The sequence below is a fragment of the Capsicum annuum genome, chromosome 2 (genome assembly GCF_002878395.1).
Source record: "Capsicum annuum cultivar UCD-10X-F1 chromosome 2, UCD10Xv1.1, whole genome shotgun sequence".
NCBI classification, from domain to species: domain Eukaryota; kingdom Viridiplantae; phylum Streptophyta; class Magnoliopsida; order Solanales; family Solanaceae; genus Capsicum; species Capsicum annuum.
This window is the reverse complement of record NC_061112.1, coordinates 151277281-151396208: the sequence shown is the minus strand read 5'-3', so window position 1 is coordinate 151396208 and position 118928 is coordinate 151277281. Positions and strand designations below refer to the sequence as shown.

Sequence of the window (118928 nt, the reverse complement as noted above, 5' to 3'; positions counted from 1 at the left end):
AGATTCATCATATATTGCTACCATATTCACTTCATGGAGCATATCAATGGGCTATTATGAATTTTCATCAAATATTATCTTAGCCATCATAATATAATCAATATGGTGTATTGAGACAATTCAACTCAATATCTTATCCATATAAAAACATCTTAGGCATAAATCGATGAGATTTGAATTCAATTGTTTTTTTACTCTATATACAAAGAGGATTATTTTGTTTCATTGTAGCCATTAGTAAAAATTTATCCGACACTCCATTAAGCAAAACATCACTGCTTTGCTAAGTAGGTTAACACTCGATCAATCCTGCCACTCAAAAACAACTCCTCAGAGAAGATAATTAGTAATCGAATTATGCATGAACTTATAAATTGAAAAGATACGCTACTAAAGGATATAGTGTTAGACAGTACATACACGTGTACTTGTAATGTTCGCAAGTAGTTATTATTTTTACATAGAACATCAAGACTTCAAAGACATAACTGTACTGTTATAAAATAATTTTATCTTTGGTAAACTCACCAACCGTAATAAAAAACTAAAGAATCATATCACCTTGAGAATTTGTTTTGTCGGGTAGTCCTTTCAGAATTTGTTTTGCCGAGTTGTTCTTTAATTAGTTGAGAGCACTCGTGCTGATAACATGTTATGGAATAATAAAGAAAAAAGAAGAAGAGTAGAGAATATAGAGTAATTTTTATTTCTCTTGAGAGATGAATTACAATGAAGCAAAATCCCTTTATTTATACGGAAAAACTAATCTTGGGGTTTCTAACTTTTCCATAAATAGACATACACAATATATGGTAAAGTAGGTATTCACTATAAATAAATATAATTTTATACAATTAGTTAAAAGATTTATCAATTAGTTAAAACAATGAAGGAATCTAAATAATTCAGTTAAGTGTTAGCCTGAACTCTCACATTATTGGTGAAGGTTTGAGTCTCCACTTTGTAATTTCCTCCCTATTTTCTATTTTTTTTAAATAATTAAACAGTTAAAATTCAAAAAGAAGTATGGATAAGCAAGTACGGGGTCGATATGTCTGCTTGTGTTGCCTGCTTCAGCTACTTCAATCGTGTTTTTATTATAGCATCCCTAATTAGTTATTATAAGTCATTTACGTATTAGAAAATTAATAATATTTAATTAAAAATTCAAATAAACATTTCTGACATATCTGCTTCAGTTGCTTAAATCCTAATTTTACTGTATCACCCTAATTAATTATCATAATCCATCCAAGTATTATATATATATATACTAGTTTAGGTGTACGCGCCTTGAGCATGTACATCACTTTAATGAATTCAAACATTACGCTAAATAGGATATTTGTTTAAATAATAAAAATGAATATAATAATTAAAGAGTAAATACATAATTACCCCACTGATGTTGACCGAGATTTTTAAAAAGACACCTAAACTTTGAATTCGACCCATTACCCCACGATTCTTACTTAATCCGTGGCAAACAAACCATTTTTCGTTGAATATCAGTCACAACAAGGAGAGTGAAATACACGCGTCAATCAGGTGATGCCACGTGTCAAATACTTTTAATTTATATATTTTTTATTTTTTTAATAAAATTTTACTTTTTATTTAATTTAACACCCCACCCCACCCCATCCAGCAACTCCCCCCAACAGCTCTCCTCCACTCCCTACCCCCATTCAGTACCCCCATCCCCGTCCAACACCCCCAACCCATCAGCATCTCCCCCAAACAACCCAACCCCCCTTCCGTCACCATTCTTTCTCCCCGTTCATTTTTTTAAAAATCAATTCAAAAAATAATGTTATGATTAAATTGAGAGTTTTATGATTGAATTGAGTTTTAAAGATAGTTAAATGATATGATTTATCTGAAAAATTGAGCTTTAATGATATGATTTAAGAAAAAAAATCAATGGAGGAGCTTTAATGGTGACATTGTGTTGAAGAGCTTTAATGGTGTTGAAGAAGATATTGTGTTGAAGAAGAAATGGTGGGTAGTTAAATGATATGATTTAGTTGTAAAATGGAGCTTTAATGAATGATTTTTTTTTAAAAAAAAAAACTTCAATGGAAGCTTTAATGGTGAATTGAGTTGAAGAAGAAAGATTGGGTGAGTTGGGGGGGGAGGGACGGAGAGGGAATAGGGATAATTTTTAAAAATAAATAAATATTTTTTTAAAAAAAAGAATATAAATTATATATTAAATTATTTTACACGTGGCAGCTTTTAATTTGTTAAAAAAGTCAAATCCAAACCCTTTCACGCGCCTATGGCGCGTGTATACACGCAAAGGGTCAAAATGGTGTGTTTGCAACGAAATAAAGAAGAATCGTGAGGTAATAGGTCGAAGTTAAAGTTTAGGTGTCCTTTTACAGATCTCGAACAAGATCAGGGGGTACTTATGTATTTACTCATAATTAAATTTAATATATTTTGAGTATGTAAAGATGGATAATTTATTTATTAAACCTAATTTTTACCAAAAATATTTTTAAAAGTCGATCGACATTCATCTACCATCTGTAAATTGTAACAAAATAATACAATGACAGAGAGATCAAAATAATACAATTAAATCTAATCTTTACACACAAAATTCTTTTCAAAGTCGTCCGACACTCATCTATCACCTGTAAACAATAACAAAATAATATTGTAATAGAGATATCAAAATAATATAACTAAACCTAGCCTTTACATAAAAATATTCCTCAGGTCGACCAACATTTATCTAACGCTTGCAAACTGCAACAAAATAATACGATAAAAGTGATATCAAAACAATACAATTAAACTTAAATTTTACACACAAAAAAATCTCAAAGTATGAACTGTAAACTACCACAAAATAATAAACTAATAGAGACAGTGGCGGAGCCAGGATTTCTAGCAAGGAGGTTCACAAGTGAACATATTATATAACCAAAGGAGGTTTGGCATCTACTATATATACATAAAAAAAATCAAGCATCCGCCAATCTAGACATGCAATCGAATCAAGTTAGATGAGCATCAATCATATTATCGCAATAGGCAAACCGATTTGTTTAGAGTAGAATATTTTTTTAATTGAATAATAGAAAGAAGAATATTAAATAATTCTTCTACCATATACTTTAGGTGTCTCATATATTTTAAGAAGTCTAGTTAATATAATAAAAAATAATTAAATAATAAATTTAAAAAATAGTGAAAAGACAAAGTGTCTTCTTATATCAAAGTATTTTACTCTAGAAGCGTCGTATTCGAAATTTATATAAGAGTATTTTATTGTAGAAGCATCGAATTCAAAATTTCAATAAATTAGGTGTATTAAGTTTGATTATATAAAATTTTAGACTAAGATAAATGAATATAATATAATCAATGGTATATATATTACTCACCAGTCATGATGTCGGAGATTTATCGCAACTTTAATAAATCATCAATTATTATCGAAAAAAAAAAGATCACCACAATCGATGAATTCTCTGCAATAAATAATTCTAGATAAATATAAACTACCACAATTTTGAGTAGACAAAAGCAAAATTTAACAGTTCTATTATGAAAAGAAAAAAAAAAGTTCATGCCAAATGCAATAAAGAAGTAGATTATAACCATAAGAGTTTCCATATGTGTATTTACTTTAAAGGAAACTTTTGATGTTTGTTTTTCACTTGGACTACACAAACCACGATGTGTTCATATAACTTAGAATCCAAGATGTAATACGATTTTGATTACATACACGTAACAATAAATTTTGGTAAATTATGGGCTTTCTATTTTTATAGTTTGTTAAAATAAGGAAAGATTTGACTAAAGTATTTAATTTATTTGAGTTCCATATATTTTAGGAAGTCTAGTAGAATGAAAAATATTAATTAATTTTCTTACCATATATTTTAGGTGTCCCATATATTTTAGGAAGTCTAGTTAATATAACAAAAATTAATTAAATAATAAATTAAAAAATAGTGAATAGACAATTTTGTCTAAAGAATAATCTTTTAACGAAGGGTAAAAAGTTTAAATTAATTTTCTAAGAATTTTCACACTTTTAATATATTATAGATTATAGATATACGCGTGTGCGTCGTGCGTGTGTGTGTTTGTTTGGATAAAGCTGCTGAAGCAGGCAACTCATGGATGACATGCCTGCTTCAACTATTTCAACCATGATTTTACTATATCATCCCTAATTAATTATTATAAGTCATTTATATAAATTAATAATATTTAATAAAAAATAAAATAGACATTTATGACAAGTCTGTTTCAGTTAATTTAACCTTAATTTTACTATATCACTCCTAATTAATCATTATAAGTCATTTACGTATTAAAAAATTAATAATATTTAATAATAAGTAAAATACTCATAAAATGATAAATTAACTCTTTATGTTTCAAATTAACTTGATGTCTTATATTGCGGCCACTTAAACTTTTTCCACTAGTATTTTTTTATAGTGATTTTGCTATATTACTTCTAATTAATTATTATAAGTCATTTAAGATATATTTGCTTTCAGGGCAGATTCACCTTTAGTTAAGGGGTGTCAACCGACACGCCTGACCCGAAAATTTTTACTATGTTGTATATATTAATACCATACATTAACGTTATATTTAAATAAATGACACAACTTGACAAAGTATCCGTTTTGTGCACTGGAAAGACTCTCAGTTTCCTCCCTCCAGGTTTTGGGGTTCGAATCCCATGCAATTCCTTTTCCACAATTTTTTTTCAAAGTGGCAAATTTTTCTTAAAATAGTGGTTTAAGTAGTGTTGAACATAAGATCTCGTCTAGTTTAAAACTAGACTTAACCAATTGCGCAATGGTATGTAATATGCATGACTATGGTAGAAAAATATTTGTCCTTTCTTATATAAAAATCGATACTGCTTAGTGAAAATTCTGCGTACGCCACTATCTGCTTTGTTGTTTCAATCATGATTTTACTATATCATTCCTAATTAATTATTATAGGTCATCTAAGCATTAAAAAATTAATAATATTTCATAAAAAATGTAAAATAAACACAAAAATAATAAGTTAACTCTTGATATTTTAAATTAACTTTACAATTTATATGGGGTTCACTTTAATTTTTTTCACACGTATCTTTTATAATAATTTTACTATATCACTTTTAATTGGTTATTATAAGTAATTTAAGTATTAGATAATAAATAATATTTAATAACAATGATAAAGTAGATACAAAATCATAAATTAAAAATGGTTGGATGAAGATTTTGTAATAGTAATATTTATGTTGAAAAGTGAGAGGAGTACACTTATTGAGATTTAAATGACTAGATTAACAAAAAAATTAAATACATAATTACAAGTTAAGATTTGAATGATCAAAATTTTAATTTTTATCAGGCAAAAATAAATTAAGAATAAAATACGTAAGCTAGAGAATTAAATTTTATTTTTTTTACTATTTGAGTAAAACATCTAGTACCCCTAAAGTATGATCAAATTCGCTACGACACATTCCAACTTCATTGGGGTCCTATTATCCTCCTGAACTCAGTTTTAGTGTATTTTTGTCATCCTTTTTAGTTGATGTGACACCTTTGACGTGAGTCTCATTTTTATGTAATAAATGTGTCATGTCAACACAAAAGGGTGATGAAAATACACTAAATTTGAGTTCAAGTGGGGTAATAGGACCCATGTGAAGTTGGAGTGTATCGTAACAACTTTGACCATAGTTCGAGTGTATCTCTTACTATTTTTTTGTTTTAATTTATGTGACACCATTTGATTTAGCATACAACAACAACAACATACCCAGTGTATTCCCACCTAGTGAGGTCTGGGGAGGGTAGAGTGTACGCAGACCATACCACTACCTCAAGAGAAGTAGAGAGGCTGTTTCTGATAGACCCCCGGCTTAGGACCAATAACAGTATAACAAATATAAAAGGTAAGCGCATATAAACTAGTATGGTAGACAAAACAAACTAACAGTATAACAAACACAAAAATAAGTGTATAATAAAATAGTATGGGAGCAGAAAAAAATAAAATGCTACTTTGAAATTCATGGTATAAATAAACCTTAGATTTTGTGTGATCATAAAACGTTTAATTAAAAAATAAAATGAATTTTGCAAAAACAAATTGTTTCTAAAAGTGTTAAAAATAGTTTGTCGTATAAATTAAAATAAAAACATATATAAATATTAGGCCTGTGCTGAGTACGGGCGATATGCCAGTAGTATTTATAGAACTATATATATCGATGTCGCTTTTAATTTTGTTTGTTAACGACAACTAATAGAAAGAATGATATGGATCAAGATTAAACACCATCCATTATTATCAAATGAACGGTTGGGTGAAGTCGTCTCCATTTTATTTCTTGACCACAATCAATGAAGAGAATGACAAGAATCGAGTTCGATTTGGAGTTCTTTTTTAACCAGAGTGAATGAAAAGAAACTCCAAGAAGAATATGGATGCAATTTTTGACTATTTTGGGTGTTATGCGTTTGTGACATGGCGGTTGAAGTTTTCATATTTGGGTGGAATGTAATTGGGTCAAACCTCTAGGCATCCTATACTTTTGTTTTACTATAGAAGGTCTAGCCATTAATATGTATCAGGTCCGTCGAGGCGATCTGATTCAGTTTGTAATTTGATAAATAAACTAAGATTTTTGCATAAGAATGGACTAAAAATTTGGTTCAGATAAGCTTGTTGGCCTGTGAGGCATGAATAATATGAATTGGTCCGGCTCGTCGGCCAAATAAAAAGTAATTATGTTAATTATGCTACTTCCTTCGTTTAAAAAAGAATGATCTTTTTGACTTGACATGAAGTTTAAGAAAATGAAGAAGAGTTTTGAATCTTGTAAATTGTAATCATAAATTAAAGTTGGGTCAAATATACCAAAATGTCCTTTAATCTTAAGGTCTCAAACATAATATGTGTAAAGTTAAAATTAAAGTGTTGCAAAAAAAAAAAAGAAAAATATTTATTCTTTTTTAAGCGGAAAAAGTAATATAATTTCAAAATCCTGTTTGCCATATAATCAACTTGGTGAGATGGGATTTTATTTCACTCAATTAAAAATAACATGTAATAAATAACTTTCTTTAGGAAATACACAATAAAGAGTAGTTAATTTTAAGGGCATAAGTGAGCGAATATGGATAGGGGAGTATTTTTAACAAAATAGATGGATGAAGGGTAGTTTTAAAGCTTTTTTGGCCTGGGTAAATTAGACATTTTTATAAATAAATAACAGTGAGCCAAGAATACATATGACAGACATAAATTAACTAAGTGAATGTTGTAGTTAATTGAGTGATGGGTTCTGTAGGGTTCTCTTACACAATCCAATGAATTAGATCGTGACAGTGCATTGTGATGTTTTTAATCTTGATTTTGTGAATATCTAACCCACCTTTACTCTTGTGACAGTGCATAAGAGTGAAGGTGGGTTAGATATTGACAGAGGATCAAAAAACTCACAATGCACACTTTAATAGTTCAAGAATGTTTTTTATTCTTTTCGTTTATTAATTAGTTCATCTCATTTAACCTAATTAATCTACCCATTTGACCCCCTTAATTTTCACAAAGGTAACGTTGTTTACATCAAATCTAATCTTTTAAAATGTTAAACATTTGGACAATAAGGAAAACACAAAGATAGGAGCAGCATGATAAAGAATATGAAAGAAATGTTTTTTCGTATTTCAAATAAAGACTAAAAATTAATTAATTCTCACTTTTTTTCTTTATTTTAGCATTATTTTTTCTCTTTTAGTTTTGTTATTGTTTAATAAATACAAAAAAAATATTTTATATATTATATAGTAAATAGTAACTTAATTGTAGAACCATTAATTACCATTAGTGAAGCTGTTTTCATTAACAAGGCTGTTACTATTCTTATTTCTTATTTATATACGTCTTAAAGTGCAAACTTCCAAGCAAATATAACTATTCTCCCCTTGTTAATTTTCCATTACTTTTTTTTTTTATAGCAAAAATGGTGCAAAAAATCTCCATTTCCCCTCTCATCTTCTTTATAATAACATGCAGAACTATTTTAGTACGATCGGAATTTATAAAAATTTCCGAAAGGCCTTATATTATAGGTAATTTTGGAATATTGCCACAAGAAATTCCGTTTCATAAAAGCCAAGAGTTTATCGAAAATCATTCGGTAAACAACTTTGGCTATGTAATTGGTGATGAGCCTCACTTTGAAAATTTGAGGAAACACGCGATCATGCTTCATGAGAGGCCTTATCTTAGAGGTCGTAATCCTGGACAATTACAAAGAAGTGTTACGTTTCATAAAGCTATTAGCCCACAACTTTCTGAGAGTCCTGCTATTAGTCCTGCCGTTAGCAAGAGGTCTAGTACTGATTCGAGAGATTTGAAGAAAAATTCTATAGTACTACCGAAAAGACCTTATCTTAGACGTAATCCTGGGATATTACCACGAGGAATTCCATTTCATAAAAGCAAAGGGTTTAAGGAAAAGCACTCTAAAGATGACGTTGACCATTTAATTGGCGATGTTACTTCTAAACCTTACTTTGAAATTTTGAAGAAACACGCGATCATGTTTCAAAGTCCTTATCTAATCAGAGATCGTAATAATCATGGACAATCACCACAGGGTGTTACATTTCATAAAGCTATTAGCCCAGCACCCTCTATAAGTCATGTTGTTAGTCTTGCCGTTAGCCCAATTTCTAGAAATACTAATTCGATAATACCGAAAAGACCTTATCTTAGAGGTAATCCGAGAATATTACCAGAAGGTGTTACAACATATCCTAAAGCTATTAGCCCAAGGGTTTCAAAGGCAAATGTTATTAATTCAATAAAGCATTCCACTTGGGTTTAATTAGCCCCTATTTTTTTTATCTTTTTTTTTTTTTCAGCATGAGTTCTTTACTAATATACTAGTGAATTTGATCGCGCTTTGCGCGGTAATAATTTATTTAAATAATTCTCTCATCATATCATATAAATAATATTGATGTAAAGTTCAGCAATGAATTTGATTTGTTCACGAAACGATTTCTTAATCGGCATGGATTTCACTTGCTTGGCACAACCAGCACATGGTTTCTTTTTGACATTACATACTACAACCAAAACTTGTTCTAAAAGGACATCTTCGGTGCCATTGGATGGATTCCTGCTGCCAAGACTATGAATGCAACAGAAGAGGTTTACAAAATTGCACGAGCATAAACTCTTATCATTCTCTGCAGTATCGTGCCTGACAGTTCTCTCCTGTAACAATAACATAATTGAAGAGCTTGCAAGCATTGTTTGTGTGAAATCATAGTTTAACAAAATCAACTTCAAATTATAAAATATGATTGGAAGCCTTGCTACTTATTTGTCACATTTCTAGATTGTAGGATAAGCTTAATCACTAAAGTGATACAATTTTTTGAAGAGTGACAACATAAAAAGAAGAAGCAAGTTTGTCCTTCCAAAAAGTAATGAGTGATGCAACAATTATTATTCCTCGTAATGAACTTGAAAAGATTTACTTACAAAACAACAACTTTAACAATTATCCCAAAAATAAAATGATCCAAAACAATCAGTTTACAAATCCTGCAACCTGCAAATCTGTAAATCAACAAACCTTAAAGAACTTGAAAAGATTTACTTACAAAACAACAACTTTAATAATTATTTCAAAAATAAAATGATCCAAACCAACCAGTTTACAGATCCTACAACCTGCAAATATGCAAATCAACGAAACTAAAATTAATAAAATCAGATATATTATGAGAAAAAAATTACAAAGAAAAAATATCAAAAACACAAATATTTACATAAAAGAAAGAAAATTAGAAAGAAGAATGGAAAAGGAAGAAAAGGAAAAATTGGATGAAAACTGAAGAATGAAAAAAGATTAAGCGTGTTTATAGTATGTGCAGTAATTAATATTAGAGTACCGGTTCACCTGTTTTCTGGCTTAAATGCTAGTTATTAAAATAATTGACTTCTGAACTTCTTAAAATAAATCAATTATTAAAATTAATAAAAGCAAAATAAGGATTAACACTCCAAAAAATTGAGAAAAAAGATAAATAAATTTCCTTGCTTCTAAAATGTGCCACATCAACATGTCTATTATCTTCTTTTATATATAGAGAGAGATTTACTATTCACCTCATCCTTTTTCATGATATACTATCATTTTAGGGGGATAAGAGATATAATTTTGAATTAAAATATAAGATTATATTATATTTTATTTGATTGAGTTTAATAAAGATATTATTAAGCAGTGATTTTTTATTCAAAATTAGTAATCTTAAAAGTTTGATTAAAATAATACAATCATAATATAAATAGTTATGAGATTGGTAATTTATAGTCTTCCTTTTAAATTGCTTTGTTAGATGTATGTGGAATTGATCCGACAAAATTCATGTTTTTTTCTGAAGAAAGAATTATATTCGTTAAGAACGAGAATATCAAGGTACATTAGAAAGTTTAGCAAATTGTGTGTGGGATTTGAGTAAAGTTTAGTTTAAAAGGGACACAGAGGTTTGGAAGAGAATAACTATTATGTGAACTCTTAAAATTTTTCCATTGTTGTAATAAAGGCTGAATAAAATTTATTAGAAGAAAAGAAAGAGAAAGAGAGTTAAAAAAATAATGAAGAGAATAGAATGAGTAATTTTAATAATAGTATTTTTTTGATTGTGTGTGTTTTTACACGTAAAGTGGGAGATATATATAGGCATTATATGCCTTGGAAATGTGGGTGAGCTACAGTGAATGATCTACATGGCAATCCACTAGTTATTTATTCACAATACTCCCCCTCCATGTATAAGAAAAATTAAAAGAATAAGATGTATATAGTTATTTGTAATACGTATTGTTTGTTGCCTCATTAAAAACCTTATCAGAAAAATCAGTGGGATAAAGCCTTGGTTAAGAAAAAAGGAGTGTAGAGCGTATTTACTCCCCATCATAAAAACATTACTTAATATCTAGGAGACGCATCCCAATCTTGTATCTCAACTTCTCAAACGTTGATGTTGGTAATGCTTTAGTGAACATATCTGCTAGATTATTACTTGAATAAAGTTGTTGAACATCTATTTCACCCGTCTTTTGAAGATCATAAGTAAAGAATGATTTTGGTGAAATATGTTTTGTTCTGTATCCTTTGATGTATCCTCTTCTTAATTGAGTTATTGTTACGGCTCAAATTCGGGACCGTGATGGCACCTATTCCATCCTCTGTGATAGGTAAGCGAAAAACTCAATTCCAAAAACAACGTCTCAACCTCATAGAAGCGTAAGAAAACAAGAATATAACCAATACTGAATAATCTCATAAATAGATAAATAAACTAGTAAAATCAATTCGTAGATGACCCCAGGTTTGAAGTCACTACTGCAAGCCACAAAACTAGAGAACCAAAAGAAAGTTTGAGTCTTTCAAAATGCGGAAAATGCATAAGATTAAGAACGAAGGAGATTCTAATAGTCTCTAAAGCCAGTAGTAACTACTTCGAATCTTCAATGATGTTAGCAAAGAAGGAACCACAGGGATCAATATCCAGAGGTCGTCGGATCTGTACCTACATGTAAGGTGCAGAAAAAGCAAGAGTGAGTACGAAACCATGTGTACTCAGCAAGCATCGTCGACCGACCCTAATTCAAAGTGGTGACGAGTGACACCACATAAATCATCTAAACACAAACACGCAACTTGCGCTCAGGAAGACCACCTTAGTTTAACTGAATAGTCAAGTTTAACAGTCATAAGGATATCATACCGCATTCAAAGAATTTCTCAATCCAGTGAAATAGATAATGCATACATAATAAGTACAAGGTCAACAAATCTAATTTAACCAAACCAAATGAATCCATGCAATGCGATGTAATGCAATGCATATACTGTGCAGACGTGCACTCCGATCTCAATAAATATACTGTGCAGGCGTGCAACTCCGATCCCAATAAATATACTGTGCAGGCGTGCAACTCCGATCCCAAATTAATAATAAAGTCAAACAAAGCACTTCGTGTCTCAAGTCAGATCAGACATCAAATTCAAAATCAACTCAACTTATCAAGTAAGAGTGTTTTCAAAACAGTTCAAACATACAATTAACTTATTTTTATTCCCTCAAACAACACTGGTACCCGCATAGATGCTCGTAACAATCATCTTTACGGGACTCCCAATTCTCATTACTCTCATTACACATAACTAACAAATATTCAAATAAACACTTTGAAAAAAAGTCTAAGGAAAATCTCAACTTGCCTCAAACCGAAGTCAAAACGTTAATTTACGAACTTCTTCTTTAATTCGTAAAACTTCCGAATGATAAGAATTTGTTCAAAACATTTAATCCCCATAAAAATATGCACTAATTTGTCAAATTTCAACTAAAATGAATCACTATTCAAACTCGAAATAAGAAATTCTCACTCTAAAAATTCTAGGTTAATTCTATAAATCTAGAAATCTATAATAATACACGCACAATAATGGACCGAGAAATCTTCAATAACGAAAAAAAACCACGAGCCATAAATCCATTTTTATATCTCATTCTCAATTACTGTCACTACCTTAGCAATTAACAGTAGCAGCGTCACTACTTCGGCCATAATTGGTCACTTTCAGTGGTACATTTCCACTAAACTCCAAACAAATAAACCCATAAGAATCTTATCATTATCATAATTACTCTTTTCTATTCACTTAATAACCATCCTTAACCCAATCAGAAAAAAAAAAAAAAAAAAACAAGAATTCCTATACTACTGCCATTGAAGTTATTTCCATCAGCCGCCTCTTTCCTAATTCACTCAATTTAACGCAATTATTTAATCTAATCACTAGTCATTCTTAAACTTCTTAAGATCACCATTAAATTATAAAGAATATATAATCTTGTTATCAAGTCATACATGTACTAGACAAATAGGACGACTCCACGGAAAGCAAACAGAATTAGTACACTAACCTGCTGAAGCCGTGAACGGTTTCACGGTGTAGAAACTGTTGTGCCTCTCTTTCTTAATCTATCAGGTTTTTATTATTGATTATTAATATATATAATAAATCCTTCCACTTGAATTTGTATTCTTATACATAACTCTCAAGAGCTAAGAAAAATATCAATTTAATCCATTACTATAAAATAAACACTAAAAATTATGAGATGGGTTAAAATAAGATAAATTTATAAAATAAATTTTGCAAGGTCATTACAGTTATGCATGCGACATTGTCTTCATATAATATTATTGGAATATTTTTTTTTAAAAGGAAGGTCACATGTTTCCTGGATGTGTTGAGTTATTGACCTCAACCAGACGCATTCTCAACTTGCTTCATGAATGACTATTATTTCTGTAGGATTTGAAGATGTTGCAATCGTGGTTTGTTTTATTGAACGCAATGACATAACTGTACCTCCACGTGTAAACAAATAACCTGTCTGAGATCGACCTTTATGTGGGTCAGACAAATATCCTGCATCTGCATAACCAATTAATTGTGAATCGGACTCATTTGAATAAAGTCGTCTCATATCAATAGTTCCTCGGAGGTATCTGAATATATGCTTAATACCATTCCAATGTCTTCGTGTTGGGAAGAACTAAATCTTGCTAATAAATTTACAGTAAAAAGATATATCTGGTCGTGATTACTAGAAGGATACATTAATGCCCCAATTGCACTAAGATATGGTATTTCAGCACCAACGAGTTCTTCATCATTTTCATGAGATCGAAATGGATCTTTATTAATATCAAGTGATCGCACAACTATCGGGGTACATAATGAATGTGCTTTATCCATATAAAATTTATTTAAAATATTTTCAGTATATGTGTACTGATGGACAAAAATTTTATTCGTAAAATATTCAATTTGTAGACCAAGACAAAATTTAGTCTTTCCAAGGTCTTTCATTTCAAATTTCCTTTTCAAACATTCTACTGTCTTTGTAAGCTCTTCAGGAGTTTCAATGATATTCAAGTCATCAACATATATAGCTATTATGACAAATTCAGATCCAGACCGTTTAATAAAGACACAAGAACAAATTGGGTCAATTTTATACCCTTCTTTCAATAGGTATTTGCTAAGGCAATTATACCACATGCATCCTGATTATTTTAATTCATATAAGGATTTCTGAAGTTTGATTGAACAATTTTCTCAAGAATATTTATACATTTCAGGCATTTTTAATCCTTCAGAAAATTTCATATAAATATCACTGTCTAATGAGTCATATAAATAGGTTATGACAACATCCATCAGATGCATATCAAGTCGTTCACAAACTGCCAGATTTATAAGATACCTGAAGGTGATTGCATCCACCATCAAAGAATATGTCTCCATATAATCAAGGCCAGGTCTTTCAGAAAATCCTTGTACCACAAGTCGTGCTTTACTTACGACTTTATTTTTTTCATTTCGTTTTCGCATAAAAATCCATTTGTACCCCACTTACTTTATACCTTTAGGTGTTTGGTCTATAGGTCCAAAAACTTTGTGTTTTTCAAGTGAAGTCAGTTCAATTTTGATTGCTTCTTTCCATTTTTGTCAATCATTTCTCTGTTTACCTTCTTCGATAGATTTTGGTTCAAGATCCTCATCTTGTTGTATTATTTCATTAGCAATATTATAAACAAATATTGTCCACAATTATATCATTTCGATTTCATATTTTTCTTGATGAGACATTACTGATTGAGATCTCTTTATTTTCATTATTTTCAGGTACTTGAACCTTGTCACACCCCTTTTACGTACTCCAAAAGATTTATATTTTAAGTTCGAAAGAATTTTATTATTTAAGTGACAAGAAATGAAAATTTGTTTCGGAAAAAGGATTATTAACATTTTTTATTCAGAGTTGCCACTTGGCATAATCTGGTGTGCCAAATCACCATTGGAAAATCCTTTTCGAAACCATTTGACTCTTTAAACTGGTTTGCGAACAGAGATTCCAGCTAAGGAATTCTGTTGACCGAGGGGAAGGTGTTAGGCACCCTTCGATCCTGTGGTTCAACCACGGTCGCTTGGTAGAGTATATCGACTATTTTTTGACACTAAGAAATGTATAAACCACACAAAAGCACGCAAAATAATCAAACAATAAACAAAACAAAACAATCCAAAATGTAAAGTTCAGTCCAATTATACAGTCCAAAAAATAGAAAAATACGAAAATATAAATCCTATTCTAAACTAAATCTAAACTAAGCTCCAATGCCTTACCCGATGCCGCGGGCCTTCATCACGATCATTTTCCGCCAACATGATACATCGAGGCATTTCTCGGTGAATAAATACAATGTGTCTCGGGGCATTCCCCGAACGAATGAATACATTTGAATTAAATAAGCTAACTAAAAAAACACATTCAAAAACACACATTCAAATATTCAAAGGATTCGATCAACATATCACACCTAAATTTTGCCTACTCGAACCTATATTGCCTATCCATTTCAACATATCACAAATCTATCACATTCATGCTTATTCTGAATTAAACAAAAGACAACAAAACAAAAATTAACCTACATTCACCTTTTATCAATTTCTTGACTCCACCCCCGCTAGCTTCGTTTTTACCAATTACACCAAGATTACTCCAATTCGTTTCATATATCATCGAAAACACACCGTGAGCACAAAAATCATGACATCATAACGTCAACAAACTCACCAACTACGATCACATCGCACATAATCACAACAATTAAACACATTTGAGACAATAACAAGAATATAGAGTTGAGGGATGGACCTAAACCGCTCTTTGACCAATATTATTCGACGAGATAAAGAAAACCCGCCTCCGACAACCTCGACTTAAGCTCCAACGACAAATCTTCAAAGGATCGAATTTGTTGATTATAAAACCCAAGATCGAAACTCTCAAACCAGAACCCCAACGACGAAATAAATCAAAATCGATGGCAAAAATTGAAACCCCCAAACTGCCTACGATGAATCAATCGAGACGAGTAGAATCTAAATCTCAAAATCGGCTGGAAGAACAATGAACGAGACCATAATCGTGATAGAACCCAAACTCGATATTCAAGAAATTGCTACCCAAAGTTGACTGCGACGAACCAACTGACCCGAATCCAAATGCAGTAACCACTGTTGATGGATTTTGGAACTGCTTTTGGATGAACAAAAGGGGATAACACTACTGTTGTTCACCTGGGCATCGTGAATCGATCCGAAAAAAAACTTTCAAAAAAAAAACCAACAAAACAAACACAATACTACCTCCTAAATCGAAAAATTCGAATAGAATTAGAACCCAAAACAAAACCCCTAAGACAAGATTCCCAAAATCCAAAACCGAATAAGAAGAAAAAAAATGGTATATGCCTAAACCCCTCTATCCGTGTTCTGTGTATGTTAGGTTTTGGGGTGTCTATGGCATGAGTTTTATGGAAGAAGGAAAAAAAATGGACCCCATTGTTGTTGTCAGAAAGAAACCAAAAAATTCGGTTCTTCGTATTCTTTTTTCTTTTATCTGTATCAATGGAATATGTATGTGAATATATCCTTTGTGTGTGTATATATGCTGTGAGGTGAGGGTGGGGTAGTGAGGTCAGGTAGGTGGGGTCACGTGGGGTAGGGGGTAGGGTGTGATGTGGTTTATTTTGATTGGATGGGTTGTTAGGATAAGATGTAGGGGTTAGGATAGGATAGGATTATTTAGGGAGTTTATTATTTTCTTGTATTTTGTGAGGGTATAATAACATGGGTGAGGGTACACAGTAGGATAAAATAAAAATGGGTAAAAGTGCATAAAAATTGAACTTTAAGAGGACGAAATCTCGTGTCTACAAACCTTTTCTAAGGTTTTATCGTTTGTTATGTCTTGTTGCTCTTCTTGAGTAGCTTCCTCCATATTAAGATTATTTTGATAATTTGCTCCTCTTCTTTTTCGAGGATTTTTATCTTTGGAATCGATTGGTCTTCCACGCTTTAAGTGTGGTTTAGACTCATTTGCATTAGGCAATTGTCCTACCGGGACATCAAATTGAATGGGAGCATTATCAGCTAGAATGTGAGATTTCGCAACTCTTGATAGGCCATTCAATGCATTTGGCAGTTGATTTGAAATGTTCTGCAATTAATTATCTTTTGAACTTTGAGTTGACATTTATTTGTACGAGGATCTAAGTGAGATAATGACAATGCATTCCAGTTATCTCCTTTTTCAGCTGTTTATTTTCCCCCCCTAATGTTGGATATATTGTTTCATCAAAATGATAATCAACAAATCTTGTCGTAAATAAATCTCCTGTCATAGGTTCCAAATATTTTATAATATAAGGAGATTCATATCCAACATATATCTCCAATCTTCTTTGGGGACCCATTTCTGTGCGTTGTGGAGGAACAATTGGAACATATACCACACACCCAAAAATTCTTAGATGAGAAATATTTGAATCTTGTCCAAAAATTAATTGTAATGGGGAGACTTTATGATAACTTGTGGGTATTATCCGCACAAGAGCTGTTACATGCAAAATAGCATAACCCCATCAGAAAATGGAAAGTTTTGTTCTTATAAGCATTGGTCTAGCGATTAATTGAGGGCATTTAGTCAATGATTCTGCTAGACCATTTTGAGTATGAATGTGGGCAACCGGATGTTCAATTATAATTTCAGTTGATATACAATAATCATTAAAAGCTGGGATCTAAATTCACCAGTATTATCAAGACGAATTAACTTTATTGTATAATCTGAAAATTGTGCTCTTAACTTTATTATTTGAGCAAGTAATCTCGCAAATGCCAAATTACAAGTTGATAATAAACATATATGTGACCATCTTATAGATGTATCTATTAAAACCATATAATAATTAATGTTCCACCCAGAGGGTGAATGGGCCCACATATATCAGCCTGTATACGTTCTAGAATGCAGGGGATTCATTTCCACTTTAATTATTGATAGTCTAGTAATCAATTTGCCTTGAGAATATGTAGCAAAGAGAATTCTCTAAATTGAAGAATTTTTGGTTCTTCAATGAGTGTCCATATGAATTTTCAATTATTTTGCGCATCATATTAGAATTGGGATGACCCAATCGGTCATGCCAAATAATAAAATATTTGAATTAGTAAACTTCTGTTTGACTATGATATGTATTTCAACAGTGATAATACTTGTGTAGTATAAGCCGGAAGAAAGAGCGGGTAATTTTTCAGGTATATATTTGTTACCCGACATTATTGTAGTAATATACAGATATTCAATCTTTTCATCATTTATAGTCTCAATATGATAGCCATTTTGGTGAATGTCTTTTAAACTTAATAAGTTTCTCTAAGACTTACTACAATATAATGCTTCATCAATTATCAAATTTATTTCTCCGATAAGTAATAAGTTATCTTTTTTGGGCCCTTCAATTAATCATGCACTGCCAGATATAGTATTAACATTCTCTTCATTCATCACCAAATAAGAGAAATATTTCTTATTTCTTAAAATAATATGTGTGGTAGCACTATCTATAAGACATATATCATCGTAATTAATTTTGGATCCAACTGATGATTGGGGGATTTCCATATTCTGAAGAAGAGTCTCGTGTTGATAATGTATTGTAATATAAAGACCGAATAAAATTTATGAGAAGGAAAGAAAGAGAAATAGAAAGAGAGTTAAATATATAATGAAGAGAATAAAATGAGTAATTTTAGTAGTAGTATTTCATTGATTGTGTGTACTTTTACACGTAAAGTGGGGAGATATATATAGGCATTATATGCCTTGGAGATGTGAGTGAGCTACAATGAATGGTCTACATGGCCATCCACTAGCCATTTATTCACAATACCAATCTCTATTATTCTTTTAATCTTTTACTAGTGAAGTTAGCTGCGCTTCGCACGGTCATGAAATTGTCCCGCCTCTTGCGGTCATAAAAGATTCGTTAAATTTATGAATTAATTTTTTTATTATCTAATTAAATTTAAAATTTAAACACATTTAAGGTATTTTTTTGACATGAAAATATTAATGTGTTTTCATGTAAAATATTTTAATCTCTTTTGGGTAGTTAAATACATACAATAATTGGTATGCCTTAACTTTCAACCGTTACAAGGTTAATTCAAGGAAGAAGTTACTATAGAGATGAAGGAGAAGAAAAGCCGCATACTCTTTAGAATTATCTTTTTGTGACATTCAAAATATTTTTAAATTTTCTTTCATAAGATTAAATGAATATATATTTTTAATAGTGAAAATAGATCTTGAATATTCAAATTTCTTTAGCAATCACAAAAACTCAATGAATACAGTTTTGTTGAATGTCATAATTGAGATTGAAATTTGATAGTAATCTCATTCAAAGTAGTGAACTAATAATCAAAAAGAAAATCAAAAGAATTGAGAACTATTAATTCAACCATTGCAATTTCAAAGGGGAGAAAGATGGATTATGAAGAAAAAAATAATTAGTATTAATGCTCATTATTTTAATTCAATATTTGCAACTTTAATGAACCATTGCTATTTTTTTTATATTCTAGAGTTGTAACTTATGTTTTTATTAGTTGAGTTATCACAACAGTTATTGTTGTAATCTAAATTTTCATTAGCTGAATTATCACAAGTCACAATGGTTACAATACTTTTTACTTAATTATATGTGTTAAGCTGGTGTATTTTTTAATTTATTTAGTTCGTAAAATATTATATTATTATTATTTAGTAAAATGAAAAGAGACATCCGAAAAGAAAAAAGGAAAAAAAGATTATAAGTTCCAAGAAATTCTATTGGAGTAATCTTCAAGTATTTTGGGAACTTTAAACTTATTAAGATTTAAGAATCCCACTTAATTACTGTAAGAAATAATATTATTGAAATTATTTTCATCACTGGCAAATGGTAATGTACATACTAAAAGATGTGTCGTAAATTAAATATATGATTATTTTAGGCATCACTTTATTTATAGATATTTATAAGTATTTAATTTTAATTTGTTAATGCTTTCATAACTTTTATTTTATTTAAAATCTAAATCTAAAAAATGTTTTAAAACGAAACAAAAAAAAAAAAAAAGAGTACAATATAGAACTTGTTTGCCACAAATTCATAAAATCCATTGGTAGGAATCTTTCTTCCTGCTATCTCTTTCTTTTACCTTAAATATATATGATAGAAAATTATTGTTAAGATTATTATTATGATCATAGAAAATTATTATTAAAAGGATTAATAAAGTGAAGAGGAAAAGATGAGGTGTAATTAAAAAATTTTAAATTTACAATGAAGGACAAATTAAATGGAATAAAATTTCTTAAGACAATTTTAAAAAAAAAAAGGAGGGAAAAAATAAAAAACAAAAGTAAATTTTTAATCAAAGACTATATACATCATCTTCTAATAGACCATAATTACACATAAATAGAAATTGTATATTTAAAGATAAATGCTTATATCATAATTAAGTTTTATGTTAGCAATAAAATAATAGCATACACAAAGTGTAAAACTCTGTAATCAAATTTTATTATCGGAGAGTGCATATCTTGTATTTGATGGCATAGTTAATTAAAATTACTAAAATAAGCAACAATAAGGACATTTATATTTATTAATAAATCACTCGGAAATTTTTACTTTTCTAAACTAATCTGACCAACTCTCTTGATGCATTATAGATTCATCTTCGTCTTGACGATAAACTCATACGAAATTAATTTGGCCATTTTCTCTTTGATGAATCTTATACCGCCATCAAGCTTCCTTCTTTATCTTGGTGAGCTTGTGTTTGGTTCTTATGACACAAGAAGAAATTTTAAATAATATTTCTATGCTCTTCATCATAAGAGCCATATTGCAAATTACATTTTCAATGTTCCTTCTTTTAGTTATTGAACACATAATTGATGAAAACAATGTGAAAAAATTGAAAAGTAGAAAAAGATATATACTAATAGAAAAAGAAGAAGGAGAAATAGAAATGAACATCCAGTAACTCTATAGATTATTGTTATTTATAGATTGATCAAGTCCCAAGAATAGGTAGTAAAAAATTGAAAAGACACATTATTAAGTGAGAATACAAATAGATACAGTTTTTTTTTAATAACTCATGAGCTATAATTAGGTGTAGTAAATATGATATAGTTTTTTAATTAATAAAAGAATGAAGAAAAAAATTTCAAAAAAAAAAAGAAAAAAGATAAATATTTTTCTTGGCCTGAGAAACATGCCACATAAGCATGCCTATAAGTCTCCTTTATATCTATACTAGAGGTGCATGGCCCGTGTCAGCATGGGCCCAACACTATCGACATTTTTTAGCACCAAAATTCGATGTTAATGAGATACAAACATAAATGTACATATTGAAATGTTTCATACAAAAACTTAAACAAAAAATACTTCAATTAATAACAAAGTCTTGGATCATCTTCTCAAAGGCAAAACACTTATAAATACAGATATTGAAATGTTTTGAACTACTACTAAGTCAAGAAATTCTTATAGATGGGTGCACAATATTATCAGATCTAGATATCCAAATATAACAACAGTTAGAATTGAAGTGGCAGCGCGAAAATATTTTCAAGATTAACTATTGTGATTTATAATACTTTTTATATAATTTTTAAATGATATATGTTATACCCTCTGTCTCAATTTATGTGGTATTGATACAATTTTTGAGAGTTAACTAAATTTTTTTCATATTTTTAAAATACTTTAAATTATTAATTGTTGTGATTTGTAGTACTTTTTCTTCTGTTCCAATTTACGTGACAGTAATAAAATTTAGAGAGTCAACCAAATTTTTTTATGTCTTTTTAATTACTTTAAATTGTTAATTATTATAATTTTTAATACTTTTACATAATTCTCAAATATATAATAGATTAAAATTGAAAGTAAAATAAACAAATATAAAAGGAAGTATCTAAGTAGGCAACACAAACAAACACGTCGATCTGCTACTTGTGTATCATTTTATGTCTATTTTATCTTTTTTATTAAATATCATTAATTTTTTAATACTTAAATGATTAATTAAGAGTGGTATTTAGTAAAATTACAATTGAAGTAGCTGAAATAGACATGTCATAAATGTCTATTTTTCTTTTTTAATTAAATATTATTATTTTTTAATACATAAATGACCTACAATAATAAATTAAGAGTGATACAATAAAATCAAGGTTGAAGGACACCAACTTAAGTTAAAACATCAAGAGTTAATTTATCATTTGTCGATTTTATCATTTTATTAAATATTATTAATTTTTTAATACTTAGATGACTCATCATAATTAATTAGGAGCGATATTTAGTAAAATTATGATTGAAGCAGTTGCAACAAACATGTCATAAACGCATATTTTTCTTATTTTAATTAAATACTATTACTATACTAATACATAAATGACTTCTAATAATTAATTAGGGGTGATATAGTAAAATCATGGCACAGCCTTGAAGTAGCCATGTCGAAACCAATGTTTTAATTAAATATTATGAATTTTCTAATACATAAATGACTTATAATAATTAATTAGGGGTGATACGGTAAAATCACAGTTGAAGGAGATCAACTTAATTTAATACATCAAAAGTTAATTTATCATTTTATGTTTATTTTATTTTTTTAAATATTGTTAAATTTTTAATACTTAGATGACTCATAATAATTAATTATGAGCGATATTTAGCAAAATTATGGTTGAAGAAGCTGCAACAGACAAGTCATCTATTTTTTTAATTAAACACTATTAATTTTTTAATACATAAATGACTTATAATAATTAATTAGGAATGATATAGTAAAATCACGGCTAAAGCAGTTGAAACAAACATCATAAATATCTATTTTTTTAATTAAATATTATTAATTCTAATATATAAATGATATAATAATTAATTAGAGGTTATATAGTAAAAAATATTATTAATTCTAATATATAAATGACTTATAATAATTAATTAGGGGTAATATGATAAATCACGAAGCAATTAGGGTTAATATAGTAAATAATAAAGCAGCTGGTCGAAACCAACGCTCTAATATATTGTAACACCCCGTATTCAAGTACATATATTGGCGTATTCAAGTACGTGTATTGGTCTTATTTATATGGAATTAATTTTATTTTATTTTATTTATACCGGAATTTGCCCGTCGATGGTTCCATACGAAGGTTATTGAATAAGCTTTCCAACGATATAAAGATTTCCAAAAACGGATAGGTTTCGGATATAATCGAGCACGTTCAAAACTATAAAACGGTGGCCGGGATATTGGGAATAGTAAATGTGCAGGAAAATTTCCTGCACACAAACTACTGAGGCCAGCCATTTTTTTGGGTCAACTTTGAACGATCATAACTCCCTTAATATAATGAACTGGGAGAGCTGCCACCTATGAAAAGAAAGATCTTTGAGTCTTCTTTCCAATTCCGACATCTGAGTAATGAGTTATACTCGTTTTACTTCAACCTCTCAAAATAGATTTTTAGGGTCAACTTCAAATGATCATAACTCCTTGTACAGGACGAACTGGGTGGCCTACTTTATATTAAATGAAAGCCCTTTGAATTATATTTCCAACGATACCAATTTCACCCAAATCCGATATCGGAGCAAAGAGTTATGGTCGATTTACTTTAGCCTATCAAAACAATCCACCATGGACAGATTCGGCTTTACTTAAATTTTAAGGGCAATATGGTCATTTTCCATCACCTCATGGACGAAAATTGGTCATTATATACATATACTTAGCCTCATATCCATCATTTATCATCCAAATTATTGAAGAATAAGAAACTCTAGCCTAAGTTCAACTCCAATTATCTTGTGATTCAACCGTAGAAAATCCAAATTGATTCCGTAGTTGTGTTCACCGTCTCGAGGGCTTCGAGAAGCACCCCTTATTTGTGCCAATAGGACTTCGAAATCAAAAGGGTCATTTTATGGTAAGGATGTAAATTATGTTGGTGTTATTTATATGGATATGTATATATATATGCATGTGAGCATAAGAAGTATGTTATTTGATTGTTGTTGAAAGATGATTGGAAATGATGTTGGATTATTCTTGTGCATAGTTGGATTATGTTGAATTGTGAAGGGATTTGGTGTAATGATGTGGTATTGAAATGATGATTATATATATATATATATACACATAAACCGATTGTTCAAGTTGGTTTTTGGAATGCTTTGCAAATATTGGTTGTATGGAATTATGGAAGAGAATTGTGGTGTTGGGTTGCTAATACTAGATGCCAAACATTTCATTGTAGATAAGTGATTTGTAAAGGCGGGAAGTTGTGTTGAATTGGTATCCGAATCTACAACGAGGTATGTAAAGCATACTCTAATGATGTTCTTTGGCATGAAAACACCAATGTTCCATCAAGTAAGATTCCGAGGTTGTCCAAAAACATGTATTGTTCTACATTACCAACGAAGTTGTTTCCATTCTATAAAGTGTCAAAATGTTTCATTGATATACCAAAAGGCTCCTATTTCATTGTTGTGATATTGATGATTCTGAAACACATTGTTGAAGTACCAATGAGTCTTTATTACATCGTTATTGTATAGAAAGTCAATTACTTGGTTCCTATTGATGTATCATTATTCCAACGGTACTATATTGGCATGAACACTAATGTAATAATCTCAAAAGCTTTTGAACTAAGCTATTGGAAAGATCTCTTATGTGTGTTATTTGATATACGTGTGGGTGGTAGCTCAGGGGCTTAAGCCTAGCATGGGCCGATCCCGATATTTGATATGATTACAGTTGATATGTACTGGGGGGGCAGCCTAATGGTCACAGTACGGTACAGTATTGATTATTGTTAGGTGGTTGGAGGTTCGGGAGGAGGAGGTAATGGCGAATGATAATTGTAAAGAATGAAATGAACGAATGTATATCGTTCCACAAATGTGTTTGAATTCAAGAACCCAATTCAGATTAATGATAAGATAATGTACATGATCATAAAAGTGTTTATGAAGTGTGGTTCACTTCTATTATGATTTATTCACTTGCGTCTGATTTTCTTGACCCCCCATACCACATATGATTATTTACATCTTTACATACTCAGTATATATTTCGTACTGACGTCCCTCACGGGGGACCTGCATTTCATGCTGCAGGCACAGGTACTTCAGCCCATTCACAACATAAATAGGAGTCAGGCCATACAGCTATTGTTGGTGAGCTCCAGTTTGCTTCGAAGCTTTCCGAGTCGGTCCCTTATGTTTTGTTATTGTACAGGAGTCATGTGTGGGCGGGGGTTTGTCCCGACCCTAGTTATGTCATGTATATCCTAGAGGCTTTGTAGACATAAGGAAGGGTAAAGTCATGGAAGTTTATATAGTGATGTTATATTTGTATATGTGGTGGCCCGACGGCCAAGTATTATATATATTTATATTTGTGCGTGTTGTGCTGATACAGGTAATTAGACCCTTCTATATGCAACGAAGTGTTGTCCAAATTTTTGGTGACATGTAAGTGAAAGTACAGGTATTTGAACGGGTTCTCCCAGGCCTTCTCGGCTTCAGGTGCCAGTCCGGCCCGATGGAATTTTGGGGCGTGACATATATAAATAACTTATAATAATTAATCAGGGGTAATATAGTAAAAAATATTATTAATTCTAATATATAAATGACTTATAATAATTAATTAGGAGTAATATGGTAAATCACAAAACAATTAAGGGTAATATAGTAAATAATGAAGCAGCTAGTCGAAACCAGCGCTTCTATTATATAGAAAAAAAATAATAATATTAAATAAAATAATATATATATTTTATAATAATTAATTATATGTGATGTAATAATTAATTAAGAATGATAATTATTAATTAGGAATGATATAGTATAAATACAGTTGAAGCAGATATGTCATAAATATTTATTTTATTTTAATTAAATATTATTAATTTTTTAATATATAAATAATTTATAATAATTAAATAGGAGTAGCATCAATGTCAAAGTGGTTATTTATTGGAATGGCATGAGTTGTAATTAATTCGAAATGAATTGACTTTTCTTATAGTTATTGATAAAGTCCAAACATTAAAACTCAAAATACAATTTTCCTAAGCAAACTAATCTTGCAAAATATTTTATAGACCTTAGTATCCTAAAACTTTGTTTTAATACCCATAAACTAACATGTCAAAACCATCATTTCTAATATATAGAAAAAAAATATAGAGATTCCTACTATTTCAAATCCTTGCGTTGTTCTAATTTTCTCTTTTGATTTATAATTTTTTTTGTTGAGTGTTGTTGATTTGGGTTTGTTCATTGACGCTTTCATTAATTTGTCTATCATGATGGATACTTTGCTCGCATGTCAAGGAACTCCTGCGCTCACGCTGCCAACAACTTGAATCTAATATTAGGGTCCATTCGACTCCTCAAACTAGGTCATTCTTTTTAAAATCGAGAGCGTACTTACCAAGAGTTTGATTCTTTATACAGCAGTAGTATTTATTTTATTTTTAAATTTTTAGATATAATAAAATTTTCATAAAAATGACGTATATCCCTGAAAAGTGAAACCTTGAGTACAGCTCTAGGTTACTTATGTTTTTCTCTTACTTTAACTAAACAACGCAGTTATATGGAATTATTTCTTTTCATATATATAATTACGCGTTGTATTAATTTTCTTAAAAAAAATCTTAATAGATCACTTAATTGACTATCTATGTTTATGTTATTGATAAAAAATAGATTGATACCTTATAATCCGCTATCAATTTTTTTTTCAAATGCTGCATTTAATCATATAAAATTAAATATCTCCAACCCAAAATCATAGTACCATTTTATGCAAATTCTATAATGAGAATATTAGTCTTAATATTCTAGTGCGAAAGCAAAAAAAAAAAAGAGAATTATCTATATCTATATCTATATCTTTTCGCTATTTTTTTTCTTTTATTATTTTTATGATATTAAATATTAACTATAATAAACATATTAAAAATTAAATAAAGAAGGTTTTCTCATTATGATTAAATTCCTAAGTTTATGGTGTCTTTGTTTTTGCTTTTTTTTTTTTTTTTTTTTTTTTTTTTTTTTGTACGTGCAGCACCAGGCAAAATCCTTTTCCACCTAAAATAGATTTGGTCCAAAAAAAAAAAAATAGAAATACCCCCAAAAATAGGTCAAAAGAATCATTTTCCAACTAAAATATGCTTGGTCCTAAAGGTTTTTTTATATGCCAATTTCATATTTTCCTTCTCACAGTTTTGGTCAGTTGTCTCTTTTTTAGATTTTTAAATTTAAATTCTCTTCATCAACTCACTTTTGCTTCCCTTTAGTTGATAATATTGATTCATGTAATTTTATTTTACCGCTTTTTAAAATTTATGCTACATATGAGACTTTAGTTTTGTTTTTATTTTCTTGATATCTTCCTAAAGTGTTTTATGAGTAATTTTTATTTTATCGTTTTTAAAAAATAATTTTATATGCTTCACTATTTATCTTCTTTATTTGTGATAGATATTCTGTCTAAGAAAGACATCAAACTTCTCAATTGGAGGAGATCTTGAATTAATTGTGGAAGATAAGGTTAGTGCTAAAATCCTTTAGATAAGGTAAGCGATTAGTTTGTATGTTCTAAATTGTAATTGCAAGAGTCATGTTTTATATTTTTCATATTGTTAAATAATCAGTTGGCGTGTTTTATATCGTAGAATTGCAACACTTAATTTTAAGCAAAAGTTTGCTGAACTTTTAAGTAATTTGGTAGTGTTTATGTATTCCTTCCATAAGAATTGTTTTATCATCAGTGCAATTACATACGTACATATAGATAAGAATGTGGTAGTCAAAATATTTTCATATTCGTGAAAATTTAAAATCACTTAATTTGTTAACGATTAGGAGGGTCTATCAAGCATTGCTGACTTAGCCGCATACTTAATGCCATATAAATTTATTCTGAGTGTCACCAATAGAAATAAGAAAGATAAAAATAGTGAAACAATTCTAAACAGAGTGCACAAACAAACGAATATGCCAAGTTGTCAACTAGCATCTTTGATAGTTAACTTTATTGTCTTAATAATATTAATTATAATCTTAAAATCATGGGATATCCAAAAATATATCGTAAGAGTAACATATATGAAGAACTGATATTCTTTTTTTTTTTTTTTTTTTTCTCTTGTGTATGTTAAAAGGAGTCCTAAATATATCAATAGGTTTAATGAAAATGATTGTTACGATATCTTGATTATCGTATTGATTTGTTATTGTTTATGTTCTGTTGCTTAATATATGTGGTAAATGAATGTTCGATCAACTTTAAGAAATTTTTGTGTAAATTTTAAGTTTAATCATATTATCTTATTATCTCGATTATCATATTATTTTGTTGTAATTTATGTTTTATTGCTATCTACTATTTTTTTCTGCTTAATAAAAGTGGTATATGATTGTTTTGGTCTTGCTTTAAGATTTTTTTTGTAGAGATTAAGTTTAGTTATATTGTTATGATAATTTGATTATCATATTGCTTTTTTCTATGGAGCTTGCTCATTTTAAATCTTTGAAAGCAATATCTTTTGTAATTTTACCTCTTCTTGATGATATTTTGTCAAATTTGAAATTTCTAATTAAGAATAAAGAAACGTCATTACTCCATCGTGTTTTGGAGGAACTTTTATTGTGAGTAACAATGTCATGAGTATGAAACACCTTAGAATAATTAAAGAGATAAAAATTAAATATACACAAAAAATATCATACTGAAAGAGGTATTAAGCGCCTTACAACTAAGTAATATAACTAAATTGTGATTTGATACAAATTTTTTTCCTTCAAATTCTTAAGATGTATACTTACCTGTTACATTCATCTTCTATATCGTAAGGGATGTTATTTCTTTTTGATGGTCAGGAATGGATTAGTTAATCTTTTATTTTCTTTTCAAAAAGAAATATACTCGATTGTATGTGATGAAGTTTAATTTGTGCAAAATATATCCAAAACCCAGCCTATTGCACGCGTAGCATGTTAATGCAAAATAGAACCAATAAGAAAAAAGGGTCCTCCAAGCCATGTTTTTAGCTAAAAAAAGGTCTTCAGGATGCTGAAAAATGTGCAATATATATTTTAATTACTTTGATTATTTAAACGAGATTGTGGGATAGAGTGTTAAATTGTGTGTTATTTTTCTAATTATTTATAATCTATAATCTGTCTCTATCTATATATATAATTTATCTATGTATATAATTTTTCTATAAATATACTAAAAATGTGAAGGGTTATAGAAATATTATTTGAACTTTTTGTTATTCATTAAAAGTTTTTACTTAAGACAAAATCGTCTCTTCGTTATTTTTCTCTAATATTTAAGAGTTAAAATTAATTAAATATATTTATGTTAAAAATCTTTCCTTATTAGAAATCATCAACATTAATGACAACTAATACTTTTTTTCATTAATTTAAAAATTATAAATCAACTAAATCTGATTTTAAGAAGATTTGAAGAATTTAGAAATCTATATCTATAATATATTAAAAGTTTGAAGACTTTAGAAAAGTGAATTGAACCTTTTGCCCTTCATTAAAAGACCCTCCTTTAGATAAAATTGTTTTTTTCACTATTTTTTTCAATTTATTATTTAATTATTTTTTATATTAACTAGACTTTCTAAAATATATGTAACTCCTAAAATATATTGTAGGAGAATTAATTAATATTGTCTTATCTACTAGACTTCCTAAAATATATGGGACTCTTAAAACATATGGTAGGAGACTTAATTAATAACACTCTACAATAGACAAAAACGTCTTTTTACAATTCTTTTATTTTAATAATTTTAAATTAACTAAAATTAAATATACTTTCTTATTTGAACTAGGTAAGAAATCCTAATATTTTGATATACTTCTAATTTTGATTAAGCTTGGAAACTCTTTCCAAAATTAATTCTAGTTGTGTCATAAATTAAATCTAAATATTAAAAGACACAACCGGCAATAACGATTGGCAGGCTAAACAAGCTTAAACATAAAGTCAAAAGAAACTAAAAGTCCTATATGAAGTAAAATTTTATTATTCAAACAGAGATTCAAGTAATTCTAGAGTCCTCTTTGCACTTTGAAGTTTCTTTTATTAGTCACACATATTAAATTCATTAATTTTTGAGTGTTGTTTTGATGTTTTTAATAATATATTTTTGTAATGTTATATGTGTGCTTCGTGAGTTTTTGAGATTTTATCCGTAATTTTTGTTTAAATTGATTCTTATTTTCTAATTAACATAATTTGTATTTGCTAGGTTGTGACCTTACCCGGAATAATGTGGCAAAACTAAAAATTTCAGGTAAGATTGAAGCTTTGTTGTATTCAGAAAATAAAGTAAAATTTGATTTTTCAATTCATGTAATTATAATTCGCTAGGGGTCGCAACTAAGGAAAATTACTACTAAAATAAGATTCTATTAAAAAAATACTTCTATAAATATTGACATGTACGTTAAACTAGAGAACGAACCGATTTGTCAATTGGGAGAATATGATTGATGCTAATCTAACTTGATTCGATTGCATATTTAGATTGGTGGATTCTTGAATTTCTAACCCTCAAAATAGAAGATTTGTGATCACTATTATATATATTTATTTTTATAGTTTATAGGTCGTAGATGAATGTTGGTTGGTTTTGAGGTTTTTCTTGTGTAAATGTTATGTTTAATTGTATTGTTATGATATCTTTATTATCGTATTATTTTATTTTAATTTACAGATGTTAGATGAATATCGGTCAGTTTGATTTTTTTTTTTAGATAAAGGTTATGTTTAATTGTATTATCGTAATATCTCTATATGTTTGTTATTTTATGGTAGTTTACAGTTCGCAGATGAATATCGATAGGCATTGAGATTTTTTTGTGTGAAAAATTAAAGTTTAATTGTATTATTTTGATATCACTTTTATCATATATATTATTTTGTTGCAGTTTTACATATGATAGATAAATATTGGTCGATTTTGAGGATTTTTTTAATGTAAAGGTTAGGTTTAGTTGTACTATTTTGATATCTCTATTATCGTATTATTTTGTTATTGTTTACAAGTGGTATATGAGTGTCGAGCGACTCTGAAAAAAAAATTATATGTAAAGATTAGATTTAATTGTATTATTTTGATGTCTCTATCATTATATTATTTCGTTGTAATTTACATATGGTAGATGAATGTCGATCGACTTTTAAAAATATTTTTGGTAAAGATTAGGTTTAATAAATAAATTCTTCATATTTACATACTCAAGAGAAATTCTCCATATTTACATACTCAAGAGATATTAAATTTAATTATTATATTCATCTTTATTATTTAAACAAATTTCCTATTTAGTGTAATGTTTAAACTCATAAAGTGAGATACACGCGTAAAGTACGTACACGTAAACTAGTTACATTAAATAAACTCATGCACTCAAATGACATAAGCATTAGGGATTTGCCGAAGAAGCTAAAATTGAAATAAAATGCATTTTATTTTAGGGAAAAAGCTAAAATATGTCATTGAACTATCAGAAATAGCTCATTTATGTCATCCATTAAAAGTTGGGCTTATTCATACCATCGTTGTTACAAAATCGGTCCATCCATGCCATTACTTTTTAACAGATGGTTTTTAAAAACAGTCTTGCCATGTGACAGCTTATTAGAGGGTCATGCCATTTTTTTTTAATAATTTTTTTTGATCCATTAAAAAGAATCTACGCAACTTTTTGATCTATTGAAAATTAGTTTGATCTATGCTTTTAAAATTTGATTAATTTTTCATGAATATATTCTTAAAACATTCTCGTTCGATTTGTTTTTTTTTTTTTTCTTTTTGACATATTTAAGATTTTTTTAATATTTTCTCTTTATATTTTTTTTTTTTTTTTTTCATTTTTGACATATTAAGATTGTTTTCATATTTTACCTTTAATATTAATTATTTTTTTCTTCAAATTAATTTCAAATACAATAGTAAACATCATTTAATAAATATATTATAATAAAATAACTATTTTAATTGACAGACGAGTAACTAAAAGGGAACGGAGAGAATATACACTCCACACTTTTTATCATTTTTTTTTTAAAAAAAAAGATTCACGTTAACTAAATCTTTTGTCATTTTTCAGTTGAAATTGAAGGGATATATAAACACCAAATATTATTATTATATTATTAATAGTTAGCTTCTCATTTTGCCAACTCTACGTATACTATATATGTCGGTATGTTGTCGCCTTTCTGTTTTTGCAATGATAAATAATGATGCATAAAGTGTTATGTACAAATGTTGAATGTTGATCAAGGGCGGCTCAACCCTTTAGGAGAAAAGACGGCCGCGCCTAATACCCCAAAATTTGAGGGGCCTATTTTTGTTTAGTAATAATTATTACAAATTTTAAGAAATATATTAAATACTATTTATAGAAAAAAGAAAAATTTTATATAAAAAAATAAAATGCAAGGCCTCCATTTGATTTTTGCCTTAGGCCATATATTTGCTTGAGCCACCCCTGATGCTGATGATGTCGTTCTATACTTAATAAAAAAATAAAAAACAAAAAAGTTACTTATATTCGGCTGACAAAATATTTCATGTATGTTAAGACATACTATATGCTTAATTAGAATAGCCTTTGGTTATAAATTTTAGTAGTAGATTTTTTTTAAAAAAATTATTTAAATATTTGTTTGATCATGAAAAATTAATCAAATTTTAAAAGTATAGATCAAATTAATTTTTAATGGATCAAAAAATTAGGTAGATTATTTTTAATGGATCAAAAAAATTTAAAAAGAAAACTATTTAAAAGAAATAAAAATAAAAAATAATGTGGCCCTTTGTTAAAAAGTAATGGCATGAATGAACTAATTTTGTAATAATAATGACATAAATGAGCCTAATTTTTAATAAATGACATAAATAAATTATTTCTGATAGTTGAGTGCATATTTGAGTTTTTACTTTATTTTATATTAGCAGTAAAAACTACTCCCTCATTACTTAAATTAAATATCATCTCTCCATTCTCTCTCCTTAGCTTCGACGTAAAGGAGCCCTTCTCCTCTCTATTGTTTTTTCAATCCACAAACTTTCTGTTACAGGTAAACACAATCCCCCTTAGCCTCTTCATTTGATTGCAATTTAGATCTTTATATTAATTCATTCCTTTGCATTCTCTTTTTCGTTCCGGGTCGACCCGGTTTAAGATCCACACTGAAATCTCAGATCTAGTTTAGCATTAGCTTTTTTTTGGTTTGTTATTGACGTAATTCTGCATATAGATGTGATATTTTAGCTCTTATCATTGTTTTTCATGTGTGCGTCTCGGCGATCCGCGAATTGGTGGGTTTATCATCCGCAAATCGCAACCTGAATTGGGGGAAAGCTGCTTAGAAATTAGAATCGGCCACTTTCGATTCAAAATTGTATGCAGGTTTACCGAAAAAATAAGTAAAATAGGAAATAGAAGGAGAAAAATTGTTAAGTTTATATATATATATAGAGAGAGAGAGAGAGAGAGAGATTTGATTCAATATTATATTAAGGTATACAGAACAAATGAATAAAGATGGGAAATTTAAGGAGAAAGATTGTTGATTTTATATGTATAGATTAGTGATAGAAGGTATTTAACAGTTTCGATTCTATATTATATTAAGGTATACTGGATAAATGAGTAGAAGTAGGAAATTGAAGAAGAAAGATTGTTTCTTTTATATGTAGAGATTAATGCAAGCAGAGTTAACAGTTTCGATTCAATACTATGTTAAGGTATACCGAACAAATGATTAAAAGTAGGAAATTGAAGTGGAAAGATTGTTTCTTTTTTATTAGACATAGTGCAAACTCTGTATGAGAACCTCGTATGCTAAGGATACTGAGGTAGACACATTGTATTGAGCATGGAGAAGCATAGGGAACCTTAATTTTGCACTTGGGGGCCGCTTGATTTCCCCTCCCTGAGTGGTATATCGTGTCTTTATGTTAATTGATTCTGACTACTACTCTTTGAATTTTCTTTTTTTTATATATATATAAATTTATATCTCTAGCTTTCTGTCTATGTCATAAATTTTTGAGTATGGGTCTAGTTTGTACTGCTAAGATGAGATTCTCATATAGCAATTGCGTTTTGCTGAAGAGTTGAGTGTTTATTAGGCAATAAGCACGGAAGCATATAATTTATGGACTTTTGTACTGCTGCAAAAGGGTCTTATTGAAATGTTACCCTAGGATCAATTTTGTTGTAGTTACTGTTATGCTTTGTCCTGTTGTCTGCAGTATTTTTCCATGGCTCCTCCACTCCTGTTATTTTGCTTTTTTCATGTTGTCTTTAATATTTTGTCGTGGCTTCTCCACTTCAGTTATTTTTCTTTGTCATGTTGTCTTTAGTATTTTGTTGTGGCTTCTCACCGTCATTTGTTTCCCCCGGCCTGCTTTGATATGATTCTTCTTGATACGAGGGCATATTAGAAACAACCTCTCTACCATCCAAGGTAGGGGTTAAGGTCTGAGTACATTTATCTTGGTGTTGTTGTATTATTGCCCGCTAACAAGAGAATCCATTTCTTCTCTTGGCTTAGCATGGGAAGCTATTGAAAATGCTCTTACTTTTCCACTTTCTTATTGTTAGAGGTTCAAAACAGTTGATGAATGTTACGCTAAAAAGAATGCAGAAGCAACTTTAATATTTATTATTCTTCATCAAAAAAACTCATTTGAGGTAGTGGTATGGACTGCGTACACTTACCTTCCCCAGACCCCACTTGGTGGGAATATATTGGGTATGTTGTTGTTGTTGTTGATTCTTCATCAAAAAACTCTAATTTTATTAGGGAGACTAAGAATTCTTATCAAGGCAGCTTAAATAATTATTGATGAGAACAGCGAGTGATAAGTACTGGGGTAGAGGAGAGGATATGGATTTGCACCTTTGGGCCCATTGACTATTTACTTAATAGTTGGTTTTAGTTTCTCAAATACTTTTCTGTGTACTTTGTTGCCTCAACAATCTTTTTTGACTATCTTTATAGGGTTTATGAATTAAGCTGCAGTCATTTCCCAAAATAATCATTCCTATCATGCATAGATATATTGGATCAATTGAATGCATAATACGAGTCATATGTCAGCTAATCTGTTTCGAGTTAGATTCTCTGCCTCCTCAAATCAATGGCTACTTCCATTTAGTGACTTTTCACCTATATAATCCTTCTCCTTTTTCAAATATCACATGTTCAGTGATAAACCAGTTGTCTTCTCTTCATGCCGCTGGATTTATGATAAAGGAAGATTTCTCCTTTATCTTTCTCTCTGGTGTATTGAAATGAACAAGCTTAAAAACCATGACACGTGAAAGCTCTTAATAATATTTTCTATTAAAGATTTGAATTTCCAAAGATTAATTCACCCGAAGGCTGTTATGTTATTACTTTTTTTTTTGCTGTATACATATTTTAGTTAGTTTAGTTGCTTGAGTTGCATTGTTCTTGGGCTTTGCAAGAGTTCTCTCTTCAAAAGTATATCTTTTAACTGACATATGTACTAACATAAGATCTGAGCATAAATGCAGGAGCTGTGGGATATCAGTAGCAGTGAGAAAATGCCAGCACAGAAGATTGAAACCGGTCACAATGACACAGTTCATGATGTTACTATGGACTATTATGGAAAACGTGTGGCTACAGCATCTTCTGATACCACCATAAAAATAACTGGTGTGGGCAGCAATGCTGCTTCACAACACCTTGCTACTTTGAGTGGTCACACGGGACCTGTTTGGCAGGCCGCCTGGGCTCACCCCAAATTTGGCTCACTACTTGCTTCCTGCTCCTATGATGGTAAGGTAATAATCTGGAAGGAAGGCAATCAGAATGAGTGGACGCAAGCTCATGTTTTTAGCGACCACAAATCATCGGTTAACTCCATCTCATGGGCTCCTCATGAACTTGGGCTTTGCTTGGCTTGTGGTTCTTCTGATGGTAATATTTCAGTGCACACTGCTAGGTCAGATGGTGGTTGGGACACTACGAAAATAGACCAAGCTCATCCAGTTGGGGTAACATCAGTTTCATGGGCGCCATCAATGGCTCCTGGTGCTTTAGTTGGTTCAGGTGTGCTTGAACCTGTTCAAAAGCTGGCATCTGGTGGATGTGATAACACTGTGAAGGTCTGGAAGTTATATAATGGCAGTTGGAAGATGGATTGCTTCCCTGCACTTCAAATGCACACTAACTGGGTGAGAGATGTAGCTTGGGCGCCAAACTTGGGACTCCCGAAGTCAACAATTGCTAGTGCTTCTGAGGATGGTACAGTTGTCATATGGACTGTGGGGAAGGAGGGAGATCAGTGGGAGGGCAAGGTTCTTAACGACTTCAAATCTCCTGTTTGGAGAGTCTCATGGTCTCTAACCGGAAACTTGTTGGCAGTTGCTGCTGGGGATAACAATGTCACATTGTGGAAAGAAGCTGTTGATGGGGAGTGGCAACAGGCCTCCACTGTTGATCAATAGAGTTGGAACTTGAAAGTAATAGAATTTTAAGTTTTTTGTCTTTTCATTCTACCATCAGACCTTTTTCCTAGCTGAGTGAGTTAGCCCTTTACTTGAGAGGACTGTTTTACTTTGATCTGATTCTTCTCCTCCTATTCAGTATGCATTTGATTTTACTTAAGCTAGGGGAGTTGGAACATGTAGAAGCTCATAAACCTTTTTCTTGTCTGGTCTATTTTGTATGCCTTTGTTGTGTTGCATTTTGAATATACATTCCTGTTCTTATGCCCCTGGTTGATTAAATGTGTTAGGTTTAATGAAACGACCACTTTTTGTACACGACATGACCCCCCTCCCTGAATTTAAATTGGTAGGGGAAAATATGAATTATTGAAAACCGTCGAATATTACTTTCATCTTACTAGTGTCAACTGCGTGATCCACTTGAGTTTGGACTGGATTAAATTTGGAGAACACTATTTTAGAATTACCTAACAAGAAGTGAAATTCAAGAGATTTAAATTGAATTATTTGCCACAGACATTAAAGCTCCACAATATGTGAGAACTTTCTATCTCTTAGACATTTTTATTAAACTAGTTTAGGATATTTGCTTAAATAGTAAAGATGAATATAATAATTAAATTTAATATCTTTTGAGCATGTAAGCAATAACAAAATAATACGATAATAGAGATATCAAAATAATACAACTAAATCTAAACTTTACATAAAAAAATTCTTAAAGCCGACCGGCACACAAAAAATTCTCAAAGCCGATCGAGATTCATCAACGAACTGTAAACTACCACAAAATAACAAACTAATAAAGATATTTCGATGATACAATTAAACCTAACTTCACCTAAAAAAAATTTCAAAGTCGATCCACATTCATTTAGCATCTGTAAATTAAAATAATATAATAAAATAATAAAGATATCAAAACAATACAATTAAACCTAACCTTTACACAAGAAATTCTTCAAAGTCAACTGACATTCGTCTACGACTATAAACTATAGAAAAACAATATAATAGTGGTCACAAAGCTTCGATTTTAATCCAACTAATTCTTGTCTAAGCAAAAATTTTGACCCTAAAAATAGTTTTGAATGAAAACAAAGAAGATATATACATACGCACATTGTGGTGAACACTTTATGGTCATCTGCTCATTGTGTAATAGCTCGCGAACCATATAGAAGATTTAAATCGCACTACACTAATCTCGTATGCTGAGTTTATGACTGAACGACAGATGGAGGTTGATTTTAATAAATGTTTGATCATAAAGTTTTTGGCTCTAGTTGAAACTAGTGAAGTTAAAGTTGTGTTTAATTAATTAGTAAATATTTTCTTTACAAATGAAAGGAAAGAGCTTTATTTGAAATTGAGAGAAGGGTGAGATCTATCTTTGAACTATTTAAAATGGAATAAAAATATGTTTCATTTGTTTTTTTGCTTAAAAATACCTCTTCATTCATTTTTTGGTTAAAAAATATCCCTCACCTTAACGGAGTGCCACCAAGCACACCACGTGAAAAAAATTATCACATGACCTCTCCACATCAGCATCTCATTTACATAAAAGGGTCAAAACTATTCCTGAACTATTCAAAATGGAGCAAAAATATTTTTCATTTATTTTTTAGCTAAAAAATACCCTTCATTTATTTTTTTAGCTCAAATATATCCCTAAATTTATTTTTGACTCGCAGATACTTCTCACTTTAATGAAGCACCACCAAGAACACCATACGAAAAAAGTTGTCACATGACCAGTCCACGTCAACATCTCATCTAATACTCAGCCAAACCATTTAATCCAAATTAATAAGCCATTTAATACCTGTACTCGATACATCTTCAAAACATTCAAACTATCTTCATAAGTAAAGTGTAAAAATCGATCCACCCTTCATTTAACTTGAACTCTCCCCCAAAAAATGGATACAGTCTAGTGATTTTGAGGGAAAAAAAAATTCTTAGTACGTGGGTTGAAACTTGATTCGTCTTTATCATGTCGAAGAATATGGGAGGGTGAACCTCATATACTAAGGACTTTTTTTTTCTTCAAAATCTAGCTTGCATCAGATTTTTTGGGAGAGTTTCAAGCGAAGGCGTGTTGAATTTTTTTAAGACGAACCAGTTACATTTATTAAATAGGATGTTAAGTTGAATGGTTAAGAGGGTTGGTTAGGTATTAAATTGGATACTGGTGTGGCCCGATCCCGTAGTAAATTTTTTTCATATTGCATGTTAGGTGTCACTACATTAAAATAGATGTATTTGTGAGCCAAAAATAAAGATAGGGGTGTTTTTGAGCTAAAAAATAAATAGAGGAATATTTTTGTTCAATTTCGGATAGTTCAAGGATAGTTTTGATTCTTTTTTATAAATGAGATACTGACGTGGATTGAATATATGATAATTTTTTTTTACTCATGGTGTGCTTGATAACACTCTGTTAAATTGAGGGATATTTTTGAGTTAAAAAATAAATAAAAGGGTATTTGTAAGCTAAAAGTAAATGAAAGAATACTTTTAAGCAAAAAAAAATAAATGAAAGATAATTTTACTCCATTGCAAATAATTAGTATATTTTTGTTACTTTTCTCCATGAAATTTATGAGAATGAAATGGGGAACAGTTTGAAACACACATTCAAATTCGAAATTCAAACTCCAAATATGAATTTAAAAAGTTTAATAACCTAATTTAAAAACACTGTAAAAATTTATTTGGGGGCATAAAATGAGGAACGCGTTAAAAGAAATTTACAATGCCCGCCAAATATCATCCATTTCCCTCTTTTCTTCAAGCTTCAGCGGTTTATCTCGAATTTTCTTAGGGTTCTTCTTCGATCCCATTTCATTTTCCGATTACAGAAAAGCCTAAAAATGTCATCATCAGTTCATACTGAAGATTCCCAATGGAAAAACCCTAGCATTTACAGCCGCAAGGACAAATCGCTCGGTCTCCTTTGCTCCAAGTAATTACTCCTTTTTTTTTTTGCTGCATTTGTGTTGTATGTTTGCGATTTTTAGGTGTTAATTCGATCTTAGAACGAGACGGATTATGTGAAATGTATAGTAAAGTATACTAGTTGTGCTTGAGTAAGTGATAAATTATTAGAGAATGTTGATCCACGAGGAATTTTAGGGTTTAAACTTATTTTGGCTTTAGGATGAGGAAGAAAGTAAATTCTGTATGGAAACAAAAGAAAACTCTCTATGAAGCCAAAAGTAAACACATACAGAAGTAAGTTCAACATTTACTATAGTTTTAATTTTAATCATGTATAAATAGTGTAATTTTCTGCCGAAGGGGATTTCTCTTACTCCTTAAGCCCTACCCGACTCCACCTCTTTTATGCAGCACAGGCAGATCTAGGATTTTGAATTTTATGGGTTCCTACATTGATTTCAAGTTAATATATGATAATAATTGGGTTCAAAGTTAAATATTTATAAATATTCTGTGAATAGTTAGTAGTTAGTATGTATATATAAGATCTGAGCAAAAACTACTAGATTCTTGTGAACCCACAAGCAACATGGATCTACCCTTACTAAGAAAACATGTGTAGACTCGAGGGTACTAGTGCTAGTAGTTTGATGGAATCCAAATGAACAAACTTAATTCATAGACATTAGTTTTGTATACTTACAAACTCAAAAACACTCTATAATAAATTTAACAAAACCAAGAGAAGTTTATTAGATATCATCATGAGAATCAAAGAAAAAGAATGGAAAGAGAAAGGCCTGGATTGAAAATGAAGGGCTTGATCCTCTCTTTTTTCTTCGTTTCCTCTCTTTGTGAGCTTCCTCAAGAGGTTCTCTTCGACTCAACAACAGACCTAGTGTAATTCCACAAGAGGTCTAGGGTGGGTAGGGAGGCTGTTTTCCATAGACCCGCACCTCAAGTAAAAGCATTCCAAAGCAACGGGAATGAAGAAGCCACAACAGATACTAAAGAAAGTATGCCAGAGCATTCTTACAGAGGAACAATAACTACAACAAGATAGTACGATAATCGAAGTACAAGAAATAGAAAAGCTCTAAATATGGTCATGACCTCCTTGGAGTCAATTTTTATTGGAACCTTCATGTTTATAGAATGCAAAGAAGACCTTTTACATAGCAGCTTAGGACCTCTCGCTGCCTTAATTTGTTGGAGGGGCACAGAAGTGATTTTCTAGTGCAGCAGCTCTAAGCAACTATTTTGCAAATCTTATTTTCCAGCGCAGCAGCTCTAAGCATCAATTTTGCAAATCTTTAGTAAATTGGCCATGTCTCTTTGTAGGAGTTTTATCATAGTTCAGCTCGTTGGAAAATTTTGCATATTAATTGTTAAAGATGAGAGATTATATGGTATATTGATTTATGATCTTTACCAATTTTTTGGTTTCCTTCATCTACAAAGTTAGATAGAAATGTGTGGAAGAAGTTGATGAAATGCCTTATAACATAGAAATTTAAGTAAAAAGTTCTGGATTTTTTCACTATAAATCAACATATCATCTTTATCATTACTTTCTTGACCTGATAAGTTCTGTACTATTCAGTTTCTTGAAGCTGTGTGATCGGGAAGGTGTGGACACCGTTGGTTTGGACAATGCTGCAGATAAATTAGGTCTTTGCCCCGTCTTCTCTTCCACCAATCCCCATATTATCTTCCAACCATGTCAACGCGAATGTGCAGATTTCTTCTCGCATGTGTTCACACAAAATCTTTTTGTGGTTGTAGGTGTCGAGAGGCGTCGCATTTATGACATTGTCAATATTTTGGAAAGTGTTGGGGTAACTCTTTATCTTTTCATCTTCTTCTCATTATCTTTATATGATTGAATGACTATGGGAGTTTATTTCAGGTTTTGTCACGAAAAGCTAAGAATCAGTATAGATGGAATGGGTATAGTGCAATTCCTAAAGCAGTAGATTTGCTTAAGGTAGTTGATAATTGATATGCATTTTCCTCGTCTCATATGGATATCTCCCGGGCAATTGATATTATTTGCTTATTTTGTAGAAAGAAGGACTAAAAGATCTGTCCACTGCCTCCTCCACTTGCCACAATGTATCAAATGTATGTACACCATGTTTCTTTCTTTGTCCACCCTTCCCCACAACAAGCCATCTATATAGGGTGATTTGGAGTGGGACTGTAACAGTTCAAGTATAGATATCTCTCACTAGTTCACTCAATTAGTTACTTTGATTTGCTCAGCGATTGCATCTTCTTCTACTAGGTCATAGCTTGTAACCATTCAGATGTTAAGGAAACAGGAGAAGGCAATACTTCTGGCTTACATAAAATTGGTAAGTTCTTCTTGGTAGGTGTGATGGTTGTGGTTTTTTGAATTGAAATTTTTTTCTCTAGTGGAGGGAACATTATTCAAAAGAACTGCTGGATATCATATATCACATTCAATATTTAGTGAGACTAACTTGAGGTCTGATTATGCAGACAACCGGAAGGAGAAGTCTTTGATGATTCTTGCCCAAAATTTTGTAAAGCTTTTCCACTGTTCTAATGTAAGTGCGACCATACAGATTTTCTGACCAGTTTTCAACTGTTTGCAAGCTAATGCCTTACCCTTCTGTAGGTTGACTTGATCTCTCTTGACAAGGCTGCATCAGCATTGCTTGGTGATATCCACGATCCAATGGCTGTGAAAAGTAATTCATTTTCGTAATATGTTGTTATGTTTAACTTATGATGAAAAATTTGATAGAACTTATTATCTTTCGTAAATATTTTGCAGCAAAGACCAGACGCTTGTATGATATTGCAAATGTTTTTGTGTCCTTGAATCTCATTGAGAAGGTTGGTCATATAATTTGAATGACCAGTAACTGAATATTCTCAAAATAATGAAGTAGATAATTATTTCTTCTGATCTTGATTTCTGCAATACATATGTAGATACGTAGCCCAGATAATGGAAAACCAGTATTCAGGTGGATAGCCTGGAAAGAAAATCGTACGAGTGGGTCCCCTGCAGCTGCTACATCAGATGAGTCAATGAGGAGAACATTTGGGACAGAGATCACAAATACAATTCCCAAAAGATGCAGGGATGATTCTTCATCTGATCTAATGTCAAACGGGCAGGTGAAAAGGTTGAAAGTTGCAAAAGATGACGAATTGAAAGATAAAAATCAGATCTCAGCAGAGCAGCATGATGAACGTGGTACAAAGGATTTTGTATTTGGCCCTTTTGGTCCATCAAGTCTTCCCAAATCAGGAGTTTCTGGAAAAGAAAATTTGAAACATATTCAGAACTTGGAAGATCTGGCATCTAAATACTATCCTCAGTACCAGAATAAGGGTAATTTCTAAATCTCATTTGAAAAAGTTGAAGCTCCTTTTCTTCTAACCATTCCAAGTGGGTTAGGGAAGAGGGGATGACACCTCTTTTGGGCTATATTCTCATATATGTTGGTTCAGAAGTTCACTCAGTTCACAGGCTCCTCATGTTAAGGCAGGATCTCACGTTTGAACTTGTTTCTATTCCCTTCTCCCTAAAGAATGAAAAAAGATATTCATGTACCTTTTTGCGGTCGTTATTTTCCTTTCTATCCTGCACTGATTACACTTCTTTTAAGTCAAGGGTTTATTGGAAACAACCCCTCTACCTCACAAAGGTAGGGGTAAGGTCTACATACATCTTACCCTCCCCAAACCCCACTTGTGGGATTACACTGGGTATGTTGTTATATATACTTAGATGTGCCACTTTTACTGCTTTTAGCCTTTGTTTTGATAAATCAGTCTTTAACTTCTTAATCCCCGAGATATTTTGAACTAGTTGTTAATCATTAAGGATCTTTGGTAATTGGACTTCATAATATTGAGCAATGTATAAGAAATGCCACAAACAGAGAGAACCTTTTATCACCAAGTCTTCTGTTTTTTTGTGAAGATGATAACTCCAATTTGCTTTGGTGCCTTTTTTCTTATTTTATGTTGTATACTTTCCAAGTAAGCATGATAATCTTGCATGCATGCCCAACAGTCTACAACTTGGCTGTGAAAATATTTCTAGGTGCAACTGCTTCTGCCATGTTAAGAGTTACCCATGATAGAGTAGATTTCTTGAATGGAAGTATTTTTATCCAATTTCTAGCACCCAATTCAGCTACTTTTAAGAGTAAATTTTATTTTTCTGTTCATGTGAACATGTGTTCATTATCCCATGTAGTTATTGCCTTAATGAAGAGGTTGAAATGTTTCCATTTGCTAAATGTTACAGCTGCAAGTGAGCTTTTTGCTCATTTTGTTGATGCATGGGAGTCATGGCAGGTTGAAGCTGCCAATGAGCTGCACAAACAACATGAACATTAATGTCATCTTGGATCTTTTTTATTTCAGATGGTATCAAGCACATTCAACAAGGATAGTTCTGACTTCTGATGCTGTTAGTCTCACTTGAGAGATGGTGGTTATTGGTTGAATGTCTCATGCATACATGTATCAGTTGAATGTGCGGCTTTTTGTCAGTGTCTGATAATCCAACACCTGACATTCGGTAATATTTGGTGCCATTGTAGTTCCCAGTTTTATCTGGATGAGTTTCTTGCACGGGTCCATAGGAGACAATCAACGTCTCCTACATGCTTAAATTTGCTGTATGCTTACTAGGTTTTAAATGGTAAATTCCTGTTACCATTGATGTTTGTATCTGTGTTGTAGTTCCCTCGCTCCTTTTCAAACCTCTTAACGCGATTCCAAACTGAACTACTTAATTTCAATGAGCTAAATTAACCGTGTTGTAAATATTATGCACACTTCTTAAATCTTTTCTTGTCATTTTCACTGTATGTAAATCAGAAAGTGAAGTATTTTGCATTTCATTGTGCAAGAGTGGAATATGCAGTATGTTGCCCAACTTATGTTTGATGAGGATATGTAAGTTAAGATGGGATCTGACAAGAGTTTTTACTCTTTATGGAGCCTCGTCCTATATGCACATTTTGCAGAATGGGATATGTACATCTTTAGGGGTTGTTTGGTATGTGAGATAAAATGGATATCCCAAGATTAAATCTGACATTAATTTTATGTTGTATTTTGTTGATGATATAAATTTATTTCAGGAAAACTTGATGTCGACAACCAAACACTGTAAATTTAATCTCAATCTTAATCCCAGATATCCAATCAAACTTGGACTACAATTCCAGAATAATTTAGTCTATGAATCAACTAACCCCTTAAAGTTGAATTGATTGTGACCTTTAGTCCGTTTGACAAACTCAAGCTTGGTTACCCTAGTTAAGTGGGAACCAAGCTGAAGGTTTCTTGATCTTGATCATGTTTTTGGATATAGTTATAAATGTGTTTAGCTCGGTCAACTCAGAGACACGTGCTTATTCAGAAATTTATCCCAAGTTCATTCTAACTCTTGATGCGGTAAATGGTACGCCACGCTTTGATCATACAACAGAACGTCTGAAATGCCAATCCAAAGTAATACTATTCATGCATAAAAGTAAATGACCATCTCTTCCAGAAAACAATAGATGAATAGCATATGAAAAGATGTGCCCTCTCATCAAAAGGAACATGTGGTATAGAATTACATTTATTCAAGTTTCTTTCAATATGTTTTAGGCCCATCGCAAGGCCAGAAAAATGCATTTCATGTCTATCTCATCAATGGAAAAGAAGACAAAAGAATAATAATGTTAATCCATATCAAAACATGACTAGGGGGCATCACTTTGGATCGCTGAAGAAGCCGTTGATTGATGGCATAATCTCTGGAGACTTGTTTCGAACAAACTTCCTAAGAGCATGCTCTGCGTATTTCTCCCCTTCCGAAAAGTTGTCCAGCACTCCTGCAGCCCTGTTTTCCTTGGTCACCCTGAGTTTTTTGCAAACATGAAAACATGGTCAGTAGGGACTAGGGTGTGGGTGTGGATGCAGCTGCATGTAGAGAGCAGTAAGCTACATGTTTAGCAGGGGTCAAAATTCACCCACCTTTCGAAATATAATGTGGTGCAAATAAGGTAAAAACAGTTTTAGTGAAACAAGAGAAGCTTCAAGTGACAAGTGTTGCTCAAAAATTGTTTTAGGTCACACGTTCTAATCTCCGGTATGGCATTCATGCTTTTCTATAATCTCCTTCATAGTATTCCAAACTCTGCCAACAACATACCGAGTGGAATTTAGGGAGGGTAGAGTGTACAAAAGCCTTACCCTTCTCTCGTGGAGGTAGAGAGAATGGCTTCATTGCCTAGCATTGGTTAAGAAGATGCAATTGAATACAACACAACATAAATATGGGTGGTTTCATTGCCAAGCTGATGTTATACCAGTTGATCAACTGATTTGATTTCTACCACCAGGCACCAACAAAGAATCAAATAAAATTGAACCAAGAGTCAATATTAGACCAATTTAACCGTTTCAAATTCTCACATTATGACCTCACTATGTGGGAATACACTGGATATGTTGTTGTACGTAGACCTTAGGAAGATATATGGAAAAACGGATTGAACCCTCGCCTACACAGTGGAGGATTGGACAGGCCACCAATGGAGTTACTTGAAATACCTAAATCAATCACTCAACTACACCTCAATTCTAAGCTATTTGGATGCCGGGTGATCATGTGAATTCTCTATATACATACCCGATCTATTCGAGCAGATCCACTCAATTCAAAATACTACTAACAAACAATTCTAAAATCCACATAGTAACCAAAAACAACTCTAGAAAACACTGATCTAAAACAAAATTTCATCAACCATGCTCTCAATAATTTTTTTCCCCAAAAAGTACATGTATCCAATTAAGGCAGGTTAAATCAAATACAACACAAATTAAACAACGCATAAATAAATATGTATACATCAGAGAAAAAATATGCGCGGACATCACGGTTATCAAAAAAATAAAGAAGAGAAGCGGTACCTGACTTCAGGATTGGTGCAGATATTACGAACCAATTGCATACCACAGATCCCTACAGCAACACCTACGGCTGCAAAAAGCGGATACACCTGTACAAGTACAAAGATATCATCTTCAACTACTCAGATCTAATCGCTAAACCAACGGTCAACAATAAAAGACCAAAAAGTCCATTAACAAAATCGGCGATTTCATAGCAAGTTAAAGGAAAGGGAAGGACAAAAGAGTAAAAAATACCTCGGGCCTCAGCCATCTGCTAATGGTGGAAGAAGCCATAGAGAAAAACCGGGGGGGGAAAACAAGCTAGCTTTATACGAAATTTTTTGGAGACTATTGATGACGACGACGACCTGCCTGTTCATTTTTGCTCCTATTTCGTATTTATAGTATCGAGAAATTCCCCAATTGGCTGCAATTGCGATTTCAATTTACGAAAAGGCCCACAAGCTTTTTAAAACATCCTTCAGGTCTAAATTCTCTTTTCAATTTCTCGAATGAATTGAAAAGTTTTTAAGACAGGAATCTTAACTATATGGGTGGACATTCGATTTGTTTTGATTGTTGAATATCGATTTAATTTTTTGATTTTTGGATTGATTGTTGAATATCTGTTTAATTTTTTGATTTTCGGATTGACGAAAATGAAAATCATAATCAAACCAAAACTATTTTGGTTTGGTTCGGTTTTTACAAATTTGGTTCGACTATTTCGGATTTTTATTTCGATTTTAAAGATTAAAGTAGTGAGCATTTAAAATTGATGATTTTTCAAGAAAAATAATCTTTTTTTTCAGACATATTTTTCATTCCCAAATATAATTAATTCAACACGCATGAAATAACCATAAATATCGACCTCGCTGAATCATCATCGTTGGCGTGACAACAGTGGCCGCACTCGACAGTGACTGCCGACGGCAATGACGAACTGAGCAAACGACTGTCGTTGGCGATGCTGAAATTTCAAATGAACTGACGAACTGAGGATGGTTGAGCACCGCTGCAGCCTTCACGTTAATGTTAGGGTCTAAATCAAAGCAGTATATTAGGATTTAGGGTTACTAAATAATTACAATTTATATATTTATATATTATATCAGATTATATTTTTAGTATATTTACATATATAATAAATTTTATATATATATATATATATTATAATGTATTATTTATATAATTTCAGTTTTTTCGGTTTATTCGATTTTTTTTTTGTAAATCCAAAAATCAAATCATTTAACCAAATTTCTAAAATTTGAAACCGAAACCAATCCGAAAGTCAAAAAACCAAACCAAAATTAAATTTCGGTTCGATTTTTTTATTTTTTCGATTTAAACCAAAATATGTCTCGCCTTAATCTTAACAGCTCGATTAGTTGACTAACTGAAATTTCACATAATTGGTGAGTATTTCCCTTTTTGTTCTAACCCAATATTAAAAAAAAAAATTATAAGGTTTTTAAGAGTTCATGCAATAGTCAAATTGTCACATTTTAACTTCTTTACGAAAATATTATATTTATTTGATTATCTTTTAGATGCAATAAAGAAATGTTGTTGATATAAAATATACAATATAACACAAATTGATTAATCGTAATAATATCATTTATAGAAGTTTGATTTTCTATATGGAGGCTTAGCTATACTATAACACTCTTATGATTTTGAAGTCATGTATATTTTCTTACTTACTTTCTTCTAACTACGTGAAAAAAAAAAATATGAATATTATAAAGGATAAGAAATTACAGAGAATCAATAAACATCATTATAACATTTGATTCGTTAAAAATTAAATTTTCAAATGAAGATCTAGGGTGATATTTATATCAAAAAGTTTAATATTTTTAACTCTTGTTTATATTATTGACCTCGTCGTAACCACAAATGTCTAATTTACATATTTTTCTTTCAGAAAGTTGTACAAACAAAAGAGAGCTACAAATTGATACTCCCTCCGTCCCATTTTACCCGTCCCAAATTTCCTAATCTGGTGTCTCATTTTACTTGTTCTTTTTTACTTAACATTTTTTTTCCATATTTTACCCTGTGCATTAATTACTTTTTCTTTAAATTAAAATATAAACATCATTTAATAGGGGTATTATAGTAAATTAGTCATGTTATTTATTATTTTTCTTAATTGTTGTGTCATCTCAATTTGAGACAGGTAAAATGAGACGGAGGAAGTAATTGCCAACTCATTAACTTTCAATGAAGGAAAAGAAATTAGAATCCATAAATTGGTATCATTTCTAGTAACGTAAGTGTTATGAAACAATATTAAATCTGTAACTGTTCAAATGTTAATCCAACCACGTTTATAACGACCTTTCAGCAATTTCAGAACTGAAATTTCATTTTTCTTTTTTTTTAGGCTAAGAATAACAATCACAACTTCTCAAGGGGCAAATTTGCATACTTTTTAAATTCTTCTAGAAATACATAAAACAAAGAAAAAAGTGGCTCTAGTGGCAACAAAAGAGTTATTTAACAATAATATAAAATGATTAAAAGCATAAGATTGGACCGACCATAAAAATGAAATTCCATATGGGTGGCTCATGTCAAGTTGCAACTTTAATTTCAAAAGATGCATGAACAAGTGGCCTACTTATTTGACCATTTTCTTATTGGCTCTTAATGGTTCAACTAGTATTGTTTTTTATTTTTCCTCCTTTTTACAACTAGGTACACCAAAAAATATGTACGTGTTGACAAGTGACCGATATTTCATAAAATTAATTGATATGCATAAAAATTGATTTAAATATTAAAATTATATTAAAAAATATTTTTTACTAGGGTGGCAGGGGTTGATCTATGTAGGAGGATTGGGGGTGTAGTGGGTGTCACGACACTCGCACTTTTTGGTTGAAATTCTATAAATTTATGTGTATATATGTATCAGTTAAGGTATTATAGTTACGCTTGACACCCACAAAACAAAGTGAGCTGATGGTGCAAGTGATTGAGATTATTGGGGTTTACCCAATAAATTACAGTTAAGCAAAGTAGAATCATTGACCTCTTTTAACAAAACACTTGATGACACCAACAAGGCAAACCTTCATGCTATACCAACTTCTGGTGATATATAAAATTATAGTTTACTTTGTGAATATTGACTTCACTATCCTAAAATATTATACGGGATATATGTTATTGTTCAAACTAGACTGGCACCCGGAGCTTTCAAATTCTGGATCCGCCTCTAGGGGGTATTATTAAGGACACAATTACGATTTGAAGATTATGACTATACCAAGCTATTGAGTTTTAAATAAATAATATGTAAAATATTTCAAGATAAATATAATAGTAGGCATTAAAATTATGAGAAAATACCCAATTATTCCTCTGAACTATACCCAAAAAGGTTATGTCACACCTCAATTTAAAGGGAGTCCTATTATCCCTTGAACTAATTAAAAGTGAAATTTTCACCCCCTTAGTGCCTATGTGACACACACGTGTGCCTACGTGGACACTTCAGTGTGTTGTGCCACGTAAGTACCATATATGCACTAAGGGGGTAAAAATTTCATTTTTAATTAGTTCAGGGGTAATAGAACTCCCTTTAAGTTGAGGTGTGACATAACCCTTTTGGATATAGTCAGGAGGGTAATTGGATATTATCTCTAAAATTATTGAATTTGTTCGAACATGTAAAGAAAATTTTGGTTTTGCTCATGTGTGTTATATTTAGGCTTAAGTCAATGACAGACACTTAAAGTTGTCTTGAAAATTCACTTAGACCACTCAATTAAGGCATGTACCTATCAGGCACCCCAAGTGCTAAAATTGATACCTATCAGGTACAAAATGATGATTTGACAAGGAGAGTGACGCGTGAATAGTAGAATAAATAATATTTTACTTTTTTAAATTTAAAAACTTATATTTAAATTATTTTATTAATATAATTTTTAATTATCCTATATTTTAACTATTTTTTTAAAAGGAAAAGCCCTCCCCCCTCGCAAGTCATCGTCTTCTTCGTAACCCCCCCCCCCTCCTTCCTCATCATCTTCAACCCCCCTTCTCATCGTCTTTAACTCCCACCCTCCCCGTAGCCGCCGCAACTTTTCCCACTCCTTTAGCCGTTTTCTTTTCCATTCAAAGTTTTCAAAGCCATTGCCAAAACCCATAAACCATTGCCGAAAATTAGAGAATAATCAATATACTTAATTTTCTGCAGATTTTTTGAAGCATAAAATTAGAAAAATCATTTATGGGTTCATGTAATAGAACAATTTTAGAATTTTGGAATTGATTTACCGGCGAGTCTCACTGGAAAATGTCTACTGTGTTGTTGCTCTCGTGTGTGTGTGTGTGTGTGAACTGTCAAGGACGACGACTGTGTGTGTGTGAATTTTGTGTGTGTGTGTGAACTGTGTGTGAGTGAACTCTGTGTGTGTACTGTGAAGATGATGATTGGGTGGGGTGGTTTTTTTTTTAAAAAAAAATAAAATTAAAAATCTTATTAAATAGAAAAAATCAGCAATTCCACGTATGTTTTTTGTTGCCATGTATTTTTTTTTAATTGGTTAATTTTGCCACTTCAGGCAATTGTATTACATAGGCTCTATGTCTGTTGCTGATTAGGCAAAAAAGGCCTAATTGGATCAAAATTTGAGTGGGTTAGGGGTCTGATAGGTACAGGCCTTAGTCGAGGGATCTAAGTGAATTTTCAGAACAACTTTCGGTGTCTGGCAATGACTTAAGCGTTATATTTTCAACAACAATAGTAATAATACACCCAATATATTCTCACAAGAAGTCAAGCTGTGTGTTATATTTATTTTTCGGGAAAGGGCCTAAATTGCCTTTCAACTATGTGAAATGGTACAAAAATGTCCTCCGTCTACCTATTGGGCCTAAAACGTCTTTCATATCTACCTATTGGGTTTAAAATGCCTCTCTCACCTATCTATTGGGTCTAAAACGCCATTCTCATCTACCTATTGGGTCTATTTTACCCTTTTATTTAGGCAAATTACATGAAAGGTCATCCTTAAAACTTAATTACATACATAATAGTATTTTTTCGATATTAATTTTTTTTCTACATATATAGCCATTTAAAAAATCAGAAAAGATAATTATAATTCTTAATTTAATTCAATAACTAATTATAAATTCACCTTAATTTAAGAGATATATTTTCAATCTTCAAATTAAAATTGGAAAAGACAATCCTTGCTTTCAAATATTTTTCTCTCTTATATTCAAGATTCAAATATTTTTAAATAAATTAAGTATTTCATTATTTGCTTGTGTATGTTTCATTTTGTTTTCATGTGTGTTAATCATCTAGTATTATTTCATTATCGTGTATTTTTTATTTTAAGATAACGGGTTACTCGTAATTTTTTATGAATAAATATTTATGAAATAACAATCATTATGTTGGAAGTATAGATATATCATGTATTTTTGTTGTATAAATGTTACTAATGTCAAAGTCATATTATTATTATTATTATTATTATTGTTATTATTATTATTATATTTTTTCATATAATTTATAGGATAAATATTCATGGTATATCCATTATGTCGGAAGTACTTTCTTGTTAAATTTTTTTTATTAAATATAAATATATATTTTCAATATTACATGGTATAATTTTGTTATATTTAAAATACCATGTAGCTTTATGGTATAAATATAATTTATATGGTATAAATATATCATGTATTTTTATGGAGGCATTGTGAAAGCAGGCAATAAAAATAAAAAATATAAAATTTTGATATAGTATATAAAAATGAATGAACAAAGGCTTCCATGAAAATAGGCAATAAATAAGAAATATGAAAATTTAATATATAATTATTTTTCTATATATTAGAATATGTTATAAAAGTAAAAATTTTATATGCTATATCTGACAACCAAGTAATACGGCTATGTATATGTAATAATTTTTTAAAATGGCTATTTATATTGTTTTTCTTTCTATTTATCAGATCAATTTAGAATGACGAAAAATTGATATTGTGCACTATTTATTTGGTTAATATTAATAAAAATGATAGAAATTTTATGTAGTTTAATAAAGATAAGTTATGGTATTATATAATTTTTTTCTTAAATAAAAGGACAAAATAGCCCCAATAGATAGACGGAAGGGGCATTTTAGACCCAATAGGTAGACATGAAGGGATTTTAGGCCCAATAAGTAGACGAAAGACATTTTTGCACCATTTTACATAGTTGAAGGACATTTTAGTCCCTTTTCTGTTTATTTTTTTTAAAATGTTTGACTTACCATTTTTGCCACACGACTTAGTTAATATTATGATTAACCAGACCAGGAAATATATAAATTTAACAACATAACAACGACTTCTTTGTTTTTCAAGAATATAAATTATTTTTAATCTATTTCTTTTTCTTTTGGGTTCAAGATGATTGGTATTTGGAGTTGGAAAGAGTAGTTGTTTGGACACTTGAATCAGATTTCTTTTAACTGTATATTGTTATACTTTTTGTTGTCTTATCATTTGATACAAAGTGGTTAACGCCTTTTGCGAAAATTCAAAAATTTATTTGTTGCTTGTGTTATATTATCTTAAATCTCTACATCATAGTCATACTCTTTTGTGCGCATTCGCTTTTAATTTTGTTACTAATACTGAAAATCAAGTAAAAAAGAGCTACTACATCAAGTTTCTTCTATGATTTTTTTCGTTTGATATTGTTAAATCCATCGTTGAATAATGACAAAAAATATCATCGTTAGTTAATTCAGGAGTCTTTTGCTTTCGAAAGTTTGCACCTCAAACCCAAGTCACTTGAAGACATCCAGTTGTTTTAATATGGAATGTATGAACTAAAAACACTTAAAAGGCTAATTTATTCTTTGCACTTTTAATGTTGGCTTCTCCTAATTATAATATGACAAATTAACCAACTTTTGCAAGTTAGGACCCTCATTCCTTTTTGATAGCTAGGTACCTTGTGTATATAGGGATGGCAATGGTGCGGGTTTTTTCTAAATCCTCAAGTTTTAAAACCGCATCGCACCACACCACATTACTTTTAAATCTGCATAAATTCACCTCATATTCATACTCGTGTATACCCACACCGCACCGCTCCATGTTTTTATTTTTTCCTTTTTTTTGAAAAATTCGTAATTCCTTTGAAAATAAATCATAATATTTTTATATCTAAAACTAGAAAATAATAACTAATTTCTATTATATTATTTTTCACTAAAAAATTGTCAAAAAATATCACTTATATAAATAATGATCAAATATTATATTTTTATTAAAATGAATAAAGATATTAAAAAAAATTATAAAATTATTTATTTGTAGTGTTATACATGTCGTTTTAAGTATCATAAAATTTTAAGTAAAGAATACATATAATTTTAGGTATATTCATAAGAATAATATTAATTTTTAGATTTTTTTTAATTCAAAGCCGCATGTACCCGCAATCCGCACCGCACCATTTAAAAAAAAAACTTACTTGAACTTGCCCTGTACCCGCACCGCACCGCATAACTTAAAATTCACATAGCTTAAAACCGGCATCACTCCATTGCCATCCCTACTCGTGTAAGTGCTAAGTGACAAATTGTTAGCCAGAGTTTGTGGCTGCTAATTAAGTGCTAAATATTTCTATACTTTTCATTAAAAATTTTGAGTTCGAATCTTGAAAATAAAATCATTTTAATGAGAGATGTGTTTACCTAAAGTTAGGTTTTTCTTTTGGCATGAATCTTAACTTAAAAAAAAAATGTGTGCTGGATTTTAATAATAGGCACATGATTTTGTTATAATAGTGAGAAACCTTGTTGTCATCACGTTGTAAAACATACTCCTCCGTGTGAAAACGAATGATCTGCTTTCCTTTTTAGTCTACTTAAAAAGGAATGATCTCTTTTCTTTTTTGGCAATACTTTAATTTTAACTTTCCATATGACATGTTTAGAACCACAAGATTAAAGGACATTTTGATACATTTGACACAACTTTAATTTAAGACCACAAGATTCAAAAGCTTTTTTATTTTCTTAAACTTTGTATTAAGTCAAAGTAGGTCATTCTTTTTAAAACGGAGGGAGTACAAGATTAATTTCATAGAAAAATGAGTAACGCAACCTTTGATTGTTAAAAGCATGTGAATTTACAACTGTGATTTTGTTATGCAAATAGTAGTCTTTTGTACTTGTAATTTGTCAAGCAACGTATTGTTTTTCTTTTGTATATCACATGCTAATATTAATGAAAATACCGGTGTTTTCAATTGTTACAGTGAAAATGTTAAATGATTTTCATATCGTTCAACACAAACAAAAATCAAGATTACAGTTTTACAATATAGTCAAACTCTTTCGTCCTTTTTTTTTTTGCTATAAATAAATGACCGTGCTCCATTCATAGTGGTAAAGAAGGAGAGATATAGAAGAGAACAATATATCAATTAACAAAATTCATTTTGAGCATTTTATGCAATTTACCTTTAGCGTAAAATTGGGCAAAATTCATAAATAACATACTTATCCCCTTAATTATGAGTTTCATAGCAACAGTTTCATAATTATATAATATAACAAGTTGTATTTTGTATTTTTGCAAACTGTTGCTACAAAAATATAAATACATATGATTTTTACTGCCCTTATGATCGATATGTATTTTATATTTTTGCAAACTGTTGCTACAAAAATACAAATAAATATAACTACATATGCTACAAAATGTAATTTGATAAAAGTGTTGTTATTTTTTGTAATTTAATACTTAAATGTGCTACTTTATGTATTTTTTTCCTAAATTATATGAAAACTCCACCCACTTTCATTTACCTATATCTTTTTTAGGAAACATCGAATTTGAAGGAGAAAAACATTTGATTCTTTGGTAATAAATAATATTAATAATCAAAACTTCAGAAATCTCAAAATGACAATAATTTTGCTACGTTTGAGAAAAAAAATAATGTACAAATAAGAGTTGTGATGCATGTCTATATATCAAATTACCTTTATTGTAGGTATTCAAAAGTTTAAAAAGTACTTCTAGTAACCTGATATGGAAATATATTTGAATAAATTTACTTTCTGATAGTAGAAAGCTATGTTTGTTGGACCATTTGGTTGATAGGGATTTCAGAACAAGAGCTAGTGTCTATGAGTAAAATGACAAAATCAAAATTAGTGGTAAGGTTCCCTTCACAGCAAAATTTAATCAATTGCCCGTTCACAATAGTTTTCAATCCTTTTCAATAATTTGGGAAAATTATTTGAAACATAAAATTATTATTATTTTTCAAAAATTCAGTTTGAAGGTTTCTTTTTTCATTTTCATTTTAAATCATTCAATAAAAACTAAAAATCACTTCATTTAATATTTATGTTCAGACATAACTCAATTTTTCAATTTAAAAATAAATACTACTTATTCCGTTTCAATTTATTTTTATATATATATATATATATATATATATATATTTTAAATAAATATTTTTTAAAATGGAGTAATTTTTTTAGTTTTAACCTTTCACTTATATGTTTAAAACTATTGACTAAAGTATATTCTAATACAACACTCAATTAATCTATTATTTAAAAACACAAAATTTAATTATTTTATTTATAAAATTTTACATCAAATTAAAACAACATAATATTTTTTTTTTTCAAACTTGAGAAATTCTTGTGTCTAAACGCCTCTAAGAAAATGACCAGACTTTCAAAGATACTGTCCATTTTAGGGAAAGTAGCTCACAACCATGCATGAGGGAATGGTGAATCCGTAAATAAATCAAATAACAAGGGCACATTATCAATCATTTCACAAGCCAACAAAAACACGAAAACGAATTGGGTAGAATGAATGAAAAAAGATGAGGAAGTTAGATAGATAATCGAACGAATACCTGAGAATTTCTCCTTTCGCCGGAGGCATTCAAAGCCACACAAAAAAATCGCCGTCTTTAATGGCTGCCGCCTCAGCTAGGGTTTTTCTCGCTTCCCTAAAACCTCCGCCGCCGCCGCCGCCGCTTCACCTACCGCCTCTGTTTACTCACCACCTCCTTATCCGTCCATTACTTCCTTCACTTTCCGGCGCCGTAGTTTACAATCGTCGGCGGTATCCTGTCAACTGTCTAGTATCTGGAGTAGACGGTGGCGGTGTTTCCGATGACTTCGTTTCTACAAGGAAATCAGGATTCGGTAGTGAATTTAACGTTTTAGCTAATATGCTTAAGCGAATTGAACCGTTGGATACTTCTGTTATAGCTAAAGGCGTTTCGGATTCAGCTAAGGAGTCGATGAAACAGACGATTTCTTCTATGTTAGGATTGCTTCCTTCCGATCAGTTCTCGGTTACTGTTCGGTTTGGAAAGCGTCCTCTCGATCGCCTTATTGTTTCGTCTATAATTACCGGGTACCTAATCTCTTAATTTTAATCTGTGCTTAAATTTGAATACAGTGATTGCCAAAATCTTAGCATTTTGGATCAATTTGGTAGGTATACGTTGTGGAATGCGGAGTACAGGATATCTTTGATGAGGAATTTTGATATTCCGTCGGATAATTTGAAACGATTCAATTCGGCGGAGGAGAATGTGAATTTAGGGTCAAAGAGAGAGGGGATAGAGGGTGGAGAAAGCGGAGTTGGTGTAAATACCTCTTCTGCAGTTTCAGAGACAATAGATATTCAAACTCTTGAGAATTTATCTCCGGAAGCTTTGAAATATGTTCAACAATTAGAAGAGGAACTCTCATCAGTCAAGCAGGTGAAATGCTTTCTCTTTTTAAAGCTATTCAAGCTAGTGTCAGTGGGTGATAATTTGAACTATTTAGTTGTACAGAACACATTTAGTTACTTCAGTAGTGTTCTGTTTATCTGGTATGATATCAATTAAGAAAATTTTGTGGTATTTCTACTCATGTTTATGGATTAATCTAAAAGTATTTTTACCTTAATTAGTATTGTCTTGGAGTAACTGGTAAAGTTGCTGTCATGTGACCCTGAGATCATGGGTTCAGGTTAAGGCTGCGTACAGTAAACCCTTGGGGTTTGTCCCTTTTCTGGGCCTCGCGGGCAGCTGGAGCTATAGTGCACCGTGCTGCCCTTTTACTTCAGTATCATCTGAGATGGTTCCGTTGTTTGGAACTCATCCTCAAATGTCCATCTGATGATTTTTGGAATGCGACTACATTATGGGTTAATTTTGAGAAGTGAAAGAGTTGTCAACCATTGAAGTTACCAAGTTTGTTTGTCTGAAGTGCTTCCCCATTCATGAGTCCTTTCATATAGAAAACTCTTCGTTGTACAACTTACATCATGGTCATTCTACTGCCAAGAGTAGTCTAAGCCAAAGTTATTTGGATGCTTTCATGGTTCAAAGCTTAATTAGTATGAAATCCTAGATACTTTACACATTTGTTAGTTAAGTATGTAAATTCTTTTTGAACTAGTGCTCTCAAAGTAGAAATTCTTAATTATCTTGCTAAAAATAATGACTTAGTGGCTACGCAAAAAAGTTAGTGGATGACGTAAGGTAGTACATTTGTGACAGGTCATTACTTAAGAAAACATAATCATTTAAAGTTTCAGTTGTGCGTTAGTCAAATAAAATCTCATTCAAAGTTTCAGTTGTGTGTAAGTCAAATAAAATCAAATTTCTGGAAGAGTAGTGTCTAAGCCCTGCTTTCTACAGCTTATTCTTGAAGCATGTGCTTAACCGTAGAATAACTTTTAGCTGCAAATTATTTTGATAACAATATAATATTAATGGAACTTGCCAAGTAAGAGTTGGTGCCCAATATATTCTCACTTTGTCTGGGCAGACTAGGTATAATTACATAAAAAAATGTATAAAAATTGGTATAAGACTTAGACTAGCACCCAATAAACCAAGAAGATAGCTGGTGCTTTAATTCCTAGCAGAACCTTAAAACTTTGGGCATCAATATACGTGTTCGAACCTCCTGAGCACCCACGACCCCTAAATCCTGGGTCCATCACTGCCTCTGAAGTGAGATAGAAAGTCTGTTTCCGGTAGACAACTCATCTATTTAGATGTAAACTGGAAAATCAAACCCAAATTCTTTTTAGGTCCCATATGTTGGTCCGCGATTTATTAATAGACAGCTTGCATGTTTGAGTGGCAAATTAGGATCTTATCAGATTGAGCAAGTTAAAGAATCTTCTTTTGTAAACACAGAAGGCCTATGGATGAAGATATTATCAGGTATTTCATACCTCATATCATCAACCATGTTTTGAAGTTTTACACATCTTCTTTGTTCTTTATCCCTGTTTTTTTATTAGTATGTTGGAGGTGAGTTTGTTGCTACTTGCTTAGAACCAAGTTTATCTATACATCATTTGACGAATAGTAATACTTCTGTTTTGTTTATGAAAAATCAGATCTTTGCTTAGATTAACATGCTATACTGTCTGGCGTCAAACGTTTACCAGCTGGCTAATCATGTTTACTTGAACTCGTACTCTTCAATAATTGAGCTTTTGAATTTTTGCCTACATAAGATTGAGACAATGTACCAGTCTCGTTGTCCATTTAGAGGTGTCATTTCCCAAATCATTGTTCATCCACACTAAAAGCTGTACAACTGAATTCCATATAGGATATAATTTTGCTCATCTAAACTGATTTTTTTTTGTTTCTTTTGTTGAGTGGCGCACTGCTATTCTGGTCCGATATTAAAAGTGAAAGCTTCAGTTAAACGTTGTACTGATCCTTCTCTGTTCTTCTCAGGAACTGCATTCCCAGCAACAGGAAAATTTGAAAATGGAGTATATCAACGAAAGTAACAATGATTTGCTGGAATACCTACGGTCTCTGGAATCTGATATGGTAATGTAGTTATTTGTATGTCATACTGTGTGAAGCCCATGGGGTTAATTCCTGATGTGTCTGCTACTGGAACAGGTGACTGAACTATCTAGACCATCATCCTTTGAGGTGGAGGAAATTATTAAGGAACTTACTCAAAACATATTGCAAATATTTTTCAAAGAGGACGAAGTTAACAAAGAAGAAGATCCTAATTTTAGTGGTGTCAAAAACTGCCAAAGTAGCGATGCCGAATTATGCGACACAATAGGCACTTCTCGGGATTACTTGGCAAAATTACTTTTCTGGTTAGTAAAGTGGCATCTCTCTGTTATTTAGTCCTTCATCATTTTCGTTGTGTCACCAACTGTCTGAGGTTTTCTGGGGTATCCTCTTTAGCTTTATCTGAACTGATTTTTCTGAGTAGGGGTCAATAAAGCAACTTTGTGATTGGCAGGTGTATGTTATTGGGCCATCATTTGAGAGGATTGGAGAACAGATTACATCTAAGTTGTGTTGTTGGCTTGTTATGATCTTGGGAAGTACAAAGAGGGATGTACATTCTGCTTCTCTTTTACTCCCCTTCTCTTTTTCTCTTTCTAGCTTAACCATTCCTGTTATTTATATAAGAATAATCCACATATCCTGTAAAATTTTGTTATTGCAATTTGTGAGTAATTGTATGGGAGGGTGTACTGTCGAGAATGATAAATCCATTTCTCAGATCCTCTTTGTCTTGATAGTGTAAATTGATCAAGTACATTAAAAATGATGCATGCAGTCTGCAGCTGATAGTTGATCCTATAACTTGCATTTTCCTTTAAGTAATTCTAATGTACAATAATCAATCGTCAGGTAAAAGCCACCGTGTATAACTTCCTTACTGATCTCCCATCAACCTGTATCAGTTGGTTGCAATGCAAGTTTTAGAGGACTATCAACAAAATAAAACATTCAAAGAAAGACTCTCATTGTGCCCTGCATGATGGAGATTATGTTGGGGTTCTTAAACGTGATGGACAGTATGGATCATTTCAATTTTTTTGTCTGAACTTGAGTGTAGGTTGAAAGAAAAGTGTTCGCACTTCACCCAGGACTTAAAAATGGTTGGTGAAAGGTTTTGTTGACCAAAAAAAGAAGGGAGGTATGCTACTTCGTTCTGCTATACCAGTTAGGGGTTTATTTATTGGCTGATGGGGTTAGGTGGAACTATAATGATAGTAGCATGTTTTAGTTAGTGGGAGTATTGTTAATCTTAAAACTTCATTTTATATTTGGTGTCAAGATACAAGCGATCTAGACTGAGCACTTCTCAACAAAACTATCTTCCCTAAAGCACGATAAATGATGCATCAGTTGTAACTAATGTATTTTTTAAAAGGAAAAGACTAAGCACGAAATAATACTTTATACTTGACAGTAAACACATCGTGTCAAATGTAAAATGATGCATTAGTTGTGTTCAAATAAATGGTGGTAGATCTTCATCTCATAGGCAGATCGTTAGCAACAATAAACTTCAATTGATTTCTAAATGTCTCCTTGAATTGATAAATAGGCAGAGATTATTACAAAAGAAATATGCTACACCTCATAAAATTAACCATTGCATCACAATAACAATAACGATTCACACAGACAATATCAAAAGAATACTCTTTATCACTAAAATAATGAACGAATAATCGCTTTAAACAAGTCGTTTGCTCTTTATACACAAGAAAAATCTCTCACAGGGCACTCATCAAAATAGTCCCCGGAAAGTACTACTGGATGAAGTTCTAACTTCTTCCCAATGCGGGAAAAGAATCAAAGAATTTTCGCTAAGGAGTTTCAACTTCTATACACCGATGCATAAACCATCACTGCTGTTGCAGGTCAAAAGAATCACTTGAGCTGAGTCTATACAGGTCATAAGGTTCCCATAAAAGATCAACAGGACAAGGATTCCCTTGATCAAGCCTAACCCAAGGTTTCCCCTTACCACTCCAATGCAACAAACTAACTGGTCCTGGATGCAATGTTCTACAACTATTCACCAAATTATCTCCACCAAGTCCATGTTGATTCCATCTATGATCAATTCCTTCAATTTCACCTCCAAACACCAACATAAATGGTGGCAATGATCCCAATTCATAAATCCTTTTCTCCTTGTGTATCTCCATCCATCTCTCGATCTTCAACGTATAATCTCCCTTTCTCCATTTCCCCAAATCCATAACCATCACCCCTGTATTAAAATAACAAGGCCTTTTCCCTTGAAACACCTTCGATAATTTCGTGTCAGACCAAAAGTTGTCACTGAAGTATTTTGTGAAATTAGCATGACAGTATTCTGGAGCTCCAATAATTCTCGAACCAGTTAAAGAAATAGACCATAACTTCTGAATATCATCCACCAAAACAACATCAGAATCAAGATATATAACCCTTTCAACGCACGGCTCGATAATCTCAGCTAAATATGTTCTAGCATAGTTCAATGGATTATCAAGCGCTTGACGAATCGAAGACGATATCGATTTCTTCACTCTAAATTCATCAAAGAAGTAAACTTTGAAACTCAAAGAAGGAAATATAGACTTCACCATCTCTGTCAGTTCTTGAAAATCAGAATTAATTGATGCCACGAAATGGAAGTAAACATTTTCTGGACAAGAAGTATGCTTTAGCACAGAGTGAACAGCTGCTATTGAACCTCTAAAATACTGCGAATCAAGAGTCATAGCTACATGTATCAAATTTGGGTCACAAATCAAATAATGTGACCCTGTAACTGGACATTCTTGGCTATTACGATACTCTGGAGATTCAACGTATCTTAAACTCCCATCGATATTTGCATTTCTGGGTTTTTCAAGAAAACTTCTGATAGCACTTGCCGGAACTACAAGCAGATAAACAACTGATACAAATAGTAAAAAGATGAGCTTTTTAGAAAGAACCATAATGTTGAATCAAATCAAAGGGAAGAAGAAGAAAAGCAAAGAGCGTTTGTTAAAGTAAACGCGTTAATGATTTGTGAGAGGTTGAGAGTATATAAAGAAGTGAATATTTTGGACGAGTATTTGCCTTATTGGTCGTATCGCGTTGTTGGGAATTGAAAAGTTTTAGGAAAATCATAAACGCGTTAGTAGAATATTTTTATTATAGAATTGGTAATGAATCTCGAAATACAATTGTTATATGTATAGATTTTGATTAATCCCAAATTATGAGGGAAATGTTTTCCTAATATTTTAAAGGAGAATATTATCCTTTACTAAATTTATTAGGACATATGATTTTTTTTTAAAAAACAAATATAGAAAAAAGCAAAATATACATTAATATTTTATGATTCTTCTGGAACTATGGTTTTTTTTAATGTTGTTTCGAGGAACCTGAAGGGACAACAATGTTTGGTGTTAGGTTCGGTCCGGTTCTGTGAATCGGTCCATGCATCAATGTGAGAACATGTGACCACGTGCTCTGTACCCATTGGCTATAATTTCTATGCATAATCTATTAGACTTTAAACTTGACGTGTTTTATTTGGTGCCCATTTGATCGAATTAGAGTTAGACCTAACGGATCCTTAGAACAGGACATTTTGATATGCTCGACTTTTAAGCACGGAGGCATGAGCAAATCTAAATAAAAATAAAAATTGAAGAAGTCAAAAAGTCAAAATCTCCATCTCAAATTACTCTTTATTACTAGCATTGAATTATCAAATCTTGAAAAATGTTGCAAAAACTTTGATAATCCTACAAACCTATTATCCATGCAAAAAGTGTTTTGGTATCAGTCATATAATAATTCCATTAATATTGGAACTAACAACATGACATAATTAATAGGGGCAAAACGGTAAATTTACATTACAATTATTGTTTTCTTAATAGCTGTGTCATCTCAATTTGGGACGGATAATTTAAGACGAAGGGAATATTAAAAATAATTTTAACCATAAATGCAATGCAATTGCATGTCTAAATTTGACTTTGACAACCCGAACTTGAGTCCATGAGGGTTTCGATATAACAAGCCAACTTCAAATCTTCAATTACATATGTCTAAAGTTGATTTACGTAAGCAATATCTAAATTTCAAACAAAAGATACAACTTCTGATTTTCTAATTTCACTGTCATATGTCTGCAGAAAAATCTTGAATGGCTAGCTTTATAAAAGTATATGAAGCTAAGCCATGACACAAATAGGAGTCTAAGAATAGAATAGACCAACTATATAAGCACTTGCCCATGTAAGTGTGACCTTGCATCCTAGATGTTTTTGCTCATTTTAGGACAACACAATGAGTTATAACTATACAATCTTTGGAATAATTAGAAATTAATCCATTTATATTATGTTTGATTTGAAGGAAAATTATTCCTTACTGGCATGCAGTCAAAATACGTGAGCTTTCTATTATACCTATCGAGTTCACATGCACCCTGGGTGGTTCTGTTTTGTCAATTCCATATATTTTATTATAGGAATAAGAAAGGTTAATGGAACAAGTAATAGATGTTTCCTCATATAAGAGTTTGCACCAAAAGAATAATACTCCCTCCGTTTCATTTTATTTTATTTGGCTCCTCTAGATATTTTATTTTACTTGTCCCCTTTAATAAATCAAGAAAATTTTATTATTATTTTTTTCTATCATAATAACCTTAATGTTAAATAATTACATAAAATAATAATAGTCAATTTTTTTTGTGAAGAACTACCAATAATTACATAAATAACTACCCTTAATTATGTTACTATATAATTGTGCCATTAGTTGAGGGATAATTTTAAGTCTAAAAATCAACACCAGAGGCACATTTTGATCTAATAGATGGAAGGTGAACATTTTAAGATTGTTTCTAATAAATTGAAACATTTTTTATCCAATAGGACGGGGTGACAAATTTGATTTAATATGTAGAAGAACATTTTTGAGACATTTTCTAATACGTTGAGGAAATTGAGTTTATTTTTCTCGTTGTCCATTTCGATCTGACTCTTGCTTGTAAGCACAGCCACGTTCTATTAGATTTTTATTGTGCCAATCGAGTGAACAGAAAGCATCAAACAAACAACAGTGACAGTTTTTTAAGTCCACACACAACCTCCCGTGTCCAATACCCGCATCTCTAATTAAACAACAACAACAACATGCCTAGTGTATTCCACATAGTGGGGTCTGAGGAGGGTAGAGTGCACACAGACCATACCACTACCTCAAATAAAATAGAGAGGCTGTTTTCGATAGACCCCCAACTTAGGACTGATAGCAGTATAACAAAACATATTCATCCTATTGCAATCCTTATTGATAATGATAGTAATAGCTTACCACCTCAGATTAAAACCCCGACGAGAGAAAATTGCTCTCAAGTTGGAGAACCTCTATTGATTCAACAGTTACTAAGCCTCAATTCCAAAAAAAAAAAAAAAAAGATTACATGTTGGAAATACTAAGGGAAAAAGTAAAGAACCAATAAACAGATGAATATTTTGAATGAAAAAGCCTTGTTGATAAGGCAATAAACCTTCCATTTTTCAGCAAAAAGTACAGGAATCCAAATGTATGTTCTGTACAAAGCCAGGACAAACAAACCCCACTGTAAACCCTTTTCACCTATACTAGATTCAACTGATTTTTCACTATCTCTTACATAATCCAGGAAGGCTAGCTGCTAGAGAACTTGATCAGCTCACAGAGACACTAGCACAGAGTTCACCGCCAAGGAGGAAGTGCGATGTTGCTCCTTTGTGATCCCCAAGTGAGCAGATTCAATTAACAAAAGCTTACAAGAAACAACTTATGGCGGAAAAAACATATTTACAAAAGAATGGCTCAAATGCCATTGACATGTGCTTACAAGATAATACACTTTAACTGAGAGACCCTCACTCATGAATCCTTGTATCTTAGAGTGAAGTTGTTCAAGAGAATGCTACCATCAAAGTATTAGACCAATTTCCCAAGTAGTTGGACCGATAACCCAAGCAGTACCAGAGTACAAAAACCTGTTGGAGTCAGCTAGAAAAGATGTTCTTTGAAGTGACACTAAATCCCATGATGTGAGTTTACTTTAAAGAGATGGTCTAAACCTTGTTGAACGTCCTGGTTAGCCAAGAGAGGAGCCATTGTGCGTTCCCCCGCACATCTTGATTAACAAAGATTCAGAGAGAAGGCCATGCATCATCACAAAGACGTCAGAACACGATGGAACCGTTCTACTCTAGCCTGGTACTGACGAGACAATCTGCCGGCAGAAACTTTTCTTCTTTTACTACCCCCGCGGAAAAAGAAGTCCTCTGTGTCAAGCACATAAGATATCTGCAACGATTTATCATATCATGTCAAATAAAGAATCTTCAATCAACTATTATAAATATTTTTTAGTAAAAGTAGTACAGTTGGGAACTAATGAAGTGGACAAGAAATCAGGAAACGTAATGACTTGATATTCTTATTATCTTGACCAAGGACTGATACATAAAAGCAAATAAAAAGTTCAAGTGTGAGCTTGTTGGTGTATAATATAGCACAGATAGCTTGTGAAGGAGTGCACACAACTTCAGGAGGCTTATAAAATGTTACGATTATAGTAGATGGCCGAAGAAGAACCCATTTACCTTTGATGAATTTGAAGCCATCTTGCATTCCAGACCATTTACAAGAACAACATGTTCCATTGCCAGGCCCAAAGCAGTTGATTCATCAAGGTCGGCATGTTTCCTCTTATTTCTGCAGATTATGGATGCAAAACAATCAGATATGGAAACCAGTGACAAGTCAAATTAGCACCCAATCACAGAGCAGACTGATTACCGCCTCCAACACTCTCTCTAAAAGAATCTCTGTCCACTTAGTTTATTTATATAATATCTACTTCGTATAGAATCACGCTATTTCAATTCTCATGGCGACCAGATTTACTATATAATTAATGTTATTGAGTTGAAGATGGGCACAAGCAGAGAAGCAAATAGGAGTGAGTTTGTTTCACCAACATCATAATTCATCATACAAGTGCTAAAGTAGGAAAATCACATTGATACAGACTAGCAGAGACATAGGTTGGAGTCTACAACCCACCACCTCAAAGCAATTGATATTTTGGGTCAGCTATTGGAATGCACTGCATTTCTAGATTTGATAGAATTAATGTCATTACCTCTTCGACAGAACTAAAGTCTGGTAATACTGACATGCACTGCATTTCTTAACTGAATATTATACAGTTACCTAATTACCTCTTCAGCAGAACTGCAGAAGACTCCTTTTTCCCATGTTTAACCGACAGATAATCATTGTGCAGATAACCTGCAAAATTGGGATCTACAGCAACTGCAACTACTTCAGACTTGTCACCTCCATTATCCATCAACTGCATGGACAGATGGGTAGGCGAAGATGTCTACAACACAAAAAATTAGTTTTAATGCACTTCAACTTCAGCATATGCAACAGACAAAAGAAATGGGAAACATTAAGGGAGGGAAGGTGGGGGGAGATAACTAGTCAGGAACTTACACATTCAAACCGGTAAATGCTATCCTCCTGGAGGAGGACATGAGCATTTTCATAATAAGCTGAATCAACAAACTTCTCAGGTTGCCTTAATCTTTCATATTCATACAACTGAAGTAGCTTACCGTCCAGCTCATCACTCGAGACTGTTTGAAGCTGAAACGAAAACAAACCAAATTACTTTCAAAGAATACCAAGTTGTAGCACACCGATCACATTTAGATAGAAGGGAAACAAGGATACCTGTTTGACCAGCTTAAATATCAACTTGTCCAACGTGAATAGCACATATGACTGATTTCCAATGATTGATCGGCAATCATCCTCAAACTTTGAATTATCTGCAGATCCATCGAGCAAACTATGCAGCGCACTCATGAATCTGCACAAGCACATCCATTCTCCTAAAAAACAAACCTACTGAAAGTCTAGTATAACTGCAAGCAAAGAAGAATTGCAGTCTACCTGTCATAGGGGATAGAACCAGTATCCTTTCCAGTTCTCCATTTCGAATCACACGATGCTGAATTCAGCTTTGCTGATAATAATCTTTCATATAGAATCTAGAAAAAGAGAAAGAAGATAGAGAAGAGAGCTTAGATCTCCACACGACAAAATTACACAGAAGAAATGGCTTGCAAGGGGACTTCAGATTTAACAGTAATACAGTACATTTCTCAAATAGCCGGGGGTCTATCGGAAATAGCCTCTCTACTTCATTTGAGGTAGTGGTATAGACTGCGTATACTTTACCCTCCCCGGACCCCACAGTACATAGCTAAAACCACTGCAAAATAGAAAATTGAACTTGAATGTGAATCTCCTTACCTGCTGTAGCCTAAAAAGCACATAGAATGTCTCATTTCCGTAGAACACCCGCGGGTACTTCAAGGCTCCACCATATACAGGTGAAGCCACATATTTTGTAAGTGGCTTTGAAGTAAGCAAAACCCGATCAGACATTAGCAACACATTGCCATCACCTCCAACGTAGTGTCCTTCACTCGTCCCCTCAGCCTCACCTTCACTCTCAGCTTTACCATCATGTTCATCATGCTCTCCGTTGTCCTCTTCCTCATGCTCTTCTCTAGAGCACTCGTCAGCAGCAGACTCACTGCCAGAAACATCTTCTTCAGCCTCAGAAACATTTTCACTATCTTCATCATCAGCATCTGCATCATTTTCACCAGCAACATCCTGACAACCGACCTCTTCAGCACCTCTGGCTTGATATTGCAAACTTCCGTTGTGCGAGGCACCACTTCGGAAAGCAACAAAATTGTCCTCTTCGAAATCACCATTAGGTGATAACTCACCTTCTTCTTTCTCATTTTTACAGGGATCAACTGAATCGTCATTGTACCCATTAATTGTAGAGCCTCCTGCAAACGCTCCATTACCCAACGGAATTGATCTTAAAGTATCACTCTGTCTCACAAAGAGAAATCATAATAATGAGTAGTTGAGATGATTACACCAACCAAAATTGACACAGTTCAGAGTTTCATACCTCTGATGCTGGCATATTATCGATGTTAGACTTGGATACTTGACCATCGTCAGAAGCACCATTACCCTGTCTTGCGCCACGTGCTGGATTAAAAAAAAAAAATCAGCTATTCTAAGTTTTGGCTAAAACCCAACAGTTCGATATATTGGAACAGGTTTAGACTTGGTGAGGTGCATATATACCTGAAGTTATATCCCCTCTTCCATGAACAGTATCTGCTCCCATAGCAGGAGCTGCATCAGAACTAGTTAGGTGCTGACCAATCACAGCCAAACCATCTTCTTTGGGGAGAGCATCTGCATTTTCAAGGCTTGTCCTCGAAGAATTTACCCGTAGAGGGGAAGCATTAGCATCTCTGTTGCTGACAACTTTTGACTGTTTAGAATTCCTAGTAGTAGCCTCTTTATTAGGACTACCATCACTTTCACCAATGCCAGCTCCATTGATTTTTGGACCATGCTGCTTCAATAAGACATCATTCTCAGTGGCTTCCGAGTCGTGAGGACGACAAGTAACACCGAACATTGGCTCAAGAAAGTTGGTCCATAGCCCCAATACTTTATCTAATTGCTCTTTGGAGGAGCAAACCTCTTCACACGAATACTTGATAAGTTTGTACAAGTCTTCATGAAGTTCAGAGTCGGTATAATCAAATACAAGATTCGGGGTTATAGGATGTCTACTTCCGGTGGAAATAGAAAGAATAGTGTCGTCTTCTTTCTGCTTTTTCTCCTTAATCTCTTTGATCTCCGCCACTAAGGCTGTTCATCAGAATCATGAAAGTCAAAAGACAAGAACCACAACAACTGTTTAGTGGAAGATATATAACCAACTATTCATAAAATGCTTATACTGTACTTTCCTAACTAATATTGAAATCCTAAGACATATGCAGAGGTGGAATTTAGAACCCAAAGAACTGCGTCGTAAGCGTGCTACATAACCTAGAAGTGTCTATTTGGAAAAAAAGGCAAAACTTTTTGTTTTCTTAATAACTGAGAAATCCCCGAGCTCCAGCTGAAGAAAGGCAGATATTATATACATAAAAGAATTGCAGATAGAAACGTTAGAATGTATGGAGTTGAAATACGACGACCAAAGCTTGAAACATGATTTGGAGAAATCAGAAATCTGATGTTGTTGGTAACCACGAAAAGTACTGTAAAGTCAGGAAGAGGAAGATTTGAAATGTCAGAAGAGCACAAATTAAGTGATCTAATAATCAAGTGAATTACCATCTTTCAGCTCCATAAGACTGAGAGTCACTCAAAAGTTACGCGGGATAAAATAGAGGAAAAAACCCATGGCCAAAGCAAGATCATAACATATAAAACAAATGCTAGACTTACATTTCGAGCTAAGATTCTTTGAATCTTGTTGCTTGAAGTAGAAACTTCGATGGTCAAGTGACTTATAATGGTTCTTGGCATAGATCTCAGCCCAAACTTTGTTAAAATCTGTGCGACACTTGGTCCACTCCTCCTGTTTCTGCTTCAAGCGGGTCAGTATAACAGGCAGCGCAAGAGATGGATTTTTACGTAGAATATCCACAGTATCCAGACCATGATCACCATAGATTCGTTCAATGCATCTTAAGTTTAAGACTACAAAATGTAAAACTTTGTTTATCAATAAGTTACACAATTATGTATTTTAACGTAAATGGCTGAAACTGAATGGTGAAAGCAGCCAGCTAACTTCTAAGTCAACATTGACAAACCTGTAAAGTGGTCCTCAATACGGATTGGACCATCCCCACCAATTGAATTATCGTTCATGGCATTCAATAACTCTTCTACACGCTTAGCAGTTGAACTCACCGACTCCAATAACATGTCTAGCTCAAACCTGAAATAATAAAGATCCAATCATCACTGACAAAAGGCAAGAGCAAACCATAAAGACAATTTTCATGAGAATTATATTCACATGTGCTCACTGCTTCTATTAGTCAAGAAAACAGTAGCTTACAAGAAGCTCAAAGACCTTAAGATACATCCGCTTGTCTGAACTCTTCCTCGGGGGTGGGCGGTGGGGGATTGCCGGGGGGGGGGGGGGGGGGTGGAGGGGGGGGGGGGTGCGCTTAACATTGTAAGGGACCTACCTATCATCTTCACAACGAAACAGGCTTTCTTCATACTGATTTCTGCGCATGTGCTTGAAAGAATAGTCCTCACTCCCTGAAGTCACAGATACCCAATGGTCATTTAAAACCTGAGCTCCAAGCTCTGATTTTTGGCTTGCTGTAGGTATTGGATACTGCACAATAAAGATATTAACAAATCTGTGTCAAAACATGGTCCATAAAGATTAAGATTCTTCTATCTACGGTGGTATTAGGAAAACCAATAGACCAATGTCCTACATCTTCAGGGAGAAGCCGATAACTAGGAGTGCAGCGTTTGCAGTTTGAAAGGTCAAGTTCTTGGATGGATTTTCCCCAGTATTTCTCCTTGCACCGGTCCTTTTCTTTAGCTCCATCAGTTTCACGCCTCTGCTCTTTGTCTTTCTCATCTTCCTTTACTATCTTAGAAGCATGCCTGTCATTAAACCTACTCTTACTCATAAAACCTTCAAGACGTCCATCTGTAAAGCAGGAACCAATCAGAATGTAATCACATATATGTGACTCAACAGATTTACCATCATAAAGTTTCAAGATTTACCACCTTGTTCACAATACTCTAGAAATTCACTGAAGCCTTCCAAAAGATCAGGATGCTTTCCAAGCAGATCAGCAACCTGAAATGAGCATGCTTTCAAATTCCAGACTGACTTTTATATCATTTCAAAGATATTAATACCACAAAATCCTGTAAAACCAGGATTCAGTTCATTTTCCACCTCAACAAAGAGAGGACCCCCTTTTCTCCCTTTTTTCAGTCAAAAGTGAGGACACCTTTAGCATAAACGGCTCTAGCCTAGGCGGATTACCAACAGAACCATTTTGCAGCATCAGCGGAGCAACCAATACTGTGTATGGAGTAACTAAGCGGAACCAAAACAAACCATAGATAGCAGAAAATTATAAACAAAGATTACCGCCACATAGGACCAAAAAGGATAAATAAATTGCATGATAGACATACCAAGCTTTGTAACTCAGTCTTTGTAATTATTTCTGTGCTATAAATGTGGAGACATTTTAAGAATGCCTGATAATCAGATGGAGTTGGTAGTCTCTCCTTGACCTTGTCACAGAATTCAAACTCCTTGCTATGCATATCTAGCAAGATCAAGCAAATCATATTAAAAGGCTATTAATCAAAATCAGAAAAAGTATATGCTGAAAACAGGTGCATACATCAAGAACACCAAAAACAAAAACTGAAACAGCCTAAAAAGAAATTAGGAAAATTTAGCAATTTCTAGGGAAGTTCAGAACAAGCACTTGTAATTCACCATGAATTAACACAAAGCAAATAGACGGCCTTCAAATCAGTTTCATCACAACCATAACACTTAATGGTGGAAGTTTTACTGCAGCACAACAAACACAGAAATTCAGACAATGTTAACCATGCACTCACTTTTCAAGGCATCTTTATCTTCATGAGGTCCGCCAAATTCCTCAACCTTCCGAGCAGATTTCCTTTTATCAATGTGACGTTTCATGCTTAGATCTTCATTGTTCTCATTATCAGGTTCTTTATAATCCTGATCATGAGTTCTCCTGTCCCTGCTCTCTTTTTCAGCTCGTCTCTTTTGCTCTTTATGGAACTTCATCATTGTTTTTTCGTCATCCAAATCAGGTCGCTCAATGCTAAGGTCCCTTTCTGCATGAGCACCAATGATCCTATCCCGACGAATGCGCTTCAGAGATAACGGATTGAAGGAGGTGAGTATAATTGCGGGGCAACCAACACTAATAGATGAATAAAACAACCAGGAAAGAAAAGCGAAAAAAGGGAAACCTTGTCCATGTGAGATTGCCTAAGAATGGGAACAGGTGAGCTCCTCTCATCATAACGATGGAATGAAGGCCTGCCAAATGAAGTCTGTGCTACTGATGCAGTTCCTGAAGTATCTGGCAAGAATCTGGTGAACTCATCCAGCAGATCCGGATGGTCATTGAAAAGTACGGCAACCTACACGTATGATATGACAAATAGTAACGAACTGAAACATAAAGATCATCTATGATATCTATGTATCCCAATTAGAAAAAAAATTATTACCTCATGGTACACCTCATTGATTCCCTTGTGCTCCTTCCTATACATGTTCAAAATGTCTAGGAAGGATTTGTACACATGATCATCATTTTGGAAACGAGTCTGCAGGAAATGATAACCCAGTAAGCTAGGATTAAAGTTTACTTCAGAAGAAAAAGGCAGACCTTTATTATTTAAACTGGAAGGCAACAGAAATGTAACCTTTATTTTATTCACAAAGCTAATAGCTTCTTCAAACTGAACCGTTTTCTTTGGAGCCTCATCTTCATCACTGAGGGTTATTTCATAGCCCTTGGGCAGGAAAGTGTTGAATCCAAGGATCAACTTAGGATGCCCTTTAAACAAGTCTTTCACTCTTGCTATGACACCAGTAGTATCAATCCTGTGAAGAAAATATCAGACTTGTGGAATCAGTCCACATAAATCACCAAATCTGAATAGGAACGAGAACGGCATTAGGCAAATTAAAGTAGCAAACCTTTGAGCCTTGAAGTCTTTCATAACATCAAGGAACATGTCATACTTATCCCTTTGACCTTGGAACATTTCCTTAACTTCCTTTAAATAAGTCAACGCATCACTAGTTGTCAGCTTTGGGTTACTACCACCAGCTCCGCCAGCACTGCTGCCACCACCGCCTCCACCCAGACCATTTCCAGGAACTTGTGACTGACTGTAGCTTCATCCGGGAAAAAGAAAAAGAGAACATTATACATAGAACCACAGCCAGAAGTTGACAGTCAAATTTATTGTTGCAGACCTCCCCCCATATTCTCCAATAGGAATAAGTTATACTCTTATCCACTTTAAGCCAATGCTTATTTGGGGCTAAAAGTAAGAGCGTTTGATAGTTCATTCAAAATTGACAAAACCCTTGATACAGTATAACCAAATAATAGTGGTTGCATTACTAAGTTAGAGTCTTTGTCCTAAAAAAGAATTACCAGACAAACAAAAAGCAAAATAGACCCATCCAAACAAACACAACATGGGTAAAGATCCAATCTTTATCTACAGTTGTGCCTAAGAATTCCGTTTGGCATAAGAAAAATGATAGGACCTAATCAAAATCGCTGGATAAGGTAGAATATGTCATCTAACTGTTTTCTGGTCACAACATCACACACACCACACACTACAAAGCAATTAAAAGTCACTGAATCACCTAGAATTACCAGAAATGCAGAAAACTCATAGTTAGTTCAAAATTGACAAAACTCTCGATAAGGTGCAACCAAATAAAAAGTGGTTCCTGTTTGTGAGTTTATTGCATTTGCCCTAAAAGTGAATAAACAGACAAAACAAAAAGCAAACAAGACCCACCCAAACAAACTCAACATGGGTAAAGATCCAATCTTTATCTTCAGAGTTGCCTGAGAATTCCGAGCGGTGTAAGAAAAATAACAGGACCTACTCTAAATCATTGAATAAGGCAGAAAATGGCACCTAAATGTTTTCTGTTCTAAAGATCACTGATTTAACCAGACGTCAGCAAATTCACAATTAATTCAAAATTGACAAAACCCTTGATAAGATAAAACCAAATACATAGGTGGTTCTATTTGTAAGTTTATAGCCTTTTCCCTAAAAATGAGCTACCAGACAAAACAAAAAGCAACCAAACCCACTCAAACAAACACAACATTGGTAAAATATCCAATCTTTATTTTCAGAGTTGCCTGAGAATACCGAGTGGTGTAAGAAAAATAACAGGACCTACTGGATAAGGCAGAAAAAATGGCATCTAAATGTTTTCTGTTTTAAAAAATCACTGATTTACCTAGACTTCAGCAAATTCATAGTTAATTCAAAATTGACAATGCCCTTAATAAGATAAAACGAATAAAAAGGTGGTTCTGTATGTAAGTTTATAGCCTTTTCCCTAAAAAATGAGCTAACAGACAAAACAAAAAGCAACCGAGCCCAATTAAACAAACACAACATTGGTAAAAAGATCCAATCTTTATCTTCAGAGTTGCCTGAGAATTCCGAGAGGTGTATGAAAAATAACAGGACCTACTCTACATCGTTGGATAAGGCAGAAAATGACATCTAAAATGTTTTCTGGTCACAAAATCACACACACCATATAGCAACTAAAGATCACTGATTTACCTTGAATTCAGCAAATTCATACTTGATTCAAAATTGACAAAACCATTGATGTAATACAACCAAATCAGTAGGTGGTACTGTTTGTAAGTTTATAGCCTTTACCCTAAAAAAATGAAGTAGCAGACAAAACAAAAACCAAACAAAGACCCACCCAAACAAACAAAACAATGGGTAAAGAAAACAATGGGTAAAGATCCAATCTTTATCTTCAGTTATGCCTGGGAATTCTGAATGGTAGAAAAAATAAAGAAGATAAACACCAACTCCAACTCATTAGATATAACAAAAAATGGCATCTAACATTTTCTGATCACAAATTTACACACACCACACACCATATATCAACTAAAAATCACTGATTTCCCAAGAATTCAACAAATTCAACCAAAGAAAAAAAAAAAAACTTCATGAAAACAACTCATGTATATAAAAATTGAACAAAAGCTTACGATTCTCCACGAGAAGAACTAAATGGCCGCTTAAATGTCGGCGGGGTATCATACATATCATCTCTCAATCGCTTCATGCTGCAAAAACACAACAAAAACACCAAGTTATATAATCAAAAAACACCAAAAAAAAACTGAATTTTTCTTCAAAAAAAAAAAAAGAACATGCTCCATTCTCTAAAAATAGCACACCCTTTGAGATTCTCCTCAGATTTTCTGAGAAAGAAAAACCAAAAGTCTCAACAGATCTATCAACAAAAAAACACAAACAAGTTAAATCAATTCTTTAGATCAGCATAAAAGAAATTTTGAATTCATTTTTGCTCTACCTTCTTCCTCTTTCCCTCCTCTATGACTTGCTAGAACTTCAACACACAAACAAGTTTGAGAAACAAAGAGGTAAAAGGCGAAGAGGTGAGGCAAATAAAATGAATTGAGAGAAAAAAAAATAAAATTGTTGCTGCTGTATATCTTTTGTAACGCGAGACTCAGTTTACATAAAATTTTATGTTAATATACTTTCGATATGTGAGTATGCACACATATATATATTTGTCGCGATGGGCGAAACAGGTACTTTAATTTTCAAATGGGCTTAAAATTAGTGACAGGTGTTTACATTTCGAAGTGTTCATGAATGAGCCCAATTATCAATTTTCTCAATTTGATTGTTTAGTTTTGATTTAATATCTTTTTGTTCATTTTTATTAATTCATTTTGGATTTGTACAAATCTCTCGAGGAATAATATTTGATATGAGGATTTCATGACAGTACATTTTAATTAATGTTTGGTATTACATTTTGAAAAATGATTTGATAATAAGTAATTAATGATAAGGATAAATATGAGAAAAGTAATGGTTTTTTTCAAAAGGAAAAATTGGGTGTAGGGAGAAGGAAAAATAGGGAGGAAATTAATTATAATGTGGGAAATCGAACTCTCACCAACAAGGTGAAATTTCAGGTAGTCAGTCAATTGAGCTATAATAATAAAAATGACAAGTAAAATGAAAAGTTTATTTTTAAAATAGTGAATAAATAAAAGTGATCGAAGGCAAAGGGTGTATTTTGAATTTTATTTATAACCATCTTTTGAGTTTAGAAATTAACCTAATAATACGTGTTTATGTAAAAGTAAAAAAGCATGCACGATTCATTATAATGAAATTAACGACTTACTGTAGTAAATTATAGTGAGTTGTAGAGTAACAGTCATAAATTATGAAGTCATAAAATATTCGTGATGACCTAACCGCTTAAAGACAAGTTTATATTTCGACACAGTTATATATTTAAAGATAATACGACAACAAAGTACGTTAAAATTACCGATAGAGTGACGACAAAGATGAAAATTCTTATACCATACTATAAACCTAATCCGCTAGAATCTGAACTTACTAATGATTAATCATTGCAATATTATGCAACGTGTCGCAAGAAAACAAATTCACTTTTACATTAAATAGTAATTTAATAAATAAGTAATCACGAGCGATTGAGATGACGATATATACCCATATTCATTAAGTTTTATAAAATAGTTGTCAGGTCAACCACAAAAGGGAGTATTGACCGATCAAGAATTTACACATATAAAAGATGAGACTAACAAAAATAAAGATGTTGAGATACATGTGTAAACATATTAGGAGAGAAAGAATTAGTAACAAAGATACTTGGGACAAGATGGAAGTGACCTCCATGATAAACAAGATGAGGGAGGTCAAACTGATGATGGTACATACACGTGACGAGAAGAAATGCAAAAATGCTGGGGGGAGGGGAAGGGGAGATGTAAGAGGTTGATTATGGTTGGTATGAAAAGCGACAGAGGTACGTAGACTAAAGAAGTTTGAGAGAGGCAATTAGAAAGAAAACGATACACTTGAATTTTACCAAGTACATGGACCTAAATAAGAGAATTTGATAGTTAAGGATTAGAAGAAGTTAAGAAGTACTGAACTAAGGATCTATTGGGAACAATTTCTCTACCTTCTTCTGAAGATGGGGTTAAAATTGCGAATACACTATCCTTCCATACCACTTATGAGATACAATGAAGTATGTTATTATTGTAATAAACATATATATAGTCAGTCAATGCAATTCACCTCAAATGTCACAGCCTCACAGGTTTTGGATCTCTTGTCATCGATATTATATAGGGGTGTTAGTTTATGTGACATGCAACAAAACACTAAACTATGTTGTATACTTACATTTTGAAATTATGCTCCTGGTTGTAATATTATTACATACAAGTAGGTTTTTCGAGATGTAATGAAACTATATCAACAAGATTATACGATGTTAGATATTTAAATATTTAAATTATATTCCTCAACCTTTGTGATTGGTAATTAAATTATGCTAGATTTTTCTACTTCAGTCTAGGTTATATTATAACTTATAATAAATGACAATTATAAGAATTCCACAAAGTGCAGTTAGTCTTTTTGGTAGCATTTTGAGTTAAGTAATAGATTTGTAATTAATGCAATTCACCTAAGATGGGAAAATTGTGTGGTCAAGTTTAGTAATAAATTCGTAATTAGTGCAATTCACCTTAGATGGGAAAAGATTAATCGGTTAGTCAAATTTTTTAGTTCATTTTATTTGTTCATTTTGGATTTGTACGAATCTCTTGAAAAATAACAATTGATATGAGGATTTTATTATAGTATATTTTAATTAATGTTTAATATTAGATTTTGAAAAATAATTTGACATAAGTAATTAATGATAAGGATAAATTTGAAAAAAGTAATTGTTTTTCTTAAAAAAGAAAAATTGGGGATAGGGAGAAGGGAAAATAGGGAGCGAATTACAATGTGGGAAATTGAATTCTCACCAACAAGGTGAAATTTCAGGTAGCTAACCAATTGAGCTATTATGATAAAAATGACAAGTAAAATGAAAAATCTATTTTTGAAATAGTGAACAAATAAAAGTGACCGAAGGCGAAGGGAGTATTTTGAATTATATTTATAACTATCTTTTGAGTATAGAGTTTAACTTAATAAGACATGTTTACCTAAAAGTAAAAAATCATGCACGATTCGTTATAACGAAATTAACGACTTACTGTAGTAGATTATAGTAAGTCGTAAAATAACAGTCATAACTTATGAGGTCATAAAATATACGCGACGACCTAATAACCACTTAAAGACAAATTTATATTTTGACATAATTATATATTTAAAGATAATGCGTTAACAAAGTACGTTAAAATTACACATCGAGTGACGACAAAAATGAAACTTCTTACATTGTACTAAAAACCTAATCCGCTAGAATCTGGACCGACTAACGATTAATTATTGTAATATTATGCAACGTGGCGCAAGGACAAAATTTCAGTAATACATTAACTAATAGATAAGTTATCACGAACGCTTGAAATGACTAGATGTACCCATATTTATTAAGTTTTATAAAGTAATTGTCAGATCAGCTACAAAGCGGAACATTAGCTGATTCAGTATTTATACGTCTAGAAGATGAGACCGACAAAAATAAAGATGTTGAGATAGATGTGTAATCATACTAAGAGAGAAAGAATTAGTAACAAAGATGTTAGACAATAGTATAATTGTATAGACAAAATATTCTCTTTCCTACAATAGTATTTTATTACTGATTGTGTAGTTATAACAATATATATTTTTTCCTAGAATAGAACTCTAACCAACAGTTGTATAACCATAAGTATTTCATTATGTATTATGGAATAAAAAAAGTTGTTATTCAGAAAATCTTGGTTTCTCTTATTTTTCTGTCATGGTATCAGAGCCACTATCTAAATTTTTTTTTCTTTTTCCGTGCTTTTTGTATTCTTTGCACAGGTACTTTGCTAACTTCTTTAAGTTCCTTTTGTTCTCTCTATTCTCCCCCCCCCCCCTTCCCCCCGCTTTGTAATCAATCGATAAATGGATTCACAATCCTATTCGCACGATTTGTTCTCCACAAAATTGGATGGTTCCGATTTTGCTCTTTGGGAATTCCACTTTGGAATCTTTGTTCAAGGCAAGGGCCTTTTTGGGTTGTTAGATGGATTTGATCGTCCACCAACAAATGCAAAATGAAAGTGACCTCCATAATAGACAAGACGAGGGAGATGAAACTGATAGATATGGTACATACATGTGAAGAGAAGAAATGCCAAATTGCTGTAAGGGGGAGGTGTGAGAGGTTGATCGAAAAAGTATTGAGAGAGGTGATTAGAAAGAACACGCCACACCTAAAATTTGCCAAGGACATAATTCTAGATAAGAGGACTTGATAGTCGAGGATTAGAGTAGCTAGAATGTTAGTAGGTAGTTAAGCTTTGTCTAGCTTTTCTTAGCAGTATTCATGTTATTATTCTCCTACTTTTTCATTCTTCAATTTTAACATTTCTGTCTTTTTGTAGAACTGAGAATCTATTAAAAACAATCTCTCTACTTTGTGAAGATAAGGTTAAAGTTGTGTATACACTATATAATTACCCTTCTCCATACCCACTTCTTATGAGATACAATGAAGATACGGTCAATGCAATTCACCTCGATCACATGGCAAGAAATGTCACAATTTGGATCTCTTCGGAGCGATATTATACAGTGGTATTAGTTTATGATGTGACAAATGCAATAAAATACTAAACTATGTTGTATACTTTCATTTTGAAATTATGCTCCTGCAGATAAGTGGGTTTTTCATCTTTAATTAGCAATATTATACTTCAAAAAAAACTCAGACATTAATTGAAGAACTCTCTATTGAATGATTGATTGTTCTTTTTTCATATCTTAAAAAAAAGAGCCTCCCTTTTTATTCATTTGAAAATTCGAGATGTAATGAAACTATATCGACAAGATTATACGATGTTAGATATTTAAACATTTAAATTAAATTCCTCAACCCTTGTTATTGGTAATTAAATTATGCTGGATTTTTCTACTTCAGTCTAGGTTATATTATAACTTATAATAAATGACAATTATAAGAATTCCACAAAGTGCAGTTAGTCTTTTTGGTAGTATTTAGTGTTAAGTAATAAATTTGTAATTAATGCAACTCACCTAAGATGGGAAAAATTATGTGGTCAAGTTTAGTAATAAATTCGTAATTGTGCAATTCACCTTAGGTGGAAAAAGATTAATTGGGTGGTCAATTTTTTTTTTCTCACCAATATCATGTTATGTCTATAGTTCATGTGGTATGTGACAAAACTTCAAGACTATATTGGATACTTAATTTTGAAATTATACTTCAATTTTCATGATAAGGAATTAGATGACTTTGTGAGGTTAATTTAATTTTTTTGCACCCAATGGAATTAATAAGTGATAAGTTCGTTGTCATTGCAATCCACTTCAAATGGCAAAAAGGTTATGTGGTCATATTTCTTCTCAACAAATTTCATGTGATTTAAAGTCTAACTCTCCTTAATATTATTAGGGTGGATAGATGTGTCAAATAGGTGAATTGTGCCAGTTTAGGCGAATTAAAATGAATTAAGTTAATAAACAGATAGATTATTGACACATTCAAAAGTTATTTGGGTAAAAATTAATGGTGCTAAAATGCAGGTGATAATTCGATTAGCTCAAATTTTACTAAATTTTAGTTATTTTGTTTATTCTTTTATAAACTTTTGACACCTAATATAATTATTTTTTCTTTATTATAGCTATAAATAACATATCAAATAAGTTTTATAAAAATATTTTGTAAACAGTTTGTTTGACAAGATTTCTCCTTGTGTCATTTGGGTTACATATAAGCCAACTTTTTATAGGTGGGTTGGATTAAAATAGACTAGGCTAATAATAGGAAGAATTATCCCAAACTTCGATGAGTTATGTTTTGGCATAATACATAAACATGTCCTTTAACTAGCTATCAAATCATATCTATGACCTCCAACTTCAGGTGTGCACAAGTAGACAATTAAACTTGTATAAAGTTGATCAAGTAAACACACACGTCTTATGTGGTATAATACGATAAGAATTGACCACGTAGGATGTCACATAGGACATATATGTCTACTTGTTCAACTTTATATATGTTTAAGTGTCTACGTGCACACCCAAAGTTAGAGGTCATAAATGTGATCTGACATCAAGTTAAAGGTCATGTTTATGTGTTATGCCTTATGTTTTTATAGACTAACTTTGTCATGTGAGGACATTTGATAATGTTAGAACCCTTAACAAACGTACAATTAATACGAATAATTGTATGTCTCTAATAATTGATTAACCAAAAACATAAAAATGAAGAAAAAAATTTAATATACCTCACATCACATATGATTAGAGTTTAGCATCAAGTAAACCATGCAGGGTTAGATGAAACAAATGATGAATATATGCAACATTCTTATAAGTTTTCAATTAAACAATTTAAAATATGTTTTAAATCCACTAAGTAACGCTATAAATTTGATCCAAAGAGCATGACAGAAGTGCCACATTAAAGCAACAATAATCTTTTCCTTTTTGCAATATTTTTCTTTTAATTGCCCCTTCTTCTTTCCTCCGCTACTCTTTAACCCCTTAAAAATAAGAAATTTCATGTTAATTTCGATTATTTGAAGAGAACATGAACAAATGTTTCATTAGGAGGTGAGTGAGGAGAAATAAAAGTAGACCGAGATAATATAAAAGAGAGGTGATTAGACAGGATATGACACACGTGCAATTTACCGATGATGTGATCCTAAACATGAAACTATGAAGATTGTAAATTAAAGTAGAAGGTTAGTAGACATTGAAGTGTTGTCTAATATCCTGATGAGTATTATCATAATTATTATTCACGCACTATCTTATTTTTCAATTCTCTTATTACGTGTTATTTTCTTTACTTCAATTATCGTATTATTTATTTTTTCTATTGTTCTTTTTTCAATATTGAAGTAATGAACTTGTAATATTATCTCCTTCGAGCATCATCAAAGAGGTAGAAAGATGCCTAATACGCTTCTTGTTAGGCCCAACTTAATATTATTATAGCTTTACATATTGACCCAATAATATCTCCATGCAGTTCTTCTGAATTACGAAGAGGACTCAAGATCGGATTGAAGAACACATTGAATAAAAAAACTAGCCAACACATTTTACTTGATGGTTAAATGGTGAAAAAAATGAGTTGTATACCTTATCAGAAATTGTACACAACTATAGACCAAATAAACTATAAAATGTAAGTTGATTAATAGTGCACACTGCACACTACAATCTGAACAACCACTATTGTTTCATAATGTATCATATTATATTGTATATTGTTTTAGTGAATATGATATTTAGATAAATTGTATCATTTTCCATCATTACATAATATCATACATCAATAATTTAAAGGATAAACTTATTAGAAAAACAGGGTACGAGGATAAAATATGATTATTAACTAATAAGTTAGGTAAAATGAGAAAAAATAATAAGGTAACGATACAATCCCACTAAATAGGTCGTTTAATAAAATGAGTCTTTTCGTCGTTACCTAATGATGAAACTTAACGATAAGATACAGTAAAATTTATATATCAGTCAAACCAAACAAGATTACCTTTTGATTTAGTTGTATCCAAGGGTGGCTCAAGGGTAAGACTAGTAAAACATTCGTTTTAGGCCCTAAAAATTTGAGGCCTCAAAAATTTTAATAGTAAACTCTATGAAATAACTTCACTTGAAATAATAATGAAGATTGTGAAATACATTTTTAAAAGCTTATCTAAAAAATAATATATAAAAAAAAGAAATAAGTTCTCATTTTTACAATAAATATTTTAGAACTTTGAACTAGACAACTCAAACTTTATATTAATAAATAAAGTTTTAACAACAACATCCAAAGTTAATGCATTGCAAACAAATAACTAACATCTTATTAACTAGAACTAATCTTTACTTTTATTGAGAAGCATATTAATATGTGAAGTTAAAGGTTATGTATCTTTTGAAATACCTTGTTGCATCTCTTTTCATGTATTATGAACAATTACAAATGAGAAAATAAAAGAACACTGTTGATTTGCTAGAAGGAAAGATATTATTCAAGAAATCATTAATAATTTTTTAGCTAATCAAAATGAATCTTTACTAATTAAAATTAAAACAGCACAAAAAATTCCAAGCAACATCAATCTTCGAAAATATATTAAGTTAATTCATAATTTGCAAAAGGAGGATGGTTACTAATAAAGATAGTGTTTAAGAATGTCAATGGCTGAAGAGTCTGCCAACAATTTTGTGAATTCTTTAAGCAAATCTGGATGACCATTGAGAAGTTTGGCAACCTATGCAATACAAAAATGAAGATAGTCATAAATAAAAACATGAAGATCATCGAAAAGTTTGACAACTTACATATTGTACTATTTGTGCATCCAAATTAAAGAAAAGACAATGTATTTACGGGACATAATGAGGCCTAAACTAACTGATTTGAAGAAGCAGTTAGATGCTATGACGATTGTAGTTGATGATTTAGATGCGACTGTGGTGGCTGCTAGTGATCAATTGGCACAGCAACGTATTGCTTTTATTAGTAAGAAGAAAAAATAATGTCTTGAATTGCTTCTAAATTGAAGTTTGCCGATGATGATGTTGGTATTCTTAAAGCTCAGGCTGCATAGGGCAGACAAGTGTTTAATTTTGTGAATTTTTTTTTACGATGGTATGACTTATCAAGAGGAATAGCCTCTTATAGTTAAGGTTGCAGATGATAGACGACAAGTGTGATTTTGTTAAATTTTTGTGTCTTATGTAGAGGAATAATAGACAAGTTTGAGTTTCTTAAATATTCTTAAGATGTCCCAGCTTATCAAGTGGCTTTGCCTCTCATAGTTAATTTCCTTTACCTATGCAAAAAAACCATTTTGTAAAAAAAAAAAAAAGCATCCAAATTAAAAACGACTTATCACCTTATGGTAGACTTCAGAGATATTTTTGTGCTCCTCTCTGTACATCTTCAAATTGTCGAAGAAGGATTTGAACAAATGGTCATCGTTTTGAAAATGTTTCTGCACGAAGTGGTAACCTCAACAATTAAAACTCTACCTTTCGTATGTGCATTTCATATTGAATAAAATTATAATAATGATTATGTAATTCTTGGAAACTTCAATGTCTAACCTTTTTAATTAATTAAAGAACCTCATTATTTTCTTGTACGGTGTTATTAGCAATGCAATAATATTATGATTAATCAGAGGCTCGTTATTTCCTCATTTTTATGACACGATAGAATATAATTCACTTCCCAAACTTTTCAGTTTTTTATTTCAATACTCCAAATTCACATTAGAACAAGAATCATTCCAAAATACATAATTTTTCCTATTCATTTAGTTTTTACGTTAACTTTATAGGACGAAATCTTAAAATATTATTGCTTTAAATACAAATTTTATAATACTAACTGTTATGAAATATACGTACGTACAATGCATGCAGATAAGAACTAGTAAAAAAGGAAAAAAATAAAGACTTATTATCGAATTCACTAATTCAGAAGATAAGAAAATAACCTTCAGTTTCTTCACAAAGCTGATAGCTTCTTCAAACTTAATTCTCTGTGGAGGAGCCTCATTTTCTTCTTTTATTTGATAAGTTGAAGGAGCCTCAGTTTTACACTTCTTCTCAATGTCTTTCACTTCTTTCTTTACTAACTTGGAGTTGGTATTCCCTTCATTCCACTTAGTTGTTTCACTTGCAAGAAATTCAACTGCAAAAGCATTAACCAATCAATATGGAATCACATATATACTTATGTAACACAACAAGTTTTCTATCATGAAATTAATTTCAAGACTTACCAACTTGTTCATGACACTCTATAAATTTATTGAATCCCTCTATAAGATCAGGATGTTTTCCAAGTGTATCAGCAATCTGAAATGAGTATCATTTTCGCTTTCAAATCTATGATGCTTAAACAACAACAACAACAGCCAGACCGACTTGTTCATCATTTCAAAGATATTAATACCATAAAATCCAATAAGAACAAGATTTAGTACCTATGTTTCTCTCTATTGTGGTAAAAAAGAGAACATGTTTAATAAAAAATGAATCTAATACTGAATACAGTCAAGCAAACCACAGATAGCAGAATTAATAAAAATTAATGCCGTATTGAAATTAAAAAGCTCGATTAATCGCATGATAGACGTACCAAACTTTGTAACTTGTTCCTTGTAATTCTTTCTGTGCTATAAATATGGAGACATTTTAAGAATGCCTGATAATCAGTTGGACTTTGTAGTCTTTCTTTTACCTTTTCACAGAAAGTGAACTCTTTGCGATACGTATCTGACAAGATCAAGCAAATTATATTAAAAAGAATATTTACCAAACTTAGAAACATTATACTAAAAACAAATGCATACACCAACAAATTTACCAAAATCAAAGTGAAATAATACCAAAAAGAAACTATGAGACATCTGTAAGCAATTTCTAGCAAAGAATAGTACAAATATTCAACCTTTTTGATTATTAATAACAGCATGATCCAACGGATTGACAGTAGTTGAATATGGCAAGAATCTGGTGAACTCATCTAGCAAATCTGAATGGTCATTAAGAAGAATAGAAACCTACACATAGTAACAAGAAAACATGACAAAGGTCCTCTATAATATTTGTGTATCCAAATTACAAATTTTATCACCTCATTGTACATCTCTTTAATGTCCTTGCCCTCATGATTCCCATACAAGAGAATAATATCTAAGAATGATTTGTACTTATAATCATTTCCTAAACGTTCCTGGAAGAAGTTATTATCAAAAAGTTAGGAGTAAAGTTTTTTATAGAAGAAAAACATAGGCTTTTATATATTATTAAATCATAAGGTAATAGAAATGTTACCTTTATTTTATTCACGAAATTAATTGCTTGTTCAGAGGCAAATTTTTTGTCAACTTCGGGCTTACTAGCACCAGCACCAACGCAATTATTGCCAGTTCTGCGACTGCCACCTCCTCTTTCGGCCAAACTAGTTTCACCAACTTGTGATTGATCATAACTAATTCATTTGAGAAAAATAAAAAAATACATTAGAATCATAGTCATATATAGCCACTCAAATATAATGCTTCAAAATGAAGGGAGAGGTGTAACCATGAATTTGAGATCAGAGCTCAAATTCTAATATAGACAGGTGATCTGTTCACACATAAATAATTCTCGGTAACCAAAGTTACTACAAAAGTAATTGTTGGAGATAACAAGTGGAATATTTGAGACGTAAGGCTTAACATTAAATTTGTCAATATATTTTATTTAGATACTTGATTAAATACTTATTTTAATTGAGCACCTAACACATGGTAATATGTTTAGATTTTTAAAACCTATTGTACACACAGTCAAACAATTATTAGATAGTTAAGTTAATGATATAAAATAAATTATCTCATTATTTATACACATGTATCTCAATTAGAACATATTTAAGGTTTTAAGCCTTATTAAATTCATTGTATATAATTAAAAGAGATACTTTATTTTCGGATTTCTTACACAATGATATCAGGAAACGAAAAAATCAGCTAATGGACGCATGCATGTATATGTAATGTAATGTATCTATATTGTGTGAATAACGTATAACCATGTATATTTGATGTATATACATCCATATATATCGTTATATAATGTTTATACATTGTTATATAATATATATATATAGTGTATCAATATAGTATAAATAATGTATAGCTATAAATATATGACATATAACCAATGTATTCACATTATTATACACAAAATTAAATGAAGATGAAAAAATGACCATTGATTCTAATATTAATTTAATAGGATAACAAATTTACTAAACAAATATAATTAAAATCAAAATTTAAGGGTGGGAGTAGGGGTGTTCATGGGTCGGTATTGGTCGGTGATTGGTCAAAATCATAACCAAACCAACTTAGTTGGTTTTTAAATTTCTAAAACCAAACCAAACCAACGTTGACATTTCATATGTTGGTTTGGTGGTATACTTAGGCAAAACCATGAATAACACCATATGAACGCTTCGACAAAAGTATTTAGAAACTACATATAAGAGAATGATATGATAACCCCCCCAAAAGGTAAACACATAAATTTTTTGCTCAATATATAGGGACCAAAAAGAAAGTTCAAAACTAGTGATTATCTATGGTCTAATAAAACTCACCTATAAAATCCCATAGATAACAAGATAATTTTCACAATTAGTATTGTTTGTCATTTAAAGTGCGAAAATCATATAGAATCTCATAACCATCAACTAGATGGAGACATATGACTAAAAGTGATACGACTAAAGTTAAATTCATGATTAAAATTTAAAATATAAAAAATATTTATATTTTATTTATGAATAGTATATAAACAATCTATATATGCATATATATGTGTGTGTATACATATATATACATACATACATATATATATATATATATTATTTTTATCGGTTTGATTTGATTATTTTGTCGGTTATTTAGAGTAAAACTAAAATCAAACAACATAAGTATCGATTTTAAAAATTTAAAACCAAACCAAACCTAACCAAATATCAATTTTTTTAATCGATTTGGTTTGGTTCGCGGTTCGGTTTGGTTTTTAACCAAACCATGAATACCCCTAGGTGGGAGAGAGAAAAGATAGGAGTGGTTACCAATGCTTGAGCCATTTTTGGTAATTATTTTATAGTGGATCATTTCCTTCATTTTTTCTTATAAGATTAACTTAACTAGCTAATATATATTCAAGAGTGCACACAATGTTTCCCCAAATGGGTGAAGATCCATCCAAACCAATACAACTCTCTTTATCTTCAGTTTTACCTGACAATTCTATGTGATAGAAAAAAATTATAAAACTTGCTTTAGGCAAATTGTAATTTGTCATAGCAACTCTTCAATTCTTAAAATTTATCATAATATGAAGGAACATGTTATACTTTACCCTTTGGTGTCAAAACAAGTTCCTAGCTTGTTTCAAATTAGAAAATGCATCATTAATTGTCAATTTTTGTTTACTAGAATCAACTCTGCCAACACTTTTGCCACCACCTCTTCCGCTAAGACCACTTTCAGAAATTTGTGATTGACTTTATATTTATTTGAGAAAAAAAAAAACATAACAGATAGAACCTCAATTAAAAGTTATCGATCAAATTTATTGTTGTGAATCTCTTTTTCTCATATATTCTAATAGCGTTAAGATACAGTTACATTAATTTTAAATCTGTGCTTATTTTGGACTAATTGTAAAAGTTTTTGATAGTTCATTCAAAATTGACAAATTCCTTGAAACGATTGATATAACCAAATAAATAGTGGATCTATTGCTATTTTATAACAATTTTGCCCTAAAATTGAATTAACAAACAAATAAAAAGCAAATAAGGCACACTCGTACAAACACAACATGGGTAAATACCCAAATCGTTATCTTCATTTGTGTCTGATAATTCTTAGTGGTAGATAATAAAAATGGTAAGACATATGCTAACTTATTAGATATGACAAAAAACGAAAAATAGCATAAAGTCATGTACATAAAAAATCATAAAATTATAGACACCACACAACATATAACATCTAAAAATCATTAATTTATCAATAATCCAACAAATTCAAAGAAAACAAACAAGTCATGTACATAAAAAAATTATGAAGAGCTTACCATTTTCCACGAAAAGAGTCAAATGGATGTTTATCATTTGACTCATCTCTCAATCGCTTCATGCTGTGAAAACAGAAAAGTAAATTCTGCAACAACTTTTACAATAGACAAGACAAAGAAATAACAATTAAACATACCTCGTTCTCTAAAAGAACTCACCTCTTGATGTCTTCTGAAAAATAAAAATAAAATATCTTAGCAGATCTATCAATCAAAAAAGTTAAATCAATGATTCAGATGATGAAAAATTATCTTTACTTTTTCCTTTTCCCTTTTTCCTTTTTCCTTCTTTTTCCCTCCTCTTGAACTTGGAAGAACTATAACACACATATAAAAGTTTGAGAAACAAAGAACTAAAAGATAAATAGGTGAAGTGAAAAAATAAATTGAGGAAAAAAAATGTTACTGTTGTATATCTTATGTTTTGCATAAAATATGTTCTTTCGATATCAGACTATTTATATTTATATAATCTCAACGCAATTTGATTGCTATGTAAAAAAGGAATAATATTGAAATAGACTCGAAATTAATGCATGTGCATATTTTGAAATTCATTAATCAGTCCAAATTTTAAAATTCTTAAGTAACTTACACGATACAAACAATTTTGTTTGAATAATTGATACATATATTTGATTTATGCAAAGAAATTGTCACTATAAATTTATTACATATATGTTTTTTCACAAAACATATTAATTCAAAGAAATAATTACTCAAAATGCTTCATTTATACAATAATCGATTATTTTTTATTTATATCTAATATAAGTTCTTTTTATATATTTGCAAATTTGAGAGCAAATGGAATCATGTCGATTGAACACTAAGACGCTGTTGAATATTTTAAATTTTTAAAATTATACTTATCAATTTTCATAATAAATAATTAGATTATTTTAGATCACACTATATTACTCTAGGTTACGTTTGATTACATTATAAGATTTATTAATATTCCAAAAAAGAGCCTTTAGTATTTTGTTAGTATTTTTGGTTATGTTCTTAATATATAGTCAGTGTAATTCATCTCAAAATGAAAAATAAAATAAAATATGTGGTCAGATCTTTCTTATCAACATTATGTATTTGTATAAGTTTGTGTTATATGCTACAAAATATTAAAATTGTTCGAACATCATATTCTAAAATTGTGCTCATCAGTATAAAATTATCGTATATGATGGTTACGTTAATGTTGTTGTGATAAATTGTGACAAGGCACAAGTATCTTTTGAACTATACCCGATGTTGCTATGCCACATAATTTTACGAGGGTTCTATTATCTTCCTAAATTCATTTTTCTATATTTTTGTGCTTCTTTTTGGTGATGTGGATGTCAAGTAGCGGATTATTTTTGTGATTTTCTTGTGTTGACTTGGCAGCCATGTCAACATGAAAATACAAAAAAAATGAGGTGGGGAGGGAGGGGAAGGTAATTAAATAGGATCCCCATATAGTTTAGATGTATCATAACAACTTCGGGTATAATTTTTAGATGTATCAATTGGCAAGAAGTGTCACACGTTGCATATCTCTTCTCATCAATATTTATGTATTAGTATTAGTTTATGTAACGAAACACTAAGACTTTTGTATATTCATATTTTGAAACTATATACAACAGTTTTTCACTGTAAAATTATTGCATACATTTCAGTTTTTCATCTTTAAATCAAAATTACTTCTAAAAGAACATACATTAATTGAGGAGGAGTTTTTTTGTAGAAGGATTGGTTCTTTTGCTTCATATTTATAAAATTCATTTTTTGTCCATTTGAAATCTCGAGATGTAATGAAATTATATCAACAAGACTATAATCTAAATTGTATTTTGCAATTCTTCTTATTGAAAATTAAATTATGCTAGGTTATGTCGCGTCACTCTAGGTTATAATAACGATAACAACAATAACATACCAAGTAAAAGGCCCACAAGTGAGATCTGAAAAGGATAGAGTGTATGTAGTCCTCATTACTACTTCATGGAGCAGAGAGCCAATTTTCGAAAGACTCTTAGTTTAAGTACAACAAGTCCAAGTACAAAGAAGAAGGAAACAGTGAAGAAAATATGAAAACTAACAAGAGAAACAATTCAAAATCTGCAAGAAGAAACAAGAACAACAATAAAATAGTAGACAATCCAAGCACAACAAACACAAGACTATGATAGATATCACAAGCAAGAACTACAATACTATGGCTAGTACAACGACAAACACCAACAAGCCTAATTAAACCATAAAATAAAAAGTAAGAAAACATTCCTACCCTACTAATCTTCTTTCATAATACGTGTTCTCTACACTGTTCTATCTAAGACTATTAGATTTTAATTATGAAATTATGTGAATTCCACAAAGTGCAATCAGTTCTTTTGTAGTATTTTGAGTTAAGTGATAAATTTGTAATTAATAATTTATCTCAGATAGAAAAAAATGATGTGATTAATAATTTACATCAATTTTTGCGAGGTCTTAGATTGTACTGGATTATATATACAATTACTCTAGCATTATGAACTAAATGACTTTATGAGGTCAATTTAAAAATTTTCAGAAAATGAAATTGATTATTTTGGTTAAGTGATAAATTTGAAGTCACTACAATCCACTTCAAATGACATGAAGGTTATGTGGTCACATTTTTCACCAAATTTTATGTGATCTAAAGTCTAATGCTCCTTAATATTAACTCAGGTGATTGGATATGTCAAATGGGTTGATGGTGCTGAATTTAGGTGAATTAAAATGAATGAAGTTAATAAATAGAAGAGTTATTGATACATTAAAAAGTTATTTGGAGTGAAATTTATTGGAATAGGATGTGGGTCATAATCAATTCGCTTAATTTACTAAATTTTAATTATTTTGTTTGTTTTTTCATAAATTTTTGATATCTAATAATTTTTTAATATCAAATAAGAAAATATTTTTGAAACTAGTTTGACAACATCTCTTGTGAGTTAATTTTGGTTACATATTAGTCCATCTTTTTCACGACGTGTGTTGAAATGGACAAATGGATATATTATCCCAAACATGAATGGAATGGATAAGTTATATTTTTATAGCCTAACTTACACCACTATGATGAGATTTGATAATTCTAGAATGCTTAATGTATGCACAATTAATACAAACATAGTGTATCTCTAATGATTTATTAACCCAAAAAAAGGAAGAAAAAACTAATATACCTCCCAAATTGTCAATGTTTATAGTATTTAGCAACCAATGCAGGGCTAGATAAAAAGAAATGATGAATAATTAGATACAAAGATTTAGGTTTTCACTAAAATAATTTGAAAAAACTATTAAATATACATGCATCATTGTAAATTTGAACAAAAGGGCACGAGATCAGAAGTGCTACATTTCAATTCAACGATGTTCTATCATCGTTCAAATTAGACAATAAATTGATAGTAACTGAATCATCTCGAAAGAATCTAGTGAACTCCTCTAGCAAATCTGGATAGTCATTGAGAAGTGTGGCAATCTACACAAATAAGAAAATAGTAATAACAAATAAGAACATGAAGATCATCTATAATATATGTATTTAGATAATAAATATTTTACCACCTTATGGTACAACTTGTTGACGTCATTGCGCTCCTTCCCATACTTGCACATAATATCTAGGAAGGATTTGTATTCATCGTCATTTCCTAAACGCTCCTGTAAAAAAATTATATGCGAGTATGTTAAGACTAAAGCTTTTTAAAAAGGAACACGACATGCTTCTTATTATTAAAATCGTAAGATAACAGTAATGTAACCTTTATTTTTCCCACAAAAGTTAATGCTTGTTCATAGTAGTTTGCTTTCTTCTCATCTTCATTGAGGATTGAAATTTCATAACCCTCAGGCAAGAAAGGATTTAATCCACGGAGTAAATTAGGATGCCCTTTAAACAATTCTTTCACTATTGATATGACACCAATAGTATCAATTCTATGAGGAATATTTAAAGATTTAGTCCCACATAAATCATCAAATTATGATAGAAATTAATGACAATAGGCAAATTGTAGTAGCAGACCTTCGATTCTTAAAATTTATCATAATCTGAAGAAACGTAGTATACTTCTCTCTTTGATATGGAAACATGTCCCTAACTTGTTTCAAATAAGAAAACGCATCATCAATAGTTAGCTTCGGATTACTAGCTCCAACTCCATCAACACGGTTTCCACCTCTTCGATCCAAAGCACTTGCAGGAACTTGTGATTGATTATAGCTTCATTCAAAAAATTAAATCAAATATAATACATAAAATTAATTATAATCAAGAGAAGTCAGTCAAATTTATTGATGCAGATCTCCTTCTCCCATATACTCCAACAGAGATAAGTTATACCTCATCTACTTTACATTAATTTAATTTTAGGTTAAAAATAAATTTTGTTTATAGTTCATCCAAAATTCACAACTTTTCCTTAATATGATTGATATAGCCAAAATAAATAGTATTTTTTTGCTAAACAAACACAACACAAGGAAAAAGTACAATCATTATTTTTAGTTCTTCCTACTAGTTTTCAATGGAAGAGAAAAAAAAATGATAAGACATAATCTGAGTTTAGAAATTGGTTTCTAATTTATTTTTTTTATCACAAAGTTACACACACTACACAATAACTAAAACTCACTGACCTAACAAAAATTCAACAAATCAAAAAAAAAAGTTAAAACAAGTCATGTAAATAAAAAATCACAAAAGATAGCGAAGGGCAAAGAACTTACGATTCTTCATGGAAAGAACCAAACAAACACTTATCATTTACGTCATTCCTCAATCGCTTCATACTGCAAAATAGAACAACAACAATAAGTTTCACAAAAGAAAAAATTAAAAATAAAATAAAATTAAGACATGCTCCATTCTCTACAAGAATAAAGTTTTTTGAGAAAGAAAATTCTAAAGGTACAGTAGCTCTATATAAAAAAAAAAACTAATAGCTTATATTAAAAAATAAAATTTCATTGAATTCATCTTTGTCTACCTTTGTAGGTCTCAAAAGAACTACCACACACAAAAAACTAAATTTGAGAATTAAAGAAGCAAAAAGTGAAGAGGTCGGGCAAAAAAATGAATTGAGAAAAAAAATATTATTGATGTATATATGATGTCTTGAATATATAAGATATCAACGAAACTTGATTGATATGCTGAAAAGGTATAATTTTAAAATGGTCACAAAATTAAATGACATGTGTGCACATTTTGAAATTCATTAATGAGCCCAAATTTTTAAATTTATAAGTAACTTATACCTCCTCCGTTTGTTGGTCCTTTTACTAAAAATATTTATTTTATTTTAGTTGTCCAAATTCTAAAATCAAGAAAAGTTTATTGTGTTTTTCCAATATTACTCCTATCATTAAATGACTATTTAAAGTGTATGTAATCAAATTTATATTTTTAATGCATAATTAATAGAGTTACTTTAGTAATATAAATCTCTGTTAAGTGTTTTCTTGAAGAGAGTGTCAAGTCAAGAAAGGTCGACTAAAATGAAACAGAGAAAGTACAACACAAGCAAATATATTTGAATAATCCGCAACCATATATCTAAATTGCGCAATGAAATTGTCATTATAAATTTATTATATATAAGTATATTTTTTATCTTGAAATAATATTAATTAAAGAAATATATTACTCACAGTGCACCACCTATACAATGATTGATTGTTTTTTATTCGTATCTAAAAATTTTTCTCTGATTTATAGATATTTGCAAATTTAAGATGTATTGAAGTCATGTTGACTGAAAACTTAGATGACCTTGATATTTTGAATTTTAAAATTTTACTTATAATTTTCTTGATAAAAGATTAACTATTTTAGATTATACTTTATTACTCTACGTTACATTTAATTACAGTTATAAGATTTATTAATATTCCAAAAAGAGCAATGGTATTTTGTTAATTTTTTGTTGGTTAAGCTATACAATTATGTTCAATGTAATCTATCTCAAAATAGATTTTTTTTATGTGGTCAGATTACTTTTCACCAATATTATTTATCGGTACATATGTAACATATGGTAAAATATTGAATTCATTGAATAATCAAATTTGAAATTATGTTCTTCATTATAAAATTGTTGCATATAAATTAGTTTTTTTATTAGTGAAAAAGTTTTTTCGATTATGATTGATTGTTCTTTATTTGCATATAATGAATTTATGTGAATAAGATAGTAAGTCGATGTTAAATATTTAAATTTTTGAAGTTTTGCTACACAGTTTTCATGATTGAAAACCAGACAAATTATGCTACACTATTTTACGTTACATTAGATGACAATTATAAGATTTTGCTAAGTATTATTTAACGGAGTATAGTTTTATAGTATTTTGAATTAAATAATAGATTTGTAGTTGATGCTATTCACCTATAATGTCAAAAAAAATGGTGTGGTTAAATCTCTTCTCATTAATATTATGTACTGGTATTATAGTATACGTGACATATGGGTGGATCACAATTTTTTTTTTAACTTTAATCAGAAAAGTATATTCAGAGTAGAATAATTTAAAGTATATTAGTCAAAACAAATGAGTGGAATAATATAATTAAATTAATTATTTTATTAAGTCCAATAATATGAATTTGATTATAAAGTTTAAATGTATGGCACTAGCACATGCATTTAAATATTTTAGGCTATACACATATGCGGCCCCTTAAATTTATTAAAAATTTTCATTTAGAAACATGAATTTTGCCTTGTTTTAATTGATACAAAATTATCTGCAAGTATGCTCCTATCAAACACAAAAACTAACTTGACACATTTGGACCCAAGAGGGGTGCCAGCCGTGACCTACGAGGATCGATCCACGTGTGGAGCCGTGCGTGAAGCCGCGACTCGGAGTGGTGGCCTAGACCCAAGAGAGGTGTTAGCCGTGACCAACGAGGATCGATCCACGCGTGGAGCCGCGACTCGGAGTGGTGGCTGAGCCCAAGAGGGGTGTCAGTTGTGACCAACTGGGCTTAGCCGTGACCAACGAGATAGTTGGTTCTCAAGCGGAGGTGATTGTTATGAACCAATTGTCCCAACATTGAAAAAATAGAGAAATGCTAAGGAGTTTATAGGCCAAATGGGTTCTCCCACTCGGAGTGGTGGCCTGCGTGCCAGGAATGGTTGCCTGAACCCAAGAGGCTGCCAGCCGTGACCAACGAGGATCGATCCACGTATGGAGCCGCGACTCGGAGTGGTGGCCTGTGCGCCAGGAATGGTGGCTTGAACCTAAGAGGGGTGCCAGTCGTGACCAACTGGGCTCAGCCGTGACCAACGAGGTCATTGGTTCTCAAGCGGAGGCGATTGTTATGAACCAATTGTCCCACATTGAAAAAATAGAGAAATGCTAAGGGGTTTATAGGCCAAATGAGTTCTCCCACCTATTAGGCTAGTCTTTTGAGTTGGACTCTTCCGTTTGGTTTATAACAATGATTGACTAAATTTTTTAGAGAAAATACATATTTCTGGGGAGTAGCAGAAATTATTTTTGAAAGTTAAAAATAAGTAGTTTTTTTTAGAAGCACTTTTAAGAAAAAAAATATACTTAAAAGCATTTTAAAATAAGTTCCATAAAGCACACTAATTGCTACTCCAAAGTGTTTTTTAAAATTTATTTCTCAAACACAAATTGTTTCTCACTATAAGTACTTATTTAAAAATCACTTTCAAAATAAGCTCACTTTTAGAAGCATGACCAAGAAAGTTATAACTCTCCTCAATATTACTTGGGTGAGTAGACGTGTCAAATGGGTGGGTTGTGCCTAATTTAGGTAGATCAAAATAAATTAAGTTAATAAATAGTAAAATTATTAACACAGTCAAAAGTTATTTGTGCTAAAATAAATTGGGGTAAAATTGCTTAATTTTTTATAAATTTTTAATTGCTTTACCTATTCTTTTTAAAACATTTGATACCCATCAATACTATTTTACTCTTTATTATAATTAATATATAACATATCTAATAGAAAAAAATCGAAAATAGTTTAAAAGATTTTCATGGATTAATTTGACTACATAGTTGTTCAAATTTTTATGCATTGAATTGAAATAATCCGAGTTAATAAACAGACAAATTATCCAACCTTGGACAACTTGGATAAGTTATATTTTCATGAATTTTTATCGCCATAACGTGCAAGGAAATTTGATAATGTTAGAACCTTAGCATAGTCAATTAATTCAAATATACCTAACATATGGTTGAAGTTAAGTATCAAATAAACGACATAGGACTAGATGAAAACTAAATATAACAATCTAAATTTTCAATTACTTCCTTTATTTAATTTGTTTATTTTTTAATTTATTTATTTGATTTTGACTTGACATAAAATTTAATAAGGTAAAGAAGACTTTTAAATCTTATTGTACTATTAAATAAAAATACGTTGAATGCGCCAAAATATCGTTTGATTATGTAATCTTAAACATGTAGTGTAAAATTTGGAATTAAAGAATTACCAAAAAAAGAAAAAGAGATTTTTTTTTGAAACATACTAAAAATAGTCAAGCCAAGCAAATGGAAACGAAGAATCTAGGAAGTTAATAATTTTAAATATATTATTCTATTAAATCAACATACCAACGCTATAAATTTGACTTAAAAAATACGACAGAAAGTTTTAGAAAGTTTTTAAAAAAGTTTCATGCTTGTTTTCACTATTTGAAGAGAAACTGCACAAATGTCCTATTAAGAAGGTTTGAGAGGTTAAAAATGGTGAGAAATGCCGAAGAAGTATTGAGGAGATGTGATAATACATGATCACATTTACAGCTTACCAATGACATGGCCTTATATATATGTCACGATCCGAATCGAGGTCCTGGCCGCGACTGACATCCCAATCCATGAAGGCCCGAGAGCCCTCTTAACTTGCGATCATATGCATAATTCATCAATTATCAAATGTGGAAGTAAACCGGAAACATAGTCATCTTATTATTGCAACATAGGAATACGGACATAAGTTCATAAAGATCTAAAACCATCTATAACAAGTCCGTGAAATCTCTACTAAAATGAAAACAACATCTGTCTGAAACCAGGACAAGGCCCCGGTCGGACCATGAACTAAAACTAACTGAAAACATCATATGAACAAGGCCTTCCGAAATAAGGGAGGCTCACCAACTCCAAACGTCTGACCATAATCTACTACTTAACGGGATCCGGGATTGAGCCTCAAATCCTGAAATATAGGGGATCAATACATAATGTATTGGCATGTGAAACAATCCAAAATAACATGTTTTTATATAACATAATGAGGGCATTTCACAAAACAATGAACATAATGCATAAGTGAAAACACATGGGCATACGAAATGAACTTCAAACAACTCTTGGAAACTGTGACTCATTTTTTATTTACTTTTGAGCTAGATGATATACCCTACAATCCTGATCATCCCACAGGCTATATGGGATCCGCCCTTGACTCGATGGCCAAGCCCCCAATCCAAGTTTGCCGCAAGAATTGAAGCATCAGTAAGGGAGACACGTAAGACCACAAAGCAGGGTGCCATAATCTCCAGTCAAATCAACATGTCATGGTAGTGCACAAGACCAAAAAGCAGGGCTCCTAACCATAGTCCCAAATTAGGACGACATGAATCAAGGTACATAAGATCACAAAGCAGGGTACCATAATCCTGTGTCGGCAAATCACGGTTTCCAGCATTGAGTCTTTCAACTCGTGCTTTCTTCGGGTAACCATCTAACTCTCTTTAAGCCCAATTTTTTAGCCTCTTAAACCCAACATGCATCATGTTTATAAACAGTTCTTTTCTCATTCTGTTAAGGGAATATCACACAGGGTATCGTCATACCTAGACTTGCAAGTCATTCTTATCAATTCCACAACCCTTCTCATTCAAAACATGCAAATGACCACCCAAAGATTTACAACATCACAAGAGAGTTCTCTATTTCGAATGCACATGAAATCTTTTGCAACCACTCTCTTCTCGAGACTTAAACATGCGATGGCCATTTCAATAATTTAATCACATGCACTTCTTTCATTTAATGCAAATAGTACAGTTATACTAAGAAAACACCCTCTCTTCAATCCATGGCCAACGTCAAAATCCACGAATGATAGTCAAACACTTGATTCATACTTTAAGACATGCAATTTATCAACCATAACATGTTAAATCGATCAAATTTCCACATTGAGAGGGAGTCTCGTTATTCATGCTCTCAGTTAAGCTTTTCAAAGCGGAAAAATACATATATGTGGCTATAGTTTAATTGTACGAAAGGAGTTCAAGACAACATATGCTTTCATCAAAACAGCTCCATGATACATACTATTCAAAACGATGTCAAAGCCCTTTTTAGTAAACGTAATTATGAATCTTTATAACTTGATAAAACGATAAAAATTATGCCCATGGAGTTTAGGATAGTCCCACATACCTTAATGACGAAGAAATCGACCCCTTAAGCTTGAATATCCAAACCCTAGGTTGTTTTTCTCCTCTTGTGTTTTAGGAAGATGAACTAGGGATTTGATTATGTTAAAACATATTTTGGGACTTTAATCTCGTGTTAAGATGTTTAGGAACGGTTATAGGCCGTAAAAAGACTTGGTTACCCTTGAAATAATTCAAAAACAGAGGCCCTACGCCACAAAATATAAGGTAGGTTGCCCCCAATCCAAGGCCTAACCATCAGTTGGGTGGCGCCTTGCCCATTGCCTACATCAAGGTGGGCGACGCCCAGGCCATTGCCTAACCATTCTAGTGACGGTAAGCGACGGCAATGCAATGCCTAGCCATCGCCTAGGCCCTACTTTGCGACGCCTACTTACTTTTCAGGTCCTGGAACACCCCCAACACCTCCCACAACATCAACACATGATCCACCATCACTACGAGGGCCCAAAAGATCATTTTTGAGACATTAAAAGAGTGTTACGACTACAGGGTGTTACAATATATATATATATATATATATATATATATATATATATATATATATGAAAGTCACAGATTAAGAAGAAGAAACCAATACATAAAGAATAAGAAACAAAAGATTAATGAATTTTTTCTTGATTTGCTAGAAGGGAAGATGATATCATTCAAGAAACCAAATAGTACTAATATTTATTGTCTAATAATACCAAATCTCTACTCATTAAAAATCGGACAAAGTATTCCAAGCAACAAACCAATCTTCCAAAGAAAATAAAGTACAACTCACTAGCAAGCTCTAGTCAAGGCAATAGCATTATTATAAGGAACCAAAGAGGATGGTTAACTCATCAATAGATTTCCAAAGCTTGAAATTAGTTGAAGAATCTGGCAAAAAATTAGTGAACTCATCAAGCAAATCTGGGTGATCATTGAAAAGCACGGCAACCTACACATTAATAAAAGAAAGAAAAGAAATAGTTACAAATGAAATCATGAAGATCATATCATAATATTTGTGTATCCAAATTAAAAATGGTTTATCACCTCATGGTAGACTTCATAGTTGTTCTTGTGCTCCTCCCTGTACATCTTCAAAATGTCTAAGAAGGAAATGTACACATGATCATTGTTTCGGAAACGTTCCTGCATGAAGCGACAACCCCATCAATTAAGTTAGTGCGAGACTCCACTAGAAATGTTGATCAAATTTTCACCTTTCGTAAGTGCATTTCATATTGGATGAAATTGTATTAATGATCAAATTGATTAAAGAACCTCATTACGGTGATGTTAGGAATGCAACGAGTTCTTCATTAATCAGAAGTTCATTCTTTCTTCGTCTGATGACATAATTAAAGCAGTAACTCTCCTTTTAAAATTCTCAACAAGAAACATTTCAAAATACACACTTTTTCTTGTTCTTTTAGTCTAAACGTTAACTTTCGAAGATGAATGCTTAAAATACTATTATTGCTTTGGATCCAAATTTTTAGAGTTTTACGTTTAGTGCATGTAGAGAATAACTAGTAAAAGAAGGGAAGACAACTATTATAGAAATCAGAAGGCAGGAGAATAACCTTTACTTTCCCCACATAGCGGACAGCTTCTTCAAACGTAACTTTCTGTGGAGCCACCTCAGTTCTACACGTCTGCTCTTGGTCTTTCTTTTCTTCCTTTACTAACTTGGGATTAGTATGGCCATCATTCAACTTAGTCATTACACTTACAAGATGTCCAACTGCAAAACCAGTAACCAATCAAAATGGAATCACATGTGAATTATGTGATACAACACGTTCACAATCACGAAGTTCAAGACTTACCAGCTCGGTCATAACGCTCTATAAATTTATTGAAACCCTCCATAAGATCAGGATATTTTCCAAGTGTATGAGCAACCTGAAATGAGTAGAGCATGCTTTCAAATCTATGATGCTTAAAAAACAACCACCAGACTGACTTGCACATCCTTTAAAAGACATTAGTATCACAGAATTCTGTAAAAACAGGATTCAGTAACCCCGTTTCTTCCTTTTCTCGGTCAAAAGAGAGGACAACAATATACTGAGTGTAATCCCACAAGTGGGGTCTGTGGAGGTTAAAGTGTATGCAGACCTTACCCCTACATCTTGGGAGGTAGAGAGTTTATTACAAATAGACCCTCGGCTCAAGGGTAAACATATCAAAGCAGATCGAAAAAAGAAATGAGACGCCCCAAATACCGTCAAACAAAAGTTTCACCTGCTTTTTACTCTCAGGCACTAATCCCAATACTCCAACCTAAAGGCCCTTTTGGCCAGTAGGTACCCTTTCCGGTGGACTTCCTCTGCCAGAATCCCTCTTTCCTCCTCCTCTTTCTTATTAAACCTTTCTTTCTACATGGACAAAAGGATTTTTTTTAGGTTAGGGGGGAAATCCTACGACCTGACTGAAACCTGTTCAGTCTCGGAGATTTGGTATGAATGGGTGAAAAGTGCAAGGATGTATATGAGGAGAAGGAAGCTCAGTAGGGGTGCACTTATGTGGCTATGCAATAGACTAAAAGAAGCGTCGGTCATTAAAAGGAAGTCATTTAAGACCTGGAAGTGCAAAGATGTTTCCATCAGCATTTATTGTTCCTTAAAGTTCAATAAATTCGGTAGGTTTATCTCTGTTATTTCAGTTAACGGTAACGCCAGAACTGTGATCATACTACCAGAAAACACTTTTAATGAAGGGTGGGCGGGACTTGTCTCAAAAATTGAAGAGTTCATTGACCAGAAGTCAGGCATGCCAGTTTCAAATACAGAGCACGGGAGTCCCTTTTCTTTGGAACTCGGGGGAGAAGATAGTTACAAACAAGTAATACAACGACAAAAATGGAGAACTGAAAATCGAAGTACAACATCATCGACATTTGCTGGTAGCGACAAAGGTCCACTGGGTAGATGTCTCGTGGGCAGATTCCCAGATTGCGACGAGATACCCACCAGAAACGAAGTAAGAAGATGGGCTCAACAGATATGGATGGGCATTCACAACCTTCAGATTTATGACATGAACGGAATTCAATTTCTATTTGAGTTCCAGTCAAGACGGGATGCAGAACGCATACTCATGGGTGATTGGAGACGGAAAAATTATCCGCTACATCTTGAATGGTGGTCGCGTCAAACACCAATTTCGAGTGGTTTTGGGTCCGCGTTCAAGGACTTCCTCTCCAGCTCTGGAACGATAAAGTGATGACCCAAATTGGAGACCTATGCGGCGGATGGTTGGAGACGGAGGAAGAGACGCAACTGAAAAACCACCTGAGATGGGCCCGAATCCGAGTGAAAGGGCCAAGAGAAAAGATACCTTCGTCGAGATCAGTGACGGCGAATTCATATTCTCCTTACCGACTTGGGTGGAAGCCCCGGCGAATTACCGGAAGAAGACAGATGAGGAAATCCGGGCCAAAGATGTCAGTAGTAGGTATGGAAAAGAAAAAGCTATTGAAAACCCTAGACTGCAGACTTGGGAAAAACAATTCAAAAAATTCAAATGTTTATTCAGAGTCTCTTAACAAAAACCCGTGTACTTCGATTAGTAGAAGTCAAGTGGTCAATGCAGGTCAAGTGATTTCACACATGGAGGAGGTGGACCCAAAAGAAGGATTTAAAGAAGTTCAGTGGATCTGTGGGAATTGTTTTGGGCTTGCCTAAAGCCCAACAACTTGAGAGGCCTTTTCTCATTTCTAAAGCCCAACAACTTGACAGCTCTATTTTTATTGAAGGCAAAACCCCTGACCCCACCATTAATTTTCCTCGTTTAAACCAAGAAGAGTTATGCTTCTCCCCAAACCCTTTTCACTGAAGATCTGGAGAAAAGTATGAGAATGGAGATTAAAAAAGCACAGGTGAACCAGAATTTCAGCAAAGAGATAATGAAAGTCGACATGCAAAATAATGAAATAAGAGAAGACAATTCCCTTTCTACCCCTGGGGAAGACGGTATTGAGGTCAGTGAAGAGAATGGAGCAGATTGTGGGGAGATGTCTAATGGGCACATTACAATCTATGAAGAGCCAATGCCTATACAGATGAAAGAACCATTGACGGAGAAAGAAATTGAAGACAAGGCTACCATTTGGGTGCAATCCAATGTCCTAAAATTCAGCAGGAAGTTTGGAGCAGCTTTCGAAGGATGTGATAGAATAGCCTTTGAGCTATTCATGAAGATAGACCAAAAGAGAGGGTATGCAGACCAAATGAAGGACGCTAACAAGAAAAGCAATAATCAGAAAAACATCCCAAAGGAGCTGAAGAACTTAGAGTTTAACATGAACTTCAAAGACGGGAAACCTAGAGGTAGAGGGAGAACAACACCTTTGAGGATCAAATGAATATCAAAATCATATCTTGGAATGTGGGGTTTGAACGGGGGGAATAAAAGGAGTTTGGTCAGAGGTCTCACTAAGCAATGGGGGCTGATGTATATGTTTTTCTTGAGACAAAACTGTCTGGGGGATACAGTGTTACTCAAAGAAGTTTGGCATAATAGGTGGATGGGGGAATTTCATTTAGATGCTGTGGGAAGAGGTGGAGGAATTTTAGTGATGTGGGATAAGAGATATTGGAGGGGGGAGTTGATTGGGTCTGGGAGGCAGATGCTTACTTGTAAATTAGTAGGTACAGAACTTAATATTTCTTGGTTTATAAGTGCAGTTTATGCTGATTGCAATAGAGTGACCAGACGGGAATTGTGGGAGGAGTTAGCAACTATAAAAAATTCTTTTGAAGGGCCTTGATCCTCCTTTATTTGGAGGATCCTACACATGGAGGAGGGGGGAAAATCACACAACATCATCTAGAATAGACAGATTCCTCTATTCTAATCATTGGGAGGAGATGTTCTCACAGATCAGACAAAATGTTCTCCCAAGAGTAGGATCAGATCACAACCCCTTAGTTCTGAATTGTGGAGAACTAAACTGCAGGAAGAGCTATTTTAAGTTTTAGCAATGGTGGATGGGGGTTGCAGGTTTCAGAGAAAAAGTCACAGCATGGTGGGCTTCATTTTTAGTTAGTGGTTCAGCCTCTTTTATGCTAGCCACAAAATTGAAAATGCTTAAAGGGAAATTAAAGGAGTGGGGGCTAGAAAACAGAGGTAACTGGAAACTTAAGAAGCAAGATATTCTGAATCAAATAACAAGCCTTGAAGAAATTCAGGAACAAAGAACTTTGACTGATAATGAGATGCTTCATAAAGTTCACCTCTCAAATCAGTATGTTGAAACCTCGAGAATCGAGAAAATAGCATGGAGGCAAAGATCGAGAGTGCAATGGCTTAAGCAAGAAGATAAGAACACCAAGTATTTTCACAGAATTGCCACAGCTCACAGGAGGTTCAATTTGATTGAAAAAATAGAAGTAGAAGGAGAGACTATTACTGAACCTGAGGAGGTCAAACAAGAAATTGTAAGCTTCTATCAGAAGTTATACAAGGAAATAGAAAACTGGAGGCCAGACTTCAATCTGCAGGGGTTTGAAGAAATAAATGCGGAGGAGAAAGAGTGGTTGCAACGACAATTTGAGGAAGATAAGGTCTTGGAAGCTCTCAAGTTGTGTACCAGTGACAAGGCTCCAGGCCCGGATAGTTTCCCTATGAGTTTTTATCAGAGCTTCTGGAAGACCATCAAGGTAGATATCATGAACACTATGAAACAGTTCCATGACAATCAAGTTTTTGAGAAGAGCCTCAATGCAACTTATGTAGCTCTAATCCCTAAAAAGGTGGGAGCTGTTGAATTAAGGGACTTCAGACCTATAAGTTTGATAGGTGGAGTTTATAAGATAATTGCTAAACTACTAGCAGAAAGGTTGAAAAGGGTGATAGACAAGCTGATCAACAAACATAAAATGGCCTTCATTAAAGGCAGACAGATCATTGATGCAGCTTTAATAGCAAGTGAATGTGTTGACACCAGGCTCAAAAGGGGGACCCAGGTATTATGTGCAAACTAGACATAGAGAAGGCATACGACCATGTGAATTGGGGTTTCCTCATCAAAATGCTAAAACAGATGGGTTTTGGAGAGAAATGGTTCAAGTGGATTGAGTTTTGCATTAAAACTGTTAGGTTCTCTATTCTTGTAAATGGAGAACCTGCTGGTTTTTTTCCATCAGAAAGAGGACCTAGGCAGGGAGATCCTCTTTCTCCTTTCCTTTTCATTCTTGCCATGGAGGGTTACAACAGCATAATGAGAGTGGCTATTAGAAAACAGTGGATAAGAGGTTCATGGTGGGAAATCTTGCAGGGGAAGAGATGCAGATTTGTCATCTACTCTATGCAGATGACACAATCATTTTCTGTGAAGCCAAGGCAGACCAAATTGCCTTCATTAGAATGTCACTAGTGGTTTTTGAAGCAGTTTCTGGTTTGACAGTAAATTGGAGAAAGAACAGTTTTTTTCCTATAAATGAAGTTTCTTAATTGCAAAGTCCGGCAAACATTTTAGGGTGTAAAGTGGAGCAGCTTCCCACCACCTACTTAGGAATGCCTTTGGGGCACAAACACAAGGAGCTAGAAATATGGGATGGCATCATTGAGAAGACTGAGAAAAAATTGGCTAATTGGAAAGCTCAGTACATTTCTTTAGGGGGGAGAGTGACCCTAATAAATTCAGTACTAGACTCACTGCCTACTTATGTAATGTCTTTATTTCCAATTCCAGCTAAAGTTGAAGATAGACATGACAAGCTGAGAAGAGATTTTTTGTGGTTGGGCAGCAAAAAAGGAAAGGGCCTGCACTTAGTCAAATGGCAGAATGTACAGTTACACAAGCAGTCTGGTGGCCTTGGTATCAGAAATTTGAGGTTACAAAACAAAAGTCTTCTTTCAAAATGGTTATGGAGGTTCACTACCGAGACACACGCTTTGTGGAGGGAGGTGATAGTATGTAAATATGGTTTGGAAGGGAATTGGTGCTCCAACTCAGTGAACAACACCTACGGTGTCTCCGTGTGGAGAACAATTAGGAATTTATGGCCTAACCTGTCCAGAAACATTGCTTACAAGGTGGGATCTGGCACTAAAACCTTGTTTTGGAGGGAGAATCGGATCGGAAATGTGACATTGATGGAAATGTTCCCAGATCTTTTCTCTTTGAGCACTAAGAGAGAAGAGACAGTGGCTAAAGTTTGGTCATAGCAGGGAGCGCTAACAGAGAAGAGACAGTGGTTAAAGTTTGGTCACAGCAGGGATGGAACATTGCTTTCAGAAGATTCCTTAATGATTGGGAGATTGAGAAAGTTGAGCTACTTAAAGTCTTGAATGGATGCACAGGGTTATCAGAAGAGGAAGACTATCAAATGGAGGCACAATAGAGATGGGATGCTCTCAGTTAATAGATTATACACCAAGGAAGTGAAGGAGCTACAAGGTTGCAAGATAGGGCCCTGGAAGAAGATCTGGAAGACCAAGATACCAACCAAGATAAAGTGTTTCTCTTGGTTGGTGGCCAGGAGGGCTTGTTCTACGCATGAGAGATTGAAAAAGAAAGGATTCCAGATTGTATCTTGGTGTTCTCTTTGTAATGAGGTATAGGAGACTAACAGCCACCTGTTTCTACATTGCAAAGTGACAACAAAATTGTGGAACCTATTTCTGGGTGCTACACAGACAGAATGGATCATGCCAGAACATACATCAGACCTCCTGAGTTGCTGGATCAGAAGAGAAGGGAGGAAAACTCAAAAGAAGTGGTGGAACATAATACCATCATGCATTTGGTGGTCTATTTGGAAGGAAAGAAACAACAGGTGCTTCGAAAACAAGGCTAATCCAATTGAGAAAGTCAAATGGTTATGTATGTCTACCTTTTATTTCTGGTGTAAAGAAGAATGATTAGAAGAAGATGCACAAATTAGAGAATTCATAGGAAACCTATAATCTATTTTATTTTCTGGGTTTTTGCTGTGAAACAATTTTTTGGAGGTCTCCAGCATAATCCTCAATGCTGATGAATACAACATTACCTTTATAAAAAAAAAAAAAAAATGATGCAAGTGTAATCATGACAAAATATTGTAGAAAGCATGACCAAAGCGTTATGAAAAAAAGAAAAGAAATAGTAACTATAACAAAATAGTGCAATAATCTAAGAACAAGAGACGATAGACAGTAACAAAGATCAAAAGAGAGGACATGTTTAGCATTTATAGCTCTATCCCAAGCAACATAACCATTTTGCAGTATCGACCAGTAGAGAAATCAATATTGCCCCAGAGACCCCCAAAGGAACCTACACCAATGGTGCTTCTTCAGCCTTTTTAACCCTTTTTTTCTCAATTGTTAATTGAAGTTGCATAAAAGAAGAACTGACAAAGCGTCTGTCCACAGAGGTTGTTGTAGCTTTTGTAGTAGCAAGACTTTTTTCTTCATGATTGGGTGTGGGTGTTCAGTGTATACACTGTTTTTCTAGCCTATGCTTTGCATGAACATCAACCAAATCATAGATAGCAGTAATTATAAACAAAAGATTACCGTCATATAGGAGCAAAAAAGATAGATTAGATGCATGATACACGTACCAAACTTTGTAACTGCTCCCTTGTAATTATTTCTCTGCTGTAAATACGGAGGCATTTTACGAATGTCTGATAATCAGCTGGACTTTGCAGTCTTCCCTTTACCTCTTCACAAAAAACGAACCCTTTGCTATATGTTTCTGCCAAAAGCATAAAACCAAACTCAGCAACACGGTGCTAAAAACAAATACATACATCAAGAACATCACCAAAAGCGAAGTGAAACAGACTGAAAATAAACCGTGACCATTTAGCAACTTTTAGGGAAGAGCAATAATAATTATCATCCTTTAGGTTCAGCATGTGACTGGAAGTTAAAAAAGGAGCGCTTGTAATTTTTCTTTTTAACAACCGTGGTGAGTAGGTCAACTTTCGCGCACCTTACCAGCAACAGATATTATAGCTAACTCTGTCCATCAAGGCGGGGACAGATGGGAAGAATCACCCCGTGTTTTTATGATATTATAGAATATTAATCATGACAAATTCTGATGTCTTGCTGGAGATTGTTTGTACAAAATTTCAATTGCCATCTTGTTTCATAATAAGACTTATAACAAAATAAATGAAATGAATCATAAAATCAGTCCAGACTTTTTCGGCTCATTACACCTGCATGGGATGGGATCCCAACTGCAAACCAGGAACCAATCAAAATGAGTTTTCAAGTGTGTGACACAACAATTTCACCATCATGAAATTTCATGACTTACCAACTCGCTCATAACACTCCAAAAGTTCATTGAAACCCTCCACAAGATCAGGATATTTTACAAGTAACTCAGCAACCTGAAATTGGTAGCATGCTTTCAAATCAATGATGCTTAAACAACAAGACCGACAGAATCGTATAAAAACCGGAGTTAGTACCCCTGTTTTTCACTGTTGTTAGTCAAAAGAGAGGACATGTTTAACATAAGTGGCTCTAATACTGCCTCCAGAGAGCCCAACCAAACCACAAATAATAATATAATAAACAAAGATTACTGTAACATTGGAGGAAAAAAGGCTTGATTAGTTGCTTGATAGACGTACCAAACTTTGTAACTCATTCCCTGAAATTACTCCTGTGCTATAAATATGGAAACATTTTAAGAATTCCTGGTAATCAGTTGGACTACCTACTCGCTCCTTTACCTTTTCACAGAAAGTGAAGCCTTTGCCACACGAATCTGACAAGATCAAGCAAACCATATTAAAAAGCATAACCAAATTCAGCAACAGTATGCTAAAAACAAATGCATAAGCCAAGAACTTTACCAAAATACGAAGTGAAACAGCCTGAAAAGAAACCGTGAACGTCTAGCAACTTTTGGGAAAGAATAGTACTAATACTCAACCTTTAGGTTCAGCACAAGGCTGGAATTTAAAAATGAGCACTTGCGATTCACTATGAGTTAAAAACATACTTACAAATAGATGCCTTTTCAACAGTATGCTAAAAACAAATGCATTAGCGAAGAACCTTACCAAAAAAACAAAGTGAAACAGCCTGAAAAAAAACTGTGAACATCTAGCACCTTTTGGGAAAGAATAGTACTAATACTCAACCTTTAGGTTCAGCACAAGACTGGAATTTAAAAATGAGCGCTTGCGATTCACTATGAGTTAAAAACACACTTATTAATAGATGGCTTTTCAATCAGTGTCATCACCAAACCATAGAACAAACGGTGGAATATTCTAATGCAACACATCAGATACAGATTCAGACAACGCTAACCATGAACTCACATTTCAGGACATCTTCAACCTCCGGAAGATATTTCATTTTATCAGTCTGACGCTGCTTGCTTTGGTCTCCTTTGTTCTCATTATCAGGTTCTTTATAATCCTCATCATGAGTTCTTCTGTCCCTATTTTCGGCAGTTCCTGAAGTTCTTGGCAAGAATCTAGAGAACTCATCTAGCAAATCTGGATGGTCATTGAAAAGTACAGCAACCTACACATGATATGACAAATGGTATTAAACTTAAAACATAACGATCATCTATATTATTTATGTATCCCAATTTTAAAAAATTATTACCTCATGGTACACCTCATTGATTCCCTTGCGCTCCTTCCTATACATGTTCAAAAGGTCTAGGAAGGATTTGTACACATGAACATCACTTTGGAAACGTGCCTGCAGGAAATGATAACCCAGAGAGTTAGGACTAAAGTTCTCTACGAAGAAAAAGGCAGATCTTTATTATTTACCGGACGGTAACAAAAATGTAACCTTTATTTTGTTCACAAAGCTGATAGCTTCTTCAAACTCAGTTGTTTTCTTCGGAGACTCATCTTCATCCCTCAGGGTTATTTCATAGCCATTGGGCAAGAAAGTGTTGAATCCAAGGATCAACCTAGGATGCCCTTTAAACAAGAATTTCACTCTTGCCATGACACCAACAGTATCAATCCTGTGAAGAAAATATCACAGACTTGCGGAATAAGTCCCACGTAATTCACCAAATCTGAATAGGAACAAGAATGACATTAGGCAAATTAAAGTAACAAACCTTTTAGCCTTGAAGTCTCTCAAAACATCAAGGAATATGTTATACTTATACTTTTGGCTTTGAAACGTGCCTTTAACTTCCTTTAAATACGACAATGCATCAACAGCCGTCAGCTTTGGGTTATTAGCACCAGCTCCGCCAGCACTGCTGCCACCACCACCTCCGCCACCCAGACCACTTCCAGGAGCTTGTGATTGACCATACCTAATTCATCCAAGAAAGGAACAAAAAACTATATAAATCAGAACAATAGCCAGAAGTAGCCAGTCAAATACATTGGTGCAGAACCAAGGGTGTGGTCTAACCATCGATGGAGTGGGTGAGTGGGAATTATGGGAGACCATAGCTAAAATTCCAGTAAAGACCAAAAATGGGATTATCAACTATACTTGATTAGAAAAAACAACCAATCTATTCTCTTGGTCTCCCGTAGTAACTTGATAAATCTTAATATTTGAGATACTCACAAATTTGTACTGTTCTTAAATTAATACATACATATAAGTAGTGTTAAGTTACATTCTGATATACTTAGTTACCCTTAAACCATATAACCAGGGGTTTTGTTACCCTAATTTTTTTGTTACCCTAAAAATCACTAATTTACTAATTAGAATTATCAAGAATTCAAAAAATCAAAACAACAAATTTACATAAAAATAAAAAAGTGAACAAAGCTTACGATTCTCCAATGGACGAAGTAGTTGGCCGCTTAAATCTCACGTTACCAGATACATCGGGTCTCAATCGCGCCATGCTGCAAAAACAGTACAGCAACAACAAGATCTAAGAATAAATAACAATCTCTATAAAAAATTAATCAACATAAAGAATTACTAAGGATCTGTATAACCATAAAAATTATACAAATAAAGTGAAAAGATATATAAAATCTATGGTCAAATCCTACTAAATATCTATACCTTTTTCACTCCCCTGTAACGGCGGAGAAAATGATATGATAATTACCTAGTAACATCACTATATATAGGCGGAGGACTGTATGCTCCTTTACTTCTATATATTCTTGTAAAGGGTTGGGCCGGCTCGACTTGCCTGTATTTAGTTCTTTTGGATAATTGGGCTACTACTATTATAATAACGCTCAACTCGATTGGGCTTGCCTATACACCCAGACCTACTACTATTATAATAACAAGGAATAAATATCACATATTTCTTCTCATTAATCCTTAATTGCTTCTCTTTATTAGGTATTTTATAAAATGAATTCATGAATACGTGTATCGTGCATGTACCTTGTTTTAATACAAAAAACTCCATAAAAAAATATTGTTATTTGATCATTAGTGAGGTTCCAAGTTTATTTTCTCAAAGTTCAAATTTCCTAATTAGAGTACATAATGACTAGAGGTTGGAAAAATTAATTAAAGATGCAAAAGCAATTATATTCTAAGTCAAAGTTTACACGAGCTAGGTTATGCTTGTGCGTTCACTTGATCTAATATATTGAAATGTAATGTATCTATAAGAAAATCTCTATGAAATCATTCAATAATTTGATCGAAAATTTTTCAGGTAGCCTCCTACTCTTGTTCGGAGAATTGTTACTTACTCCCTCTGTCTAACTTTAATTGTACAATAACACAAAAAGTATATCTCACCAAAGCTCAGTTTTGCGAAGGCCTTCGAGGATTGACCTTTCTTTCTCTTCTTCTCATGCTGATTGTTCAATATCCATTTCGTTCTGGCTAGAGAAGTAGATAGATTCTGAAAATTCTGAAGGGCAGAAAAAATAAAAAGATAAACATCTACTCCAACTCATTAAATATAACAAAAAATAGCATCTAACATTTTCTGATCACAAATCTACACACACCACACACCATATATCAACTAAAAATCACTGAATTACCAAGAATCTGACAAATTCACCAAAAAATGCATCAAAACAAATCACACACACACACACATATATATATACCAAAGACAAAAAGTTGAACAGAACACAAAGAGCTTACAATTTTCCACGGGAAGAGCTAAATGGCCGCTTAAATGGAGGCGGGGTATCATAAACATCATCTCTCAATCGCTTCATGCTGCAAAAACAACAACTTATGCAGTCAAAAAACACCCAAAAAAACTGATTATTTTTTCAAATTTGAGATTCTCCTCAGATTTTCTGAGGAAGAAAAAACAAAAGTCTCAACAGATCTATCAACAAAAAATCACAAACAAGTTAAATTAATTCTTTAGATCAGCATAAAAGAAATTTTGAATTCATTTTTGCTCTACCTTTATTCCTCTTTCACTCTAGGACTTACAAGAACTTCAACACACACAAAAAGTTTGAGAAACAAAGAGGTAAAAGGCGAAGAGGTGGGGGGCGGGGGGGGGTCGGTTTATATAAAATTTTATTTATTATGTTATTGTTATAGTATTGCAAGTCGTGCCAACATTTCTTAAATTATACTCAGTAATTAATAATACATTTAAAATAAAAAGAGTTACGAAAAAATGATTTTTTAATATTTTTGTTCAAAAAATTTTTGAGTTAGTTATTATGTGGGCTCAAATTATGAAACTTATTAATGAACATGTTTTTTTCTGTTTAATTTTATTTATATTTAATTTTTAAAAGGAAAAATAAGTATTTTTCTTCTCTTTCCTTTGTACTTCCTAATTTGTCTATAATTACGGATTTCCTTCGTACTTACTAATTTGTCTATAATTACGGATGACAGAAAAATATTTTAATTTTGAATTCATAAATTTTGAATTTATAGTAATATTAGAGGTAAAATTAAACTATGCAAACTAATGTCAATAAATATTATATGTTAATAATTTATTTTTAATCTGTGAAAATTATATACAATCTAGTATTCATATATTATTTTCAACAGTTAAGTTAAAATCAGTTTATATTTAACAAAGTCATATTTTAACTGATTTTCAATTTTTGGAGTTTCAATTTATTAAATTAGATTCTACATACAAATGATTTATTCAAATAATTGTTTTTAGTGTATGAAAATGGTACATAATATGATTGTCACGATCCGAGCCGAAACCCTAAATGCGACGGGCATCCTGAGCCAGGAATATCCGAGAGACCCCATAACATGCTATCATGAACATAATTCATACGAAATAAAGGTGCGGAAGATAAATCTGAAAACCAAGTTGATCTTATAATCAAAATATGTCAATGAAGTTATGACAATATAACACTCAAATTCCGTTTATAAAGCCTCTATTGAAAACTAACTGTCTAGGCTGGGACAAGGCTCCCGGCTGGACCATAAACTAAAAGAAATCAATATATGAATAAATTGTCTTTCGAAAGATGGATGACTCACCAACTCTGTCATATCTAAATGTTCTACTGATGTGATGAACCTTGGAACTGTACCTCAGAACCTATATTAAAAGAGTCAATAGTTGGAAAGTACTGGTATGTAGAAAAATCCAAAATAACGTAGAATTCATGTAAAATATTTGAGAGTGGTTCGAAATCAATTTAGCATAATATAGGTACAACACATGGGCATAATTCAAAGGCTTCAAAATATTCTTGTAAAACATTGACTCCATTCTTTGTTTTAATTCTGAGTTAGATGGTACACCCTACATTTCTAAAATTCTACGGGCTATATGAAATCCGCCCTTAACTCAGCGGCCAAGCCTCCAACCCAGGTTTGTTGTAAGGACTAGAGTTTCTGATCTCTACTACGCCACAAGGTCGTCGTCAGCGTACCATCCTCTGTTTCATGACAAAATAAAATTTGTGTTGGCAAAACACGATTTTGGGCAATGAGTTATCTGAACCCGTGCCTTCTTCAAGTAACCATCTATCTCTCTTTAAGCTCAATTTTATCCTCTTAAAAACATACTTCATGCTTATAAATAGTTCTTTTCTTATTCTGTTAAGGGCATATCATAATAGAGTATCATCATACCCAGATTTGCAAGTCATTTATCTCATATCACATCATATCTGTAGTCCTTCTTATTTAAAAATACATTAATGATCACCCAAAAGATTTAAACATCGCATGAGAGTTCTTATGCCAAATAACATATGAAACTTATGCAAAACACTCTCCTTTTCATACTAAAACATACGGTGGTCAATTCTTACATAAGTTGTATGAAATCTTCCACTTAACATAGCTGAACAATTTGAAAGTAAGGAAAGTATACTCTCTTGAAACTCAAAAAAACATACCTATTCAACATGGGTAGTAAAATTTGTAACCCAAACCTTTAATCATGCAGTTGAACAACCTACAACATGTATAAACAATGGATTTCACAATAAGAGAGGAAATTTTGTAAAGCATGCTCTCGTATCAATTTTTGAAACTCATAACACATGTACAAATAAAAATAATTTAAGTTTATGAAGAAATTTTATGAGAAATACTTACTTTCATAAAGATGGGTTCATAATACATTCCCTTCGAATGGTTTCAAGTAAGGATATTCGCTAAACCTCTATCGATAGAAAGACTCTCAACTCATCCTTGAGTTAGGAGATTTTTATGATCTCACTTGACCTCTAAAGATGTTACCACACTTTAGATTTGATCACCACGCTTATACTGACACGTAATCATTGGGTTCGGGTCTATACACGTAGGAATGACGGTTCAAATTCTAGCTCGAAAAAGTGGGGTCTTACAATGATATCTATGAATAGTTTAATAAATTTCGTTGAAGTCAGTTTATATACTCATTACATATTTAAGTAATATTTTTTTTAGTTCTCAACATATGAAAATGATATTACATTTGGTATCAATAAAGTGTCATATATGCCACATTTGTATGAAATGAATTTTATGAATGTGACAATTGATTAAAAAATGGTGTTGTAAGTTACATAATCTTTTTAGCATATTGAATAAAAATAAACTATCACTATACATATTGAAAATAAACTAATAGATAATTGTTTGATATTAAATTTTTTTATTGCAACAAAAAAGATAATCAGTATTAGCCGTAGTTGACATTGGTGTTAATTCACTATGTCCATTTTGCTTTCTAGTCGAAAAAGATGAAGTCAACTCCGGATGAAAATGAAGAATCATTTTTATCATAATTTGTACTGACATAGTTGTCTAATATCCCTTATTATTATTATTATTATTATTATTATTATTATTATTATTATTATTATTATTATTATTATTATTATTCACTCACTATCTTATTTTTTAATTTTTTAATTAGGTGTTATTTTTTTTACTTCGATTATCCTATTATTTATTTTTGCTATTGTTCTTTTCATTATTGAACTTATAATATTATCTCCTTTGAGCATCATCAAAGAGGTAGAAAGATGCCAAATACGCTTCTTGTTAGGCCTAACTTAATATTATTATAGCCTTACATATTGATCCAATAATATCCCCATGTAGTTTTGTCTCAATTTCTATAAGAACTCGCATTTTCGGGCTAGAACGTAAACCGTCATTTCTACGCGTAAAGGTTCCAAAAGTCAATGACTCCTATGTAAATATGAGTATTATTATCAATGATGCAGTGTAGGAATCTAGTTGTATATGAATTGAGATTATAGAGGTCCCTTAACTCAAAGACGAGCTGCAAGCTTTCCTATCTATTAAGAACGTCTAAACTTGGGTCAAATTTCATCTATCATAACTTCTTATATATAACGAGTTAGAGGGCCTACTATATATCAAATGAAAGGTCTTTGAGTCTTCTTTCCAAGCCATTGATTTCACCTTAATCCGATATCGAGATAAAAAGTTATAACTGTTTTCCAGAGAGGTGTCAGTCTGTCGAAGTGTGATGGCCAGACTGATGGCCCGTCAAGATTTTCGTCAAACCTCAGGCAGTGAGCTCGTTCTCTGGCCAAGAAATGATGGTTGGAGTGACAGTCCGTCACCAGACTGACGGTCTGTCAACCAAACCGTCAGTCAGGGCTGAGTTGCTCAAACGGGATGTTTTTAATTGGTATTTTGGTACTTTTCCTTCCCAAAAGCCTCTCCCACGAATTAAATTATACTCTAAATATTATTAATCATCCTTTATCAGTTTCAAAACATCTTAAAATCCTCGTTACTCTCTAAAACAAGAGAATTTAGGGTTTCCTTCAAGGCGAGAATTCAAGCCCTTCAATTGATTTGCCAAGAAAAGAGTCAAGACTAGGGTTTCATTCTTCGAACTAAATAACTTAAGGTATGTGCGACAATCCTTAAACCCCATGGGCATGAGTTTTAATGTTCTTACTAAATTTAAAGATATACAATCGTAATTATGAAAAGAGATCTGAATAACGTTTGAATGATATGCATCATGATTTCGTTTTGATTAAAGTATACGTTGGTTTTGAACTCTTGTACATATAATTGAATTACGACTACTTATACATGTGTTTTTGAATGTCTTTTTGAAAGATTTAATTGAGAGCATGAACAACAATTTCCCTCTCTTGGTATGACAATATGATTTAATTGTATTGTGGATTATTTCAAATGCATGAACTAGTGTTTTGAAAGTAAGTTTCTTATTGTTGTTGTAATTGACATGATTTATGACATGATGAGAGGAAGTTTTCATTGAATCTAAATGAAGAATTACATGTGATTGAATGATTGTCGTGGCATCTGTATGTTTGTAAGTCTTGTGAAAAGAGGATAATTGCATAAGTTTTTTTTCTTGAGATTTCAAAGTGATGACACTCTTGAGATGTTGTAAATGTTGGGAGGTCATGTGCATGTGTTGAATAAGATAGGCTATGAATTTGATATGATATTGACTTGCAAGTCAGGGTATGACAATATCCGGTGATGACACGCCCTTAATAGAAATAGTATTGATCGTTTTGAAAGTATGAAGCATGATTTCGAAGAACTAAAATTTGGGGCTTAAGAGAGCTAACTGATTACCGAAGAAGGCGTTTGAGTGTAAGGGCTCATCATTGAAAATCGTAGCTATCGATACGAGTATTATCCCGAAAAAGAGATATGTGGACGTCATGTAAGGGTGATGTCATGGTATACTTGTAAGGGGGCATACCAACTTATTACAAACTCCAATCCTTGCGGCACACTTAGATTGGAGGCTTGGCCGCCGATTTAAGGGCGGATTCCATATAGCCCATGGAATTACAGATTGTAGGGTGTACGGACTAGCTCAGAAGAATAACAGAGTGTTGAGTCACAATTGCAAGAAAGCATTTGAAATTCTAAATTATGCCCATGTGTTTTACTTAACTTATATGTAATGCTTTATGAAATGCTCTCATTTATATTGTGTAATAAAAGATGTTATTTTAGATTATTTTACATATCAGTACAATTGTATTGACCCCATATATTTCAGGATCTAAGGCACAGTTTTGGGGTCCTGCTAAGCAGTAGATTGGTGCGTCTGAGATTTGCAATTGGTGAGTCTCCCTATTTTGAAAGGCCTGAGTTATGAGACTCTGTTATTTCATTATGTCTTATGGTCCGACTGGGGATTTGTCCCAGTTTTTAGTCAGATGTTGATCTTCGTATCTTTAGAGATTTCGCAGACTGATGTTGTATGTTTTGAATGATATGAATTAAACTTCGTATTATTCAACTGAGTTAAGAATTTGACCATATTTTCGTCGTATTATATTTTTTCGCATTTCTAATTAATTTAAAGATTAGGTATAAAGGATTCTTTATTATAACATGATCATTTAAAAAAAAGTACCATTGTTTTAGGTATTAAAAGAATTATAATATACTTTATTTCCTCACAAGTTTGAAAATAAAATTGAAATAAAAAAAGAATTTAAGAGAAAATGGAAATTAGGGATGCTTGCATGGAAGTAATTGTTAGAATTCTCGTTAGTACTCTTTTATTATAAATCATAGATGACCATTGAGAAGTAATTTGTGAATTCTTCGGACAAATCTGGATGACCATTGAGAAGCTTGGCAACCTATACATTATAAAAATGAAGATACTCACAAATTAAAACATGAAGATCAACTTAAACACTGTACTATTTGTGTATCCAAATTAAAAATGACTTATCACCTTATGGTAGACTTCATAGATGTTCTTGTGGTCCTCCCTGTACATCTTCAAATTGTCGAAGAAGGATTTGAACAAATGATCATCGTTTTGAAAATATTTCTGCACGAAGTGATAACCTCAACAATTAAAACTCTTACCTTTAGTATGTGCATTTCATATTGAATAAAATTATTCATCACTCCAAATTCACATTAAAACGAGAATCAGTCCAAAAAACATATTTTCTCCTATTCATTTAGTCTTTATGTTAATTTTATAAGATGAACGCTTAAAATAATATTGCTTTGAATATAAATTTTATAGTACTACTGTTATGAAATATACGTACAATGCATGTAGATAATAACTAGGAAAAAGGAAAAGACAATTATTATCGAAATCACTGATCAGAAGACAAGAAAATAACCTTTAGTTTCTTCACCAAGCTGATGACTTCTTCAAACTAAATTCTCCGTGGAGGAGCCTCATTTTCTTCTTGTATTTGATAAGTTGAAGGAGCCTCAGTTTTACA

At 32.2% G+C, this 118928-nt stretch overlaps 8 protein-coding genes across 13 annotated transcripts; 3 read left to right on the top strand and 5 right to left on the bottom strand.

Moving 5' to 3' along the window:
• The first annotated feature begins 33111 nt into the window (after window positions 1-33111).
• On the top strand, window positions 33112-36934 carry LOC107860591 (protein transport protein SEC13 homolog B). Its single transcript, XM_016705992.2, has 2 exons — window positions 33112-33256; window positions 35728-36934. Exon 2 carries the CDS (start codon window positions 35758-35760, stop codon window positions 36664-36666), a length of 909 nt encoding a protein of 302 aa, XP_016561478.1. The 5' UTR covers window positions 33112-33256; window positions 35728-35757; the 3' UTR covers window positions 36667-36934.
• Window positions 36935-39259: 2325 nt separating this feature from the next.
• Window positions 39260-44453, top strand: LOC107860590 (E2F transcription factor-like E2FF). 2 transcript variants are annotated; one of them, XM_016705990.2, is made up of 11 exons: window positions 39260-39640; window positions 41219-41286; window positions 41401-41453; window positions 41525-41602; window positions 41683-41739; window positions 41903-41972; window positions 42121-42188; window positions 42260-42332; window positions 42419-42480; window positions 42580-42985; window positions 43910-44453. In XM_016705990.2, exons 1-11 carry the CDS (start codon window positions 39549-39551, stop codon window positions 43999-44001), a joined length of 1119 nt encoding a protein of 372 aa, XP_016561476.2. In that variant the 5' UTR covers window positions 39260-39548; the 3' UTR covers window positions 44002-44453. The 2 variants fall into 2 exon arrangements, with proteins under 2 accessions (XP_016561476.2, XP_016561477.2); XM_016705991.2 differs by having other exon boundaries at window positions 39263-39640; window positions 44029-44453.
• A 710-nt stretch (window positions 44454-45163) lies between these two features.
• Window positions 45164-46979, bottom strand: LOC107860589. Its single transcript, XM_016705989.2, has 3 exons — window positions 46819-46979; window positions 46582-46670; window positions 45164-45523 (listed from the first exon to the last, which is right to left on the bottom strand). Exons 1-3 carry the CDS (start codon window positions 46855-46857, stop codon window positions 45376-45378), a joined length of 276 nt encoding a protein of 91 aa, XP_016561475.1. The 5' UTR covers window positions 46858-46979; the 3' UTR covers window positions 45164-45375.
• A 9282-nt stretch (window positions 46980-56261) lies between these two features.
• On the top strand, window positions 56262-60220 carry LOC107860588. The gene is made up of 5 exons (XM_016705988.2): window positions 56262-56997; window positions 57082-57349; window positions 59339-59437; window positions 59513-59724; window positions 59874-60220. Exons 1-5 carry the CDS (start codon window positions 56549-56551, stop codon window positions 59947-59949), a joined length of 1104 nt encoding a protein of 367 aa, XP_016561474.2. The 5' UTR covers window positions 56262-56548; the 3' UTR covers window positions 59950-60220.
• Window positions 60221-60984: 764 nt separating this feature from the next.
• Window positions 60985-62862, bottom strand: LOC107860587 (probable galacturonosyltransferase-like 10). Its single transcript, XM_016705987.2, has one exon. It carries the CDS (start codon window positions 62365-62367, stop codon window positions 61279-61281), a length of 1089 nt encoding a protein of 362 aa, XP_016561473.2. The 5' UTR covers window positions 62368-62862; the 3' UTR covers window positions 60985-61278.
• Window positions 62863-64912: 2050 nt separating this feature from the next.
• LOC107860583 (paired amphipathic helix protein Sin3-like 2) lies at window positions 64913-75709 on the bottom strand. Of its 2 annotated transcripts, none has more exons than XM_016705978.2 (22): window positions 75519-75709; window positions 75190-75267; window positions 73104-73304; window positions 72827-73007; window positions 72629-72727; window positions 72365-72538; window positions 71981-72263; window positions 71540-71676; window positions 71120-71192; window positions 70816-71036; window positions 70555-70709; window positions 70171-70298; window positions 69800-70054; window positions 68633-69211; window positions 68451-68533; window positions 67769-68368; window positions 67406-67503; window positions 67184-67322; window positions 66944-67096; window positions 66664-66827; window positions 66043-66154; window positions 64913-65743 (listed from the first exon to the last, which is right to left on the bottom strand). In XM_016705978.2, the coding sequence occupies exons 2-22, from the start codon at window positions 75264-75266 to the stop codon at window positions 65609-65611; spliced, it is 4047 nt and encodes a 1348-aa protein (XP_016561464.1). In that variant the 5' UTR covers window position 75267; window positions 75519-75709; the 3' UTR covers window positions 64913-65608. The 2 variants fall into 2 exon arrangements, with proteins under 2 accessions (XP_016561464.1, XP_047263514.1); XM_047407558.1 differs by having other exon boundaries at window positions 73104-73298; window positions 75519-75691.
• Window positions 75710-83391: 7682 nt separating this feature from the next.
• Window positions 83392-93256, bottom strand: LOC107858395 (paired amphipathic helix protein Sin3-like 2). The gene is made up of 13 exons (XM_047407877.1): window positions 93252-93256; window positions 92934-93131; window positions 92671-92845; window positions 92474-92569; window positions 92275-92387; window positions 88883-88945; window positions 86072-86228; window positions 85872-85970; window positions 85686-85797; window positions 85374-85510; window positions 85015-85090; window positions 84727-84923; window positions 83392-83493 (listed from the first exon to the last, which is right to left on the bottom strand). Exons 1-13 carry the CDS (start codon window positions 93254-93256, stop codon window positions 83392-83394), a joined length of 1530 nt encoding a protein of 509 aa, XP_047263833.1.
• Window positions 93257-99960: 6704 nt separating this feature from the next.
• LOC107860584 (paired amphipathic helix protein Sin3-like 2) lies at window positions 99961-112807 on the bottom strand. Of its 4 annotated transcripts, none has more exons than XM_016705979.2 (15): window positions 112664-112807; window positions 112390-112467; window positions 112033-112147; window positions 111090-111164; window positions 110408-110611; window positions 110128-110308; window positions 109933-110031; window positions 109638-109845; window positions 108939-109075; window positions 108617-108692; window positions 107907-108043; window positions 101178-101253; window positions 100932-101092; window positions 100399-100497; window positions 99961-100300 (listed from the first exon to the last, which is right to left on the bottom strand). In XM_016705979.2, exons 4-15 carry the CDS (start codon window positions 111161-111163, stop codon window positions 100172-100174), a joined length of 1581 nt encoding a protein of 526 aa, XP_016561465.1. In that variant the 5' UTR covers window position 111164; window positions 112033-112147; window positions 112390-112467; window positions 112664-112807; the 3' UTR covers window positions 99961-100171. The 4 variants fall into 4 exon arrangements, with proteins under 4 accessions (XP_016561465.1, XP_016561468.1, XP_016561469.1 ...); XM_016705982.2 differs by having other exon boundaries at window positions 109041-109075; window positions 112664-112780; XM_016705983.2 differs by lacking the exons at window positions 107907-108043; window positions 108617-108692 and having other exon boundaries at window positions 112664-112780.
• Window positions 112808-118928: the final 6121 nt, after the last annotated feature.

Bases quoted from the DNA above. Each gene is read 5' to 3' on its own strand.
- LOC107860591 (XM_016705992.2), top strand. From the start codon at position 35,758: ATGCCAGCACAGAAGATTGAAACCGGTCACAATGACACAGTTCATGAT.
- LOC107860590 (XM_016705990.2), top strand. From the start codon at position 39,549: ATGTCATCATCAGTTCATACTGAAGATTCCCAATGGAAAAACCCTAGC. The intron at 39,641-41,218 runs GTAATTACTCCT...TGTACTATTCAG, and splicing joins CTCGGTCTCCTTTGCTCCAA to TTTCTTGAAGCTGTGTGATC. The intron at 42,333-42,418 runs GTAATTCATTTT...AATATTTTGCAG, and splicing joins CGATCCAATGGCTGTGAAAA to CAAAGACCAGACGCTTGTAT.
- LOC107860589 (XM_016705989.2), bottom strand. From the start codon at position 46,857: ATGGCTTCTTCCACCATTAGCAGATGGCTGAGGCCCGAG. The intron at 46,671-46,818 runs GTATTTTTTACT...GTACTTGTACAG, and splicing joins GCAGATGGCTGAGGCCCGAG to GTGTATCCGCTTTTTGCAGC. The intron at 45,524-46,581 runs GTACCGCTTCTC...CAAAAAACTCAG, and splicing joins TGCACCAATCCTGAAGTCAG to GGTGACCAAGGAAAACAGGG.
- LOC107860588 (XM_016705988.2), top strand. From the start codon at position 56,549: ATGGCTGCCGCCTCAGCTAGGGTTTTTCTCGCTTCCCTAAAACCTCCG. The intron at 57,350-59,338 runs GTGAAATGCTTT...TGTTCTTCTCAG, and splicing joins AACTCTCATCAGTCAAGCAG to GAACTGCATTCCCAGCAACA. The intron at 59,725-59,873 runs GTTAGTAAAGTG...TGTGATTGGCAG, and splicing joins TTGGCAAAATTACTTTTCTG to GTGTATGTTATTGGGCCATC.
- LOC107860587 (XM_016705987.2), bottom strand. From the start codon at position 62,367: ATGGTTCTTTCTAAAAAGCTCATCTTTTTACTATTTGTATCAGTTGTT.
- LOC107860583 (XM_016705978.2), bottom strand. From the start codon at position 75,266: ATGAAGCGATTGAGAGATGATATGTATGATACCCCGCCGACATTTAAG. The intron at 67,504-67,768 runs GTAAGGAGATTC...CTCTTTTTCTAG, and splicing joins TGCTTTTTAGGCTACAGCAG to ATTCTATATGAAAGATTATT. The intron at 66,828-66,943 runs GTAAGTTCCTGA...TTTGTGTTGTAG, and splicing joins GCATTTACCGGTTTGAATGT to ACATCTTCGCCTACCCATCT.
- LOC107858395 (XM_047407877.1), bottom strand. The intron at 85,971-86,071 runs GTAACATTTCTA...AACTTCTTCCAG, and splicing joins ATTTCGTGAATAAAATAAAG to GAACGTTTAGGAAATGATTA. The intron at 85,511-85,685 runs GTTGAATATTTG...TGATCTTGTCAG, and splicing joins TGTTATTAATAATCAAAAAG to ATACGTATCGCAAAGAGTTC.
- LOC107860584 (XM_016705979.2), bottom strand. From the start codon at position 111,163: ATGGCGCGATTGAGACCCGATGTATCTGGTAACGTGAGATTTAAGCGG. The intron at 109,076-109,637 runs GTGAGTTCATGG...TGATCTTGTCAG, and splicing joins GGTTGAAGATGTCCTGAAAT to ATTCGTGTGGCAAAGGCTTC. The intron at 108,044-108,616 runs GTAAGTCATGAA...TGCTTTTGGCAG, and splicing joins GGAGTGTTATGAGCGAGTTG to AAACATATAGCAAAGGGTTC.